The sequence below is a fragment of the Aphis gossypii genome, chromosome X (assembly GCF_020184175.1).
Source record: "Aphis gossypii isolate Hap1 chromosome X, ASM2018417v2, whole genome shotgun sequence".
NCBI lineage: Eukaryota > Metazoa > Arthropoda > Insecta > Hemiptera > Aphididae > Aphis > Aphis gossypii.
The window spans coordinates 48896941-49014025 of record NC_065533.1 but is presented as its reverse complement, the minus strand read 5'-3'; the positions used below and the strand labels follow the sequence as shown (position 1 = coordinate 49014025).

At 26.2% G+C, this 117085-nt stretch overlaps 4 protein-coding genes and 2 long non-coding RNA genes across 12 annotated transcripts; 3 read left to right on the top strand and 3 right to left on the bottom strand.

The window, feature by feature from the left end:
- Positions 1-20536: 20536 nt before the first annotated feature.
- On the top strand, positions 20537-53045 carry LOC114124429 (partitioning defective 3 homolog B). 6 transcript variants are annotated; one of them, XM_027987677.2, is made up of 28 exons: positions 32971-33348; positions 35654-35923; positions 38634-38834; positions 41747-41870; positions 41947-42056; positions 42413-42597; positions 42962-43096; positions 43167-43370; positions 43430-43647; positions 43716-43939; positions 44000-44194; positions 44254-44343; positions 44444-44546; positions 44610-44721; positions 44782-45014; positions 45104-45271; positions 45374-45462; positions 45526-45650; positions 46162-46254; positions 46320-46477; positions 46538-46762; positions 47088-47229; positions 47288-47450; positions 48296-48505; positions 48589-48701; positions 49231-49320; positions 50494-50660; positions 50776-53045. In XM_027987677.2, exons 2-28 carry the CDS (start codon positions 35771-35773, stop codon positions 51126-51128), a joined length of 4383 nt encoding a protein of 1460 aa, XP_027843478.2. In that variant the 5' UTR covers positions 32971-33348; positions 35654-35770; the 3' UTR covers positions 51129-53045. The 6 variants fall into 6 exon arrangements, with proteins under 6 accessions (XP_027843481.2, XP_027843478.2, XP_027843479.2 ...); XM_027987678.2 differs by having other exon boundaries at positions 32972-33348; positions 44791-45014; positions 50773-53045; XM_027987675.2 differs by having other exon boundaries at positions 32975-33348; positions 50773-53045.
- Positions 53046-54133: 1088 nt separating this feature from the next.
- On the bottom strand, positions 54134-87017 carry LOC114124432 (uncharacterized). 2 transcript variants are annotated; one of them, XM_050207174.1, is made up of 5 exons: positions 86814-87017; positions 85172-85927; positions 83370-83502; positions 80805-81253; positions 54134-54232 (listed from the first exon to the last, which is right to left on the bottom strand). In XM_050207174.1, the coding sequence occupies exons 1-5, from the start codon at positions 86864-86866 to the stop codon at positions 54208-54210; spliced, it is 1416 nt and encodes a 471-aa protein (XP_050063131.1). In that variant the 5' UTR covers positions 86867-87017; the 3' UTR covers positions 54134-54207. The 2 variants fall into 2 exon arrangements, with proteins under 2 accessions (XP_050063131.1, XP_027843485.2); XM_027987684.2 differs by lacking the exon at positions 54134-54232 and adding an exon at positions 77498-77838.
- On the top strand, positions 54719-73978 carry LOC114124431 (condensin complex subunit 1-like). Its single transcript, XM_050207175.1, has 26 exons — positions 54719-55939; positions 56002-56139; positions 57517-57704; positions 57785-57945; positions 58010-58160; positions 58529-58795; positions 59319-59480; positions 59545-59715; positions 59772-59934; positions 60541-60703; positions 63361-63538; positions 66428-66703; positions 66770-66972; position 67184; positions 70937-71061; positions 71123-71243; positions 71305-71377; positions 71528-71615; positions 71702-71807; positions 71864-71973; positions 72062-72176; positions 72261-72388; positions 72483-72622; positions 72689-72821; positions 72922-73277; positions 73355-73978. The coding sequence occupies exons 1-26, from the start codon at positions 55822-55824 to the stop codon at positions 73606-73608; spliced, it is 4089 nt and encodes a 1362-aa protein (XP_050063132.1). The 5' UTR covers positions 54719-55821; the 3' UTR covers positions 73609-73978.
- A 3578-nt stretch (positions 87018-90595) lies between the features above and the next one.
- On the bottom strand, positions 90596-93885 carry LOC126552736 (uncharacterized). The gene is made up of 3 exons (XR_007606150.1): positions 93637-93885; positions 90812-91023; positions 90596-90729 (listed from the first exon to the last, which is right to left on the bottom strand). It is a non-coding gene; the product is annotated as an uncharacterized LOC126552736 (long non-coding RNA).
- On the top strand, positions 90642-91431 carry LOC126552737 (uncharacterized). Its single transcript, XR_007606151.1, has 2 exons — positions 90642-90737; positions 90830-91431. It is a non-coding gene; the product is annotated as an uncharacterized LOC126552737 (long non-coding RNA).
- Positions 93886-95282: 1397 nt separating the features above from the next.
- Positions 95283-108656, bottom strand: LOC114131229 (E3 SUMO-protein ligase PIAS2-like). Its single transcript, XM_027996391.2, has 3 exons — positions 108521-108656; positions 96652-97419; positions 95283-96586 (listed from the first exon to the last, which is right to left on the bottom strand). The coding sequence occupies exons 2-3, from the start codon at positions 97406-97408 to the stop codon at positions 95412-95414; spliced, it is 1932 nt and encodes a 643-aa protein (XP_027852192.1). The 5' UTR covers positions 97409-97419; positions 108521-108656; the 3' UTR covers positions 95283-95411.
- Between the last annotated feature and the right edge of the window lie 8429 nt (positions 108657-117085).

Sequence of the window (117085 nt, the reverse complement as noted above, 5' to 3'; positions counted from 1 at the left end):
GACTTCTTTATAGTCATTATAAATTATACAAGATGCATCTTTTAAGTTCAAAATAAGTTAAATTCGTTTAATAATGAACGTGACACAAAAAGTAAAATGTTCTGAGTATATCCTTAAAATGTAGAATTTAACAATTTTTATTTATTTCAAATACAACTTCTTTAACCCTAAAATTCAGTTTAAAAATAAAAAGGTTCATGAATAAATAAAATGAACAGTTTATTTTAAGTAAAATATGTTATCCGGATTGTGGAAAATATTATATGTATTTATTTAGGTGTTGCAACGTAGACAACGTATGACATGAAAGACTATACTATTAAAATTAAATATTAATGTAACATTTTGTATGCAAATGATATATTAAACGGTACGTAAAATATATTTTATTGATATAACACTATCAAACAATGTATTTGTTAAAAAAATTTACCTATGGCTATTTTATTTTTTTAGTGTACCGATAAAAAATATATAAACACAATATTATTTCTGTATGAAATTATGTTTAATGAATTATTTTATTATTCAATTTGTAATTATTATACTTAGACGATAATGATCGACATTCAACATAATTGTTAATATATTTATAGAACCTTTTGATTCTAACTGTTTTTATTAGCTTTTAGCTGGTTCATATAATTCATAAATAATTACACTGGGAATTTATAATTAAGGGGCATTCACGCCCAACAGTTATACTGCGTGTCTGCGTACACTTGGCACGTCACACTTTTTCGAACCATATTTAATAAAATAAAATATTATAAACTTTGATATTCATGATAATTTTACTTAAAACCAATGAGATATTTTCATGACTATCATTATTTATTTTTAGTTTTATTTTAAGAATAAATTTGAAGTGTTTTTTGTTTTTATTTTCGTAATTTACTTAAAACAATGATATCGATTTATAACTATCCCAGATTTTTAACTTGATTACCTGGCACATAATAATTAATAAATACAAGTTTTATACAGAATGTGGGTATCCTATACATTTGTTGCACAATAGCCTGTGTAGTTTTAATCTCTTTAGTTAACAATTTTTTTTTTTCCAATCGAATTGTTTTCAAACATCTGCCGATTTACCTTTTTAAATATTTCACGGTACACAATACATGCACATTGCGCATCTAAAATAAAATAAAATATACCATGATAACTATACGCTAATGAACATGGTGAGAAGGATGTTTTATATAATATGCGTAATAAAATAATACAGTGTCGGTATATCATTGTTAATATTTATAAAATTGTGTACTTATTTTTTTATCATCAGAAATTATTAAAAATGAATAATAAATTATTTAATTATTATAACATACACTTAGGTAGCACATATATAAGCTCACTATGAAATTTAAAAAAATAATCCACGACAATTTAAAAAAGATGGACAAGTGGAAATAACCACTCTATAACGAACCTTCGATGTTAAATGGGTTACTATAATAGATATATTAAATTTGAACTTTGCAATACTACATCATTATATAAATACATACGAAAAACGATTCAGATCGAAAACAGTCTGTTAACATACATCACTATAAGTATATTTCATAATATCGTGATTAAAATGTTTTTTTCTATCTTTTGGTAATACGGTTGATAGATTTGATTTTTTTTAAATATTGCAGCAATTATTTTATTACTAGTATTTTGTTATTATAATAATAATATATATTTATAGCAAATTATATTATAATTATTAACTTTTAATTATCAATACTACATTACCGTAAAATAATGTGAATAGGTTTGTGGAATATAAATATGTAATATATTAAAATTAATCTAAATATTTTGAAAATGTCATTGCGTATAGTAAAATTCATAATATACGAAAAAAGTTTTAAATCCCGAGTGTATGATGTTTTTAAACTACAACAAAATACCTAATTAACATCATTATTCATCGTTTGGTAATATGTAATTTCGTACGAGTTTGAAATTAAAATATCTATAAAAAAAATAATTGTGCTTATATATTTTAAAATTTTTTCAGTTTCAGTATTAATTGCTTGTGAGTTATAACTTATAAGTAACCATGAATTTAATTTCCAAGTATTGGCTATAAAAATTCAGTATTTTATAAATCGTGGACATATTTCAGTGATTTTGTAGAACTTTGTCATAAATTAAACTTAAATTCTTAAAAAAACTATAGTTATATTATATTTTTAAATTACTTGATTAAAACGTAATAAGTACACTATAAATATTTCAAAAAGAGTCAATATATTTTGAAAATTATACCATGTATAAAAAAGATTAATAAAAACACTTGATAAAAAATTCAAGTTTCAAAAATTATTTTTAACAATTACCTATAACAAAATAAAGAAACATAGATCATAATTACGTTTAGCATAGAAATTCTTGTTTTCCTTAATTTGTTTTTCCAAATTAGTTTGAAAATTATTGGAAATTTTCCCCACAGTGCAAACTAGAACTACTTTGCTACCAATATGGTAATATCCAACCAATATTTTAACTGTCCTAAAGAACAATGACAAACTCCCCCCCCCCCCCCAAAAAAAAAAACACAAATCATAATAAAATCAATACATTCATCCTATCACTTTGAATCTAAAAATCTATGACCAAAAATTGAAACATATCATAAAAAATAAAATAAGAGAAATTAAATCTTCCATCTTTCTATGAAATCAATATTTTTCTTTCAATAAGCGTCTTAAATCATCAACCCTGCAACCTCTTAATCGAATACACTTACTTAATACATAAACACCTCATAACTGGAAAGGTCAGCGTTTCTGTAACACATGCGTCACTCTTGTCACAGTTAATCATATTATTTTCACCGATTGTTATGAATTAAACCAAACTAGCTCTACGTTCCAAATAACCTTTTTGAACTTATTTTATCAAAATTTTCTGAAATCACCACCTTCACAATCTTAATTAAATGTCTCCATTTTTCAGATATATATTATAATTTATAATACTTAAGCTACTACGCTTAACTAAATACATAACTTTCATATTCGTATAAAATAATAATTATGCTCTTTATTTTATATTCTCTACTTTCAGCTATCGATTTTTGTATTAATTAAAACTTATATAACCACCCTATATCCATGATTTTGATGTATATTATAATTAAGTACACAATATTACAGATTCTACAAATAAATGATTCATATGATCACTCGATTGGATGTCACCAAATATAATATTATATTAGATATTTAGATACTACTAATATAGACGAAACTTTGGAGATATAATATGTTTTTGTCCTGGACAAACAGTTAAACCGACCGTATATTGTAACATTTGTAACATAATGCCGCATAACTGTTGATACAAGTAAATATTTATTTTTGCGTAGGACGTAGGTGTACCCGACTGCAATAAGTCATAAGACAGAAAATATATTATAATATGGATATATTTACGGACAAATTGGTTGGATAACATTGACTTTTTCTACGGAAAACTAACAAGTATAATATAAAGTTTGTATCATTATTTATTAATATAATATTGAATTTAATAAACGAACAAGCTTGAATACAAATTTATTAATATCTTCGACTATTATAATATCTACTAGAATAAATAAATACGCTCTGTACTTAAACCCACAACTCTAGTCATTAATAATTAATATACATACCTTTATTATACATACAAAATTTAATATAATATATATTGTATTATGTATTTAATATTAATATACATACTTCATTACTAATGCTCCAAAAAATTACCAAGTTATTTATAGTTACCTAAAGTACACTTTTTGCACTTGAATGGTGAATACCTATTACTAATTTAAGTATTATGATACTACACACTAAAATTACCTATATCTACCACTTATATTCATATATAATAAGTATTAAATACATTCGATTGAATACGCTAAATTTAAAAATGCATTATGATAGGTTTATTTATTTAGAATAATAAGTTTCTCGACTGAGAGAATTTTTATCATTATATCTAATATTACCAATTAAGCTTTTTTCTTAATGTAAACATATAACTTTAATAAACATCATACTAAAAATAATAATGTAATTCACCAATTTAAAATTAGTTTTAACATTAGCCAAAATTAATAAATATATATTATCTACAATATAAAACTAAAGGCATAAAACGGGTAACCCTTCAGCAAATTCACTGTTTCGAATAAGATCTATTTTTTAGAAATTATACTACTCCATAAGACTAAGAAATATACAAAAAAATACATCATAACATCAATACATTTATTGTTCCGCTCAAAATTTGAAAAATCTAGTATCAGAGGGAAAAAAATAATTTACTTTTGTATTTAAATACATGCTGCGTATCTGGATTTGTATCTTTACTTTAATACAACTCTGAAAGATCTTTTCACAAGATAGCATTCAACATAAGTCCTCGATAACCAAAATATTATAATATATATAATATTATACAAGATATACCGATAAGTGAGTCAGACGGTGTACCTACAAAGTATTTTTCAGAATAATTATATAATTTTGGATAGCTGTTGTACCTTATACAGCACACAAAAACATCAGTAGGTACTGTGTGCGATTACACAGTGCCGCAGCCCGCAAGCCCGCAACTACCGAGTTGGCATGTACCGCTAAGATCTCCCAAGTTTTAAAGGACCCTCTATCTTTTAAATTGTATACTTTTATAAATAACTTTAAGGTACCTGATTTTTATTACTATATTTTTATTAATTGGAGAAAGGAATATAATTTACAATAGTTTGTTGTTCATAATAGTTGTTGACAGTAGTCAGTAGTTGACGAACATAAGATTTTCTATATTTCTATAAGAAGCAGAAATATTCAAATGATAAAATATTATTTTGATAATTATAAGTTTTTAACCACATACCGTGATTATTTTAAGTATTATGGTTACTGTTACTATCTATCCATTGATCTATTAAGGATAAATTCCTTATCACTGTCAAATTGAATATTATAATAATAATGTGGTGGTACTAAAAAAGGAAAACAGAAACCTAAAAGATTTAATTTGTAATTATTAATATTGTTAAATATTGGAAATATTATTATTTATTTTATCTTTATATGATTTTGAATAGATTTTTATTTTTAGTTTCTAGAAAATTTATAAAAAATCAAATTTTGTGATATTTATTCTTCCCACTACAAGTATCTAATGGTAAGTCTTCACGGAACACTAATATTCAAAATATTTTATTGGTAAAATATGGTAAATATCTGTTTTAATAATTTATGAGTTTATGACTACTAGACTGAAAAGGTTTCACTTAGTGAATTAAAGATTACTAAAGTTTAAGATAACTTTAAAAAATTTGAGATTAATTTAGTCCAAAATAAAAGTCTGTTTCAACTTTTAAAAAATTTTTGGTTGATTTTTCCAATTTTTAAAAAAAAATAATTATTGTTAGTACTGTATTTGATATAATATGTATTGTGTATAGATAATACTCTATATAATATAATACTCTTGCACACGGCCCCTAAACATGCAGTAAATGCAGTACTGCAACTAGGTACATAATAATTTGTTTGACAATTATAACATTAATTTAAATTTTAAATTTTAAAAGCATGTTACAATATGCACAATATGTATTTTGTATACAATACTATATAATATAGGAGCACACGAATATAGGTATCATCAATATTATTACATGCAGTTGTGTAAAAGCACCTGCGCTGCACCATATCACCTGCTTAGCTGTATATTTATAGTGTATATCTATAAGTATATATTATTTAGCTACATAAAGTTATACACTAAAGCATGTTCAATGAACATTTTTCACCCTAATTTTTTCCTTTAATAACGTATTTATTCAAATTTTTGATTTTTAGAAATGTTAAGTACCTATAGACGTTTAAACCCCATATTTTTAGAGAAGTACCTACTTAAAATGTTAAAAATATTATACTCAAATATTTTGTATAATTTAAGAAGTGTCCTAGATGCAGCGATTTAAATATTAATTATTTTGAACGAGTGCATATTTTTTTTTACAGTAAATATTGTTAATCGTATGATATTTTTGAAAATATTATTGCACCTAAATCGAGGTGTTAACGAGTACTTTCTGAATTATTAAACCTTTTAATGCTAAGTATTATAATGATACCTACTACATAAAAATATAAAATATAAATAAATAGATGTCATACTTACTATTTAGTGAAAAATAATAATACCACAACAATTTTGACAAATAAAGAAAATGTAAAATAATAATTTATAAATTTATTAATAATTATAATTTTCAAACCATCATAGTCACACATATTTTAAAATCTATAAGTTAGAATAGGTACTTTATTTTTTTCTAGTTTTAACTGACAGCGCCGCGGAGATAGCTTTCGAACTACATAAGCATTAAGCTATTATACCTATTAGCTTTTAATTGATTATATTCTTAGTCCTTAGTATACCTGTAGGTAAGGATTAAAAATAAATAGTTAAAAAAAAAAACTATAAGCACTTAAGAAAAAATTATTAGAATAAAATTATTATTTTTAATTTAACTTATTTTTTTTTTAATAATCATTATTATTATTATTATTATTATTATTATTATTATTATTTAGTCAAAGCAGTAAATATAAGATTAAATTTAGAAAAATTTGGTATCATCCCAAAAAATGTATGATTTTTATTATTTGGAAATATGGTATTGAAATATAACTACTTAAAATTTAAAAAACTTGAATTTCAATAAATACATTATATTGTAATATAAGAAAGGGAGGCAAGTAGGTATCGCTTTGGCGGCTCTACTATATATCCTAATATATTGGTGTCGAGTAGATCATTGTTATGCATGTGTTAAATTGGAATTCTGACTGAGCGGAGACGGTCTGACAGTCTATAATCTATATTCTATCACTCGGTATGCTTTTTATATAGCTATTAAAACCATTCAATTTACTTTTAGTATTAGAATAGGTTACCAAAATTTTTTTCGAAAATATTGCATTTATTTAATTATTATATTTATACCATAATTCTATATCAACTTAAATCTTAACTATACTTAACTCAAAATATAATGCTATCTTACTGCAAATACCTTAAAATAGTAAAAATAGAATAAATAGATAACAATATTTTAAAATAAATCAAAAATGACATTGTCTATAGAACTATTTATAAAAATATAATTATAATATACATAAAAATTTCACGAATATTGTTTTTAAATTATAAACAAATAATTAAAATCAAACTTTTCTTTAAATATGTATTTTTTATTCAAATTTAAACTTAATCCTCAAAAGCCTGAATTTTATTTTGAAAAATGTTTTACTTATATTATGCAATTTTAGAGTCTGGTCTATAAAAAATAATTTCTTTGTATATTTATTCAATTTTATGACATCACTGTGAACTACTCTTGAGGAATCTTGTATTAAATTTTCAAATCTTAGGTATTAAAACAATTTTTTTTCACGAATTTCCAACTACAAAATAATTCGCTAATTTTCGTGCTTTTATAAATTTTAACTTAATAACTTTTAAAACATTTTTGTGATTAAACATTTTCGATATTTTTCAGTTATAAATTAAAAACTAAAAATAAATTGAAAATGTATTATATTGTTCCTATAATAATACTAAAATAATAGTAGATGTAGAATAACTTAATAATACACTCACTCAAATGTCCAGACACCAAACCGCCACACTAGACCTAGAAACTTGGTATTTGTATGCTATTTACATCTTTAAAAATAGATAATATACGTATGGACGAGATAACAGAGGATTTAAACAAGTCTTCATTTAAAAAAAAAGGATTACCCAGGGTCCAGGGATATTGTTTTAACAAACAAAACTCGAATATTTTTTGTTTCTATAAGACCACCGTCCATTAAATAATAATAATATAGTCAATACAATCAGATGTAATTTTAGACCTGTATTTAAATGTTATCAAAACTACCCGAATAAATGTATATATAATAAAAAGATGCACGTAAAATAAATTCACGCGATTACATACGTGAAATAGACATTTTGGTTCGTGACTCTCAAATATGTGAAAACACGAAGAAATCCGATTCAGCTACATAATTTAATACCAACTACCTAATATAATTATATTATGTCAAGTGTGTGTCGGAAATAGTACACCGGCGGCACGCAGCAGCCGGATGTGACGATGGTACCACGATGCCGGTATTTGAAAATGTGTAAAAACCCGTTGACGCTGATCGATCACTCAGACGATCGGCCAGTGATTTCGGCGGGTGCATCGTTTTTCATTATTATGTCACATAATAATGATATTACCTGCCTTGTCCATACCAGTACGCAATATATTATATTTTTTATATCAAAAAATGCTACTCGAAAATCTTGTTACGTCACGTTTACGGGCGAGTAGGTACAACAGGTGTGTCACCGTGGTTTAAAATCCATTTCCCATATTATAGTGATTATTGTGATCGATCTATGAGAACTCTTTTTTTACGAAGCTATTGTACAATGTTATCTAAATTACAACGCAGCTAATTACGTCATCAATGACTATACCATTTATATAATATACCATATACTCAGGGTCCCCACTTACGATTTCGCGTCCCCGTAGATACTAAATGTTTGTCCGGGCCTTTTATAAAACTTCCAAAAATGCAATTTACCATCTATATAACAATTTTTAGAATAATATTTGTTTTTTAATCATGCCAATTCAAATTCAATATTCATTGTTAAGACAGGACAACATAATCTGTCGACTGTCAGGTCAACTAGTAAATTATAAAAAATCAAGATTCATAAGCATTTCAACATTAATAATGTCTTTTCTATTTTTTTATTATTATATTGTTATCTAAATTAAAAAAGAAAAACAAGTATATTTTAATAATATTTAATATATTTTTTTACGTTAAAATTGTATTTCGTGGGCTTTGAACTCGGCATAATCAATGGTTAAATATCAAATTACTATCATTAATCAATGATTAAATATATATATATATATATTTCATAAAATGTTACTTTTAAACATAATTTAATATAAAATAAGTATTTCTACTAAAATTGCAAAAATTACAAATAAATTTCAACGGACCCACGATCCATTAATAGCCAGGCCCCTGTATTCAAGGTCCATCAGTCCCTCCCTTGTGCGGGCCCTACATAATGCATTTATACTATACAATTTTTAACCATATAAAAATTTCATATTTCAATATTTACGAATAGATAAATATTTTATTATTATTACATAGTATATCTAAGCTGTTGATATCATATTATCTTTAAAACTATAGTCTTTAGAGTATTGTATTTTAATTTCCATAAAAATACAAAATTAAATACATTAAAATTGTATAGGTATAATATATTATTAACATACTACGTTATGTAAAATAGTTATTTAAGTTATCAAGAAAAAAATCAAATAATACGGAATACTCTTGATTATCCGTGGGCGGATTATCCGTAGTCTCCTGCGGAGTCATCTACAATACCTACATATATGTATACAAAAATTGTAAAAATAATTATAAAATTTAAAATATTTACTTAATATTAAATGAATGTTTAAATAAAAATAAAACATGCTTTAATTTAATTTTCCTTAAAATAATACTACCTATTTAAAATTATACGATTTAATTTTTTACGTAATTATATAACATTTTCATTTTAATTTTAATTTTATGGGTTATCCGCGGAATTCGCTTATCCATTATCCAAGCAAGCCACCCTATTCCGCGAATAATCGAAATTACACTGTATTTATTTTATCGAAGACTGGAGTACATTAAAGTTATATAAGAACTTATAAGTAAATAGTAATAATTAATTAGCACTAAGACTATCTAGTTATAAATTATGAGTCCATGAAATATATAGTACAATTACAAAATTAATAAATAAAATTTTTTGAATTTACATTATATATAGGTATTATATTTATAAACATACTTCAATAATTAAAAAAGGGAAAAATTTTAAAGTGAAATATTTTATACTTATAACTAGAGCACACCATTTGCAACTTTTTTCTACTTTTTCAATTTATTGCTAATAAGTACGTTTTAAATGCTTGCCATACAAGTATAAAATAAAATCTAAAAGTTTTAAGTGAAAATGTTTGCAATTTTTGAAATTTACTCATTTATACAACTATTTTGATTATAACCGACCCACAACCGTCATATTATAGATAAGGTTACCTAATGATTATACTTATTAATACTGTTAATACTGCCAGCCATAACATCTAATAATGATATGTTATAAAATTAAAATAATTGACTTAACCTAATCGAAGACTTGACAGTAAAATGTAAGCGATTTAGCTTATTTTAAAATTTTAAATATGCTCCGCTTACATCAACCGACGTGGAACGAAGTTTTTCAAGTTACAAGAACTTAGTAGTTCTAAATCGAAAAGAGTTCAATTTCGAAAATTTAAAACAAACCCTTAACCCTTATAATGTAAAGCAATGATGTATAATATGATGATATTGATAATGATTATAATATAATGTACAATATAGTTGTAAAATATATACTTAGGTATATTATATTGGTAAAATTTTAGATTATAACAATAAATTTAAAACATTTTATAACAAAACATTGTAATTTTTTTAGTGCAATTTTTGGTATTTTGTTGTATAAATTGTACTAGTATTTTAGTACATACTACAACTACATCCGTCCTCTACTATCATAACACTAATTATTATAATGTGAAAAATCGTTGTCGTTATCATGATGATGATAATGTTATAATATTTCATAAGTAACATAATAATATATTGAATTATCACCGTGGCGCCTTCTATTGGACGTACACCGGTCATCTGGTCTACTACGAGCTTCGTGTGTTATCCGCTAGACTATATCACACTACTAGCCGACGACATGCATAATATTATGTAATAATATTACTTATTATTTCCTGACGACGATGTCATTATTTTACGTATTTTTCAATTGCGGCGAGGGTGGTGATATTAAAAGTTAATTTTTTTAAACTTTTTCATTAACCTAATGGTTTAAATTTCTAATTTAAATTTATAGTTAAAGTATCCATTACATAAAACTCATCTGAAAATTAATTGTTATCAAATACTCAAATAGATATAAATGATATAATTATTGTAAAATAATAATAGTTTGAATCAATACTTTTCTTATTCTTATCAGGTTACATTGGCGTATACAATAATTTAAAATTAAAATAGATAAATAAAAAATTTCTTGTTTTAATCATATAGTTGATAGCTGATACGATTATACGAACATGTAATTTCCTAAACCACTATTCGATGTACAGCTGTTGTACGTGTACAACTATACGTGTGCAATATACGGGAATTAGTAGTATAGGTTGCATTTTTAATAAAATATTATTATTTTAAAAAAATTGAAAAGTTTTGTAGTTAAATTATATTATTAAAAACATAATATAATTAAAAACGTATATAGAATTATATATCTGAATCTGTATTCAGATTATGTACTTACTGAATTTTCAAGATATTTGACTGAACCTAAAAATTTATTTAATAGGTACTAATGAAAATCTAAAAATAAATTCAAAATTTAAAAAGCTTATAAATAGCTTAAAATGTATCTAAATAAGTGCCTATTTAAAAAAATTCATTGAGTATAGAAATTGATAATTTAAGTAACTATGGAATGTTTCAAATTTCCACAGTTAATACTTAGTTATTATTGTAGTAATCGAGGTTTTTTTAAGTACCAACTCAATACCTTACAAATTTTGTTACATCACTTTTTATTTTAATAAATTCTCAATAAAATAATATTAAAAATAATTTAAAATTAATATTTATAATATTAAAAATAATTTTAAATAATATTTAAATATTTAACTAGGTATTTATAACTACACACACACCTCACATATTTATGTTTTATGTATTTATGAAAAAAATGGTAATTTTTTAATTGTTTAGGTACTCAACAAGAAAGAAGTGATGAACTGACGAGCAATGCAATGCTTGTTATTGCTGATAGACCAAAAAAATAATAAAATAGATTCGAGAACTCCGAAAATATTACTAATTTAATTATGTGCCGTCCGGATTACTATACTATTGCATACGTTCATTGGACTATAATTAGGGGTCTACTGTATATAATATATAAATATACTTCGTATGTACTGAATTAAAAATACGCATGTAATACCGAGAATCACAAAGACTTCAATAAGTATAAATATTTGTAATTTGTATGTTTTATTTTTTATAACATAGTATTTTAATATTATAAATAATTATTATAATTATTTTCTTAACATTATGAATGATGAATCAATGACGATTGAAAAATACTATGCTAGAGTTTACCAACTCATATCGTTTAGTATACGTCAGCGTTTAAAAAATGTGTTCCTACTTAATGTCTTAAATATACCATATTATTATAAAGCATATTTGAGCATAATAAAGAAACATTGTATAGGCGATAAATTATTATCTTAAATAATACAGGATATAGCATGATGCCGCCGAAGTTCGTCGGAATACATTTGAAGACAGTGGTGTAATGGAGGGTATGCACGGTTAAAGATGCCACATATTTAGCATACGGTTTTAAGCTTAGATCATATACGTATTATACATATGTATATTATAGCATTATACACATAATACATGTATTATGTATATGATCTAAAGTTTTATGCATGCTCACAAATAATTTTAAGATTACATCCCTGTCTGCAGCTAACAAATGGATCATGGGTACCTTATTAAAATGAAAATTCTTATAATGATAAGATTTCGTTGGATTTGCGATTTTTCTAGTATTAGAAGAATTAATAAGAATTTTGTTTTAAGAGTTAAATGCTACTAAACAAATATATGTAGTTGATGTAGTTAGCCATGTATAGGTATATAAATTATTCATATAGAATATAGATATATAGTATATATCTAGTGATGCTGACGTACAGTGTTATAGTTTCTTAAAAACATAAATAACTCTACAGAGATTACCTACCTACGTACACCTATTTATTTTATATACAAGTTACATCTATACCTCGTGATTGCAGCCAGTAAACTTATCGTGGGACGTACGTACGCGCATACATGAGTTTATTATTGCGCGTTCATGTTGAGGAAAAATGACCGGTATCACGTCGCACTTGGCTGTAACTTGTTTACACACAATCTACAATTTTTATTGGAAAAGACCATACGACAAGTGATAAAAATGAACTTGATCGCGGACATGATTTCTTATCTTTCTGCGCATGAAATAGCCGTTAATCACGCCTTAAAATATAAAAGCGGAAAATAGCGTACATTTCCTGACAAAGAGGAAGTAGTAACTCGTGTCTCGTACGTGTGAACTTGTAATGACTATTATTCCAAGGTGCGTACTAATGTACTATATTAATTAATAAATATTAGACAATTAATGTTAGTATAATATTACCTAAATTGTTCACAGATTTATACCCATAATATAAAACACTAAAACAGATTTTGAAATCAACAAAATGTTCAAATCACGACGTGATAAAATTACGCCCATAATATAATGTACTTATTAGTTATTACTTATTATTATTTATTATATGGTAAATATATTATGATAATTTTAATGTTCAAAATATCGTAGTAAAATGGTGGTTTATATTTTCACTGTAGAAATCGAATTTATGGCTATTAATTATTATAGACCCAAGGGCCAAGATCCATATAAGATAGTGTGTACGGAAAGGAAAGTATAATTGTATATTTGTGTTTGTAAACAATCATAGTAATTTTAACCAAATTAGCAAATGCTATAAAACGTTAAGCCGAGATGGAGAAACAGTAATATTATAATTTATAATATACAGTATACAAAAATCCACATTTAATGTTTAAAATTCAATGTATAGGAAGTAGATACCTATGTCGCTACAAAAATTTTTTTTAATCATCCAAAAGATGTTGATACAACAATAGATCTAAACTATAATCAGTATAAGGAAATGCAACAAACTTTTCAAATGTTCTTATGTTGTAATAATATAATAACCATGCCGTATTAATTCATCATTGCTGGGCCAAAATTTAAACGTGAAAATGTTATAATCATTTATCAGTTTTTATTTGTTATAAATTATATTTTTGGTATTTTGAAAATGTACTAAAAAATACAAAGTACAAATTAAAGATGTTTTATCTTATAAAATATAAATTATATTTTAAAATTTGTTTAATTGAAATAATACACATTCCTCTTATACAAAAATAAAAAAAAATTCTTAAAATATAAGCTGACAAGATAGTATTCACTCTTTACTAAGAATTGTTTTTCATCATATACAATGATTTACCATTGAATTCAAATCTAACATAATATCCATTACAATGAGCTTATTGTAATCTTATATACTGATTGACGAAGTAGATATACTCGACATCTTCAATACAGCAGAGCGTAATCACCAGTTTTTTATGTGTAGGCGTTTAAAAAACTAATAAAATGAGTAATAATAATAATAATAAAATGTGTATTGTAAGCAATTCCTAAATAAAATAAATGTTTCTAGACTTCTAGTAACTACATAATGACATTGAATATTTTAAAAACAAATTTAATTAGTTATTATGATAAAGTATTGTGTTGTTAAATATAATCTATAACACAATTTGTATTTTGGGAAGGTATGTGCTATAATATAGAGTTTGGATTAAAAATGTATTAACATAAATTATATTAAGTTATTAGTAAAAGGCGATATATCTACATTAAATAAATAATATTGGGTACCTATTATAATAATTTATACATAAAAATACTGAATAGTACTAATATGAACAAACGTGCATATACATATACCCCACTTTCGCTTGCGTCAACGTAATGTAATAAAAAAGTTAAAACAATTATTTAAATTTAAATGATATGCTTAAAATGGTATAATTGAGATAACACTCCCACAAGTCACTTTAAGCTTCGCCATACCACTATATCGCTCATATACCTATCTATCATACCACTATACCAAGTGATATAGCAGAATAGGTAAGTTAGTAAGTAATTTATTCGTAAGATTTTTTGGATTAACTAGGGCAGGGGTCGGGAATCTGCGGCTACTTTACGTACATTATGTGGCTCTTTTGAAAATGAATCAATTTCGAGACCCATAAAATATAAATTAAATTTCGATTAAATTACGATATAATTTAATAAGTATATAAAATTTATTTTTATTTTTATTCTATATTGATAATATTTCTGAATTTCTTAATAATGATGTTTATTTCAAATGAAAACAAAATAATATTTTATCTTTAATGACCCCATGGCCCACGATATTTATTAACCTTATCGCGCAATTAGTTTTATTGTGTGTATAAAATATAAATATTATACATACAATTATAATATTATGTTTAATTAAATAATATATCAAAATTGTATAAGCAACAATAGTAATAATGTAATAATCCGTAATAATAATTAATTAATTAAATAAACGTTTTTATATTTTCTCAATTTAAGACGTATTATTATGTTTTTAATGTCCAACAATTTCCCGCAATGAAATAATAGTAGGTACTACAGCTACGACTAAGAAAAAAAGGTTGTTTAAACCTGTACTCTTTAGACAACATGGTTTTATAATTTTTTTTTTAAATGGCTCTTTTATACGAAAAAGTTCCCGATTCCTGGACCCTGTGGACTAGAGCATTAAATATTTAATAATTTCAATCATTTATCTACATGTATTAAAACTGGAACGCAAGAACATTTATTAATGACAATTTGAAATATCTTCAATAAAAAATAGTAATTAGGTACCACCAAATAAGTCATTGAAATCCTAGTTATATATAAGATAAGTTTATAAAGAAAATGTGCGACTGGAGTAATTATTTATCAGATGAAATAGGTACATAGAATTAATAGACAGTTTCTTCTATTGGAGAAAAAAATATATAAGCAATTAAGTATTAGTAAATTATACGTGACTACCTGTGTAGTACTTTATATACTATAACGAAGGTGTTAAGTTGTTATTTTACGAGTAGTAGTTAATATTTACACATTTTTAACCATACCAGTGAAAAATATTTTCATTGATAATCTTAACAGTCTACAGTAAGCATAAACATGTACCTATTTTAAAATAAGTAATTAATAACTATGTTCTGATGGATGGAAATTCATTCTGTAAACATAATTGCAAACCATATGCGTTTATTTTAAAGCTGTAACTTCGCTTCCAAATGAGTATTGAGTAATCTTATGAACAAACAAGTTCTTTTTGATATTTGTGCACAAGCCAGGACCGCCCACTAGATACATACTTGGGGCAACTAAACTTACGCCACACCTCGCGTACGGTTAGTAATTTCAACGTGTTCCATAGTGTAAATAAACCTATATAATATACTAACCTTTGTGGCATATATACACAACGACACAAGTAACATGACACAATACATTTACCAAATTGATCCTATATGACTTTTTATCAAAATGTAGTTCAAACTTTCAAACCCCACTACACCTACTTACCTTACATAATATATTTTTTCATTCGTATTTTGATATACATGCAAATCATATGTAGTTCAATGATTCTAATGTAAATAACCAACTAGGAGGTACACTTTGTGATACACTTCAACACTTATATGTATCGACTATCGACTGTGCTTTTCGTCTATCCGGTTAAATAATATAATATGGCGTTAAAGGCTTAATGCTTATTTATTATTATTACTTATTCCTTATTCCTATAGAGAAATCCGGCGAACGAGTGATCCACACATCGTCATTAATTTATTGTCGACGGAAAATTATACAGACGACAAACACCAGTGAAGTGATTCAAATTAAATTTATCCTAGTTTCTGAGAGTAAATTATTAATTAGGATTCCAACTAGCGATGGTCTTTTTAAAACTATCCAATAGTTTTAACACTTATAACCATAATATACACACATTATGGTACATAAAATGTACTTATCTTTGTTTTTAATACAGCTGAATGTATTTCTTATAACTATACCTACCTACTGAAGTACCTATATTATGATATAAATTCACAACAAGTGATCTTGACTTGGTGATCTTGAAATAAAAACTTTAATACTGTAGGTAAACATATATATTTTTTGGTAGTTAATACTCAAAACATAATAAATAATAGTGAATCGAATCGATGCTCGTAATAGCTCTACGCTTCTACATGAGTCTTCATATGTAATTATAAGAATTCAAAAATTAAGTATTTTCGTGATAAGTATAATTTATTTTTAAATATTCTAAAAATTATCGTAATGCACTTCATCTTATGTTACTTTTATAGTACAGACATAATAACTCATCATAATCGTTTATAAGTGTATTTTTATTTCACCCATCTGATTCTTAAGAGGACGTCAGCGCATTTTGTGTTTTAATAGAAAAGAATTGAAATATATGTTAAAATAACCAACGTACAGGAACAGAATAAAATTATATTAATATTATTTGTTTTCAGTATTTATGTATATTAGTTAATAGTTTCATCATAATACAATAGTATACAGGTTACGAGTAAGGTCGAGTATATATAGATTCAATAATAGCGCCATAACGGAAATTATATTATTATACAAATAAAATATAATAAATTAATGGTTGTCAACATTTTGAAGTTTTAGGATAAATGTTGAAATAAAAAATTGCTATAATGTCAAAAATAAAAATTACAAACAAAAACAGAGTACTTAATATGTAATATAGGTAGGTACTCGTATCTATTCAAAATTGACCTAATGTGTTATCAATATTGAATATACACACATTATTTATTATAAAAATAAAACAGCAATAGTGTACCTAAATATGTTTAAGGTAATAAATAATTATTATTTATACTACAACTGTAATGCAAATTAACGGATTAGTCGTACAACTGTACACGTGTTCGTCAATCTAACTTTGGTGCAGTGTGAGCCACGGACAACCTCGTAGCGGCCAACGATAAAACCGTTCGGGACTGAATTCAGCCGAATAGATAACGAAGTCTCTTTTGTTACATGAAAAAAAAATTAGATATCGGATGAGAAGCAAGCATGATTATCAGAATTGAAGCAAATTCGCCATCATTGAACGAAAAAGAAATTGTGCCAATTGTGGCGTATGTTCATTGCAACTGCCAATTAAAGCCACGAAGGAAAAGCACGCACAAGCCCCTTGCTTGTTGTTGTATAGTGAAATCACGATTTTAAATCATCGATTACCTATCATCGAATTAGATTATAAATGAGTCAACCACACACAGTGTTAGATATATTTTTTTTTTTTGTTACAAAAATTAGTTTAGAACACCTATAACAATATCCCCGCTGTATCAGTCCACCCGTTGACCGCGTTTACCCGTAGGTACACCGCGGTACCTATACATTACATTAAGTTATATTATTTATATTGTCTTAGAGATACTAAAAATTATTCCATTTGTTCGTGTTCAATTAAATTTAACAATTCGTTAACCTAAATATTTTGTTAATGGGAATGTATTAAAAAAATAAAAGCATAGTAATACTTGACACATAATTCTGTCAGCGGTTGACATTTTAATAGGTTTTTTCGCTTTATTTGAAATGGTCTATGGTCTTACTTACTGCCACTCATTCAAAATTGACCATTTTCTCGTTTGTGATAATTTTATAGGTCAAATATAAATAAGTAATTTATTTAATATTACTTGTTAGTATTCTGTTATTCATAATTTAAAACAAAAAGCTAGAAACACATTTAATTAGAGTATTATTAATTATTATTAAGATAATTTTTTTAAAATACTATACAGATGAATAAATTAATAATATTATATTGTGTACCTAATGGTTCTATTCAAAGAAAATTTCAACTGGCCAGTATTGACATTTTGAAATATGAATCAAAATATGAATACCCTTTTAGATCATTTACATTTATACTTTGACAATATTCAAAAATTGGCATACAATTATAGGTACTATTATATAATTGAATAATTGATGTCTTAAATTGCTATAAATCGTAAAGATATTATAATTAATATGTAACATTGTAATATCATTACAATTTACAATGAAAAATAAACTTAAGTACCTAGGTAGGTATTAAAATTATTTCACTATGTTAAATTTGACATACCCAGATAATCATATTTTAATTATACAACCATAGAGATACTTTCAAATTATAGTGATCATAAAATTATTATTTTTAAAGGACGAATACTCATCATAAGTGGAGCAAAATCTAAATGATTTCGAGATAAATTATATACTATTATACATTTTATTATTCATTTATAATTTTGTGTTTTAATATTCTCGTTCTTAAATGTACAACAGCTAAAAATTAAAATGATATAAAACGTTACAATACAACTACTACGCTACAACAGTACTACTACAGTAGGTAGGTTAGTAGGTAGGTAGGTACTAGTGGCACGTAAACGATTTACACAATATTTAAAAAAAAAAAGTAAGTTGTTTCAGATAGATCTACCGTAGTATTATATTATCTTATTAGTATTATTCATTTATAAACGTAAATCCAAAAATAATATTATATATAATATGTATATGTATATACATATTGCCATATTGGCCATCATCACGATATTCACAAGATTAAACCACATTCTGTTATTTTTTTCTTGTACCTACTTATTATATCTGGTGCCTACGTTAGATGTTTCATAATAATTAAGAAGCCTATAAAATAAATAACAACTGTCTTCTCGTACATACGTATCGTAGAATATATTATTATTTATACCTACCTGAAAAACAAAAAAAAAAAAAAATTTAATAAATAGTATTATATAAATAGACTACAGAGCTACATATTATTATAATATTATACATTCATATTTGGGTAGGTACATAAAAAACTCGAGTCCTTAAACCTTTTGCAGAAAAAAAAACAATTTACGATATTATATTATTATTATTATTACGATTACACATAATAATATTATTATTATTATTATTATGTATTACTCAGAGATAACTATAAGTCGCGTCATCTCTGTGCATCACGACGAAAGAGATTATCAAGAGTAGTTTTAATACGTCATTAAAATTTTGTCAAAAGCGGCGGCCGACCGGTTGACGAATTATTATTATTATTATTTTCGTTACGAGGACGCAAAATATTTATCATCGTCGTCATTATTTATTTATTATTGAAATGAGCCGTCTGACGCGAACCCGCCGCCGCCGCCGCCGCCTAGTCGACGTCTCGCGTCTGCACCAGCAGCAGCGCAGTGCACACATCGACAAAAACCGGTTTTGACGGCGGCGGCGGCGGCGGACTGCTTCGCATCACCAGAAACGGCCGCCGCCGTCGCCGCCGCCGCGCTTCCGACCCAACGGAAAACAGTACGAACGGTTTTTTGTATAGAAGGGGCTATAGCGGCGCGCGGCGGCGGCGGTTCCCTCGTAATTTTATCTGCGGCGGTTTTCCCCCTCCCGGCCGCCGAAGCCACCGACGGGGCAGCCGCCGCCGCACACACGCACAGGCACACACGCGCCGTCTGCACAGTGCACACCGGATGGGTCTTTGTTTACTACGGCCGTCCGTACGCTGATGATAGGCCGCCGTCACGCCGTCCGCTCGTTTTCGACCGTTTTTTTTTTCGTCGTCCGCGTTCGCTCGTTTCTCCGACGAAAAGTCGTCCGTACGCGACTCGACAATATTGTTTTCGTTTTTTAAATACCGTTTTTGTTCGGTCGACGATACATCGCTCTGCGCCGTCGCGATCCATTATCACAATATCGTTCCTCGTCGTTATCGTTATCGGGCGCGCGCGCGATATTTCGAGTCCGACATTCGAGTACTCACCTACTCCGCCGAAGACCGGCGACCGCCGTCGACGTGTGAAAACGCCACAGCGACTGGCCAACGACCCTCCACCGCCGGCGCTTTAACTCCTAAACGCTGTCGATGTCGAGCCCGACCGCGGTGGCACTTCGATGGACCGCCAAACGACGACGGGCCACTCGACAAGGCGATGTCGTCGTCGGTCGGTCCGATTAGAGTACCCTGTCGCACTGTTGTTGCCGTGCTCGAGACGCTGGTGATGCGACTGCGACACGATGAAAGTCACCGTCTGCTTCGGTTCCACTAGGGTGATCGTCCCCTGCGGACGAGGAGAAATATTGGTCAGAGATCTCATCCAACAGGCCATCACTCGATACAAGAAAGCCACCGGAAAGGTGAGTCTTGCACGACTGTTACGTTTACGTGTCGGCGGTATTGGTAGGTAGACCTTAGATGTTAACGCCGTCAGGTTAGAACCGTTGTGGATGTTTGTACTGTTTTTTGTCAATCCGGTAGGTAGGTACCCGGCTGCAGAAATCTATTAATCTCTTTCGAAGTTTACAATGTTTAGATACTATGTCAGCAAACAGTCTGACACTTTGAGTTGTACAGTCGTATAAGTAGATACTTAAAACTAGAGTAATTAGAGTGATAAGGATTGGATCCAAAGAAAACCGTCAACTAAGATTTATTTTTTTTGGAATATAACGAAGAATATTATAACTATATTATAGGTACCTATGCAAAATTATGTTTACTGATAGTACTATGCACTATTAATCATTAATTATCTATTTTATTGTTATGATGCATTTTTACACTGATAATTGATAACGTGACCTGCAGTAGCATATAATTGTTCAACCCAATGTCTGTAAATGATTAGGTTACAATTATAATAATTATAATTTACAACATTTATATTAATTAATAAAATAATTTATTAAATAGGTGTAACAATACGCAGGTGTACATTTGTCTTGGTAGGTAGTGTTTAAAATGTATTTTATAATTTAGGTAGATAGATTCTAATAATGGTAGGTATAGGTAATTTTTTCTTGAATTATTAATATTTTCTTGGTTTTCTACTAAAGTGGTTAGTTTTACCCAGTGTTTCTCCATTGACTTTATTTTTCTTTTATATTCAGTATAATCAATGATAAATAGGGCACGGATGTTGTTGCATTTGCAACTTCTTTTCTATTGTTCGGATTCGTTGCTAAGTAGATTATAAATTTGTTTCAAATGAGTACCAATTAATACATAAAAATTTTAAGTGCAACTTTTTGCAATTTTTGACCTTTTTTTAATTTTATTGCAATTTTGTTAATTATTGTCATTTTCAATACAATTTTATGTGTTTTTTTGTGTTTTCACTTTTTTTTTGTTAGATTATACAGGTTTAATCTATGGTTATGTCGGGCTTTATTGGTTGTGACTCGTGATGGCTTATTTGTCCGTCGTCGTCGGCGGTAACTGGAAAAACCATTTAATTAGTAGAAAAAAATCAAAAAATAGTTTAAATAAAAAGCTTTAATTTTTAATAAAATTATTTGTAGATTTCTGAAAAAATAAGAAAACCGGACAATTTACTAGATTTTTAATGACAACTGACGAGAATTTGAATTTGAATCTTTTTTATTATCTACTCGTTAATATTTTTTTTAATTTTTTTGGTACAAAATATTTTTTTATTGCAATTTTTAAGTGCAATTTTGGGTTTTTTTCACAGCAATAATGCAATCAATTTTATAACATTTTTAGTGCAACAACATCCGAGCCCTAATGATAAATGATAAATCTAAAACGGTGGGAAATGTGATTGTATATTTATTAAACAAGCATTCTTATTATAATATCCCTAGTAATTAAGCAGGTATATTTATGAGTAACAAAATGTTTTGTTATTTATTTTATATTTTAAGAAGAGGGTTCCATAGTAATGAATATTATGTGCCATTGCCTATTCTTGATTATAGAAAATATTTCAATATTTATATCTTTCCTTAGACCTACTCCAGACTTAACTAATTTAAAATAAGTTGGTATTTTTAAAAATACTATAATTTAATCTGTACATTTTGCCATAATTGGTTTACTATGCTTTCTCACTTCAAGTCGTTAAGTCATAATACTTCTGCATTTCTTTTTTATTATTTTTTTTTAAGCTATGGTTTTGGTTAGTCATTGATAACAATGGTTAGCACTAGAGTTGGCACTGTACATCTAGTATTAGCAATAATCGACAAAGACCTAAAATTATCTACATCACTTACCTAAGTATCTATAGGTAATAAGTTCTGATGTTATTTATGTAATAATTTAGCCCTAATGTGCCAAGTTTATTCAATTTAAAACATTTAAGCCCTAAATCATAAAAGTTACATATACCTAAATTGATTAATTTAATGGGCCAATTCTAGAACCAATTATGAACTACTGTCTACTACAATGATAAAGTTTAAGAGATCATTAGTTTACTATTCATTTATCAAATGTGTAGGTTTCTAGTAATTTTTCTGCTACCTGACATTAAATTATTTACTGCATATTTATCTAACAGCATTTTTGAATAATAGCCTTTAGTAGGTAGGTATTGTGTAATAATAAATTTAAATTATTATTAGAAATCAGAATTACTACATAAAATAGTGTTATACATTTGCATGTATTTAAAATTCAATAAAAATTTAAAAAGTTAATTACTAAGTATTATTAGAATTCTAAATAGGTAATATCTGTTGTTTTATATTTTGTATTGTTATTGTTATTGTTATTATTTATCAATTTTGCTCTCAGATACTTCCATCTTATGTATAATATCATGATTGATACTAAAAAATATGTCATGTTGCAATTTTCCATGTAGCTAAAATGCTAAATGTCTAGTTACTTATAGTATCTACAATCTACTTAAGTCTTAATTATTATTGAATTTAAAATTAAACATTGATTGCAAGTCAGATAAACTCTGACAAAATTGTGATGAATAATCCACTAGTTTTAATTTATGATAGCTATTCTAGGAATGTATAAAAATAGTGAGTATCAAAACATCTGTTTTCATAAACCATAAATGGTAGTCTACTAACTGAGTAAGATAGTTATAAGATTTTATTGTAGGAAAATATCAAGTGCATTGTATCAAGGATTTTGACATGGGTATTAAAGCTGTAATTGAAACATTACTCATCTAAAATATTATAGCTTTTAGTACTTACCTATTGTTTTTACTATGTTATTTATCTGTTTATTACTCATAATAAAATTTATAATTATGTTTATAATCAAGGATATAACTAAAAAAATCTGCTAAAAAAAATATGGGTATTTTTGGTAAAACTATGATATTATATAAACTCAGATTTAAACCTAAATAGTAAATATCTATTAAAAAAAAATATTAAGAGACAGCGCAATATTTGTTTCCTCTCTCAGACCCACACACAACGTAGATAAAACTCATTCACATTTCATTTAAAATAGTTTTTTTGTGATTTTTGAGTAATCTAGAGTAAAATCACCTATTATAAAATCTATAGAGGATAATATTTTTGAGAGTATGATATATCGGTTTAATGTTTTATTGTTAGCTCTCGGTTAGGTATTTGATTTTGTATTTAACTTTCAAAAAAAAAAAAAAAAAATGATTGATGTTTAAATTATTTCGAGACAATATTTAGACAAATCAATATGTCATTCTCTCAAAAATATTATTTTCTAACGTTTTTGTAATGGGTGATTTTACTCTAAGATTACTCAAAATCATAGAAAAATAATTCTGTGTAAATGCGTTTTGTCTATGTTGCGCATCGGTCAGAGAAAGAAAACAAACAGTGCACTGGCATCCTCTTAAATGAGACATTATTAACCTCTGGCATCCAGATATCTCTACTTTGGATATTATATGATTAAAAAATGATTTTTTTTTTGACAAAATATTAGATAGCTAAGAAATTAAACAACTTCCAATCCCTAATCAATTTATATTTTTGTCTATAAATGGTTAAATTGATAATGATAATTTTAAAACTTGTAGTTTTATTTAAAATATAATAGGTAAGTAGATGATAGGTATCTTAATTTTTCTAAATAGGTATAGTGAAATGTTAACCTATAAAAGTATAAAAACATTTGTACTCATATATTAGGCATATTGATTGTGATTTATTACCCCTCCACCCCTCCCCTACATAACTATATTCTTTTATTATCAAATATTTTAGGGAACTAAAATTAAAAAACTATTATAATTATTGGAAGTAATTCAAATGTACCTATAGCTGTTATTGGGTAGGTATGACTAAATATATTGATATTTTTTCTAAATATATTAGTACGTGTTTATTTAAGCAACAAATTGGATTTTTTTACTATAGTATATTATTGATAATGCATTTGTAGTAGGTGTGTACTCCAGTCTATACCTATGACAGATAGTACACAAATAACTAGAGCTATCTATGAATACAATATACATGTATATTATTAGCCCAATTTACTATATGTTTTTTATTTATACAACTGTACATACAGTTTTACACGGATTTTGTAAATTTTATCTGCATTAAAAATCATTGATTAAATATTAAGGTTAACATATTCGGAGGGTATTAGTTTTGTTTTTCTTAACTAAATATAGGTATTTATATAAGTATTGTATGTTTCTATTTTTAAGTATTGGTGCTATTATAAATCATTAATTTTGAAAAACAAGATCTTACAAACAAAATAATAAAATTTAAAAAAGTCTATGTATAGTAGGTAAACATTTACATGTTTACTAAAAGTGCAGGGTGTTACAATAATTTAAGTATAATATCTTTTTCCCAGCTGGGAAGTAAAACGATTATATTTATTCGAATTGTAAATGCTTCTTAAAAAAAAATATAGTTAGATTAAACTCGTTAGTTTTTATTAAAAAAAAATTTTTTATATATTTATTATGTACAAAGCTACAAAATAAAGTTTTTAAAAATACCGATTTGTAAGTTGTTAGAAAATATGATATGATAAAGTATTATTAAGCTAAACATATTTTTTCCAAATCATCTTGAAAATTCCACAAAATCTATATTTAATATAGATATTATTATCGGTGTTCTGTTAACTGTCAAAGGGACATTAACCTTCGACCTGTCACAGTCTACAGTAGGTCTTCACTCTTCAGTCTATATATATGTTACCATTATAGATTAATAATGTTTTGTAGGACATTTCTTCAACCAAATATTTAACTTTATAAACCTCTGTTTATTGAAATATGTATTATTTTACATACTATATTATACCTATTCTTAATAATTATTTATTACATTGCAATGTAAACTTAATTAACTTCCCAAAATGAAAAAATTGTTAGGTATATTTCCTTACAAAAATATTCCCCGATTCCGGACTTGTATATTTTACTTTATGAAAGTCGACAAGGTCGTTATTGGTTGTGTTGATGATCGTTCTGGTTCTGAAAAACTGGCCATGCACGTACAGTACATAATATAATATATTATTGAATGTACACATATACTGTGCACACGCCTACATATATATACAATATGCATGTATCGTCTAGTACAAGGTCTCTTAGAATTCGCTAATTCAGTAAACGTCTAATAAGCTTAGTATCTACATATATATACCCTACATCTTCACGCGTGTAACATTAGCAGTTAGCACACGATATTATGAACTGTCGTATTTTTACTGATACTAACATTTTGTTTTGTTGTCTATTGTTCTACGAGAATACTAATTATAAGTATTTTGTTCTATTATTAACTAGATGAATATAAAAATAAATATTAAATCATTATTTACTGTTATACTATTACGTCTTGTACCTACTAACTTTATTTTCTCGTGACGATTATGTAAATCCCTCGTTAGTCACTGAAAATAGATAATATATAATATAACCATCTACATGAATCTAAACGCAGTTTGATGGTTACCTTAACAATATTCAAGAAATTTTATGTTACGACCATAATTTATTATTATTGTCTCGATTATTGTTTTATGGTGACCGATGTGAAGTTAAAATTAATTAATACATTTCAGCATGAGTTAACAATCGTCAATCGTTTACTTTACAGAGCAATAAAATTATATTAATTTACATAATAATATGTATAATGTATAGTATTAAATATATGTATATAACTTTGGGTATCAGTAGACACTAGACAACAGTAAGTTTGGATGACATATTAAATTGATAATTAGTTGTGTCACGGGTTAAGACAATATTGAAACTTTAAAGAAAATGTATACTATATTATGGTTGTATTATACTTGTATATCTACAATCTACTGTTTAGTAAAATAGATATATTATATAAAATAATTGGGTCAGTTAATATTAAATTAATTAATATACCTACGTGATATAATTAATAATATGATATTGGTTATCATTGAAATCGTTATTTAGCAACAGGTATTGACATTACAGTAATAACATTTAGGTAGTATTTACTATTTACTTATTTTGTCCTAAATATTATCGATCTTAGTTGCCGACTTCTACTATTATAATATATGGTCATTAGTTACATTTTTAATTTAAATATTTTATTAACTCAACATTTTTATTATTTTCTTTAGAGCGATGAATGTACGATGATTTTTTTTTTGTAATTAATTGTTTCATAGTTGATAATTTGTCGATTAAATGCAACAATTTTCAAAAATAGAAGTGGTATTGGATATCAAATTGAATCTAGTTTATACTTTGGAGAAGTTAAACTTAGTTAATTATTAAATTTAAAAACAAACAAAAAATTAAAGTAAAATGAAAATTTTACTCAAATCTAATTTCGGCATAATCGATTTTGTATTTTTTTTTATGTTACTCATCAAAAACGAATAACCGTAAAGTCTTAAAATGTTCACCAAACGTTTATATTATATATTTTTTATTTGCGATAAAATTGCGTAAATACGTAATCATTTTTTTATAAATGTCGATTAAAAATTATTTCTTGGGTAGAAATACGTCTTGAAAATGTAACACAAAGATCTAAGTTTTTTCATTTCTCAATTAAAAAATATTGAAAATCTATATTGTCACAATATTTTTTTATAACCTTTTAAATCTAGAATTTTTACAAAATTCATACAAATCTCGATAATTACTAATTAGTAAATTATTTTATAGAAATTTTAGAAATTTATTTATATACATAAGATATCTATATCTACTATCTAGCTATCTATATCTAGAGATTAAAATAATTTTAATACATACTTAGGCTTACTAATTGCAATGAGTAAATATTGTATGTTTATGATCATATTAATTATATTATATAATGAAATAAATATTTTTATGTAGATTTGTATACAAAAGTTGTTTACTATTCTCTATTATCTTAATACTAGTGTTACTACACTATTTAACTTTTACGTTTTATAATCAAATCTATCATTTATACATTACGTTTGTATAACACTGACGATCTTAGTAATATACGATATAGAATTGCATTTCGAAACCTTACTAGTTAGTATTGTTACACGTAGACTTATACTGTATAAATTAAAATCAATATTCAAAAGTTAATATTTTTAATACTGTTAAATACTATAAAAATTACTGTTATGTAAACACGCTATTGGAATAAAATGCTAAAGGTAAGTTTTAAGGGTAAACTTACCTTAAGATACGACGTTAACTGTTTTTAAGGAGTTCAACATAGGCAAACTCCATAGTGCGTGCTTGCCGGTTTTAATGTATGTATTGTAATATTGATCATTAGTGTATGTCAGTGTAAAATAAAATAGGTGACATCGCTCTCGCACGTGCACTCACATTTCAGTAACGCTTTATTTAAATATTATATTTTTTCTTTCTAAAAAGTATCAATATTTTGCTAATTGTAACTATTAACCTATTTATCCGACAAACTTTCTGTTTGAATTCATCGTAAAATTTACTTAAAAATTATTATATTAATTTAGATTCTGAGTGGAAAGATGTTTCTTTTCCTGTACCTATCATCTTTTGGGGCTTTGATTTTCAACTTTGGTGCTGGCTTATTTATTCTGGTAGCAAATAAGATCTATAGTTGGTACGTTGAGAGATCAAGAGTAAATTTTTTTCTTAGTTATCGGTAAATAAAAACAAAAATTTAAGGAAAAATAGGAACTTTTTTACTAAACCTGTTGGTTTTTGACAAAATGTATTTATTTATAATTTATTTTGTTCATTATTTCAGAAGTAAATATTTTATAAAACCAAGAAGTTCTTATATACTTAATTTTAATTTTCAATTGTTCAGTTACTCGCCAGATCTGTCTATCTACTGTAATGCACCATGGTGCATTATCTGGTAAAGCGTGTGATCTACTATTAATAACTAATGCATAATAAAAAATGCCAATGCCCTATCCTTTAATAATATTTTGGTATATACAAGTCACTTTTTCTTTGTATCGTTGAGTTTATACATCATTATTCATTAATTAATGTTATAGCATTTATAAAATCGTTAACATTTATTTAACAAAAGTCTCGTTTATACCAACAATCAAAAATGGGTATCTAACTCAAAGTTACTAGATGTCCAATTTTTAGAACTAACTTTAAAATCTAGTTGGTCAAAAGAGCTTGGAAAGCAAAAAAAAAAAAAAAAAACTTGGTACTTAATTTATATTTACAGCTTGTTTAAAGTTCTTTTAATGTGAGATTTAATAATATGTAATTGCTGATGATAATTCGAGAATATCAAATTATATTTTTGTACTTAGGTTTAGGTAGTTGAAATAATACATAATATACACATATTAGTAAATAAACTTCCAAATAACATTTTTTTCACAGTACACATTTATTCTTTAAATAGTTATTTGACATAGATAAATATTACATATTATTCTGAATCTTTTAAATTGAATTAATTCGTAAAAATGAAATTATATAATTGATACTTAAACTCAAAAACGTAACGTAAAAAGCAGCTTACACAATTGAAATACGACCTTGAAAAATTAATTACGTATTGATATAAAATCGTAATTTTTTCTACTCAAACGTCAAATTTGATCATCAAACAATAAAACCATAAATTATATCAAAATAAATCGTTATTATATTGTGTGAAATTAATCACCTACCTTAATTAAATCAATAGAATGTTTTAAAATAAATGATATTTTGTAGATATATATATTATTTGAAAACATTTAAAAGAAATTATCAATAATTATATAAGTTCTTAACAGAATTCCCAAAAATCATTTTAAATTTGATAATTATTCAATTTGCATTATATAATTTATACATTCTATCTTTAATCTCAAATTAATTGTGTGGTTGCATCCTCACAAAAACATTATTATCAAATCAAAATAGATATTAAGTATACTATGAATACACTTAGTCATGTTATATTGCATACGCCCAACGTTAAAAGGAGCTGTAGCTATATAATGTCAAATATTATATTTTATAAGACTTATTTAATATTATTCATAAAAATGATGAAAACAATTGAAAACAATTCCAATAAATATATTACAAATAGTATTAATATTAAAAAATATAATAAAATTTTAAAATTATAAAAATATCTCAAATTACAATATGTGTTAAACATACAGAACAATTAAAATAATAATAATTAATTAATTAATACTTTTGTAGTAAACTACGAAAAATAATATATCCTTAATATCTTAAAGCTTTTCACATAATTCATAAATTTAAAAATATTCAGTTAATAAGGATACTGAAAATGAATTCGTTGACTTAGTCTTATCACACGTTTAACGTACAAAATTGACGTTTGTAGTTTAAACTTTTAAAGTCATCATTCATCAAAATATAATAGTTTTATCACTATTGTTTTTACTTTTTTGTACAGTGGACGATGACATAAACATTTTTCATTTGTACTCAAAAACAGAATTTTTTTTAGGAATTTTAACATATAATAATCTAATTTTGAAGGGATTTTTAATTAGTTATTATTTATAAATATTTTATGTTCTGATGAAAAGAGTTTACCAATATTTTGAGGGATATCCTTTTGTCATTTGACACTTCGCTCAACTCTACTCATATAAATTTAATATTTTTCAATATTCAGAGCAAAATATTCTGCTTCAAAACATGAAGTTAAAAGTGTATTTTAATTTTAATAGCTAATAAATAAAACATCTTAAAAATATGATAACAATAATAAATAATAAAAAAATAATTAATAAAATTTGATTTCATAAATGTCCGAGTAAATGTCCTATAACCGTGAATATTTATAAAGAAAGTCTGTGTTTACTTAGAAGAGTTGCTTTTTATGTGATGTATTTTAAATAATAATATGCATACACTTAAGCTATTTTTGTAGGTTAACTGGTTTGTCAATTATAAATGTAAATATTAAAATATTTTAATACATTTTTATTGACTAAAATTCCAAAACACGTATTGTATTGATATTTATATTTAAATAAATAATAAATTTTAATATTATAATTATCTTTCTCGATATTTACACATATTTTTTTAAGCTTAGTAATTTTCAAAGAAAGTTTAACAAATTTTAAATATATTGGAAAAAGTTTAATATTTTTTTGGAATTTTAATATATATTATTTATTTTTTATAGGTATTATTATTAATATTTAAATTTTTTTCTTTAATACCAGGTTCATTGTTTTATAGAGTCGATCATAGTTTTTTCAAGACACGTACTCTCGGGATTAATAATTAAAACTATTTACATTCCTATTGTTTTAATTTCATGTATCTAATTTATTTATAATAATTAGTTATGTAGTACGCTATAGTCATATATTTCTTAAACATCTTTACATACAATCAATTTATTATTGCTTATTAATTGCTTTGATGGTGCTATTAATTTTAAATTACCTATACAAATATACCTCGCAATACAATATACCATTGATTGTTCTTGAATATTATGAAAATGGTTAAAATAATAATTTTTTTCGTTATATTTAATTACTTAGGTGATTTAATTTTTCAAATACAATCTTCTCTTGGTAACTTGAATTTTTTTTGAAAAGAAACAAGTTAGAATTATATAGAATTTTGGATTATGCCTATAATGAATAACACGAGGAATAACATCTTATGACTGAGTTATGACACTTTGAAGTGGATTTTGTTCTCGACTTGTCGTTAGTTTCGAGTTTTTTGTTGACAGTTTTTATTTTTAATTTATATTACATTGGTACTTATCGTTTAAAAATTTTATATAAAGGCTGATGATGTTTGATTATTAGGTACCTACCTTAAATATAACACGCGCGTATAATATAATTCAAACTGTTTATTTAATGCATAATATAATTTATATAAATACTTAATATTTCTTTATAATACCTATATGTAATATGATTATTTGATTAGAACTGAATAGTACCTAAAAAAGTATTTGAATGATAAATTATTATTATTTATATATTTATAACATGACGCCAAATGGCATCAAACAGCATCTGGCTAAAAATTATTTAGTAGGTAACGCTAATATAGGCTTCATTATAAAAAAAAAAAAAAAAAAAATTATAAATTTGAACAGCACCGGCCGGGTATATGTATATAAAATTGACCCGCAGCGAACGTGTTAATATATTGTGTAGGCACCCAAATAAGTAATTAAAATAATTTCAAAAAACTATTTTGTCTCTGTCTTATATACACACTTCATAGCATTTTTTTTCATGTTAATTTTTTAAGAGTTACGTACATTTAAAATTTTAAAATTATTCAAATACTTAAAACTCGTTATAAAATAAAAATATGAATAACTAAACTGAGCTTGAGCATATTATTAGTAAATAAGAAATTTAATAGTATGTAATTTTTCTTTAATATTATATATAAACTATTGTAATAAGAACCCAGTACACTGTTTTGTTATGTTACACGTTACACTGAGACAATAAATTCACGATAAAAAATTATTTCTATTATTTCTTGATATATTTTTTTATTAATTAAACAAACTGTAGAAAAATATTTAATAATTTATTGCTATACTTATTGTTCTCGTTGTATACATTTATGTATATACTGTCAATGTATATTTCACTTATGCATGTAAATTAAAAACTTTTACCTTTACTAATAGTTAAACGAACACAACATGCATATCATCGAACAGCTGTAGGTAATACACTAATACGCACGATGTCTGTGCCTGTTGTAGGTACCACTCGGCACTCGTTATTAGTGTTGTTCGGTGCGTGACACGTTGCAGACGTGGTTATTCGTCGTTAAAATGCATTAATGTTCTAGTTTGTTTGTATTATTTTATCAGTGTCTTATCTTTTACTTAAAGTATTAGTATTATATATTATTTAAAAATGGTTTCTAATGGAACTATGCGATTAACTATATCTCAATTTTTTGTATTTATCTGGGTCAAATATAACAAATTGCGATTTTAATAAAATTGTAAAATCCCATACAATTTGGTCTAGTTATATTGATGTTCGTAATCTATACCAATAAAATTAGGCTATAGCTGGTAATTATATACATATAAGTACTTTTTATTTAGTTATTTATATTTTTAAAAAGTATTATATTAACGTTATAATCTCGGTTATAATATAACTCTGCATGCAGTAACAGTTTATTAAAACATTTATTTTATTGAGCTGTACCTCTATTTACAGATTGGCATGACGATGACTATATGAGTGAAACTATACAACATAAAATTGTACATTATTCAAATTACTAAACTGTTATCATGGATTTATTACCATTTACTTTACCTATGACATAATATAATTATTTTTCTTCGTTAGAAACAGTATAAAATATATTTACAAATTCTGTATAGTTTTACAATAATCAAGTTTTGTAACTTTCAATTTCTCATTATAATACATAAATTAAAATATGAAATAAAATATGAATTTATACCCTCCCCCCAACACACACATCTGTATCTCACTACATTTTTCGTGTATCTTTTCTGATTAGGATATTGTTATAGATTTTGATTAGTTATCTCAATGTTATAAGAAAATATATACGTAATACTACGTATACACTATACATAATATACGTTATTGTTATTTTGTTATGTTTGGCTTGGCTTAATTATTCGGTTCTTGACTAGCAGATATTCATTTTCTCTAAAAACAATAGTAAAAAGTAGACAAATACAATGCACCAATATCACTGTGTTAGCTACTGTGGTGAGAACAATTGAAAAAAATAAGACGCTCCGAAAAAAATATAGTACTTATTTATTATGATTTTAATTACATTTCTATTCAAAATAAAAACTAGATATATTTTACCTATCTATCTTTATTATTATTATGTAAAAACAATTTCAAAACTGTGAAAAGATTATAATAATTTTTTGAAGGTACAGTTAATGTTCAAATAAAATGTTTCATTTTTTAACCGCGATATTATATTATTTATTAATAACATGAATTTTCAAATCTTAGTTTGTGAGTATATAATATTATTACCTACTCAATTGATTAATATTGTATTTTGATTAATATCTAATATATACGAATTTAATAGAAGGTACCGATTAAAAACGATAAATGTAAAAATAATTATATATTTATTAGTTTTAGAATCACAATTAAAATATGTGGAATTCACCGGGTTATGATGTGTGACTCGAGTGGGTCACTATATTATATACATATAACAATGATACGGTTAGTTAAAAATATGCTATTGATTTCATACATTTCAATGTAATTTTATAATCTTTTACAATGTTATCAAACATAGAAAAAATAATTCCTCAAAGTTGAATGTTCTTTTCATTTAATTAAAATAAATGTGTACATTAATTTTTGGTATTTATTCTGCCTTAAAAGTATTTTACATAATTTTTTTAATTTAAATCACATACCTACACGCAAACCAAAAATATACCTATAATATTGGTTTAAAAGTATAATAATTAAATTAATAAAACGATGTACAAACTATTAAAGTATATTATTCACAATAAAGTTTATATATATTTTTTAGGAATTTGTATTTATTGACATTTTTGGAATTTATATAAGAAATTATTATTCAGAAATTAAATTAATAATTTAAACCTGCATTAAATAAACCATCCCTTTCTCAACTATTATTTCATATCTACATTATATTCATCTAAAACTTATCTTAGTAAACATTATATTATCTGTTCGATCTTCGATCAGGATTTATTACGCTATAATTCAAAATAGCAATAAAAATAATACGTATTTATTATGTGGGGTACAACTGTGGTGACATTATAGCTATAAATAATATTGTTTAATTAGACGTTTTTAATAGAAGTTTTAAATTATAATGGGGCCAAAATTAAATATTCAATATTAATATAATAACATGGTATCTATTTTTGTATTGTGTATTTAATAATATAATATTTATGATGGTTTTAATAAATAATATAATGATACAATGATACATACAAAATTACAATTTAATAAGTTGTAAGTTGTTGAAATGTCATTTTTAAATTGTATAAAATAATTATTTTTAAAGATTTTATTAAAAATATTTATGCTCTAAATCTAATTTGTGTTATGTGTTTAGCCATATCTTATAAAATAATGTTATTTTTTTCTTTTGTCTAATTGTATTAATTATATTAAAGCTAATTTTATTATTTTCATATCGAACTTAATAGCTTAAAAATATATTTTCATAGAAAAAATTATACATGTAATATATGTATGTAGTTGTTTGTTTCAAGCTCATATACGTCCTTGCCTGTCTGTTAAAAAAAAAAACTGTTTCAAGCAGCAAAAAAAACTAATTATTTAATTTGTACTTTATGTATTTAGAGTGCACGTTTTTAAATTGCTATGTATACTTACGCGTATGGTCCGTTTTTTGTGTGCAATTCTGAAGTTCGGTTTTAACAATCGTTGTACCTATATATCGTCGATAATGTCATTATCATGTTGGAAAACTGTTCATCTCATCAAAATTGCAACTGTGGTAAACGAAGTGCATCTGTCATTGGAAAGTTGGCCAAAGTATTTGGACGCAGAAAAACCTATCAAGTTCAAAAAGCCCAACAACTCAATAAAGTATCGACTGAACTCGGCGAGGTATACCTACAATTACGAATCTAATACGAATAATATTATGTAATTGTGTTACGTATTTACAGATATTTTTTTTATTTCTCTGGTGAAATCATCTACAAATAGTTTTTCATTAACTATTGTATTTATACATAACATTTATTAGAAGGAAAAATTAGACAGTAACCGAGACCATTGTCACACTTCGCTCGTCGAGTCACTAACCCCTAATAGACGATGATTTCTTATTTTTTAATATTTTTTACTATAAATTTTAAAGCAATAATATACTAATTTATTTATAAAAATATATAAATAATGATGATATATTTATTATGAGAACCGGAAATTATAAAATTATGCTGTTTAAAATTAAACCTGCAGCCTTCTGTTAAAATAATGATAATATTCTACTTATTATTTTTAAATTGCTCCATATATATTTTATTAAAGCTTCTCGAGATACACAATAACGAGAGCACGGAATGTATTTTATTAAACAGAATTTAAATTTATTTTTCTTATGATTTACATTCTAATTGTTGTATTTATAACCAAATTAAATTAATTATGCAAATTGTTCAGAGAAAAAAACTATTATCTAAACATTTTGAAACATTTAATAACCATGCATAGAAATATATTGTGTTTTTTATTATCTTCATGAATTCAATAATGCATCCGATAAAATAATTATTTTCTTCATAGGTACCTACTTATATTCTTCATTATACCTAAAAATTGTAAAGTTACAAAGTAAGAATTTAAAATTTAAATAAAACGCATTTTTTTAACCTTGAAATAGTTATTGATTTTTTTCGTGATTTATAAAAATATGATACAATTTATTTTATCAATAAGTGTTATTTCGTATGTGCTATATTTAGGATATTGAATGTCTACTATACTACTTAGTCATTAATTAACGTGCTTTTGAGTTACGATACATAAATTAATTCTAAAATTTGATAAAATTGTTTTGTCAAGCCTGAAAATATATTAAACTTATTATATTTCAATTACCTATGTAAATTTATTGATATTTCATTATTTAAAATTAAACTGTTAATTAATTTACTTATTTTTAACTATTAATTTTAGTTTCAATTAAATTATAAACACCGAGACTCTCAGAGATCTTATTAAGTATATATATTTATAATTTGTATGTTCTAATTTTTATTACATACTTAAATATTATAAATAATTATAATTTTCTTAACATTCTGTATGGTGATTGCTGAAAAATATTTTGCGAGAGTTTATCAACTCGTATACATTATCATTTAAAAAATGTGTTCTAGCAATTATTGTAAATTTGTTGTTTAAAAATTATATTTTGGCATGAATAAAAAATATCTCTAGTACCCACTAATCTTATATAATATGAAATTTGAATAATATTACATTAGATGAAAATCTACTGTTTTATTAAAAATTACTAATTATTTAAAACAACAAGTATCACGGTATAATATAATAAATATCTGAATTATTATTTGTCTATGTTTGAGTGTAATCACTATATTGACTAAGTTATAAGTTAAAACTTATAACCCAAAGGCTTAATCTGATAAGGTATTATATTATGTAAAGTCAATTGAAAAAAACAAGTTAACAATAAACAGGTATGTTGTCATAAAATAGTTGGCGACCAAGCAACAAAAAAATAAATATCGATGAAGTAGCTATATAATATACATGTATATAAAATAATTGTTTTTTCGTCTAGTCTAGACGTTGTTTGCAATAAAAACTCATTAGGTAGTAGATTTAATTATAGGACAATATATTAAAATTTGGACGATGAGAAAAAAGTGCTGTTATTTATAACTATTTTAAATACATATTGTGTTATTATTTGTATCCTAAATCGTATTTTTAAGTAAAATACAATCATTCAATATACCCTAAGTTATTGTGTTTTTTTTAGTTGTAAAAAAATACGATATTTATTCAATCTTTTTAGTTAAACGTTATTATTTTATTAACTAATGTAGCCTGAAACTGTATTATTTACTGATTATATTTAAAAATTATTCAAAAACACACAAAATTAGAAACGTATTAAATATTTATAATTTTATATTTAGTTAGAAATAATTAATAATTTTATTTTTATTTTTCGAATAGAAATATAGACTAAACATATATTGATAATAAGTAACGGTGTAAATTTGTAATGAGATAGGAATTTTGATGATTCACCATTATAAATCTATTACCTAGAATATGCTTACCAGTTACCAATTACCATTATTCTTTTATTCACTGTTTATGGAACTTAATGTGTTTTAACTACCCGTCTACAAATTATATGGTACAATTAACTCAGATGTTAACATGCCAGAGTGAATAGAATATTTTTCTTATTACTTTTGAAACAACATAAAACGTGAAACCATTAGGTATAGGTAGAATATTATTAATTATCAGTTGTTTCCTATATTTATACATATTATACGCTACCACTGTGTAACATTATTTAACGTAAGAAGTGGGAGTTGGTACATATGTCTAAAAAATAATTAATAGAAATAATATAAATATATTATATATACACTGTATTAATGTATAGGTAATCTACAATTTTTTCTAAATTATATTCACCATCATTTTTGTTTTGGATTTAAATTAATATTGTTCTGTGTACGATTGTATCTGTAATATTCTATTTTTAATTGAATATTTTATTTGTTAAAATAATTTAATTATTTATAATTTCACAATCTAGAACTCAAATTCATGGGTGACCGTCCACAGTTTGCAGTCTCAGAGTGATGGCGGTATCTTGGATCCAGATGATCGTCTCAGAGATGTGGCAGATGATAGAGAACAAATTGTCGCACTCTATGATGACGGTGATAGTAATAGTCCTCACCAACACGGTGGTGGAGATGGAGCTAGTGCTACTTCTAGTCCAGATATGTTCCACGTAAGATGTTAATACAATAAACACCTAATCATATCATTTATTATAATATTTTAAGTGCATCACCATCATACTTATAAACCGGTAAATGTAATACTATAAGTATAGTTTAGATTGTTTAGAGGACGAAGCAATACATGTGCGCTGTTTCGAAAATATACTTATCATACACAATGGGTTGTAATATAATATGTTTAATGCTAAATATGATTTTAAAAATATGAAAAACAGAAAGAAGGGTAACAAAAATTTTAACTGTCATCAGTTTTCATAACTCAATTTTATAAGTAATTAAAAATATACGGTAATAATAATAATTGCTATAATAACGATAATGATTTTAATTTTGAATAACTCTTAGTAACAGTAATAAATGGCCGTAAGTATGAACCTTTATATTTGATAGGACTCGCTAGATTGTTTTTACTTTTAGTATTTTTACCACCTGCCGCTGAACTAAAATTTCAGCCAACCATTTTATAATATTAACAGTCGGCTTATTCTAACATTTATTTCAGTTAAGTACATTCAAGTATATGCATTTTTTTAGGTCAACAATTACTATAAAATTATTTTATTATTATTAATTACATTACTAGAATTTTAATATTAAGACTAATTGAAAACTATACTCACATGGACCTGAAGTGAACAGAGAAACCTAAAATATTTTCCATTGTATACTTATTACTTATATAATTTTTGCATTAATAAGTACACGTGTAGGACATTTTGGATCAATATTGCTAATAAACACTTTTTTATTTTGTTATACGACGAATTATTTCGCCGTTAGTTTTAGTATAATATTTTTCAGTATAAATCTAGCAAAAGTGCACGTTAAAGAATATATTAAGAAATATGCTTAAAATAATAAATGATAATAATGTATGATAATAAACGCCAGATTTTACATAAATAAAAGACGTCGGAAGATGCATATTGTGACTCATGGGCGTCTTTTGACATTTTTCTAAGGGTTGAGGGCAAAATTAATTTAAAAAATAAATGAGGATTTTTTGTTGTACATTTTATTTATAGTACCTACATTATTATGTTTCGTCATTATTATCTAACCTTATACCTATACACACTTAAATAATGTAATAAATATATTGGTACCTAATGAATTAAATAAATTCTAATAGAAGTCGTATAGAGGTGTATGAATATATACTGTACAGCCGTTTCTGTTGCGAGAAATCTGTTACGAATAAAATGTATCAATTACAGATGTCTAATTTATTCGTATTTAATTTGTCGGACTACAAAATTGATGAGCATCGTGAATAAATATAATGTACCATGTACGTTTAAGATTTCAAGTCGTCCCAACTTCTCACAACTGACCAACTGAAAATATCATGTTTACTCGTTCGTGATTGTTGTGTAGGTACCATGAATAACATTTATTGACCACGTTCAGAGCATAGTACTGATAGTAATCACAGTACAATAAGTACCAGTGTACCGCTGTTGCCTGCGTGTGACGGATCACAGTATTTCCCATTTTCTCCGTGTCCGACCTTCAATAGATTTGTTTTGGATTCGTCGCGTTGTTTACTGGTGCGAATATTATAATTTATAATACATAATATTATAGTGATATTTTAACATGCACATGTGCACAAATATAATTTATACGAGAATGTTCATCGCTTCCGCAGTTCGGCTACAGAAACGTGTGGTCCATTTGGTCAAAGTAAGATACTTCACTTTTGTCGGTTGCTCATACTATAGGTACTATAATAAATTATAATAAGTCTTATTAACAGGTTCGTCGTAAAACTATAGTCAGTTAGATTCTTAGATATCTGTATAACAGACTACTGCCCTACTATATTTAGAAATATTTGTGTGATGTTTATACATATAGGTAGGTTTGGTTAAGACTTAAAATGCACTTTATCAACCTTTTCATGTTTTTAATTTTTTTTTTAACGAATTGTTTTTTGATGCTTAAGACGACTATGGTGTGAATTATTATTACCGGAAACTATATTTAATTATTTTAGAAGTTTATCCTTCCTAAGTTTGTGGTTATATGACAAATATCTCATCACATAACACAACAGTTAATAGCGCACACGTAATATTAATATTATGAATTAAGTTAAAATATATATTGTAAATTATATTTAATAATACTAATTTATACAAATGTATTTCTCATAATCATCATCTCCAATTGAATGACACAACCAATCTAGGGATATTTCAAGTTTAATGTCCGAGCTAGCGCAATGAACATTGACCACGCTGACTGTAAATGTACTTTAAAAACAATATTGTTGAAAACCTAAGTTTACTTTAGGTGGTTTTACACAACAAGTCAAGGGATATTTTTGATTTTTTTGATCTAACGCAGTGTAGCGAGCGAGTGGCAACGCGGGGATCATTTTTTTCGCTACAGTTTAGCCGATGAAAAATGTAACATAATCAGTATTTAAGGTTTATAATATAAATTGAAAACTTAGATTACCTATAACTTCGAAACTAAGTTCGTGTGCCAAATTCTAATTTCACTCAAAAAATGGCTACGTCATATTGTCCTAAAACTAGTTAAAATACGTAAAAAATAAATAAATTAAAATTTGTTATAGGCGTTGCGCGTGGCAGTCAAGTAAATAAACATAAAATCACAAACTTTGGAAGGCTATAACTTCTAAAATAATAGTTTCCGGTAAAAAAAATTACACCATTGTTCTAAGCATAAAAACATTGAAAATCGTGAGGGGGTTGGTAAATAGGTTCCATAGGTTTAAAAACTCGAGTAAAAACGTCATGAAATAGTTACCGCCGCCAAAGACTTGCTGTCAGTATACAGAATTCAAACAAATTAAAGCAACGAGAATTATTTTATATAAATAATTATATTATAGTAATAATTTTATTTAAATTATTTAAATTTTTAGAACCGTGGAGAAGGATTACAAACTGACATTGAAGTCACTAATGAACAAATTGCTTGTGGTTTCCCAGCTTTACATGTCCGCAGAGGTAGTGAGCCAGCTCTTAATCAATTACCACTTGAATGTCGTAAGTTAAATCTGCGCTAAGTTATTTTTATTATAAATTTGTTTATTTATTTATTTATAAATATATTTATATTTAGCAAACAATGCGGGGAAAAGAAATAGTAATACTAGACCTGCTGCATCAGGTCAATCTAAACGATGGTCAGCAGCTCCTATGATTCATGACCCTAAAGAAAAACTAAGAACCGTAATTACAATTTTAATATATTATATACTAATTTAATAAATTATATCAATCAAAAGTGTTCACATTTTCCACATAGTAAAAGTATGAATCTATGAAATGTTTAAGATATATTCATTAGCTATTAGCAGTACATTTTAATTAAATAATATCTATTATATGTATTTAAGTACTCAGAGTAGTATTTTTAGTATCATAACATTAATACAAACCAAATACATCACTTAAATTATAATAGTGATATTATTGATGTTTTTACTTTTTATGTTAACGTACATTTTAGAAGTAAAAGCCTAATTGTGTAATATTTTTAATTTTAATATAATGTAAAAATATAATATTAATAATCTACATTTAAGGATGATTACATGAAAATCAATGGTTTTGGTTTATCTGACAAATGGAGGTGTTCTGAAGAAGATGAAGATGAGTTGGAATTAGGGGACGAAGATAAACCACCAATTAACAATCATTTTCTAGCACCATCATTTCATCGAGATTCTTCAAATCGTTTATCAATGCAATTCCTAGGAGAATCGTCAAGGTTTAACTTTATATTTGTATTTTGTTATTAAGAGTATGTCAGCGCACTATTTGTTTTCTCTCTCTAGCCCACGCGTAACATAGACAAAACGCATTTACGCAGAATCATTTTTTCTATTTTTTTTTTTTAAGTAATCTTAAAGTAAAATCGCCCATTACAAAAAATATTATTATCTATCTTTTTTGTAATTGGTGTTTTTACTCTAAGATTACTTAAAATTATAGAAAAAATGATTTTGCGTAATTGTGTTATTATGTTGCGTGTGGGCCAGAGAGAGAAACAAATAGTGCGCTGATATCCTCTTAATAATATTATTAAAAATTGAAATAAAATCAACCATATTTTTTTAAATATAAAATATTAGTGGATTTCGATGGGCAGAGGCTGCTGACTTAGCAAATAATCGAGCTTTATCATTATCATTACCAAGAGACCACAGAAGGAAAGAACCTTTGGGCCAAGCAAATACAAATCCTAGTCGCTTAACAGAGTCACAAAAGTAATGAATTAAATTATTAAATTAATTCAGTTTGTATGATTCATTAATTAAAAAATTGTATAATTTTTAGCACTGAATTTATAGTGCTAAGCACTGGTGGTGGTTCATTAGGTATTCACGTTGTCCCAGATTATAATGCTCTAGGCAAAGAACGTGGTCTTCTGGTTCAAGGTATTGAACCTGGTGGTCGGGTGCATTGTGATGGTAGACTAAAAGTCTATGATCGAATTGTAGAAATCAACGGCCGGTCATTATTGGATCAACCATTCAATGCGTAAGTTGAAAACATGATAAATATTAAAGATAAATGTTAATAATATTTGTCCTTAACAGTATTCAAGAAATATTTCGAGATTCACTACACTCTTCAGAGCTCAGACTGAGAGTGATAAAACATAAAAATAATATGGACCTTCAAACTAGTCAAAATACGGTAGCTGGTAATAAAAAACAGCCACCGCCACCAGTGTTTCCTAAGCCATCCTCAAACATCACTACATCTTATAATAATAAAGAAAATGTCTCTACGGGATCATCTGATAAAGATAAATGTATTTAATAATACAATTTAAAAAAATTTTCTGGCAATTAATTTATATTGATTTTTGTATGTTTAAAGTCAATTCAAATACTAAAATAGCTACCATTTCACCAACCAAAAAAATATCAGCTGCAACACATACAGCATCGAATATTTTAATGGTGGCTAATACAAGAAAAATTGGAAAGAAAATGGAATTAGAACTTACTAAAGGACTTCATGGGCTTGGATTTAGTATAACAACCAGAGATAATCCAGCTGGTGGAAACTGTCCTATCTACATTAAAAATGTGTTACCAAAGGTAATATTTAAAAATTGTTTGTTTAGAAATGTAAATAAATCTCTTTATTTTATATTTTAGGGAGCTGCTGTAGAAGATGGAAGATTACGACCAGGTGATCGGTTATTAGCAGTTAATGGTACAGAATTGACGGGCAAGACTCAATCTGAAGCAGTAGCTGTATTGCGAAAAGTTCCATCTGGTGCTAAGGTTAAAATTATTGTTTCTAGACAGGAAGATGTAGTAATTAGCCATGTTGGCCAAAAATCTAATCAAGTAACATAATTAAAAAAAATTATAAGCTTGTAGTTAGGTTACTTAATTGATTTTTTTAGGATCTAGATGAAAATCACGAACAAGAAGTAGGGATTTCATCAGACAATCAATTAATAGAAACAAATGAAAAATCTAATAATACGGTTCAGGTATAGTTAATAAATATTTAAAAAATAATAACGCCTTTTATATACTATAATTCTTATTTTTAAACATTAAAATTATATGTGACTCATAATCATTTATTAGGAGTATGTTAAAAGCTTAGAAGAAACACAAACATTCCCTTGGAGACATAAAGAAATACTAACTTTTGACATTCCTGTGCATGATTCAGAAAAAGCTGGTTTAGGTAAAATACTTTTTTTATTTTTTATTTCTTTAATGCTTATATTATATATATTTATTTTTTTAGGCATCAGTGTTAAAGGTAAAACATCATCTAGTAATAGCTCTAATGATAAAGATTTTTCTCAAGATTTAGGTATATTTATCAAAAATGTTATTCATGGTGGTGCAGCTTCAAGGTATTTATTGACTTAAATATGTTTAAAATTATAAGATAAACAAATTGGTATGAATTTTAGGGATGGTAGATTACGTACTAATGACCAGCTATTATATATAAATGGTATGTCATTGATTGGTCAAACTAACGCAGCAGCTATGGAAACATTGCGTAGGACCATGATGAATGTAGATCCTGGGCCAGTGCCCGGAGCTATCTCATTGATAGTAGCCCGCCGACGTAATAGTTCTCCAACATTAGATAGAAGGCGTAGTCGAGACTCCTCTTCAAGTCTTCTTACAGATTCATCGGGTAACTAATTAAAATTTATTATTATTTTATATTATAGACTAAAGTTTTTTTATATTTATTTGTTATTGCATTCATAATTTCATGTATAGCAAACACTGAAACATTTAGCCGAGCTGAAAGCAGTGATAGTAGTACCCAAAATACGGCAGAAAATTCTGGAACTAGTGAAAACTCTGATACCACTGTTATCTTTATGCATCAAAGACAAGGTTCAGAGAGTTCAAAACGGAATACAGTACCTACAGATACTTCTCCAGGTAACTAAATTTAATTATTTTAGAAATACTTTTTATAATTTAATGTATTAACTTATAAATATTATTTTCTAACACGAAAACAATATTTTACAATTTGTTTAGATGGAATTGCAATTCGTAATCCAGTTTTGGAAAGGTTAACTGGACACACAAATCGTTATAATGCATTACGCAATGAAAGTTATTATAAGGTAAAATTAAAAATAAAAATCACTGCATATGCAATTTTATTACAAATTTACTCATAATTATAGGCTACACATCAAACGACAATTATGTTGAAGGAAGAAGAAAAATTAAATAGCCCTACTGTAAACCCATCATCAGAAGAAATGTTGATCATTGAAGAAGACCCTCCAATTTATAATAGTGTTAGGTAGTTTGTATTATAATGTCATTATTTATTTAGCTTATAAATTACATATTAAGTGTTTTTTATAAATTTAATTAATCTGATCTTAAATCAAAATTAAACTATATATTATGTTGGTTGTTTTAAATCTTTATTTATTGTTTAAATTTGAATGTCAATTTTGATTTTAACAAGATGTATAAATTACATTTATTTTTTAATTTCTTTATTTATTCTACTCAATTCACCAATAAACATGAAACAAATTTAGGAACATGTGTTCAAAGCATTTTTTACTACTTATTTACATCTTTAACTAAATAGATAAAAAAAAAAAAAAAAAATCAAAAGGAAAGTTTTGTGAAAATGAAAATGAGATTTAGGCCAACCAACAACTATTAAATTTATTTATATTTAATATGTATAATTTTCATTCTTTCCTGAAAGTTTATTAATTTCATCAAATATATAGTTTGTTTTGTGATAAAAAAAACGTTTATTTTCTCATTCATATTTCTTTTTTGTATTATTTGTCTAGTCGGAAAAAAGTAGAGGAAGAAAAACCATCACCAATCATATCTCCACAAGCAAGAACTGGTTCAACTAGTACTGATGTTACTTATGCTAGCCAGTATGTTAAATCTTATGATATAAATTTAAAAAGTTGTATTTATGATTTATTTATTTTTTTTTAAGATTATCATTGGATAATGCCAATTCTGGATTTTCAAGAGATGCATTCGGACGGCAAAGTATGTCTGAAAAACGACATGCGACATTAGATGCTAAAAATACTGATACATATCAAAGAAATAAAAAATTACGGGAAGAGCGTGGAGATGATACTAAAAGTCGTTAGTATTTTACAAATTTATATTGTGTACTTAAGTAATCTTATTTTTATTCCTATTTAGGCAACAGTTTTCCTTCAAAACACCAACTTGGCCCTTCTCTTGGATTGAAAAAATCGTCCAGTCTGGAATCATTGCAAACAATGGTTCAAGAGGTGCAAATGACTGATGGTGGATCAAAACGAGGCAATGTTAAAGTAGTGCGTGGTAGAGGATGTGATGAAAGTTTTAGAGCTGCAGTTGACAAAGATGGTCCATTGTCCTTACATGAACTGAGATTGGAAACATGTTTGTTTATTAATATGTTTATTTTATGCATTTAGTAGAAAGTATTTACAAATTTGAATTATGACTTACATATTTCTGAACATTTTCATAAGATAATTTAGTTCTCATATTATTTATATTTATAAATAGGTCATATTTGTGATAACCCAAACATCAATTATTTTACTGTTTTGTATTTATAACTTCCCTGTAGGTTGCATTGTAGTATATATATATTTAAACATTTTTTTCTTTTTATGTTAGACGATAACAAATAGTTAAAAAAAAACTACTTTTTTTTAATTATATTTATTAAGTTTTTTTATTGGTATGAAATGTATTATAGATGGAAAAGAAAGTGATGATCATCCGATTGGTCGTAGACAGACTTCACTTCATTCTCCATTAAATTACAAAGCATCAAATTTACCACCAGTAGTGAACAAAAAAAAACCAGGACTACTTAAAGGGATTGGTTCCATGTTTAGGTTAGTTAAAAATTATTGCAATCTAATAACAATTTCTTAATAAATTGTTATATTTTAGATTTGGTAAACCTCGACGAGGACCAGATTTAAATGGTACTTTAAGCTCAGAAGAAGATAATTCTGCTGACCGTGAGCGAGAAATAGCCAGAAGAAATGCTCGTGATGAACAACTTAGAATACAAGAACAATACCAAAGACTAATGCAGCGACAAGCAGAAATGGTATTTAATTCATTCATGATGTGCCATGTAGCATTTAAATAATTGTGAAAAATCTCCTAAGATTTATTCTACTTTTTAAAACAGATTTTAAAATGAGCATTATTTACTCATTTTTTATATTTGTTATAACCACCAGTTCATACTTGTTAAGGTTTTATTCATGAAGTTGTATAAATTTACTGAGCTAAAATCTTTTAAAATAAACTTTCTTTTATTATTATTATTATTATTATTAAGGTAATCATTAATTTATAACTTTAATTTAAAAATCATCATAAAATAAATAACTTAAAATGTAATTATAAATTTAATGTATTATTATTAAGAGGATATGTTACACACATATGCTGTCTTTGTCTTACTAGCTTAGCAAAGGTGAGTTCAGCAAAATCCATTTTGTTGTTTCTTAATATTAGAGTTAGTTAAATATTATAATTTCCAATGCTCATGATTTACTTAAAAATTAAAATATTAATAAAATCCTGCAAGATGCCTTAAATAATATTTTTACTCTAAATTTTGATGATAGGTAAATTGACTCTAATATTAAAGCTATTAGCATAAAATGGGTTCTGCTAGACGCAAATTTAAAACATTGTGCGTTAGCCAGACAGAGACAACACATGCAGGTATGACGTCCTATTAATAGAAATAATTTTTTATTATTTATTACTTATTTTAATTAAATTAGAAAAGTAATTGGTGATTCTTAGGCTACTCGTTTATGCCTTAATAATTATGAAAAATTCCCTATGAAAAATCTTTTTTCAAATGTCTATTATTTTGCTTGATTACATTAAACTTTTTTATGAAGAAACTTATTATTACCTTTCTTTTCATTATAGCAAGAACAAAATAATTGTAGAGAAGTAGCTATAGATGATGGTAGTGCTAATTATAGTAATATTCCTGCAAAACCATCTAATCCTGAACAATCTCGTATGGATCGTATTCAACAACTTAGAGCTGAACATCAAAGAAGACACATGGAACGTAGTGGAAAGTGTATTCCTGATGAGAGGGAGGAAAATCATTATGAATCTGATGTTCGACAGGTATATACTATGTTATATTATATGAATAATTAATGCCCGTCATACAATCTTAATTTAATATTAATGCTAAATTTTTTTTTCAGTCCATTGGAAGTACTCATAATGCAATTAATCGACCTGGTAGTCGTGTAGGTATAATTGATTCATCTCGGTTTAACCATTACGTCAATTTCCAAGAAATACAGCAGAATCTTAGGTTAGTTTTTATTTCAATAAATGCATAATGTGAATTTTGAATTATTTTTTTTTTTTGCTGATCATTTTGTACATTTGTTTTGCATGTTGGTAATCAATGCGTGTTTATAATTTAAGTTTTTTTTTCTTTTAATTCCAAACTTATGTACACGATTTGAAGAATTGATTTTTAATTGTACAATTATATTATGCATGGTGTTAAATTTAATTGTACATAAAGATAATTGATCTCTATAATTGCGCAGTATGATATACAATATACATATATATATATTGCATGTAACACATTTGTTGGTTGATAAGTGCACTTGATTGTGATTATAAGAATTTACTAAGGTTTGGGAAAAGTCCTTCTGGAACATCTTTCTCATTATTTCAATAATTTTCACAACTATTGGTGATATGTGTTAGACACCTCAATCTAAGATTAGGCATTATTAATCATAGATTGTGGTGTTAAATAAAAATATCTGGTGTTAATTGATTTTTTTTTCTTCTATGTCATGCATGCCTTGCACTTTTGATTGTAGTTTGATGCATGAAATACGCGGCGTTAAGCTTCGACACCATGGCAAAATAAAAAAACCCGTGTCTTGCTATTATGACACAGACGATGAAAGGTAGGTTATTGTTTCAGCCAAAAATAATCTAGATTTTCTTGTGATAAGTGTAATTTATGCATTCAATTTCAATGACATATTATTTTTTTTTTTAAACATAAAAGTTGCAGTATATAATATGTAACATTTAAAAGTTGATCAATTGGTACAAATTTCTCATAATGTTTGTTAATCAGGAACACTAGATTAAAATAAATAATAATGAATATAGATTGGCATATTTAAGATGCATATAAAAAAATATGTTCCTCAAACAGCTTGCTAGTCTTGACACTCATCTGTGACCACTAAAGAACTAACTACAAGTCAAATATTTTACTGACTTTTGAATTTTTATCTTGAATGCTTCATAGTACAAAAAAAATTATTGTTAAATAACAGATAATATATGAAATTTTTAGATTAGTATAATATTTCATAAATTATAATTTAAGTAAAAATGTAAGAGCTGATTTTAATTTTCTTATTTATTTTATTTACTATTACACATATTTAGCATGATGTGTGTTTATTATTACCAATATTAAATTGTGCATAAGTATTCCTCTGCACATTATTTTCGTGTAATACTAAGTATAAAATAAAGAAAAAATTCAGAATGTTTATAGATTAATATTATACATAATATTGTTATTGAAAGATTTATTTTTCTTCTTTTTATTTATGTTCTTCTGCTATATGAAGAAAAACAAGGAACTATAAATTTTTTTTGCAAGTCATTGTACTTATTTATGTTTTTATTACATTTTTATATTCATTTATCTTCACAACTTTGTGTTGAAATTTAAATATAACATATTTTTCTTCATCACTTGTTATTGAACTGAATCGCTTATCGTTGATTAACTACTAGAATTCATAAAATTTTTTGTTTGCCATAGGCTTTCTGGTGGATAGTATTTTAAATCATAACATTTAGCCCAAAAACATTACATAAAAATAGAATATTTTTTTTAATACCTATATTTTATCCTGAAAGAAATTTTAAATAATTTTTAAATGTTACATATTTAAAATTTTTTTTTTTTTTTTTACATTTAAACCTGTAAATCATGAAACTTTATTTATATTTTTCATTTACATATTTAAATATTTAATGTTTAGATACTTGAACATTTATTGACAACTTTTTAAGATAATTTTGTTAATTATTTTTATTATTTTCTTCTTCAGCCGAAGACAGTTGCACTATCATTCTCAAAGACGCGACCCTAAGGAATCTGTTGCACGACCTAGTTCCAATTATTACGAATATGAAAGTGTGATGAGATCGCTACCATATACGACTGGCGGTGCATCACGTCTGGTAGATAACAATTCTAACTCGTTGACTAGACAAGGTGAGTTGTCCCCCTCTCCCACCAACCTCCGTACTTATGTATAGCCGCTGGCACGTCACTCAATCTCTCTCACTCATATACACCTACACACACACGCTCTTACCCTGTTTAGTAGGCAGTGTAACTCAAACTGCAGCAGTTGCGGCAATGAACAACAACAATAATGGTGATGCTCGTAATCAAAAACAACAATCGTTGTCTCGGCATCATTATCCAGTTCCAGTGACCAAGTCGCCAAACTATGCGCTGTACAACTATGGTGGTGATGTTCAGGGCCACAACAGTGTACAACAGCAACAGCAGCATCAACTACAACACAGAGGACCAACAAAGAATAACAATTATGCTAGTGGTATGTACCATCATCATCAACAACAGCAGCAGAGATCTTCGCCGCAACAAGGACCGTACATAACCCAAGTAACCATTCGGGATAATAAACACATAATACAAAGTCCTAACATTTGATACCATATTCCTCGTAGGAACAATATTTTTTGATAAAAATCATTATTAATCTCACATTAAACTATGTTTTTTTAATTTTAACACGCTGACCATGTTGCAATTTTTTTCCCTCTTTTTAAAGTTTTTTCATGGTTATTTTAGTTATTTACATCATCACATATAGTCCTAATTTTAATCCTTTACTTTAATATGTTATACCAACTTATCGTAGCGGTAGACGTTTTTTTTTATTTCCTTAAATAACCACTGTATATTTTTTCATTTTTTTTTTATATATATATATACATATATTTACATATATTTATAAATATCTCAATCACATCAGTAATAGTTAAAATGATTATGTTTAAATTTTTAAACTTTTATGGTTTATACTATTATAAACATATTTAGCAAAATTTTTGACAAATTTTAACCCAAACCATTTATTTCAATTATTAATGCAACTTGTATATGATAATAAACTTAACAAACATTTTGTGTAATTTATTCAAATTCTTAGGCGGGTTATTATTTGAACAAAAATAGTTTTTAGTTATTTTCCAACAAAATTTAAAATTAAAGCTTTAAAATAAAAGCTAGTATAAATTTATCAAAACATTATTTTATCTTATTTAAAGCAGATTATTAAAATATGTTGTGTGTTAAATATTTTGTAATTGTTCAGATACATTTTTATTTTTTAATTCAATTTCCCTGTGATATGATGTGATCTAATCATTTTATGTAGATACATAATTTTATATAAGATGTTACGCAATTTAATATATCACTTAACATGAATTAAATAAGTGCCTTAAATCAACGGTATATTATATATATATGTATGAAAAACGTATATTAGGGTTGGGTTTAGTCTTTTTTTTTCTAATACTTACAATACCTAATAGCTAAAACACCATGACCCACTCTGTATAACACATATTTATTATTGTTGTTTAAAATTCTTTTTTACTTTTGTCATGTTTATTCTTGTTATTATTTTACATAAATAGCTAATATTTAATAAAAGCTATCATTTTAATTATCTAACCTACATTTAAATTATAGGCTACAACAAATAGTTTTAATTCTTATTTTATTTTTTTAGAGAATTTTTCAATTTGTTTTTTTTACTTGATATAATTTCCAATTAATTCCTATCACCTTTATGATTTATCAGCCGTCCATAAATAGTATAAATGGAATGATTTTTTTTTTTTTTGCATGTAAGTTATTGTTTTGTGCCATTAAATAAATAATAATAGGAATACTAACATTCCAAAATATTTCCCCTCATAATATCCTGTTGCCTTAGTTTTAAATTAGACTTAAACCTATTATATAATTATATATTTTTTATTTATGCAATACTACGAGTTGCTCAAACTATGTAAATTTAGTACTTAAAAAATACCAAATTACTCACGCAGTATTAACAATGCGTTTTATTTTCTTATATTGTGTATTGTCTTCTTACAGTATTTTTATTACATTTATTTTGTTAATTACTTATTGCCTATTATTAATTCATATTGTATTACTATTAATGTTAATAAGTTCCTGTTAAATGATACGAAACAGCTATTTATTAAATACAGCCGAAATCTCTTCTTCGACAGTCTTCTCTCTCTTATAGCTTTTAAAATTAGATATATATAGAATAAAATATTATAATTCTAAAAAATTATATCATATGATTCAAATATATTTATATTATACTATACATTTATTTTATGTACAATAAATTACATTATTTGTAAATTATTAATTAGGTAAATTACTATGTAAAATTGTTAACTATAAGTAAAAGTATATTATGTAGATAATAATGTAGACAGTTACTGCATGCACATTAATTATAAATTACTTGTTACTTACAAAATTATTTTTATGTATTAATCTTTATAATAAAAATACAATTGATTTTATTTTGAATATTATGTGTAGTCGTTTTAAAAAAAAAAATAACAGTTTTCGATTGTTTTAATATTAAAATGGCAACAGTAATTATTTCTAATACACATCTTGCCACATTGTTTATACTTTTTATTTTATGTTCCTAGTGAAAGTGTGCATTTTAATGATATTGAATTTAACATTGTTTTATGTATACAATTCAATTTTATCAGAAATTTTAAAATTAAAATTTATAATTTGGAAAAGAACATATTGATAGTGTACACTAGTATAATGGGTGTCAATAGTGACATAAATCAAAAAAAAATTTTTTTTTATTTAATATAACGGTTATTCAATAACAACTGTGAAATATAAATTATTTATTTTTGTACTATACATTAAATTACAATACACTAATATAAATAACAAATTAATGATATATTTTTGATGTGAATTCTCATTAAAACCCTCTACACAAAATACATTTTTTTTTTTAATAATATAACATTTATATAAACTTCTAATATATATTTTCAACAATTGCAAAGCATCATAATAATTACTCTATTTTTAACATTAGAACATTTTTAATTAGACATTTTAAATGGTCAATAAATATTTAGCATTTTTATAACCAAACTGTAACTCTGATGAAAAATTAATTATATTACAACTGATAAGTTATAATAACTCTTGTTTAATATATGAGAAAAATTCATTTTTTTGTGGCATGTTTACATGCTATGGTAAAAATGTAAAGAGGTTAAGTTATGATCTCATAGAACATAATAATAAATGTGGTACCTATAGTCTAAACTGATTTAAACGGGTTAGTTAAGCTAATTGCATGATAAAACTGTAGTAATAAATAGTAATAATACATGGTATAATAATATATATTTGTTTAAATAAATATCTATAAAATGGTTTAATTATATAATTGTTAAATATAATCAGATGAAAAAAAAAACTAAACAGATACCTACATAAGTAGGTATATAATTTTAATTAAAAAAAATACTTTTGATACAATAACCGCAATTCTTATTTAAATATGATGATAAGTAAGTAGGTACCATTATTACTGGCCATTTATGAGTCTTTGGTAAAACATACTAAATCAATAAGGTACTTCTTGACGGGAAAAATGAATAATGTCCATATGTTTTCATCTGACAGTGAAATGATGAAGTCAGACTTATGTTGTGCAAATCAGGTTCATACTAAAAAAGAAATAGTTTTCAATATTAATTTGTTTTATTAGTTTATTACCTACTATTAGGTACGTGGTCTGAAATCAGAATCCACTTTTATTATATATATAAATAAACAATGGTGTATATAGAGTTGGTGGTGGATTTCCCCCAACGGATGCTCAAGTTAACTTAACTCAAGGAGCAAGCTTGATATAACGATATGCTACTCGCCCATCTACCTTACTAAGACCAATACAATTTTCTTAAACTTTTTCATGTATTTATTTATACAATTCATAATTATTAAACTTATTTTTATATTGAGCTGATTTTGCTTGCATTAATGCATTAATTTACCATAGTACCTAATAATATTATGAATACTACCTACCTAAACATCCACCTATTTTTTTATCAAAACCGATTGCTCTTGCAGATTATAATTAGCTTAGCTGCTCATGGTTTCCATACTTTAATTAAAAATTAAACAACCTAACCTTGAGTGTACCTACTTAAACTCTAACTAGAAAGTATTACATTCCTTTATAGAATTGTAGCCACTTTTATATTAAGTACCTGGTATTTGTTAGCTGGTTTGCAAGCATTTTTCTACCGTTACTTAAAATAGCAAGAACTCTTTTCAATATTTAGTTGTTCGGACATAGTAGGTCACTATAATGGATATTGGCACGTAGTCGACTTATTTAGTTGCGGGACTGATTTCGTGCGGATTATCGGTTAACGCGTACCAAATATTACGAGGAACTCAACGTGTTATTATTGGTATCATGTAAGTTTATAATAAATTACATTATTATATTTCCTGGTAATTGTCCAGTCTCCAGAGGTGCCGCTGGTTTTTGATTTTATGTATAATTTGTGTTTATGAAAATATGTTCATCGTTTTTGGGCTATTGCAGCCGGATGGCGAACCTTTTCGGGGTCATGGTAAAATTTGAATTCAAATTTTTTTAAATATACTCGCGCGCCAAAAATGATTTTTACTGGGTAAAATTAAAGAAAACGCATGCAATTTTATATTTATTTTTGCATGACTTTAAATTTTGCCAACTTGTCACTTTTGTAGGTGTGCTATCCTATGGCATACTCGTGCGATAGTCCGGCAGAAAATTTTATCTTATCATTGTCACTAAAAAATATAGATGTAGATAAAATTATTTACAGCCATGATATGAACCAGTCGACTACTGATCAAATTGCCTTCCATGCCTTCCACCCTTACCGTATATAGTTTGAGATATGGTCAAATCATCCACCCGGTTGCTACCTCCAGCTATGGTATGGCCAATGAATGGAAGAATATTTTGATAGTTATTATGATATACCTAACCCACGATTTAAGATAGTATAGATAGTATATATTATCTTAAGTCGTGACCTAACCTAATCTAGCTCGGAAGGGATACTTGTTGAGTTAAACACGTGTTTATGGTGCACAGATTTTCTACACTTGTTAGTATATAGTTCTGTGCTCGATGTTCGACTGTTCTTGTGGTTTTTTTATTGTAAACAATTATTAACATCACAAATTTAATCAAAAGTACTTTTTTTTTGAAAATATTATTGTCTTTTAATAGTTCTAACACTCGTACTCAATGGCTAATAAAGATTTTTTTATTTATACTGATCGAAGTCAATTGCAAACACCCTCTACTGTAGAGTATAGGGTTCAAAAGCTACTAGATCCGAAAGAATTAAAACCATCTATAAAAGGTGAGATACTTACTTTACATAAATGGTTGAAATAGTAATATATTTGTACATTTAACTTATAGCATGTTACGAGGATTTGAAATCAGAAGGTGCACAGTCAATATTTAAAAATTTTGACAAACTTTTTTCTATGATTGAGCTTATTGATCAAATTGACTTCCATCAGTTACACTTTGTTTATGAAAAGATTCTTGTTAATAGTAAGTTAATAGTACTTATTACTTTATATATTAATTTAATATTAGGTTTATATCGAGTAGAGATATTTTCAAGGTTCCTAGTTAATACAATTACATACATTTATTTATTTATTATGTCAAAGCCTGATTTACCAAATATGTAAATGGTCAAATAAAAATAAAAAATAAATTTTTATTTCAAAAAAATAATACATTGCATAGTTAGTGATAGTCACCGATGGGCCCTTTGGTCATGTGAGCCCAGGACAAATGTCTATTTTGTCCATGTGTTAATATGGTCTTGCTACTATTAATGAAGATATCATATAAATTATTATTTAAAATAATAATACTAATTGTATTTTATAAGTACTGATCATAATTTTTTAATTCAACTATACCAGTTTTTCTCATTTGTTTTGTTTTGGTGACCCACAAATTTACTCTTTTTTGGGTAATCGACCCGCTACCAATAAAAGAAGAAAAAACAAGTTGCTATGCCATATAATAATGTAGTAATACTAATAAAAAATTTTACTATAATATGTTATCATTTAGTTTTGATATAACGTAAATACTAAAAACATACCTCATATAGAATCATGATTATTTAATTTTGTTAAATATAAAGATTATTTTTAAATTAAAATAAAATTTTTATTTCTTTATCATTGATTTACCAATAAAAATATTTTATGCCGTAGTTTTGATTTGCATCCATAGATTTGACTTTTGTTTATGAAAAGTAAAATTGTAGCTTTTGAAACTATACTGTGAAAACATCAATTAATGTTATCTTGTGTTTAATTTAATTATAATTTACAAAGATGTCTTTTGAAAACTTGAAAAAGACAAGTACATACATTTAAAAAAAAAAAAAATTTAAAATAGTGAATAGACAGAAAAGTACAATTGTTTGTAGTTGTTTACGGTTATTTTCAATTTTTTTGTCATTTGTCTTAAATAATTTTTTGATACAATTATAAGTATTTATTTTTAATTTGAATTTATTAGCTATCAGTATTCAAATATTAGAATTAGAATTTGGTAGTTTTGTTGTTTTAAAAATTATAAAAAATCTGTTATGAAAAGTAAATTTATTTTAAGATTTATAAATATTTAAAATAAAAGCTTAAAAGTATACAAGGTAATTCGTGTTAACCTACTACTTTACTTACCTAAACTTAAAATATTTTTAAACTTTATAACTGATTAAGTACTTGTTGAAATTTTGATTTTTATATACTAAAATATTTGGCTTCAGAATATGAAATTCAAAATGTATGTTGTCACAAATATTAATAGTTTTTGAAAGTTATTTCAATTTCAAATGTATAATTAAGATTTTATTTATTTGGGTTATAACTAATAACTAAAAAATCCATTTTATATTTTTAGGTTTAAATATTATTGCATCACATTTCATGAGTTATGGAGAAATTGAAGACATGCCACTAGATTTGAAACATCAGTTTAAAAATATCATAAAAATGAATATTTACCTCTTTGTTGAGTTTGTTCATAGTTTTAACACAAAATTTGAAACTCATTATAAAGAATATAAATTATTACTTCTTGAAACAAAAGTATTAAGTTTTTATCAAATAACCTATACTTGATAAATAAATACTTTTATACAGTTTATTATAGTATTAAACATTTTTAGGGTAAAAATAAAAAGCAGGACGTGATTCAAAAACATATTTCTGATTATAATTGGAATTGGGAAGACAAATTGAGTATTGGGTTTAAAGCAATAAACAGTATTATATCAAATAACATTACTCAATTGAATGATCCTCCTTATATTGATCATACTTTAATATCGTAAGTACCTATTATAAATTATTATAATTTATCTCATACAATCATTATTGTTTTGTGTATTTAGGTATATTGCTTTTTGTTGTTACACTCAATTGGAAAATCCTAATATTGCTTTGGTGCGAACTAAATCACTTTGTGACAGTATTATGCAAATTCTAGCAATATTTATTACAGACTATGATCATACAGAACAATTTAAAATCAAAGTAGTTCATGTAAGTTTATTTACTTGTTTGTTTATTGTATTTGTTTTTTTGTTTAACTTTTTATATTAATACATGCATGGCATTAAAAATTGAGTATCTATATAACTTAAAATTTTAACTTCAACCTAAATCCAGTTGAACTCAAATCAACATAACACAATCTAACTAAATATTCTTATCAAATTGACTTGCTCTTATAATATAATATAAATTCTGACCATACGATCATACAATAGATTTTATGATTTTAAAAAATACAACTGAAATTTATAGTTATTATAAATTATTAACAAGTAGTATTTTATTATCAAGTATTAATAATATATTTGCATTTTTTTTTTTTAAATCATTAATATATACAATTTATGTTTATTTAGCTGCTAAAATTATATGAACATTTATCATTGCCTCTGGCTAATATTGTTTTACAAGTAATTAAGTCTGGAAATAACCGATCTTCATTAATCGAACTAATTATTAAAGAAATCGCAGAAACAGGAGAAGTAGATAGTATAAAAGAAATCAATAATCAGGAAATAGCTGGTGGTAAATCTTGTTGTGCTTTTCTTGTGGAAATTGCCAGACATTGCCCTCAATTATTATTGCCAAATATTGAACATTTGTTGCCATGCTTAGAAAATGATGTAAGTAATATGTTATTTTAATTTGATGAATTTTTTTTAAATTATATGTAGGGCTCGAAAGTTTAGCACTAAAAATATTACATTTTACTTCTTAAATATGCACTTAAAATTTTCAAAATATGTGCTATAAATAACACAAAACAAAAAATATTCAACTTGAAAAAATTATAAATTTATTAAAAAAAATATTTTAATAATATTATGCTCATAAATAGCACTAAAAATTCTAAATTTGCAAAATAGCAATACTAACTGTTAATATGCAAAAAAAAAATAGCAAAATAAAATTTTGTGTATAATATCAGAAAAGTGTAAAACATAATTGTGTCTTACTTTAGATGTTCTTTGATGAACTATGCATTTATTAGAACTTCCGAGCCCTGATTATTAGGTATTTTTGATTCTAAATGGAGTGAAGAATGTATTGATTATATAATTATGTGTCTGGTGCCTATTTGCTATCTTTTTTTTTTCATGAATATTATTATTTTTAAACTGATGTATATTAAAAATTTTATTTCAGCCGTACACTATGAGAATTTGTGTCTTGAGCGTTTTGAAAGAATTGATTATTCATGTTTTAAATAATGATGAATTAAATGAGTTTGAAAGGAAAACAAGAAACGATTATTTAATAACTATGCAAGATCATCTATTAGATGTAAATGCATTTGTCAGATCTAAAGTAAGTACTTACAATATAAGTTATTATTATAATTTACTAATTTTTTTAATCTAAAATGTTTTAGGTATTACATTTGTTTACTGATATAATAAATGTAGACTGTTTACCAAAACATATGTATGGAATAATATTAGATTGTGCTGAAGAAAGACTACATGACAAAAGTGCATATGTTACAAAACGTGCTATTCAACTTATCATAGCGTTAATCAAATTAAACCCTTTTAGCTATGACGTAAAATAATTAAAACACATATTTAGTTAATTAATATACTAATAAGTTAATAATAGTTTTCAGAAGACAAACTACATGATAAATTAAAAGAAGAAAACTATACTTTAAAATGTACGAAAATATTGTATAAACTTAAAATAGATAGTGAAATTGTCAAAGACGATTTGTGGCCATCAATTGAGATATCTTTAAAATTATTTTTAGAGTTAACTTTTGAAGGTAAGTTTAGTTACCTCTATTATAAAAAGGTAAACCATATTGTCTTTAACTTTTGGTGAAGTACGAGGTAATTATTTACCACATATTCACACTTTGTAATTAATAAAAAATAATAATATTCTATAATGTTAATAAAAATATTATTATGATTTGAACAAAACAAGATTACTCCATGTGCGCAAATGTATGGTCTGATACCATGGTTTCCGCTAAAGATTATATCTTTAAGATTATCTTCAGTGATGATCATCACATTTGAATCATTTTTCTATAAGTTTTATTAGTAAATCATACATATAGAACTAAATACTTTAAACTACCTATTTACAAATATTATAATGGTATATTGTATATATATTAATATAAATCTAGTTATAAGTGTTTCTATATATTTTAGTTTTAATTATTTATAAATTTATAATTTACAACATTAAGCTTTTTTATCAATTTTAAATTAACTTAAATCTATTTATTCATTTTTTAATAATGATTCTTAATTAAATTAAAAATTTTTAGGCAAATTGAAATTATTATTTATTATGTTAAATTGTTATACTTTTTTTATTTTTATTTCAATACAATTACAAAACTAAATATGGTTTTTAGATAAAAATGTTGACACTTTTGGCAAAGTTGAAGTATTAAAGGATATGGAGTTACCTGAAGTTTTGTTAAAGATAAAAAGTTCTATTACTTCTTACAAATTTAAGTCCGCTTTAAAATATTTATTATGTGGAAGAGAAACATTCAAGGATGAACCACTATTTCAGTATGTAATATTAATGTAGTATTAAATAACTATATGAATTTAAAACTAAGAATTAATTTTTACCATAAAATAATATTACTCTATAATTTTATTTATTTATGATTTTTGAAAAAAAAAAATTAGAGTAATAATATTGATTTTTATAAAAAAAACTTGAAAATGTCTACACATTGGTATGCTTTAAACCAGGGATGGCGAACCTTTCTGTACACACAAATCAAACAAAATTTTTGTTCCTGTTTTATTTTTCTTGTGTGTCGTTGACACATCAACAACAATTAGTTGTAATTTAATGACCCATTTTAAAAACTTAAAAATGCCTACATCCATGACTTTAATGATAAAAATACAAACCTTGCGTGTTTCACTTAAAGATCATGTACATGTCACTCTATGATATACGTGACATAGGTTCGCCATCACTATTTTAAACAATATGCAAAAGTGGATTGACAATTTTTTTAACCCAGAAAATAAAAGTCATACCGAAAATATAACTTTTCATTATTCCTCGAAAATACATTATTTTGCTTTTTAATAGATATAAAAAGATGTTTCATAATTTTCAATTTTAGAATTTGTTTTGTATCACTTCTAAATTAGTAAAATAATAAAAATATAATTAAAATTATAATAGTTTTGGTTTAACTAAGATAGGATCAATTTGTTCTAACTCGAACTCATTGTTTTAAACATTTTTCAATATTTCAGAACATGTGCTTAAGTATTTAGTATCTGAGAGAAATGTTATTGATACTAGTATTTTCTTTAGTATTTATTACAAATTATTAAAAAGAAAATTCAATTTTTCAAAATCTTTTATAGAAATCCATTTTATTATATCTCTAACTGTTAATGAGTTGTATTATCTTTACTACGTAGTATGTATATAAAAACAATTATGTATGATATTTTTTTTCTACAAACACTTGATGGATACCACAGTATCCTTGTGACTTAATATACCTGTTATTGCATCAATAAATAAAATAATTTATATAGTTAAAAAAAAAAAGGGGTGGACAAATGGGTAATATTCTGATATACAGTAGGTATCGAGTGGGCCACGGATAAAGAGTAGGTCACTCCAATAGGTGTGGATTTGAAAGAAATGATAGGTAGGTATTGTTGTATATGATGTAAATCGTTATTTAAGGCGTGCATTTTTTATTTCGTTAATTTTTTTTTAATTGACCAATGCTCAACTTCTTTGATAATTATTGTAAGCCAAACTTATGAAAAATCTTATTTATTAATGTCACAGCATTATTCTGTGTATTGAAGTACACAGGCACACACAACAAAAACAATAGTGTAAAGACAATACATTAATCACTTTGTTCAGAATCTAAAAAAAAAGTTAGTCAAGTGGATACTGCTTTGTTTTATATTAGGTGTTAAATTGGTTCCATAATGGATATTATTTTAAATTTTAATTCATTTATACACCATTTGTACATTAAAGTAAAATTAATAATATACATAATCGTTTTAGGTTCTCACAAATAATATTTTTAAATTATAACAAAATAATCAATATTCTTTTTAAATCTTAGCTAAAAAACTAAAGCTAAACTTTTTACTACAACATTTTAGAGTTTGTTGTTTTTGTAATTTTAATCAATTTTATAGAAATTTCAACTTCAAATATATGTTATAAATAAAAAGAAATTGTCTCTTATGTTTTTAATATTTTTATACAGATATAAAAACAAATTATGTGAGATCTTGTACTACATTTTTAAATAATTTATTATCATAAATTATAACAAATTAAAAAAATATTTTACCTATAAATAGATTAAAAATTGTCTAAATATTTAGAATATTGTGTGATAAGCACTATATTTTTAACATGTTTCAAACTTTCACTAAGAACAAGAAAATATTTTTATAGATACATTCACATAATTTATTTGTTTGAAATTGTTTTGAATTTCTTTTAACACTTTAAAATGAGCTAAAATATTTAGAAAATTAAATCATGTCTAGAAAATCAAAAGTTTAGTATTTATTGAAAATTTCAATTCTATGATAGTTAAAAATATTTACCAAAAACCACTTTTCAGCTCTAAAATGTGATGACCTGAATAAAAAAAAAACTTTAATCCTTTTTCCACCCACTTATTTTGTATCAATTAAAATAATTGTTGTTATACATTATCATAAAAATAAATTTTATAATTTTAAATTCTGAGGTTAGCGATGAATGTATTGATTTTACAATGATATGTGATTTTATTATCAATTTGTGTGATAAGTTGTCAATAAAATGCTTCAATTTTCAACTTAAGAGGTGGTTATGGATAGTAAATTAGATTTTGTTTGTACTTTACTGGCCAAAATTAAAAATTCCCAGTATTTTTCAAAATTAATCAGGAAAAATTATACCTACTGGAATAGTAATGATAAAATAAATTATGTTTATAACTATTATACAAAAACCTATACCTTGAAATATACTTAGTGATAAAGGCATACAGACAGATTCTATTCAGAATTGTTTTTCATATACAATGTTATATCATTGATTTAAAATTTAACACGTCCATTATAGTTACCCACTCAACACCTAATTAATGTGCTGCAGAACAATACCCACTTGCCTATTTTTTTAAGATTGTTAAATTAAGTATTCTAAAAATATTTAATTTCAGAGTGCAAGATGAAAATAATTTGTCAGACCAATATATTATTGTGTTAAAAAATATTTGGTACTACGAAAATCCAATGATATCAATGGATTTAAATAACATTGAAAAGTTACAACGAATGAATTCAAATGATTTACATATGCATATTTTCTCAACAGAATTGAAAATTATGCATCTTCAGGTATCTATTTAATACATTTATTTTTTTTAATCGATTAATTAAATAAGACCTTTCTTTAGTGTGTTAAAACTATATCTATATTAAATTAATAAAACGTTAGAAATTTAGTATACTTTCTATGAATGAAATATTTATAATTCTATTTAATTTTATTTTACGTACAAAGTGATTCTTTTAAATGTTAGCACTAATTTTTTTGAAAAGTATTAACATATTAAGTAATATATAATATAATAAATATAATAAATATATATTATATAATATATATAATATATTCATACTAATTATTTTAGTTAAAATAAAAATATAATATAATAAAAAATATATAAATAATAATATATATATTATATTATATAAATAATATAAATATATTATATCAATGTAAAAAAAAAAAAAAAAATTTAAGAATTTTAAAATGTATTGATATTTGCTCCTAATTTGTCTTGCACCCAATTGTCATTGCGCCTTAAAGTCCCGCACCCAATTTTCCGCGCCCAACTTTCTGCACCCAAGTGTCGGCATACCAAAATTAGGAATTAGATTTTTCAAAAATTTTGGTTTAAGTCTTAAAATTAAACAAAAATAATACTTTTAAAAATATTAGTATTTTTAGGGAAAATTAGTGTTTGATTTTAAAAGAATTTTTATAATTAAATTATATTATAAATGTTTTATATTATTTTATAATTAATTTTATATCAGATAGACTACTATCATTATTACAGATTTTTTCAATAATTCCTAAAAAGTTGCATCTTTATTTCTTTACTCTTCACTAACAACTATATATGGTTGCCTATCTTCGTGATCTCCATAGAACCCTCTTCTATGCTCACCACACTTAAATATACCTAATATTATAGCTAATAATTTATTTTTATTACTTTTAGGTAAATGTTTAGGTACTAAATTTTTAATTCATCAGTAGGTACTAAAAAAATTGATGATTATATAATTTTGTTTTTATAAATCTATTTGAATAATATAATATTAAGCTAGGTAATTAATAGTTATAAAAACATTTAAAACATAGAATCTATATAGGTACAATTAATACAAGCTGCAGATTTCTAATATTTATTTGTTATACTTTTATATTTTCTTAAAAATCTTAAAAGAGTTATTATGTTTAATATATATTACTAATAAATTATAAATAAATGAATAAAGTGAAACTTCCATAAAACAAAGTCGAATAAGTAACAAAAAAAAAATCGTAATATGGAGGAATTCGTTAAATAGAATTATGTATTTTTTCCAACTTTACTATATAGGTTCTATATTTTTCAGCAATATCTTTTTTTAACACGTTTATAGACTTCGTTTAAAATTTCAAATTTATCGGTGATAAATAAACATTTTTGTTTCGACATTTTTATTGTACGGACGAAGATAAAATGAGAAAAAATCGTGTGTATACCGGTTAGGTTACAATATTGGAACTGAAATGCTGCATTAAAATAAATAATTTTGCCTACCTGTGTCTTATCTTTATCGGATACATTGTTCATGTACAATTTTATAACTATGTTTAAAATTTAATAGTGACAACATTTACAAAAACCAGTTTTAATCGAATAATTATTTCGTTGTATAGAAACTTCAAATTCGATATTTGGAGGGAAATTTACGTGTAACTAGCAATGACGATCATGATTCTCAAAAAATAATTCTTTAAATAGAAAATTTCGTTAAATGGAAGTTCGTTGCATGGAAGTTTCACTGTAATACATTTATAAGTTAATGAATTATGTTAGTTTTCTACTAAACATTGGAACATTGATATAGTTATTTTCTTAGGATTCTTGAATGTTTTAATGTGCCATTAATTCAAAAATAAAATAACAAAAATTTGATTGTATTTAAATTATTGTTTATGGATAGGTATCCAAGAATATTTTTATAGTTAATAATTAATAATTTAATTATCAAATATTACTAAGTTTTAATTACAACATTTAACATTATCACCATGACGATAATAGTGACAAAATTTGTCTCTACTAAGTAAAACAACATTAGAAAATGAATATTGCCAAAACATCAGTTATAATTGTTATAATTTATTTTTTATAAGTATCCCAATATTATCCAGTTTTAGACTATCCTGTTATTTGCGCTCTACCGGCAACATTATGAATTTGCGACTTCAGTATGCACTCTACCTAAAATTAAAATAAAGTACATAAATATTATTATATTAGTATACTTGTGCCATATCCCTCAAAAATAAACTAAATATTATGTTTGTCAGTAAAATAGAAAACCATGTGAGAATCCAATCATATTTTAATATAAATATGTACCTAATCAAAAATTATAGCATCCATGAAAAGAGTGTTAATCTTTATTATTATTACCATTCAGTCACGATAATAAAGATTTAAATCGTGTAGTAGAATGCATATGACAGGGTAGTTTAGTTTTATGGCACAGATAAGTGGTAAATAATTTATATTATAACTATTAATTTATTTAGGTAATAAAGAATTGTCTCGACACTCAATTAAAAAATCGTCTTAGCTAATAATGTTTCTATAACATGGAATCTACTATTTTAGATAAGTGTCAAGTATAAAGTTCTGTTTTTAATTGACAGAAATTTTATTTAATTACAGTATTTTATTATAAACATTGCCATAGGTAGTCTCGTTTCACAGTAGCAAGTATCTTGAACACATGTTTCAGCGTACATTGTTTATGTTCATATGCGTTACTCTGATATTGACACGTTTTATGTCTCATTGGAAATCGAATAATGTTAAATTGTTAACCGAAACGTGAATGTACAAGAAAAGAAACATTAGGATTCATCTAAATAAATATTTCTATATTTTCATTATATTACTAATATTATATTATTTATATAATTAATATATTTATTTTTAGAATTGTGACAAATATTTGCATACTATTAAAAAGGCATTAAATACTATAAGTCAATTGATGTTTGGTAATACTTCATCAGAGTCATTAGAAGCTATTGATTTTTTTACAACCGCTTATCAATTTGGTGTACCTCATACTCAGGCTGGAATTGATGCTATGCTAACGTTGATATATTCATCCGATAGTAAAATTAAAGAAGCTATGATGAATTCTTATAAAACAATATATTTGAATATTGAAGAGGACATTGACACTTCTACTACACGAGCTGAAACTGTAATGAAAAATTTAATATTGATTTTATTTTTTCAATAATTATATATCATAATTATTTATTTTTAGATTATGACCAGACTTGTAAGTTTAATAAAAACTTTAAGTGTCACTAATAGAAAAGCATTTAAAGCTTTACTTATTGAATGGATAAAAAATAAAACACTAGATGATGAATGCATTACGGTGTTATGGGCATGGTTCAGTAAATCTAAAGATATCTCTGAAGAAGATCAAGTAGTTGCTGCTCTTATGTTATCATTGCTTGCCAGGTACTATTAACACGTTACATTTATAGTTACATTTTTATAAATTATAACTAACCTTTTAGCTTAAAATTGTTTTAGTTTTGTTTTATAACGTTTTATGGTTATTATATTTTGAAAGAATATAAATAATTATTTATATTATATATTTTAATATGATTCAATAGAATATGATGTGGGCTAAGACTTTATATTTATAAAATTAAAGGATATTTAGCGTATTTGGGTATTATAGAGCAGGAGTTGATATAAATATTAATTTTACCATTATCGGTCGATTGCATAATAAATAATTGAAAATTCTTACTTTTTCTAATGTACTATTAAAATATTATATTATTATTATAAAAAATTATTTTACATAAAAAAGCATTTTCTAGGAGTTAGAAAGTATTCAATACTTTACTTACTACTCGTTAAAGAATATTTTTATTTTTGTAATATCGGCATTCGGAATAATAAACATATTTCATATATATCGGCTTAGATCATTTACATTGTATAATCTGATCTAAGTATACCGGTGTTTGGATGGTACTTGTTTTTTATCGCCTCATCAATCATCACTATTGTTTGTTATCATCTAACCATAATTAAAATAAACAATATAATAAATAAAAAAATTATTTATATTTATACTAATGAAATGTTAGAAAAATAAATGTATTATAATTATAAATTTAAAAAAATTATATGTATAAATACATAAGTAAGTATAAGAAAGTATAAGTATAATATTATATATTTTATCATAATTAGAATAAAGGCCAGAATTCAAATATATCTTTTAAGATAGTTTCAAATGCATGTTCTCCGTGTAAGTTCTGCCCAATACGATTCCAAAAAATTGATTTTCGTTCCACAACGCTTTTTATTTCCCAATTTAGTAGAACCCCACAATCTTTTTATGTTTTGGATGCGTGCCCCTGTATCCGGATCAACAAAATTATAGCTATGGTTAACTGTATTATTTTGGAATCTCGCTTGCTGAAAATTATTGTAAGCTTTCCAACAATCTGACAAAATTATTAAGCCTGATCTTATATATTTTTTATTATAGATAACAATGTTTTTTCCAATCGATTAGGTACACTCATTATACAACACGTATTGGTTTCCCGACATGTTCCATTGCTGTGATGTTCAGCATTATTTTTTTTATGCACAAATAAACTTTCATCTATTTCAAAAATAAGACTGGGACCACCAATTTCTTTATTTTGATTATTTGCTAACTTCCATACATATACCTCACGTATATAACTACTCCAATTAACCATAGCATTTTGTTCCATTTTTAGCTCACCTTTACAAAATGCAACTGAAGACATTTCTCGAATTCAGTAGTAGGTATATAAAATGGACATTTGTGCGTTTAGGAAGTCTTCGAATCAGTTAGCCAATTGTTAACTTTTAAATCCTCTCCCCCTTTTTTCTTTTCTGACATCGCCATTGCGATCCCTCAATAAACATTATATGACCGTTTTTACATATTGAACTAACTTTAATTATATATATATTGTAAAAAATGTAATTCCCAGTATCTTCATAACTTCAAGCAGAAATAGTTGATGTGTTCTGGTCCTTCCGGTTGGGGGTTGGGCGTAGGGCTGATAACCCTACCGTGTAAAAAACACTTTTTATGAGACCATAACGAAATCAGCCTAGGACACAGATAAACGGAGTTAAGACTAGACACAGGATTCAGAAAACTGGACTTCAGATCGCGACTTGGAATTTATTGAGCCTTTACAGAACTGAAGCTTTTCAAAATCTTACTGGTGTGATAGAAACGTATGGAATACAGGTAATAGCCCTCCAAGAGATAAGATGACCAGGAAGAGGACAGCTAAAGTTGGGAAGGAAGTATGTAGTGTATTTTTCTGGTATGGAAAAGGGGCACTACTCTGGATGTGGTTTTGCTGCACATGAGACTCTGGAACACAGCTATTTAAAAGAATTTAATCCTATATCAGAAAGGATAAATTTACTACGAGTTGATACGAAACCATTGAATATTATATTAATATGTGTACATGCATCTACGGAAACAGGGGAAGATAAAGGATATTTTCCACGAAGAATGAATATATATCACAAACCTATGAAAAATTACCAGCAAATATAATCAAACGGATATTAAGTGATATGAATTCCAATTTACAAGTGTGGAAACGAAACACGCCTTATGCCAATGATCGGGAAAGAAAATCTACATGAAACAACTAATGGAAATGGACTTAAGACTTATATCCTTCGTAGCCACAAAAGATATGATAATAAACAACGCAATATTCCCACACGAAACCATACATAAGGCTACTTGGAAATCACTTGACGGCTCAAATGGCAACTAGATAGGTCATATTAATATTCATTCAAAAAATATTTCATACATGATTAAAGAAATACGTAGTTTTAGAGGAGCGGATAAGGATAAAAATAAACCTAGAGATGCTAAAGAACTAGGAAATATAACAAAAATATGCTAGTCATGTGGAAGAGTGTGAATAAAACATTAAACTAAGTGACACAGATGAAGACTGGATAGAGTTAGCAAAGCAGTTAAAGAAATTGTGATAGAACATGTATTAAAAATAAAAGGCACTAAGAAAAAATGGTATAATGAATACTACCAACAAGCAGTAGAGAGAAGACGGATAGCCCAAGAAAATTTCATTAGTTTAAAAAGCGTAGACACAAATCAGTTTTATACCTTAGAGAGGAATAGTTGCAAACGAATCATTCAGAGAAAAAAGGAAATATCTCAATGAGGCATTAAAAGAAGCGGGAAAAAGTAATTCACAGGGTTAGGCTAGACATTTTTTTCAGAACAAAGCAGTACAAATTCTATAACCCAAACATGAAAATCATCAAGAATCGTAATAATGACTTAATCATGGATACTAAAGAAAGAGCGGCAAGATGGAAAAAAAATACTTTTTTAAATTGTTAAATGTAGATATCCTAGACAACCCTACAAGACGGAAAAACAGTATGAAGCCGAACCATTGATAAATGAAGTGACCAAAGAAGATACCTACAAAGCAATAGATAGCCTTAAAAATTTTAAATCACCTGGAATAGATGTAATACCAAGTAAACTAATCAAGTGCGACAGAAAAGAAATGCATTATTTCATGTTTAAGTTATGCCAGAAGATATGGAAAGAACACCTACCAAAAAAAACCGGAATGAAGCTATAATCTTACTTCCATAAGAAAGGCGATAAAACTAAGTGTGAAAACTATCTTTTCTGAACTCGGCTTAAAATGTATTTGCGAAGATTCTATTAAACCGGCTAACACCGTACGTGGAAGAAAACCTAGGAAGATATCAGTGCGGATTCTGAACGGTAAGATCAACGATCAAACAGCTGTCAATTATAGGTCAACTGATATAAAAAAGTCCAAAACCACCAAAACGTCTGGCAATTATTTTTTGATTTTAAAAAGGCTTATGACAGTGTCCACGAGGAAAGCCTTTACAGTGTAATGGAGGAGTTCGGAATCCCAAAGAAACTGGTAGATAAGACGAAAATGTGCATGGAAGATATTGTATCTGTAAATTGTGTACAGATTACGATTTGAACAATCAATGTATTAAGCGTTTAAAGTTAGCACTGGATATTAAAACAAGGAAACTTGATTTCACTCATCCTATGCAATTTAATTCTCGAGAAAGCCATAAGGGAGATGCAATAATATAATAATACAATAATATTCACAACCTATACGATTTATTTCTGGGTTCTAAGAAAATTAATCTCCAGACATTCCTTATCGATGGTAATAGCATAGCATTTTTATTTCTAATTTTATAAAATGGTCTCTGGTTAAAATATTTTTGCGAACTGTGGGTTGGGCCTGCTCTAAATGTTAAATCAATCGGTTTTTGAACTACCACCTCAATCTTTTGATATTATTATTATATTTTACATTTTACGACATTGTTTACTGTTTTGTTTCAGCGCACAACCTCTATGGCTATGGGAAATTTAGATAGTATTCTCCAATATGGATTATGTGGCAATCATCAATTATTTATTTATTCTTGCAGTATATTGGAATCAATAACTCATAAAAATTATAAAAGGTAATTAAAATAACAATTTTATTTTAATAAAAAATATTAAATTTTGAATTTATGTCATTAGATTTACTGAAAATCACGAGTTAGTTCCAAAGGTATTTAATGTAGTACAAAAATGTTTTAATGAAAGTGATGATCAATTATTCAATGGTGTTGCTTCAAATGCTGTGAACATAATTTATAAAGTATGTTTTGTATGTTATCTATAGTAAAAAAAAATTACTGTAATTGTGTTATATGTTGTAGTTGACAATTAAACCAGATATTACTTGTATGCGATTTATTAAAGAATTGTATTCTTCTATGATAAATAAACATGGTAAATATTATATAATTCAAAGTTTAGAATACTTAATAACTTATTCTTTTTACCTCTTCAAAAAAACATTATTTATCCAGTTAAGCCCATTTATCATAAATAATTTTTAAAAATATCATTATTTAATTGTGCAAATAAATTATTTTTTAGATCCTCCTCAGCAGGAAGATGACCAAGTTCTATTTGATTCTGTGATGTTTGGAAAATTGATTTATATCATTGGTCATATTGCACTACAGTAAAATTATTTTTGTGATTTAATTAATATATAATGTTCACACAATATTTTTTATTTATTTATTTATTTTATTTATTATTTATTAGGCAGTACAATCATTTGGAAAATTACGTAGCAAAAGAATTAATTCGAAAAGCTAAAGCTAAATATCAAATTAAAAGTTCGAAAGTTAGCATAGCTAAAGAACGTGATGTATGAAAAAATGTTTTGATCATTAGTTTTGTTCTATATACATTTTTTTGTTATAGGATGAACATGATTCAGAAATAGAGGCTGAAATAGAGGCTATAAATGATCATATTCGACTGATATGTGATGAAAAACTTGTATATGGAAATGGAATTTTTGCTCGTTTTTCGTAAGAATTAAATATGTTTATTGTACACTTGTACTTATTTTATAATTTAGTATAAATATTTTTTAATTTTTAATTTTTTTTTTTACAGAAAATATATAGTAGACTCATGTGTCTCTAACCATAAATATTTGAAGTCAAGTGCTATCACATCATTGATCAAATTCATGTTGATTTCCTCTAAATTTTGTACAGAACAATTACCGGTTTGATTTTTTTTTTTTTTAAATAAATTGTATGTAATATAAAAATAATATATTATAACGCAAAATATATGATTTTTTTTATAGATGTTTCTAAATCTAATTGAAAATTCAGACAACTTTGAAATAGTCATTGATCTCGTATCTGGATTTGGCTGTTTAATTTTCAAGCACCCAAACTTGTTGGAACCTTGTATTGATAAACTTTATGCAAGGTAAAATTAAATAATAAAATCTATTATCATAATCAAATTTAATTTTAAATGTTTTTAAAAATATTTTAATATTCAAATGTTGCAAATGTTTAAGGTTACATGATAAATGCAATCTAGTACGCTATAGTACTTTAATGACCATTATAGACCTTATACGTCAAGAAATGATTAAAGTTAAAGGAAAAATTGCTGGTATTGCTAAACTGCTTGTCGATGAAGATGAAACTATTAATTGTATGTTTGTTACACTTTTAGATGTTTGATTATTATTTAATTTAATTAAAAATGATTGTTTTTCAGACACTGCAAGACAATTTTTTGGAGTTATTGCAGAAAAAGGAAACACTCTTTACAATGTCTTATCTGATATTATTTCGATCTTGTCCAATCCTGAAGATTTGGTACCAGAAGATGATTTTCTGTCAATCATGAAGTATTATATTGATTTATATATATTATATATTTTATAACCTATGTTAAACTTGTGTTTGTAGATACACAAATATACTAGTATTATGATTTTACTTTTTTAGATTTTTACTTCCACTCATTAAGAAAGAACGCCAAATTGAATCTATAGTTAACAAATTATGTACAAGACTAAAAGAATCAAATGATAAAACTCAAGAATATTATATATCTTATTGCTTGATGCTTATTAAGTATACAGACAAAAGCTTAACTAAGCTCTCAGACAATATATCATGTTACATGGATAAACTTAAAAACCCTAAAGTTTACATGAGCTTTAATAAACTTATAAGTACTAATTCTAAAATGGCAAAACCAGCCACTAAAGAAATATTAAATGAATTAAGCAGGAAGATTGAAAAAATTGTAGAAGATTATGACAATGCTGATCCAATTTTGATAAGAAATCCTAAAAAATGTAAATATTATTTATACCTATCTAAAACGTTTAGTTTTAATTAATATTTTTTTTATATTTATATTATTTGTATTTAGGTTTAAGTACAGTGAAAAAGAAGATACCCATTAGTATTGCCAATGAATCCTCAGAAAATGAAATTGAACCATTAAAGTTAGTAACAAAACAAAGTGGTAGATGTCAAAACAAAGTTAAAAGGAAACTTATAGAAAAGAACAGTGAAGGAGGAGAAAATGATGAGGAGCTTGCTCATATTAAAGCTAATGAAGATAGTGAAACTGATTATAGTGACATCAATATAATTAAACGAGCTAAGAAACAAAATGAGTAAAAGTTCAACTAGTTTAACTCCATAACCTAAATCCTAAATAATGACATATTATCACAAAAAATATCTTTCTTTATTTTATTAAATCGTAAAAAATAGTTAATAAATGTATCAGTTAAATAAAACTTTTTTTTAATATAGAATAAATTGGACGTATTTTTTTTTTTTTGCATATAAGTTATTGTTTTGTGTCAAATCAATGGTATATATTATATATATATATGAAAAACGTATATTAGGGTTGGGTTAAGTCTTTTTTTTCCAATATAATAAATAGTATTCATGGAATGATTTTTTTTTTTTTGCATGTAAGTTATTAATTTGTGGCATCAAATAAATAATAATAGGAATACTTACTAACTTTCCAAAATATTTCCCCTTAGTTTTAAATTAGACTTAAACCTATTAAGTAATTACATATTTTTTTATTTTTGTAATACTATGAGTTGCTCAAACTATGTAAATTAGTACTTAATAAATACCAAATTACTCGCGCAGTACTAACAATGAGTTTTATTTTTCTTATATTGTGTATTGTATCCTTATAGAATCTTTTTTACATTTATTTTGTTAATTACTTATTGTCTATTAATAAATCATATTGTATTAGTATTAATGTTAATAAGTTCTTCTTAAATGATACTTATATATAACTTATATAATGGTACTTATAGTCGAAATCTCTTCTTCGACAGTTTTGAATACAATAATATGCAGCCATAAAAAAAATAATAGATTTAATCATTTTAATATTAAAATAGCTATACTTTTTGAGGGAGGGGGTGGAAACCCCTAACACCTCCCCCTCGTAACTACACCACTGATATTATATATTATATTTATATTATTATTATATTTTTTCTTACGTACAGATGCATAATGTTTCGTAATGTTACGTATCAATATTATAATACAAAGTATTATTCTAAATATATTTCTTTATGTTATTGAAAATTTAAAAATACGCTTCACCTATAATAAGTTCTTCAATCGTCGTACAGCTGTCGAATGCTTAAAAACCAAAATGAAAAAAATTCCTATTGAAAATTATTTTTGTTTCATTTACTGTTTAGTGCTTAATACAGTAATTATTATTAATTTGGTTAGTTGTATTTCGTAACGCATAAATAGAACATCCAAAATAATTAAAAAAAATTAAAATAGGTTTTAATAGAATGTAAATATCAAACAAAAAAACAATAGTAAATTTAACTCAATACCAATTTATACATAGTAGGTATGTGAAAATAAGAGTCATTTTTAAGTTTATGCAGGCAAACATATTTGATAATATAATATTGGAAATTGAATTTTATGGTAAACTAAAAAAGGTTTATACTAATTTACCCCACATTCTCAGTAAATATATTATATAAGTAATTTATAGACAAAGATTAATGCAATTGACAAAACATAATATCATACAAAAAACGAATGAGACTTAATACATTTTACACAGAAACAAAATATAAATAAATAATTATAAAAATGATTACAAACAAATTTATATCAATGAACTAGTCTAACAGCTATTTTAGTTTCATAAAGAAATATATAATTTACACAGATAGTAATTTATTGTACAGTTGAAACCACACAATATATGCTTCTTCTTACAGTCTTACATATTCATTCTTTATCCTGTCATCTCCCATCAGTCCACTCATCCAACTAAGCATTCTCAATTCTCATCCTCTGCTCAATGCCCATGTCAACCAAACCATACAACACAATTGTTTTCAATATACCCTTATAGAATTCATCTTTTATTCACATAAAAGTAGCAATAATTCACGATTAATGTTAAATAATTTACAGTACAGTAGTATTTTCAGGTTATTTTACTTATTAAAATATATTGATACAGAAACGTACTACATAATTAAAAAATATAATATTAATAACAACTACAATATTACTATAAAATAGTACCTAATAGTTTATTACCACCGTTTACGTACGTTTACACTTTCGGTTTTGTTGAATATTAATATTAAGAATCAGGGGCACGGCCACACATTATTCTAGGAGAGGCAAGCTCTAATTTTGCAACCCTCTTTCCATCATTCGCCTATATATTTTGCTACCTGGGGCAAAAGAACCCCCTAGCCCCCTACTAGCTACGGCCCTGTAATAAAAATAACTAATAATCTGTTGAATCTTGAATAATAATACATTTTAATAATTGATAAATCGCCGATGGCGGTGTTCGCGTTACATTCCAACAATAAACAATTTGGCAGCATGTTGTTATCAAAATCAGATAAGCCGAACAGGCCATCGCCAGTCTGGCGGTCTATGCAACCTTAGGTTATATGGTCTAAGCATGAACATTCTCTAATGATCATGGACCTAAGTATGCAACGCATCTACAAATGTCGTATTATCACTATTTTTAACTTTTATTATACATCCATCTACTGTACTAACATAACAGTCTGCTGAAGATGTAGTGTTAATTGTGATCTGACCAAAAACAAGTTTTTTTAAATTGCGGTCCTAAGCAATCATCTGTTAATGGACCATTATTATGTTTTTTTAAGCATTTCATAAAAGAATCGTTTATAATTTGAGATGATTCATTAAATACATACAATATATAATATATATAATATATACAATAATATTCTTACAGTATTTTTATTACATTCATTTTGTTAATTACTTATTGCCTATTATTAATTCATATTGTATTACTATTAATGTTAATAAGTTCCTGTTAAATGATACGAAACAGCTATTTATTAAATACAGCCGAAATCTCTTCTTCGACAGTCTTCTCTCTCTTATAGCTTTTAAAATTAGATATATATAGAATAAAATATTATAATTCTAAAAAATTATATCATATGATTCAAATATATTTATATTATACTATACATTTATTTTATGTACAATAAATTACATTATTTGTAAATTATTAATTAGGTAAATTACTATGTAAAATTGTTAACTATAAGTAAAAGTATATTATGTAGATAATAATGTAGACAGTTACTGCATGCACATTAATTATAAATTACTTGTTACTTACAAAATTATTTTTATGTATTAATCTTTATAATAAAAATACAATTGATTTTATTTTGAATATTATGTGTAGTCGTTTTAAAAAAAAAAAATAACAGTTTTCGATTGTTTTAATATTAAAATGGCAACAGTAATTATTTCTAATACACATTTTGCCACATAGTTTATACTTTTTATTTTATGTTCCTAGCGAAAGTGTGCATTTTAATGATATTAAATTTAACATTGTTTTATGTATACAATTCAATTTTATCAGAAATTTTAAAATTAAAATTTATAATTTGGAAAATAACATATTGATAGTGTACACTAGTATAATGGGTGTCAATAGTGACATAAATCAAAAAAAAAATTTTTTTTTTATTTAATATAACGGTTATTCAATAACAACTGTGAAATATAAATTATTTATTTTTGTACTATACATTAAATTACAATACACTAATATAAATAACAAGTTAATGATATATTTTTGATGTGAATTCTCATTAAAACCCTCTACACAAAATACATTTTTTTTTTTAATAATATAACATTTATATAAACTTCTAATATATATTTTCAGCAATTGCAAAGTATCATAATAATTACTCTATAGATTTAGCATTTTTATAACCAAACTGTAACTCTGATGAAAAATTAATTATATTACAACTGATAAGTTATAATAACTCTTGTCTAATATATGAGAAAAATTCATTTTTTTGTGGCATGTTTACATGCTATGGTAAAAATGTAAAGAGGTTAAGTTATGATCTTATAGAACATAATAATAAATGTGGTACCTATAGTCTAAACTGATTTAAACGGGTCAGTTAAGCTAATTGCGTGATAAAACTGTAGTAATAAATAGTAATAATACATGGTATAATAATATATATTTGTTTAAATAAATATCTATAAAATGGTTTAATTATATAATTATTAAACATAATCAGATGAAAAAAAAACTAAACAGATACCTACATAAGTAGGTATATAATTTTAATTAAAAAAAATACTTTTGATACAATAACCGTAATTCTTATTTAAATATGATGATAGGTAAGTAGGTACCATTATTACTGGCCATTTGTGAGTCTTTGGTAAAACATACTAAATCAATAAGGTACTTCTTGACGAGAAAAATGAATAATGTCCATATATTTTCATCTGACAGTGAAATGATGAAGTCAGACTTATGTTGTGCAAATCAGGTTCATACTAAAAAAGAAATAGTTTTCAATATTAATTTGTTTTATTAGTTCATTACCTACTATTAGGTACGTGGTCTGAAATCAGAATCCACTTTTACTATATATATAAATAAACAATGGTGTATATTGAGTTGGTGGTGGATTTCCCCCAACGGCTGCTCAAGTTAACTTAACTCAAGGAGCAAGCTTGATATAACGATATGCTACTCTCCCATCTACCTTACTAAGACCAATACAATTTTCTTAAACTTTTTCATGTATTTATACAATTAATAATTATTAAATTTATTTTTAATTTGAGCTGATTTTTCTTGCATTAATGTATTAATTTACCATAGTACCTAATAATATTATGAATATTTTTTTGATTAATGTACATATTAGTTCATTATACTACCTAAACATCCATCTATTTTTTTCATCAAAACCAATTGCTCTTGCAGATTATAATTACCTTAGCTGCTCCTGATTTCCATTCTTTAATTAAAAATTAAACAACTTAAACTTAAGTGTACTTCATTTCTAACTAGAAAATATTACATTTCTATATAGATATTAGTTGGCACTTTTGTATTAAGTACCTAGAAGGCTCGGCTCTAGGGATAGGTGACAGGCCCACGCCTATAGCGGCATTTAAGATTTTTGTATTATAGATAAAAACAAATATTTGATGTAGTACCTATGTAAGGGGTGTTAAAACTCAAAGTTCCTAAGTGTATTTAAACACCTGAGCCGGTTCTGGATTACCTAGTATTTATGCCAGCTGATTTTTAAACATTATTTTATCTACCGTTACCTTGGTTACAACAAGAACTCTTTAATAGTTGTTTTGTTTTATAACCCATGTATTAATTCACTATCTATATTAAATTATTTTCTTCCAATAATACAATTATTAATGTGGTATCGGTATCTAGAAGAAGCAAATGGAGATGATGAGAAAGAACAATTTAACTACCTAAGTTCTATGGGCTATTACAAAATCTTCAACAAGCGTTGGATAAAGTTATCATTAAAATACTTATTGTTTATCAAGATGATTATAATTTATTACATGACATAAAAAATTCATAAAATTAAATTAAAAAAAAAATGTAATCAAGTGGGTAACACTTTGCTGTACAGTAGTGGACCTTGGATATAGAGTAGATCATTATAATGGGTGAGAATTTGAATGCAACGATAGGTCGTAGGTATCATTGTACTTATACGAAGAACGATTCTGAACACCTCAATTCAGAATTGTTTTTCGTAGAGATAATTTGTCAGCCTAGGATACATATTTTCCTTTGGGTGGTGAAAAAGGTATGGTTCATGTTTTAATGACCTGAACAACTCAAAGTTAAACCATGTACAGAAAATGGAAATTTAAACAACTGGAGTATATTTAAAGTTTCTACGACTAGTAATTTTTAACAATAACAAAATTCTAAAATTATTTGATTTTAAATAATCGTTATTTTACATGTGAGTATTTGATTTCGTACAAAATTAAACTTTACATAAAAATTTTTTATTAGCCAACGCTTAACTTTTTTTATTATTATAATAAGCCAAACTTGTGGAATATCTTGTAATAAATAAATTTTCAACTCTAAGCTATTTTTATACAACATATTTTATACATTTTTAACTACAAAATAATTTGCAAATATTGATGAATTTGACGAAATATTGACAATATTTTTAATTTTAACTTGAAAGGCTCATAAAAAAAAATTGTGCCTATGTATTTTTATAATTGTTGAATCACTATAAGACTAACTCATGAGAAACATTTTATTAAATTGTCAATTATTGACTTAGCCAAAAATATTTTATCGATATAAAAAAAACTAAACAAAAACGAATACTTCAAATGCCTGTAAATGGCCTTAAAATTAGTTAACTATTTTGAAAATTAAACTATGTTAGTAAAGAAAATGTAAATGTAAATAACTTTTGAGATTTTCAAGTATCTGCGATTTATACTTTTTGAATAATAACAAATATTTAAGATTTTAAAATATAGAGATCTAGTCAAGTAAGTTTATCTTAGATACGAGTAAAATTATAACAAGTTTTTTTTTTTAATCAAATACTAAATTATAATAATTTTTGTATCAGACAGCTATTCTCATACAACCAAGCCAACGGGACGAAATTTAGATTGTACGTCGTGGTGGTGATGGTAATTTTTCATCTTATACAATATCATTTATCGTAACATCATTTTAATTCAAACTCAATACATCCATTATAGGTACAGTGACTATTTAACTGAATGGTGAAATACACTCGATACTTAACTGTATAAAGCAGCGCGATTATGAATTTAGGTTAACTTACTTTGACGAAATAATTATAATTATATTTTATTACCTATATTTTTATGAAATAATCGCAAAAACTAAGAAGCTATAATAAATATAACATACTAGTAATCAATGTTCTTCTTGTCAATTAAAACATATTTTTTTTAAATTTAGATTGTCAGCTTTATAATAACTTAAGTATGCCTATCTATATCAATATTGGTGCACATTTGATGGTTAGATTTCTACCTTTATGATAAAAGATTAACAATAAATGATCATAATTATTTCATAATATAAGTTGGTTCAACCAATAGCAGTTAATACATATTATATTGACCAAAATCGCTTAATTCATTGGTATAGTGTCATAGAGTTGAGCTACTCTGGTTCTGAAATAAATAAATAAAAATTTACAATAATTTTATTGTTGTAACCGGACACGTTTTTTTTTTTTTTTTTTTTTTTTATTTGGCCAGTTTAGTTTTGAAATATTAAATTTTTCTTTAAAGTATTTAATGTACCGTATAGACGTATAGTAAAATGATACTTGATTTTCCATATAGTATATAACTAGTAAGTAAGTAAGTATAAGTAAGTAGGTATTGCTCTAACACAATGTGTCTATTTATTATATTCGTGTCCATCGGTTGCGCTTTTCGCCCATCACCCGGCTTACCTGGACAAGATGGCCGGGAGTGACGACAAGACCGGTCCATACATACGGCTGTTTTCGTGTAACCTCGCCAGCGGAACAAACTTGCACTTGTATGTAGTGGTGATAGTAGTAGTGATGATGGTAGTTTTGGTCTTGGTGGTAGCGGTCTTGGTTTTGACGAGCGGCGTCTGCAACCGGAACGTGGGATCTGCGCCCGGAAACAGTTGGCACGCGTCCGGCACGGCGTACACACGCTTGTGACCGGCCAATCTGCGGCTGACGTGAGCCGGCTTGTACGGATAATAGTTTTTGTTACTGTGCCGGTGGCGGTGGCATCGAGTGCCGTTGGCCACCAGGAAGGCTTTATAATCGTCGTTTTGTTGCGTTCGGTACCAATTTCCCAGTAATACGAACTGCGATCGGTCGTCACTGGATTGTCCCATTATCGTCATCGTCGTGGGGCTTCGAGTCTGCAGCAGTCGAATATCATTTATTAGGTACCTACCTATGTGTTCAAACCATATATTATAGGGAAAGCCCGGAAAAAATAGTGAAAGACAGAACGGATGAATAATAAACAGCACTACAGGAAAGTTAGGTTAGACGGCCAAGGATGCTTATCCATGTATAAGATATATGAGTAAAATTGCAGAGACGCTAGTGTACGACTTAGGAGGGAAGGAGTCATGGGCGTAGGTAGGAAATATTTTCGGAGGAGGTTTTGGTCTAGATATACATTAAATTTAATTCACAATATTTATCATAAGATTGTTTTATATTAAATTTCGGGAGTTGTTTGAACACCCAAAATACTCCCCTTCCTATAGGAAAATAATAAAAAAAATTATAAAAATAATTTCGTATACGCCCATGGAGGGAGTATAGTCGAGAAACTGTGCTTTTTTAATTCTTAACTTTCAAAAATATCAACAAGATCCAATTTGCTACTATAAACTTCTATCAAAGGTAAGATTAGAGCACTTTTTTTACTAGGACAAGTGTCTTCAAACATAATATATATAAAACACTAGTAGGTAATAGTCATCAGAAATATTGAATGGAATAAATAATAACTATTTAATAATTACTATTACCTACCAATATGATTTTTTGCCATTTTAATAGCATTTAGTAATATAAATATAATAATATATCTTTAGAAAAAAACTTCAAGAGCTTTGATTGTGAAAAATTTATCAAAAACTAGTTTTATTGTATATAATAAAAACAGAATATATTTTAATTTATATTATTTGTTAAATACTTTGTAATTGTTCGAATAAATTTTTACAAAGTATCATTAGAAATAGAATTACTAATATTATTAGTATAGATATTAATAATTATTAACTAGTATCTAGATATTAGGTAATTTGATAACCACAATTTTATTTAAGTAAAAATTATTATTGACAATGTCATTTATTATTTTGAAATTACTCAGCTAGGCATGTTAGAATATGACTACAAACTGGGTTGTAGTAGTTTAGTAGTATAAATAATATATTATTTGATAAATTCAAAATGTTTTGAAAATATTAATACCTATTTACAGTTTATGGTTCTAAAATTTCTTATATTTGTTTTTAATTTCGTTGTATTTTTCAATATCAGCAATTGTTAATAATTACTAAAACCTATCGTATGATACAATACTTATGTATCATGGGGACCTAGGACACAGTATTATAATACGAGTATATTAAGTTACCTAATTATAACATATTTTAGGATGTAGGTACCTAAGACACTAGATACTCACTAGCGACATTAACATAAATAGGTCCCAAACTCCCAACGCCCAAAAACAAGTTTAGTTGAGGCGACATAATATTTTGTTATTTAACGACAAAGTGTGCGAGGAGGCCAGGAGATACTGTTTGTGTTGAAAGTTCGACAGTGGACAGATGTGTGTACGTGTATAGTGTTGTGTATAATCGTATATAGATAAGAGACGAATGGCTTTCACACGGACCTTAGTGAGATGTTATAATATTTTATTTGTTTTAAATATTTAACGTATCAAATACGAGTAGGTAGTAAAAAACTTTTTCTTGTAGTCATTCGACTTTCTACCTTTACAACATGGTTGAGGTGTTAATATTATAAGGTTTAAAAATAACTAACGTAAAACGATAAATTTACCTTAACTTAACAGTGTTGGCGGAATTGAATTTAAATAAGTGAGCTATTAACTTAGGCCTTAGAGTGTACTAGGGTAAGACGCTGTAGTTTTTAGAGTGTGTTACTCAATAGGTACAAGACAATACAAATATAGGTAACCTAATAACGTTAAAATAATGTTACTAAATCTTTATATTTACTCGTAAAACAAAAATCTAAAAAGTTAAACCATATAAATTAGATTAAGTATTTAAAATGAAAAAAAATATATTACCACTGTAAATTAAATAAAAACCTACTTACACCTACTTAGTCATTAGTATTTAAAATTTAAATTGTTGTTTGATCTCTAAAACAAATTTTTAATGACGTTAATAAAAATGTCTAGTATCGTTATTAAATTATTATGATGTAATATTTTTTTTTGATGATTATTTGTAAAAATAATAAATTGTTTCATACCGTTAACTGTGTAATAAAATGGTTGATTGCTGCTGAATACCATTGTTGATCGTCGGGACAAGTACATGTATTATTAGCCTTCTTTTGGTAATTTTGTGGCTCATCCTCTGTCAAAATAAATTGTCCACCGGGTCTAAACCAAAACATAACAAACAATTTTGACACATTAAAGTGTTAGACCTTGACGTTATAGTGTTATACAAAGATTAACTATTCGAGACTATATATTTTTTTTACAAAGAGTTTTACTGTTTTATTTTACTGTTGAATAATATACAGAACTTATTTTCTATTGACATCATAACTATAATTGGTCAAATAACTTTTAAGTTTAAGTGAATTGATTAATTTTTAATTTACTCATAGTCATGGGCGCCCATAAGTACAATTTTAGGGGGGGTCAAAATAAACAATTCTCAAATGTAAAGATAATAATTATATTATGGTACTATTTATTGAGTTACAAGTTTTTAATATTTTTTGTCTAGGGGGGGGGAAGTGCCCTATCTTGCCCCTCCCAATGGGCGCCCATGCTCATAGTGAAAATCTGACTGCACAACACATCATATTATTATGTTAGTTTAAATTTGTTTTACTAGTTACCGAGAAATCTAGATGGGGTATACTTTCAAAAAACGTTTAAAATAGCTTTTTTGAGTTATTATTATTATGTAGTGTAATAATGTGTAAACATTTTAATATCTAATTGAATACAAAAATTCTATTGTTTAATTATTTTATTTATTTCAAATAGCATAGAGTGGGTAAAATACCATCACATAATATTTGAAGCGATATTATTATAATCGCTTACTTTATGATAATATTTAATAATACCTATATAATGCCTATTTTAATATTATATATGAAAATATTATACTGGCATACAGTATAATACTTTTTCTTAAAGTAGATTTTTCACCCATAATACTTATTAACTGTTTTATAAAAAAAAAAAAAATAAGTACACAACACACAAGACTATAAATAATTTTAGTACATAATTTTATTAACTATACTCGGTTACTAAGATAAACTTATGACTCATAACAAGTTAACAGTGAGCTTGCCTACATTTATATTTAATTAATAGTTTGTTTAAAATATAATATATTTGTAAATATATAAACAGTATATTATACCATACAACTATAAGTCACCTAATATATTATCATATGGCATATAGGTACGCCGTCAATCCTTGTATTCTACAATGGTAATTTATATAGACTAAAGTGCAAGTATCATTCAATAATATTACCTATGTTATGATCTGACCTTACCTAATTTATTCTCATGTTATCTACATATAAATAAATTTATATTACTAATTAGTAATCAATGTTTAAAAAACTGCTAAGACAATAATAGCGTGGTGGATGCATAGAATTTGGGATTTACCATTTTTATGAAAACTTTACGCGGATAACAATAGTGTCATATGCTAAAATAACGACAGTGTAAAACCAATACATTTACCGCTTCAACTTAAATCTTAAATGTATGATATTAGTATGGGATTAGTATTTAGTATTGGAGTGATGGTAGGGGTGGACTACTACAGGTTATTTTAGGTTAAGCGTTTTGCTTGTGTAGGCTCGTAGCCATGTAAAAATTTAATCTTAATTATGCATAGGTATGTTATAAACGATATTTTGTTTATTTATTTTTATTAATATGTGGGTGCATAACGCGTGTTTGATAATAGCATTACAAAATGTGTATTATATATTATTAATATTATGCATGTTATATTTATAAATTATAGGTATTATATTATTATTTTTATTACGTTTACTTACAGCTTATAACTGATCATGGAAGTAGACGACGATCGATGATTACTATGACGAGTGAATGAACTACTGTCTATCGAAGTCACTTGGTTTCGTTGAATCGTCAGTACATATAGCGAACGGTTGCCATGAGCTAGTAATACGACGTTGGCGGAATATCGTGTGACGCGATTTTCTTTATCACCAATAAGTGGCATACTTCGTATCACGTTGTCCAGCGGTTTCCGTTTTCGTCCCAGCACTAGATCTTTAAACTCATCTCCGTTGTCGTCTTCTTCGTCGTCGTATTTGTTGTCATCGTCGTAGTCATCATCGTTGACGTTGTCGTCATCACCGTCGTAGTCACAGTCCTCAACTTCCACTTCCTCCTCTTCTTCCTTCTCCTCTTCCTCCTCCCCTTGGTGATCTTCAGACTCCATGTTCACGTCGGGCTCATCATTTCGATCCTGCTCTTGTTTCCCTTGATAGTGAAATGACCCCAGACCGCTGCACATATCCCGGGATCGATAGCGCTTTTCACACCGTAATTTACTTCTTTTTGACCGATAATACGGAGACCGTTTTGAAGAGTATGTTTGCATGCGGCGGTATTGTTTCGATAGTTGGTACTGATGGTTGCTGCAGTTTTCGGGGAGACAAAGGGCGCTGGTTTTTCTGCAGGAAATCGGAGTGACTGTTGTTTTTCGGCTTTGAATAAGGCGTTTTACGGTTGTTCCGGGCGTTTTATTGACGGGTGATATAACATATTTCGATAAAGGATAACTACAATAATGAGATGGAGAATTTGATGAGAAAAATTATATTTATTTGGTTAAATCAAATCAATTTCGGAATATTTATGAGTTATGATTTTCACAATTGCTAAATAATAAATATATTGTGTTTTAACTTTCTATAAATAAATTAATAAATATAATGGAGAAAAATATTAATTTAAATTGGTTAACAATTTTAATTTCTTTTCTTTCATTAACACTAGGGTAAATTAATTAACTATTTCGTTGTCTATTTAATATTTATCCTACTACATTAGTATTCCTGCATTTTATTGCACATTATAAAATATTGCAGCAGTGACTTAAAGTTAAAAGAATATTAGAAGGTAAATACGACTAAATTATTAAATCAAAAAATATTTTTATTTTTTTTTTTGTCCGTTCATCCAGTTTCATATAATTTAAACAAAACAATCTTTGATGAAATTTTAAATAAAAAATGATTTTTAAATATTTTCTTTGAAATTATTAGGTACAAATATTGACTTTTTAACTATAAAGTTATAGTAACCCACATTTCAATAAAAAATATAGGTAATACAATATAAACAATATTATAATAATACGTTCATATTATAATTTACAGTTAGGGAGAGTATATACAATAGTGCAGTCGTTAATAGATGCACTAATCTCCCTAACTTCCTCACAAGTCTAGTTTTTACTATACATAATATTACGTATATGAATAAATAAAAAAATAAACATTCTATAGTAAGAATAAATAAAACAATTTATTTATTATTATAATAGGGATTTTGTGAGATATTAGGTTTTTTTTACTACAATATAGGTACGACAAAATAATAATATAAAGGAAAGGTACAACCTAGAAAGTGTATTTGTATCAATTTAATTACTATAATACATACACTAAAATATGAACTGAAGGATTCATCGTCCACTGTATCGATGAAGGCACCATAATGATTTAAACAAGCTATTCACGAATTCGTTGAAATTAAATTAAATATTATAAATATAAAAATAAGAAATGTATTTACATTATTGATCATAAACGAAATTAAAAAATTGACTTTAATTGTGAACAGAGTAGTATGGTAGTACAAAATAACTGTCACCATAGAGATTTTCATATAGTTAACTGTATGATGATTAGACATATCCACAGATATATAATACATATTATACATCTGTGGACATATCATCCATGCAGTTTTAAATTGTAATTTTTTTATGCATACAGATTTGATAAGAGGTATAATCAAATACCTATAGTAATTAAGGTAATTAATCATCGTTGAAGTGAGAACAAAATGCCACGATCTTTTTATTACATAAAATATTAATAAATGAAACCATAATATTATGGACTTTTAATAATTGATCATATTATAATCTAGCATAAATAATACATAAGAATATTGTTTCATAATTTTTAACATAATATATTTTGTACGTACTAAAACAAATAACAGTGATTTAAATGCATATCATAATTAAAAACAATGACATAAAAATCAGTGTGGGTATAAATGGTATAATAATAATATAATATTTTAATATAATATATAATCTAGGTTAATTCAGAATATTTCTAGATTCTGAGCAGAGCGATGAATGTATTGATTTGACAATGATTTTTTTTTTTTTGTATATGTAAACGCTTTTTAGAGCAGTAAAAATGCTTCAATTTTCATAAGTGGAAGCAGATTCTAATAAAAAATTGGATCTAGTTAAGTGGTAAGTATTTTGGAAGCTTTCAACGATACATTTTTATAATAACATAAAAAAATGATGTAAAACCAGGAGCTTTAGTGTAAATTCTTAACATAAACAATACCTATTTTGTTAAAATGTGAACTTTAAATACGTTTATTTAAAAAAAAATTGTTACTCTATTTAAAATATTTCTAAATTTCTTTAAGAAATACTTATTTAAGATATTGTATTTTATTTTCAAACTTTTGGTTAAGCTTAATTATTTTTATAAACATTTAAAAATTAAAAATACCTATAATTAACTTTTAAGACCACTTTAATTGTCCAGCACTCTTGCCTGTTCGGGTACAAAACTATTAACACCACGATGATTAACTCATACAACATAGGTATTAATATACTATTATATATTTATATTAATATAATATACAATTTTTGAAAAAAAAAATTAAATTTTAAATTTTAGGTGTTGTATTTTGTAGTTTAATGTTTTAAAAAATAAATATAGTATGATGTTGAAGATTGTTCGTTTAATACTTTGTTTAATTGTGTACAAAAAAAAAAAAAAAAACACTTTTAGCCTTCAGGTTAGTTATATAAAATAGGAAAAAAATGTCACACGAGTATGTACTAGGACGTGGCAATAAAATATGTTTTGCTTTACAAAAAAAAATTCCTTTGGTCAATGAAAGACTTATAATGCTGCGTATCTTAGTATACCTTTTTTAATACATAATATTATGTATGTTTATTGTATTTATCATATAATAATATTATTATGGCATGTAAATTCAGATAGTCGGCTTAACATTTGTTTTATCTCTCCAACTCATAATATAATATGCAACATGGCAAATTTGTGTTAAGTAAAACCAACTTTGTGTTACGACTTTATAAGCTTTAATATTGGAGTGCATTTGAGCTGTTATAAAACTTATAGCTGAAAAATGTTTTCTTACGTTGTTTTTTTTACGATATTCTTATGTTTCCCTTTGTTGTTGAAATCATAGACATAATATAATTTATTATGTCTATGATTGAGTAAGTTTAAGTATAAGTTCATATCGAACCAAAAATTGTTATGTTGTACCTACTGAAAAGTCAGTCGCGAAACGGTTTGGCGAACTCGTTTATAGAAACATAATTGGAACGCGTAACAAACGTGATAAATTATTAACGTATTTGTTACGTTTATTGCACAAAAATTCATAAAAAATGTTGCCACAGTTAGGTTAGGTTAAAAATTGGAATACTTGTAACAGGAATGTATGTGGTGATCGGGATTCAACTAACAATATTTGCTACCGCTCGCCGTCGCCGCCGTTTGCACCGACACTGCGCGCCGCCGGTTACTGCAGATCAAGTAGCGGCTTAGCTCATGCGATCCTGTTACCGTTTCGTCAACGCGAATCGATATTGAGCACATTTTCCATTTTTCGTTTGCGACCAGCGAAATGAGTCATTTTCCATTTTTCGTTTGCGACCAGCGAAATTAGTGTGTGATCTTATTATTAGTGAACGAAAAGTGACCGCTGATGCGACAATCGATATGATGTAATGGCTTTTTTTTTTTATAGATATACTCATCTTTTTATTTTTATTTGCAAATTTTGATCACTCGACCGACGCAGTTCGACAGTTTGTCGAAAGGGTGCCGACCGATAAAATTATTGAAGGTTATTTGTCACTGGTTGGGTTAGTAAGTTTTAAATTTTCGCCGAGTTATGTTGATAAGTCGTTCAAGTCATCGAGTAAGCACACACGACTTGATTCAATTAATTTATTTATTTATACATATAAATATTACACCGTTCTTAACCTAAACACCATGAACAATCCATGAGCAACTCCAACATCAATTGGAGTGAATTTGACCTGTTATTAAACTTATAGCCGATAATAATTAATGTGTTCTGACGTTGGGTTTTTTACGATATTTAAATTCTTATGTTTCCCTTTATTGTTGAAATCATAGCTGATATAGAATAATATCTATGATTGAATAAGTTCAAATGAGTTCATATCGAAACGAAAAACTGTTATGTTGTACTGAAAAGTCGGACGCGAAACGGTTTGGAGAACTCGGCTGTAGAGTAAATACGTCGGCAACATTTAAATTTTAAAAACGTTTATTATTTATACACACACGTTCCATAAATGTTGCCACGGTTAGGTTAGGTTAAAAATCGGAATACGTGTAACAGGAATGTATGTGGTGATTAAGATTTAACGAGCAATATTGCTGCCGCTCGCCGTCGCCGCCGTTTGCACCGACACTGCGCGCCGCCGGTTACCGCAGAACAAATAGCGACTAGTTCATGCAATCCTGGTACCGCCAATCCCAGTTTCGTCGACGCGAATCGTCACCGACGTGATATTTTTATATTATAGGTATTCATTTTTCGTTTTTCGTTTGCGGCCAGCGAAATATTAGAAGTGTGATCCTAGTGAACGAAAATTGGCCGCCGACGCGAACGCTCCCGGTAGTCGATATTATGTAACGGCTTCTTTTTTTTTTATTATTTACAAATGTTGATCGCTCGACCGATGCAGGTCCGTTTGTCGAAACGGGTGCCGACCTATGTTCGATCGAAGGTTATTGGTTAGGTTTAGTTATAGTTTTAATTTTCCGCTAACTCAAGTTAATAAGTTATTTAAGTCATCGAGTAAGCACATACAACTTGATTCTATTTAATCTATTATTAGACTTAAAAATATTACACCGTTTTTAATTTACAATATTAGAATGTATGTTTATGTGTTAAAACAAAATTAGGAACACTGTCCAAGTATTGGGGCACTAATAATTATTCCAAGCTCGACCCGTTAGGTTATTTATTTATTTATTTATATAAATAATATACATAAATGATAATGATAACAATATATTTAAAAAAAAAATATATATATAAAATTATTATAGCTTAATTAACAATTTAATTATAACTAAAATAAATAATAACTAATAATTATCTATTTAATTAAGTATTTCACCAAATTGCTATTTTTTTTTTTTTTAGTCAATTTGATGAGCATTCAGTTCCTGGTTCAAGTACCCAAAGTTCTCAAACTGTATTAGTATATGATAGTCCAGCTTCTAGCTCACTAAAATGGTTAAATGAAATATATTCAGTAATTTACTCTCATCAGTATGATAAATGGAGTATAACTATGCTATTATAACTACCTTAATAATTTGTTTCAGAACTCCTGCTCGAAAAAAATTATTTGATAATGAAAGTTCACCACTGAAACGTAGCCCTATTTTGTCTTCTCCTCCAAACTTAACAAAAAAACGTAAATTCTTTAATGCCCACAATATTGGTAATATAAATGTTGATCATTTTTGCACACCCAGAAGAGCAGAAAGACATTTAACAATGGTAAAGCAAAAATGTTCTGAAAAACAAATTAAAACAAATAAATTGTAAATACAGGTAAACAGTCTTCAAAATAAACTCAACTCATATGAAGATTTAATTGAATCATTAAAGGATAACCAATTGTTATCAGAAAATGCAGCTAATCAACTTCAGGTTTGTATTCCATAGTCATGTATTTGTTTTAAGCTTATTCAATATTATTAAAATAGGGTCTTTAATATTTTTAAATAATAATTGTGAATTATGGCTTTCTTTTAAATCTAATTACTATATTACTACTTGTTTTTATATGATTTTTTTTATATTTTAACAAACTTAACGACCACTAAACATGAAGTGAACTAATTGTGAAGTTATTGAACCGGTATAGTTAAAAGGTTATTTGTTATATTTGTTTACCTGTAATAAAAATGTCTTAAGATTTTGTTGTTTTCTTCTTTTTAATAGATTTCTGGTTCAGATGTTTTACGAGATATTATTAAAAGAAAAATTGCTGGTAAAAAAACCCCATACTCAAATGAGCTTCGAAAATTTGCTATAACCCTTCAATTTTACTCCCCTAAAGCTTATACATTTGTTCGGAAATCTTTTGCTGATGTTCTTCTTCATCCCAAATCTATTACAAGATGGTATAAAGTAGTTAATGGGGAGCCAGGATTTTCAAACGAATCATTCTTAGCTTTATCATCTAAAGCTAAAGACGAAGTTGTACTATGTAATATTGTCATAGATGAAATATCAATAAGAGATCAAATTGAATATAATGGAAAGAAAATGTATGGGTTTGTCGATATGGGTACTGGAATAAATGAAGACAGTGATGATTTACCACATGCAACATATGCACTAGTTTTTTTTAGCTGTAGGGTTAAATGGGCATTGGAAAATGCCCATTGGTTACTTCTTCATAAACAGTTTAAATGCAAGTGAACGTGGAAATTTATTGCAAAAAAGTTTGGAGCTTATGCATGAAACAGGAGCAAAAGTACACTCCATCACTTTTGATGGTTCTCATACTAATACAGCTATGTGTAAATATTTAGGAGCTAATTTCAGTACTAGTGAATCTAGGTTTTTTTTTTGAACATCCAGTTTCCAAAGAACCAGTTTTTATTTTTTACGATGCATGTCACATGTTAAAATTAATTAGAAATACTTTTGGAGATAAAAAATTATTTTTCAACAATAAAAATAAGGAAGTTAATTGGGACTATATTAAAAATTTATACAATAAAGAAAAAAAATGAAGGCCTAAAAGTGGTAACTAAATTATCAAGTAGGCATATTTTCTATTTTAATGAGAAAATGAATGTGAAACTGGCAGAACAGGTAATGAGTAACAGTGTTTCAAATGCTCTGAAATGTTGTGATGTTCTAGGAGATAGTAGCTTTAAAGAAAGTGGAGGTTCTGCTGAATTCTGTGCTCTAGTGAATAATGCATTTGACATAATGAATTGTGGCACAAAATTCTCAAAAAATCCATACAATTTGTGTTTAGATATTAAGACAATTAATAAATATAAACAATTTATAGAAATATTTGAAAAATATATTTTTAATTTAAAATTACAAAATGGTCAAAATTTATTGACTGTAATCAAAAAACTGGGTTCATTGGTTTAGTTTATGGTCTAAAAAATGTGTTAAATTTATATGAGTATCTAAATTCAAAATATGGCTTAAGTTATTTATTATCGTATAAGCTCTCACAAGACCACATCGAAACATTTTTCAGTGCTGTTAGAATGAGAGGGGGTCATAATAATAATCCGACTTGCAAACAATTTTCTATAGCTTATAAAAAACTCCTGGTACATAACTAAGCAACAGGGTCACAGTATGGAAATTGCCTAGCAATGTTAGATCCTACTGAACTATCTTAATGTAGGGCCTGATTCGATTATACACCAAACAAGTGAAATCAACGAGGTAGATGATGTTATTGTAGTAGAACATGACCACTCGTATTTATACACCCTAAATCGGTTATCACCATTGGTAGAAAATATTAGTGAGTATGTAAGAGGATTTGTGGTTAAAAAAGCTTTAAAAAAAATAAACTGTACTATTTGTAAGCAGTCTTTGTATAAAACAGTTTCTGATAATATATTAATAATTTGAAAGACAGGAATGATGCATTAATAAAACCCTCTAGTGATGTAGTTGACATATGTTTAATGGCAGAACGGGTGTTTAGAAGTTGTGAGAATATTTTTAAAAATAATATTAAAAAGGATTTATAAGCTAAAATAAAAAGACATTTATACAGTAGTACTAAGAGAATTTTCAAGGAATTAGATGATCATTGCATAAGTCAAAATCTCTTTAATAACCATAGAGACCAATTAATTTATATATATTTGGATGTCAGATTACACCATGCAGCTAAAGAATCTAATCATAAAAAAATTAAATTGAGGCAAAAATTAACAAAACTAATTCTTTTTCGCAACGAATAATAGTCATAAACCATTTATTTATTTGTAGTACTGATATACTACAAAAATACTTATTATTACCTAAATTTATACTTAACCTTAATAGGTACCTATTATAATTTTTGATAATTAGTTTTAAAAACATTTCAAATTTAGAATATATTATATAATATTATTACCTATTTAATTACCTTTTTGTGTTTAAGACTTGGCTGAATAAATTCTGAAATTTGTAACTATAACATTTTGTTTCCTCATTTCCATATTTTCTGTTTTAAACTTAATGAGAAAATGAATGTAAAACTCGCAGCAGTAGCTGTTTTTCACGCGCCAATATTATCAATATTGTTATTAGTGTTAACAAAATGTACACAATAGTGTAAGGTCTATGGTAAAAATGAAAAAAAATAATTTTGTTCCGAAGAATGGACATCACTGCAACACAACATCTCTTGACCGCACCATAGCACAGTGAAGGATATGGATGTTCCGTCTATAAGTGTAAGGTCTATGGCTCGACCGGAGATTGAAGTCAGCGCATGTCTATGATTTAAGTCTAGTCGCAAGCCTGTAAAAACTTTATTTGTACTACCTACATAATTTAACGTTAATAATAATAATATAAACATTAAACATAGACATTTAAAAATAAGTCAATAATATTTTATTGATTTTATATGATTGATAAATAATTAATAGTAATCAAAACCAACTTCTTTTTTATCAAATGTTGATACTGTAGACAAGTTTGATATTATAATGTAAAATAAATCTTTGATACTTTACACTGGGCATATTATGATGATGATCAGTAGATGACATTTTTTAATTATGGGAAAGATTATTGTTATCTAACTTTTCTAATGAATGAAACATATTTTGCAATGGTATTAATTTTAATTTAGTGAGATATTTTATTATTGAACAAGAAAAAAAACTTATGATTTTTTTTTGTACAAGCATAAATTACTTTTTTTCCAGTTATATGAAACCATTAACACAATAAGTATAACGCTAATATAAACATTTTGTGAAAATTTCAAGTATTTAATTGGTGTGTTTTCTCTACATGATTTAATATACGATATTCAGGTCATTAAAACCACATTTTTAATCACAGTTTTAGTATAAGTGATATCAAAAAAATAAAAACGATATTTCACTGCTCAAATTCTTCATTATATGTGGTGAAAATTTCGTTTCATAGTTATGACTGTAGTCTGTAACCTTCTTGGTTCTTTCCCGTGCAAAACAGTTTTTGGTATGTTTTACACTGGAAACAACACATACAGGTGTAACGTTCTCTTAAGTTTAATCTAGTAATAATATTTCAGATGAAGTAATTTTTAAAAAAATATTAGTTAATAGTTACAAAGGTAGATATTTATTATAAATATATATTATTTACAGATATTCTTTATATGATAATTCTGTTAAGTGTTTTTTTTAAATGTTCTAATCTTCAGGTTGTAATTATTGGTTAACAAAATACTAAGTAAAATAACTTTGAATTCATTATCACTCCTATAGTACCTATAATAATCAAACATAATATCAGAGTATTTATTCTGTGATAGTATAAAATATTTAGATCGGTGGTTATTTTATCAGATATTCGTAGGTTGCTTTTAAGTGATAGGAAAAATATAGATTTTATAATTGAAAGAACTAGCTATAGTAGCCAAATTCCATTGTTAACATAATAAAATTATAATTGGTCTCCTGCATTAACCTGAAGAATGTAAAAGAAAGTGAGGTCACTATTTTCAACACTTCATACACTATAACATATATTATTAAATGCTACAATAAAAAGAAAAGATAATTATTATATAAATATTTTAATTAAAAATTCCATTCTAATAAATATAATGTTGGTACATTAACTACATTAATTTTAAAAACTTATACCATCAAAATTACTTAGGAATAATATTAAAAAAAAAAAATGAAAAATAAAAATAAATTAGGAGGCTTCAGTCGTAGGGGTAGGACTTGAAGGAGGAGATGGACTGTCTATTTCAATGACTAATCCTTGTTCAGAACTGGTAACAGCTTGTTGTGGCTGTACTTGAGCTTGTGGTTTTAAATCAATTACATCGACCGATTGAATAGCATTAGCTGCTTGGGCTTCATTTTCCTGTTTAATTTTTTCTGTTTGTGGTTCTTCATCACCACTTGATGTCAGATCGACAAAAGATGACTTTAAGTTGTTTTCAGGTTCTTGGGTTCTAGAATTTTCAAGGCTAGAATTAGTTCTTAGCTCAATGCAGTTTTCATCGTCACTATCTAAATCTACTAATTCAATAGGTTTTACTCTATCAGAAGTACTATTGGTGTTTTGTATTTTTATAGTTTCTTCATATACTCTCCATGTTCCATCGTCCAAAAATTCAATTTCTTTACTGCAGTCTTTAAGTGTTGGACTTGAAATAACTTCTAAAAAATAATTTTGAATTTGTAAATCATCATACAAACATGGATTATTGCAAGTTGGGCATATCCAAGTTGGTTTTCTTTCATTCATTAAAATGAATGTACTTGCATCGAAACATTGTAAGTGATCACAATTAATAGATTTTACAGGTATCTTCATTCTCATTTTACCCAGAGGACACACCAAAGAAAAGCGATAAGAAGTATCAGTAGCCAAATCTGGATCAACATCTGCTATCTTTCTAATTATATAATTTTTAGTTTCTTCTGAACTCTTCCCGCCTTTGTCTTGAAGTTTTTTCATTAATGTATCTACCGTTAATTTTTTTACTAGATACATAACAAAAACATAATTCTTTCCATCGGGGATCCAATTAATAGTGATGTTGTTTACATTGATTGGAGAAAGTTTGAAATTTGCAGTGCAATTGATAGGTCTTGCAGTTCGTCTAGATTCAGTCAGATTACTTGGTCGAGTATTGGGGGGAACTGGCGGTAAAGGACAGGCTTTCATATTAACTCGTATGTGTAGTCCAAGAGGCATGTAATCTAGTGATTCATTAGGCACAGGCTCTATCAATTGACAAATTCGAATTTGGTACTGATTATGATGTTCATATTTTCCATCAGAAAAGTAACGATTCGAAGATACGGCATTGGTGTGTTCGAGGGACAGAGTATGTTTGAATGTAGTTTCTTTCATATCTGAAATAAAATATATATATTATGAACATAATTAAAATAAAAAAATAATCATAAAATATCGTTACCTCTAGGAACGTTTAGTAATGTACATCTGTCCGTGTCAGTTAGAAGAGTTGGCTTAATGACTTCATCAATAACTTCATAAAATGGTAGCTTTTTGAATTTGATTTGGGCTACAGTTTCAATAGATGGTATGTAAGAATTATTTCTATTAGCTGTTGTTCCTAATCTTGATGCATCTTGTATTACAATATCCATTTGTTGATTTGGTGGTAATTGATGTGACACTATGGTATGAGTTGCAGATGGTTGATAATTGCCAGCAGCTATGTACTGAATGTCATTACTGACCATATTATTAGCAGGAATAGAAGTTGATAAGTGTTTACCTTTACCATACACGCCTCTTTGCATTTTGGGCATAACTTGAGGTAATCCAGCTCGTGCCACATGCGTTGATTGTTGAGGATATTGTGGTAGTTGGAATATTCTTTGTGATTGACCTACCTGTATTTGACCCATAGTTGTCATCGTGTACTTATTTTGTTGTTGTTGATTTTGTAATAATCTGCGTACAAAACGTTCACTAGCAATCAATTCAGGTTTCAAGGAACGATATATGTCAAGTATTCTTGCTCTATATGCTGAGTTGTTAATATTAGCTGGTCGAGTCCTTAACAATTCAATTGCTCGATCTTTTAATTCGGATTTTCGGCCTGCTCTATCTTGACCAAAAGCTCCCAATAGTGCTTGTAGATCACTATGCCGAAAAATATCCAGCATGGCACTTAAACTTTCTTCGTCAGCGTAGAAATTACTCATCTTTATGGTCACTAAAAAAAAAAAATTTTAATTTATAGTTGTAGGTGTAATAAACACATAATAAGAATAAATACATCATCTTTAAAATATAATGTATAATATGGCATGTTATATCTAAAACTTTTTTAGATTTGTAATAAAACTATGGTACCAAACCAGATAAAATCTTTTAAGGGTGGCAAATATTTGAAAGCTTGTCCCAGGACGAACCAATTTGATTTTTTTGGATACTAGATGTCTAGTTAAACTCAAAAAAACAAACTTAAGTTGGTAAATTAGTTGCTCTTTTCTTCAAGTTTACTAGGATACCATAATTATATTACTAATAATTAAAATAAGACATAATATTAATTATTTTAATTAAAAAAAAACTGAATAATTATTACTAATTTGCCTGAATACAGGTGACGTTCTACAGTCAATTATAAAGACAAGATAAAAAATTAAATCTAAAAAATGAATCAAATGATTGGCAATTTGTATGGAAAACCCCTATGAACCTATTAAACGAAAACATCTTAAAGCTAATTACACATTACATGTTTTAGACTTTTACTTTATTTATGTATAAATGTTATATTAGATAGGTACCTTTAGTATAATAATAGATTTTTTTTTTACTTTTTAGAATTTAGTATCACACAAAAAAACCTTAAATTGATGAATGCTAGACATTTAGATACCTTATGTCCTAAGGAAAAATTTGGACATAGAATAATATTCAAGCATAACTTAATAAAATGGCAATCAACTTTTAATGTTAGTATTAATTATTAAATACATTTATATTAGCTGTCAGCTAATATAATATATTATAATAAATGCCATATTATGAATTGTTTATCAAGGAATCTAAACATTGCAACAGCATTAGTTCTAGAGCAGACAGTGAATCCCCGTTAGCTTCAGAAAGCTCAACTGCAAACTAAGAGATGAATGTAAGATTTATTTAATTTAAATCATAATTATTTGAAATCCATAAATGTATTACGAATAATGTTCAAACCATTAACTTTGTTTATTTTTCATAATATTAGAATTATATTTATATTTTGTTTGCATAAATGATTTATTACCAACGTTTTTAGCTACTAAATTATTTTCATGATTTCTGTGTAATTTAATGTAGAAGATGTATTAAATAAATCGGGAAAAGGAAGTATGATTGTAGAATTTTACTCAAAAATTAAATGAACAGTGTTGCAAAACTGTTACTGATACTGTTATTGAATACCTTTTTCAAAATAAAATCCAAGCAAGTCCAACACTTTTTGAACATATAGCTATTAATATAGTTAGTTATTTTTAAACAGAAGTGAATGTTTGTATATAAAATTAAATATGAAATATCCATTACTTAAAAATGATTTTTTTTATTTTTATTATCATTATTTATAAAATATACTTTTTTTGAACTTTTATTTATATTATAATTAATTATGTAAAATTATCATTTATACAATCATGTACAAGATGTTTATTTATTTATTAGAACACTCATTTTTATTTTTTTCTTTATTAAACATAAATATTTTTTATTGTATGTAACTATTAAAAAATATAAAATAATTTTTAATGAACTTTACTTTGTAAGTTTAATCAAAAATATTTTGATTTTAAAAATACCTATTAATATTAAAGTGTTTACATTATGATTAAATTTATTAAATGAATAAAAAATAATAATTTAAATGTAAAAGTTGTTGTTTTTAATACCTAATAGATACTGATTTTATTCCGATTTATATTTTTATTTATTTTATGACTTTTTTGTTTAATGAAACGATATCTTAAATCCTTGAAAATTCATCATTATTTTGATGGAAAATTTACTTTTGTTTAGTACATTACATACTAAGTTTAAGATGTTTAAGCTATATTTTAAAAGTGGTAGTATTGATCTTATTGCTATAAATATTTGTTTCTATTATATAATTTCTTATTATGAAAGAAACAATTTCTTTAAACTGTATGAAATCATAATTAATTTAGATAGTGAAAAATATACTATTTTTTAAGAATTGTCATCTTCATTAATTTAATGAAATCAATTACCTGAATATAAGGAATCAACTTTATTATATCAGAATCATACCCATTTTTCATTGATTTAACATGCGTTTTTCATTAATTAAATGACATTTTTTTCTGAGTGATAGGATGTAATCAAATTATTAGTATGATCGTATTATGTGTAGTGGTGTAGCCAGGGGGACTTTAGGTTTCAACTCCTCCCCCCCCCCCTTTGGCCTTAAAAAAAATTGTTATTATAATGTACATACATTTATAGTTTTGTTAATTGTTATACTAATGTATACAATTTATTATTCAATTAGCATACCATTCAGTACATTTTAGCGTATTTACAACAGGAATAGTTGAATTACATTTAATACCTAAAAGGAAATGATCAAATTGCACTTGAGTTGAAAAAAGGTAATGGTCGAACTGCATTCGGGTAAAAAGACAGGTAGTGGTCGAACTGCACTTGGACTCTTACAGGCATAGGAGTTTGGACTAACAGTGATTTTAATCATTGGTTTCGTTAGAACGTAATCTATGAAATGTTTCCTTTATGTAATATTATAAGTTGTAGATTCCGTTGATCGTAATCATGGTATTGTAAAATACAAAATTTGCAACTGATTACAAATCTAAAAAATAAACTGGAAAATAATATTTTAACACAATTAAAAACAGAAACTTATACTTAGATGCAGAATAGTGATATAAGATCTTCAACTACACGGTAGGTACCAGAAAAAAAAATGATATTGAAAAATATATTAACTTCTACGCTCAAAGCGAATTACTAAGCTAAACTTTTAATTGATGTTTGTTATTAGTTTATAATTACAAAAAAATGATCGAAATGAAAAAAAAATGTAATAGGTAGGTAATGACAATAATTATATTTTACGATTAAAAAAAAAAAAAATTCAATGTTAAAAAAGTGGGCAAGTGGGTACCGCTCTGCTGTACATTAGGTGCCGTATGGATCATTATTATATATTATAGGAGTGTTAAATTTGAATCCAATGATAGTTATCATTGTATACGAAAAACGATTCTGAACGAAGATGATTTGTCAGCCTAGGATATAATTTCTATAGTGGTTGGTGAAAAAGGTGGTTTATGTTTTAATGGACTGAATACAACGAAATTTAAGTTCTTTCATAATAATTGTAAGCTAAACTTATGAAAAACCTTGTATTAAATTTTCAACTCTTAGCTACTTATACAAAAATTTTTATGAAATATACCTACAAAATAATTTGCAAATATTCATGGTTTTGACGAATTTTTGTCAATATTTGAACTTCAAATGCTAATAAAAAAAAATTGTGACTATGTATTCTTATAATTTTTTAATTACTATAAGCATGACATATGAGGAACTTTGTATAAAATTTTCAAGTATTTTGATAGGGCCAAAAAAATTTTATCGACCCTTCAAAAAAATTTTTTCAGAAAAATTGAAAATTTCAGTTGTCTATAAATAGCTCAAAAAAACTCAAAATATTTTGAAAATTAAATCGAGTAAATAAAGCCAATCTTAATAACTGGTAAAATTTTTAAGTATCTACGACTTATACCTTTTGAATTATAACAAATATCAAAAATCGTTTGAGGCTAAACTGTTATTTAACGCGGTTTTGTAAAAATTTAAATTTCTAACACTCATAAAAATTTTTGTCTGAATCCGGTAGAGTTTTTTTTACAGATATTTGAAGAAAAATGTATGGAGAACCTTGTATCAAATTTTCAAAACTTAGTTATAAAAGAAAAAAATTTTATGATTTTTCAACTTCAAAATTAATTGCAAATTTTCGCGTTTTCGACAGATTTCGTAAAACTTTGAACTATAAATTCTTATAAAAAAAAATTGTGACTAACGATTTTTAATTTTTTTTAGCTACAATAAAAACAACTTATAAGGAACCTTGTATTAAATTTTCAAAACTTTTTGGTCATCCAAAAATTTTTTATCGACACTTTTAAAAAATGTCTCAAAAAAATCGAAAATTTCAGTGGTCTATAAATAACTCAAAAAAAGTCAAAATTTTTTGAAAATTTAACTATATACAGATACCTCTGACATTAACATTTGGTGAAAATTTCAAATATTTTCAGTGATTAGTTTTTGAATTACAACCATAAAAAAAAAATCGATTTGGTCGAAAACTGGATTTGCATAAAAATTCCCGTTTTTCCGTCATTTTTTTTTTGTTTTTCTCGATTTTTTTGAAAACTGTTGGAAAATGTTAACTTTTTACCTCTATAATGCACCAAGGATATTCACTTTTACATCGGAAACCACCCCCATAGTTTGAAATTGGAGCATTATTTCAACTAGTTATGCTGTACACAGACACAAAAACAAAACAAAAAAAAAAAAAAACAAAAAAACACACATCATTGTAAAATCAATACATTCATCACTTCGTTCAGAATCTAAAATATATTTATAATATTATATTAACATGATGCGTATATTGTATAAAACTATCATTTTTAACCACACCAATGATCAAAATTATTGTCAGTTCTAAGCCTGTAAGTAGAAAAGGAAATGAGCGTTTTCTAAACGTTTAACCCCATCAAATGCATGATATTTTTGTGGAAATACTTTTTTTGAGCCCTGTAAGTGCAGTTCGGCCATTACTTTTTTTCATTTCAAGTGTAATTCGACTAATGGTCGGTGATAGAACGGAAAATTAAGAATAAATATTCGATTCTGATCTTATTGAAAATTTGTTATTTTAATCTTATCTTATTTTAAAAAACTAATAAATAAAAACAATTATATTGTAGTATTTTACTGCCTTATCATTTTAAATAAATAAAGGTATTAACTAAAAAGTAAAGTATTTAACTGTACAATTTGAATCGTTGTATTTTTAGTTATTAGTGGTACGCGAATGATTAATAATACACCTGCGTCGTACGCCAAAAAAAAAAAAATGTTTGAGAACCGCTTTCTTATATTATACTTTTGGAGTAATATATTATCAAACATACGGTATTTTCATTTACACAAGCCAAATTTTATAATAATTATTTGTTTTTACCTAATTTTTTTTTTTTTGGAGGGGGGGATATACGGCGTTTTTGCTTAGCACGGCAATAGTTGTCTATATAATATTATTATAGTGTAATATAAATAAACATCTTGTAAATTAACGAATTGCTAATGTGAAAACAAGATTTTTTAAATTGTTTTATTAATTTGTAACTGTATGACTGTATATATATATATAAAAAACCAGTCCACGTGAAGTCGTGAACATTTGTATGGGGTTTATACTTTCTTCTCCTCCGTTCTGTTTAAAACACATTTAAATACATACATTTTATATTTATTCAAAACTACGCATTCTCAGACAAGGCAGAAAGCCAATCCCATGTGTATGTATTTACGCTCATAGTGCTTTATATAGGTATTGTGGTTGGTCCGTATAATGTAGGCGTAATATTATAGGCGGTAACGTGGCGCCCAGATTTGAAAGGAAACAATAGATAAATTACGCTCTGAGCCCAGAACAACATGCGTGTGCTGCGTCGTGATTATGGGAGCATGTAAATTCCGTCCGAAAAATGTTTAATATTTTTCAATCAAAACCGTTTATAATAGGTTGATATAAAATAGGTACATTAATTACTTAATGTTTATAAAACAATTTTTGAGTGTGCCTTATTAATCATATTATTATTTATTATTAACTAATAATTATTTATTAAGATCCCGTAGGCTGTAATTAGTTTATAGTAGGGATATCTATGTATTTTATCAACACCGTAAAAATATCATTTTAATCTTAAATTTTTGATTATAAATTTACTGTACAAGCACGTTACATTTTTCAATTAAAATGATGTTTGTGATATTTATTAACAATAAAAATTAATTAAAATTTCGCGGAACTTATTTTTCTTAAGACACGCAGATACATAATAAATCTAAAATTGGATGTCTTACCATACCAATATTTAGATTTAGTAAATAATTTCAATTAAACGACCGCGACAGTATGACAGCTACGCGGTTTTATAGCTGATTGAAAAATAATCTAATCTAACCAAAATTTTTTATACTTAATTGAAAAGAAAATTAAAAGATAATTTTTTTTTGTATCAAAAAAATAAATAATTCCATACTATTATTATGTTTGTTATAATTCTTGTTTATTTAGCCATATACATTTATAATATTGATTAAAGTATTGTGGGCTTAATGATAGGTAATACTGTAATAGTTATTATGCTATAGTAGTATAACTATGTCACGTTTAATAAAAAAACTAAAAACCATAATAATAAAATAAAATATATAATTAAAAAAACTTATAATATATAAATTATTGGCTTCTATAATAATATCAAGTTTAAACAACTAATAACTATAGCTCACTTTTAATTTATTAAATGTTATTGATTTTTAATTTTTGTTTATGTAACCTGGCATCAGTATTTTTTGAATGTCAAGAACATCCATTATCAATAACAGGATAAAAATAATTTATCCTAATAAGATAGGTTCCTATAAAAGTACCTATAACATTTTTAAATTATTTGTATCTAGAATATTTCCAAATTCTAAACTCTTTAAAAATGTAAAAAACATTTCTTCAATAGTACTATTAGGTAACATATTTATGAGCTTAATTCAAACAATATTTTTTTATGAACATTTATAGAAAAAAATTAAAATTCCAAATGTCTATAAATAACTAGAAAATAGTAGAAATATTAAAAAAGTATACTAATTGTGTATAGAAAATGCCAACATGAATAATGAATATTTTATTGAATATCTTTTTAAATAAATCTACGATTAGGTATTTGTTTTTGAATTACAACAAAATATTAAAAATCGTATGAAGAGAAATAGTTAAAATTATACGGGTGAATATCCATTTCTTTTCATCTCATTTGTCCTAAAAACTTGAAATTCAGTCATAAAAAATTAATGTAATTTTCCAGCGATTTTTTTATTTTTGTTATATTATATAGAAAAACCAATTAAGAATCTTTTATTACATTTTAAAATCTTGAATATAAAAGAAGCATTTTAATGAATTTAAACTAGCTACAAAATAATTTGTGCATTTTTGTTATTTTGTCAAAATTCTAAATTCAAATACTTATAAAAAACAGTATGTGGCTAAAATTTTTCGATATTTTTTAGTTAGTGAAATGAAAACTTATGAATGTACCTATAGGAATTACGAATTTTACTATAAGCAAAGGCATTTTTAAAATCTGTTAATTAAAAGATATAATAAATATTTATGATATGAATCTATTCATACTGTTTTATGGCATTTACAGTAAATTGTTAACTCAAAAGTCAATAATAATATAATCCAATATATTATATATCTAGTGATATTGAAAAGCTCAAAATTTTACTACACCTTTCTGTGAATACCGTAAAACAGTAAAAATAGATTCATACCTAGTATATAAATAAATAATATTTTAAAATAAAATAAAAATGTCTTCGTAAAATTCGTAATAATATAATGTATATGTATAAAAGTTTAAATGCCTACATATAATGTTTTAAAATAACAAGACAATTAACACCGTTATTTATCGTTTAAATAAGTGATGCCAAATTCGGACTCAAAAAGTCTTCAAAAAATAATTGCTCTTACCTATATATTTTTTAGATTTTATAGGTAGTTTCAGCATGAAATATTTATTTAAAGTCTTATATTCTATTTTTAAAACTTAGATGTAAAATGAAACGTTTTTATAGATTCCTATAATAAATTACAAAATAATTACTATATTTTGCATTTTTGACAAATTTCGTTAAATGTTAACTTCAAATATAAAAATTATTAGGTAAGCACTATAGGTTTTCGATATTTTTTAATCGAGAAATTAATATCTTACGAGAAGCTTTGTACCTACTTAATTTTCAAGTATTTAAAGAAAAAAATTAGAAAACTGTTCATGACTATAACTATGTTAAAAAGAGCTGAAATATTTTGAAATTTTGATTGTAAATAGAAAATGATAGTACCTATACATATATTTGACAAAAATTTTAACTATCTACAGTTTTTCGTTCTCAAGTTAGAAAAATTAGATTTACATAAAAATCCTGGTTTGTCCCTGGGTTTCTTTTGTTTTCCCCAATAATAAAAAGGCATAGGAAATTAATCTAGTTTACTATCCAAAACAATCATTTAAGTTAAAAATCAAAGTATTTTATCAAAAGTTTAGTCTATATACAAAAAAAAAAGACACAAATCTTTGTAAAATCAATACATTCATCACTCCGTTCAGAATTTAAAATAATAATATGCTTCAATATTATTAGCTCATAAATATTGTATATTTTAAAATACTGTCTGTAGAATATAGGTACCTATTTGTAATTTGTGGATAGGCTATACGTCGTATGTATTTATTATTTCGGTTATTGAATAATAATATATAATATTATTATCGTCTATATTATACAGATTATAATAATTAGTGAGCGATGGATGATAGTATTTTAATTATTTTTTTATTTTACTGAACCAAAACACTTACGTTATCAATAAACCCGTTGCACATGACATTCTCCTAAAACTATTTTATAGACTTATCTAGCACCTAGTTGATAGTTGTATCAATACATTACATAATAAACTATAGCTAGTTTTAAAAATTTAACAGCGATGTTTTTTTACGAGTACGCTATCACTATGTTATTATTACAGTATAGTATATTATTGTGTCTGTTTCGTTTACGGGTATGACGGACCTACACTATGAGAAGTACCAAAGTGATAAATAATAATAATAACAATGCGTGTTTTGACCACGTTAGCCATTTAGAACCATAAAGTACCGACTACGTACAAACGACAAATTTCATTTACATTAGAAATATAATGAATTATACATCAATATTGATATAGCTATATTATAAATTTATGTATGTATATCTACTAATACTCAGTATTTCGACACTTTAGTCTGCGTCTTATTATAGTTTTAATAGAAAGTACAGATTAATCGCAACTTTTTAAAATTGCCATTTTTTATTTTATAAAAACAAATAGTTAAACTTATACAAAAATTATAATATTATTTGTACTATAAAAAAAAAACAAATAAATATTGACTCATCCACCTCACACTTCAAAACTTGGGTTATGTTTTTATTATTATGCATATTGTATAGGTACCTTTTGCCTACACAATATGTTTTTGTTATAGATTATTGTTTATCGTAACAAGTTATTGTTTAAAAGTTTTGAATTAATGTTAACAATTGATAGGGTTGTCATTGGTATATAAAATAAATAGTTATTATAATTATATTTAAGTTTAAACCTATTTATATATATATTATTGTAACCTACAAAATGACTGTTAAAGATCTATGATTTATGCAGTTTACGTTTAACGTAGTTTAAGACGGAGTAAATCCACGAGCATTTTATTTGTCACGGCGGAGAAAACCATTAAGGATATTAACTAATACAATATAGCCAATATAGGTTTATAATTTATTATTTTACATATTATAGAACTTATAACCCAATCAAGGTGGGTTAAAAATTAAAAACGACTATGGAGCTCTCATATTATCCAGTGAGTTCCGCTTTAAGTGATCACTGGTATATAGAATCAACCGTTTATTAGAATTAAAAATTAAAATCTCAAACCAAATCATATGTTATGTTGTAAATGTTTTATAGAATTAACCAGTTAATAGAATCATAATGACCTGCACCAAAGTGATCACATTAAGCGGCATTCACTGTATATTAAAAATGTAGACGCTAATCAAAATTCTACTGTTTACACTTTATACACTGATGACAAATATAATCAAACATTAATTCTTACGCGATAATTATTACCGAGTGTCCGGGTCTCAATCGCTTTGAAATTATAATGAACTCGATACTATGAATGTCAAAGAATCGTAAATTTATAATTGATTCATATAAATAGCAGAAACATTTTGTTAGATAAGTTAGATTGGTGAACGACTTAGAATCGATTATAGAATTTTATTATATTGGACAATCAGAGATTTTTTTATTATGTTATACAATAATTAAACAATATAGGTATTTAATATAATACATTTGTTTTTTTTAAATAAGTAAGTGAGTGGATGACTTTTTTTAAGGACCACGGATTTTTCAACAGATGTCTCATCGTATAATAAAACGTTTACAGAATAATTTTAATATATTATGCATTATTCATAGTATGATGCAGAAACACACAGTATTATGTTTAACTATTTTTAAAGCTGGTCATAAGACCACCTTTTTGCCTATATACTTATATATAGATTATAATTATTAATTATATATGGCATACTTAACAACTATTGTTAACAATATATACATTAAAAACATTTAATTTAAAATAAATATAATGTATATATATTATATATTTATAAATTACAACTACAGCTAGCATTATCTAAAATATAATATTATACAAATTTAAAAATAGAAACAACAGCTATCGAAATACGACGATTTTCTATAAATACTTTTACAGGAGGATAAATCAATGATTATTGTTAATGGCATTAATAGACCTACTGCTAAACCGCTTAGATAATTTTGTCAGTTCCGGCTTATACGCCGTCTTATCTGTTGTAGTTATACGCGTCGTTCTTGTTTCAATTACCTACTTATTTTATTTTTATTTCATCATGCCGAAAACCAAACAATCTGCGACAAATCGTTTGAATATTTTTATTTTGGAATATGGTATGGATACTTTCAAAACCGACGAAAGTATTTTATTCTGTAAGTTATGTGAAGTGAAGGTCAACAGTGATCGAAAATTTGTAGTGACTCAACACGTTAACACAAAGAAACATAAACGAACGGTTATAAGAAAAAAACGAAAAAAACAAAAATTCTATTTACAAATTAAAAAAAATATTTGTGCAAATTAAAATGTTGTGTAAAATAATTAAATATAAGTGCATGTTTTTAGTGCATTAAGTTCCGAGCCCTGCGGCCGTATAATATATTGTACACTATATACATTATATAAACTTCTAAACGTTATTTCTTTTTAGTAATATTCCAATATAATAATAAATAACAAATAAATAATGTAAATTACCAATTTCTGTAGAATCTCAGGCACTTGAACACGGATGGACGTCTGCGCACGATACATACACTGTACTGACTGCTTGACGTGAATACAATTTAACGTAGGCTTGTATTGGAGACTGAGCGACTCTAGCGGCCAAGGCATATAGCGAGAGACTGCGTAGTCTTTTGTGCTAACTGCAGCTGGCCCGGGTAAGAGAAGAATTCAAATACTTTAATACAACTATCGATGTCAGCTGCGCGACAAAATAGTTACCTTTTTTTTTTATTTGTACATTAGGTACAAAAATGTATGGTTCTCTTATTCAGGTAAGTATAATAAAATGACCAAGGACCCGCCGCCGCCGCCGCCGCCGCCGCCGCTAGTCCGAACAATGTGTATGAAATGCGCATGCGTCTGCTTGTGGGTGTATATATCGTGTTTGCGCTCGAATAATGGACGTTTTACTATACAGGACGTTATTCGGTTTCGGTGCTGGATTGTCTCGACGACCGTTCTCCGCAACCTGATTTCACTCTACAGCATTCGCCCGGTCCCCGATTATAGGGATAGTTCTTGGAACAGTATGATTTCGAGAATGTTGCTAATACGGCAACCTTGCCTGCGTTTTGAACGGCAACGCTGCAGACGATGAACAACAAAGAAGAAAACCGGTACGCCACCCTATATACGCTTACACCCTCTTTATAAATTACTGACATCGAAGGTTGTCTGCCCTTATATACAATATTATTTTTCAATAAACGTGTATCTCGATATAATAAACATGCACTGTGTGCGTCCATAATATTCTCGTGATAAATTACTGAAATTTTAGTAACAAAAGTATCGAAATATTAACAAATCATAATATCATTATGCACTTATCGTGACATATCTTCACTCTAAAAATTAAGTTATAATATATTCACACATGAATTAAAAATAATTTAACTAAAATTAGGCTTGCGGTATAATTATGAATCTTATATAAGAACAGCTTAACTTTTTAAAATGAAAACTATAATCTAGTATTTTGTAATAAAATATTTTTATTTAAATGATTTTTCTTAGTAGGTATGCTATTTTATAAATAATTCGAATAATTATCATAACTTATATGCATAAATAAATACATTTTTCACAATCATTATTGAGTATAATTTGATTGACAACAAAAACAGTTTTACTGAAATACTTAAATGTCTTACATAATAATTATACACGATGAGTTTATCACAGCCTCACAGTATATCATAATGGTTTTATGAAAATAAAAATTATACATTTATATATACTTTTTTATATAAAAATTAGACCCTATTGTATTTTTGACAAATTTACAATTTTGTATAATTGTTGACCTTGATTAATAAAAAATGTTTACCGAAGTGATTTGTTATGAAGCAATTGATTGCTTGTCGTTAATGTTAAAATATACATTAAAAACTGAGTATCCAACGACCCGGCAGGGTCGCGCTAAGTATAAAAAAAAAACGCCTTAAAATGAACGCATCGGCAATCACAACGCGCGACAACTGCCGGGTATAATTACAGGAAGCATCTGAAATCACGAAAAAAAATAGTTGACAATGCATACCTATTTTCTTGTACAATAATTTAGTTTGACAATGCACCAATCTTATTGGAAATGTTCCGTAGAAGTGCATGCTGCACTTTTTAATCCGATCTGAACATTATAAATGGAGTTATAGCCAAATATATTATGAATTTTTATGGCAAAAAAAGAAAATGTTTTTCGATAATATTCCCTGCGGCCCGCATGAAGTTCCCCGCCCACTGAGGAGATACACACACACACTTACCGTTCGCGCGTGCTTTGTCACAGCGCTTGCGGTGGCGGTGTTTTCAGGAAAAAAATAATTAAAAACTTAAATGTTTGATATATAATAATACATATATGACATTATAATATTTAATAATAATGATTACAACAACAACAATAATAATAATAACATAAAAAAAATTAGTGATATCCCAACAAAAACACTACGCCAAACTCCGTGTAAAAAAACGCTCAGTATAAAAAAAATCCACCTCAAAAAGTTGTGATATCATTATATCGCTATGTATTTAAACTATATAGGAATAGATATATTATTATAATTTATGTTAAAATTCATTGCTTATAAATTGAACTTAGCTGGTGACTTTAAAATTATAACACTTAATTAGTAATTTATAACAATTAATTTATATAACACTTAATTAGTATCACTCATTTTCAAAGATAACATGTATACTCAATACGAAATGAATTCTCATGAGTTTTAAATAATGTCACCAGCTAAGTTCAATTTATAAGCAATGAATTTTAACATAAATTATAATAATATATCTATTCCTATATAGTTTAAATACATAGCTATAAAATGATATCACAACTTTTTGAGGTGGATTTTTTTTATACTGAGCGTTTTTTTACACGGAGTTTGGCGTACCTAGTGTTTTTGTTGGGATTTAATTATTCGCAAACTTTCTGAAATGGGCTATATTTTTAGTAGGATGTCGTAGTGTCGTACCCATTTGTATTTATTGTCTCCGTCTTACACACATAGCAATTATAAATGTTCGTTCATCAAATTCAATATTGTGCTGATAATAAATTTTGATATTGGAGTAAATATTAAACTATTATAAAATTTAAAGGTAAAATTATATTCTACGACCCATTTGGTTTTTTATTGATATTAATTTAAAATAATAATATTATAATTACATTTTGCTTAATATAAGTTGATATTATAATATTGTATAAATATATTATATTATTATAATAGTTTAAATAATAATAAATTATTAGTAATATTAAAATGAATGCAGTATTATCGGGAAAAATTATATCAACCTATTATAATACAAAAATTAAAATGATTAATTACTTTGATAGTCATATCAAAAAAAAATTATTTGGCGATAAGCTAATAGATCATTTCCGCTCATTAAAATCGTTTTGAGTTTACAATGATATATCATTAAATTCCAATTTATTTACATATCTATATAGTGACTCACTCGATAACTATACATAGCAAAGCGGTATCTACTTACACTTATTCATTGATTGTATATTTTTGTTCTCGTGTATTTATTACATATCAAGTAAATATTATATTGATCAAATGTATAAAAAAGAGTTTCCTAAGTCGACGATTTATTATGTTAATCCGTCACTGAAAATAGATTAACTTAGATAACACAGATAGAAACAACCATGCATGTATAGCATATCTACATTTTAACAAAATATTTAGGTACATACTAAAGTAATAAAATAGTAATAACATAATAATAAAATATATTCAATTTTAGTTGAAATACATGACGTAATTTTAATTTTTACGATTTCAATGTATTATTATGAAAATATTTAGGTTTCACAGCTTCATTGTTATAAATTATATCTGTTAATTTCAATAAAATTTATATTTTATAAACGTTTTTAATTAAATACTATAATTTAACTTTCTATTTATATTTTAGAAGCATTTTAAAGTATCCGTTCAATAACATTAAATATTTTCACAATTTCACAAAAATTAACGAATATTATTCCATTTATTCGTGTTATTTATGGACAAATTAATTTATATATGATTGAACGGTTCAACAAAATATACTTTGAAAATCGTTAGTTTTATTTCAGAGCGGTAAAAAATATTGAGCGGCACGCCGCGACAAAACCGCGACATGTAGCGATTTGAAGCGGCGAATTTTGGTAAAACTCGGCGGAAACGTTATAGTATGTCGCAGTTCATAAATGGGTAAAGGTTTAGATTTTGCGGTTTTGCCGCGCGGCGTAACCGCGACAGTGTGACGCGAGCCTTAGACAAGAAAACTAATTGAATTGAAAACAATTGAAATGTTATTATATCAAAAAGGTTTTGTTTTTATTTACCATTTTAATTTGAATTATTACTCCACGTGTAAAATCGTTAAAATAAATTATCGATTTTTAGTACTTATAATACAAATACAGGTTTTCGTATTTTAGTATTTGTTATAAAATGTATACCTACATTGGCTATTACATATTCAAAGCTATTATATTTATATGCATTAGATGAATATAATATTGTTACACGAGCAAAACTTTTAAATAATACTTAACGAATTATTAAAGCGTATCGCCTCACTGCATACGGATACATCGGTACACGGATACATTTCATGTTTTGTGTCTACTGAATTCTTTATTTTTTTTATTGTCATTGATTGTCAAAATACCAAAGCATTCAACGGGGCGCACTTATTGTTGGAGTCTGATCACACCCCGCCTTGTTAAACGGTATAATAGGCCACCGCCGTCCGGCCACATGTTTGCAGCACGTACACTTACACACACAACATAATACACATATCCATTGGACCGTGTGGGCTAAACAAATACTATGTGTAAGATTTGTTTAGGTGTAGGGTCCGACCACGAGTAATTATCTTATTTTAACCCAGAAGCAACGGTTTCGTTCATGACGGTAATGACGTTAACATTCTCAGTGTCGTGCACACATTTTTGGAATAACCCACAAACATAATTCTTATCAAAAATGTCTATTTGCCTGTATTTCAGTGAGTAGAATATCCGATGCTACAAATTTTTGTTGTTTGTCATATACTCACAGACATGCGCGTAAGGACGGTTGTAATAGGTATACACATTAATATTATTATATTTTAAAAAACCGAAAAAATAGTAGGTACACAGGCCAACTATTATGTTATAGATGTTTAGTGTTTACACATTATAGGTAGGTATATACTGCAGTATAATAAATTAAATTTAATGACGTAAAATAATATCATATACTCATATGTAAACCGAAAGAGCAGTATCTAATATATCTATTCCGTGATCGTTTTATAATGCTTTTTAGAGTAATAATTAAATATTTTTTTAATTGTCTAGATTTTTTAAGGGCACATTACTTTTTGAAAACAATATGTCGAAGAACACTGTCGTATGATCTTATTATTATATAATATATGGGATAATATATAGGTACAGGGTGTAATACAATGATCTGATGTATTGAAATGTAATTTTAATGTAAAATTGTCTTATATTGACGATACATCGTGTTTGTATAATGTATATATATTTTATATATATAAGAATAATAAGATTTATTTACAGCTAAATATTCATCAACTACATTTAATTGTCATATAAAAAAAATGTCTGAAAGCAAGACGCTGCGTTTTTCCATTCTTCCCAATACAAAGTTCATTATATCGTTTAGAAATAGCGAAAATGTCAACTTTTCACAATTAAAATTTTTTTTAAACGCAGCGTCTTGTCCCCAAAAATATTGTCACAATTCAATTTTAAAACAGGTATATTAATTACTCTAGAACCAAAATTGAGCGAGTTATACTCAGAATCAGTAAACGTATTTTGTCTATGACGTAAGTAAGTGTGTAAGGCGGAGACAACACGTCCTCTTAACGAATTATTCAAATCCACATTTGATGAAAAATGAATTATTTTATTAAAAAAATACATTTGAAGTACAAAAAGAAAACACAAATATAACGACATTAACGTAACAGATTAGGAGGTGGCATATATATTATTATTATCCGTACAACATTTCAATGCCTTTTTTTTTTTTTTCGTTTGAACCGACAGCAGAGAAGGATCTGTGTGAACACTACTACTCCTCTGCTGCCATCGTTTATTAGTGACATATTTCAATACCTACTGATAATCATTTGACATTTATATTATTTTTAAATAAAATAACTACCAGTCTGCATGTGCGTGTTATTAATGGAGAACGCTACAATTTTAATAATATATCAACTTTGTTAATCTCTACGGGATTATTATTATAAAAAGTTCAAAGTTGTAAATTCTTGTAGTTTTATACTTAAGCTAGAATAGTAGAATGCTAGACATTTTAAATGAAATATTAATCAATATTAATACTCATGCATTTTTGACGTGCGTATATTTAAACATAACTCAATGTGCATATATGAATTATTTAAGTCTATACACAACGTAAGTCTAATTAGAGAAGAGGAAGCGTTGATGATTTTAAGCACTATCCTAGTAAAAACTATAAAAGTAATTAAATAGCTTCCGTAAAACTCCAATCCATATAGTTATCATAGTTTTAACATGAATATTCAATATTAATATGTGTTCAATATTTTCATTGTTTTATTTTAGGCTATTTAAATAATAACAAATGCTTAATAATATTAATGGGATTATTTACACCTGATGTTTACCCTTAATTATAGCTGATGGTATATGTATAAAGCATTAATGTTCTCAACTGTTGATTCGATATTTCTATACTATCAAATACTATAGATAGGTATCCATAGTATTTGATATTTATGTCAGCTAAATAATATTGCTTGCTGCAGAAAACGTTACGCATTCGTCGAACAACAATTTCGTTATACGTGTAGTGGAAGTGATTTTCAGAGATAATAATAATTAATAATAATCGATGTAAAGTGCGTTATTTGGGCTTTAGCCTTAAGCCTTTAGTATGATACCACGATGATATAGCGGTCGGTTGCTCGGGGAAAATGGGAAATGTGCTTCAAACAAACGAGGCGTAACTATAGATATGACAACCGTCTGAAAAGAACACGTCAATAGAGGTTTACCATTTAATATAATCCATATAAAGTGAGTCATTAAATGTTAAAAAAAAAATTGGGAAAATAAGAGTGTAAATAATTGAGTGTGTGGACAATCGCATGAACGTCACAAATGATTTGTAACATAAAACAAGAAAATACTATTATATATATATATATATATACAATAAATGACCGTAGTGCATTAAAATGAATTAATAATATACTCTATCATATTGGACTATTTTTATGTGATGATTGCATAAATAACATCAACCACGTCATAGTCGTCCATTGTTCAAATTTTACCAAGACCAGAAATTGTTTTCACTTACCATTATGATACAGTATAAATCAATAAAATGATTGAACAGTTTTTAGGAGTTTCACTTTAAATCAGTCGATCTTTTATTTAAAAAATAAATCGATAAAGTTGTATATTCATGTAATGTAGTTATAAATAATTTAATGTAAGCTACTTTACTTACTAATGTATTTTATAGGAGAAGTTTGAGAAAAATAATTATACAATATAATATACAATATTATTATCATGAGACCTTTAGACTTGGTAAAATAACCGATTAGTACTCACAGGTTATAGCGGGCGAGCGGGAAATAAGAGTAACTACGCCCTAGCTATAACTAGCTGTATGCGATCTTTGGACAGAGAAATACGAGTATTATAATATTAATATACATAATTTAAAATACAATATTTAAATTGATTAATTTTTTAAACCAATGTAAAAAATAAAAATGTTAGTTCCTACTTTTAAAAATATTCGAGAAAAAAAATTGGAAAATAAGAATATTTATAAAAAACTAACTAGTTTTTGACAAACTTTAATACCTACATTATACCTAGTCTGTACATAATAGTAATTTCAAAAGATTACTAAAATACATTTTCCTTATGAGATAGATAATAATCAAATTCTTTAAACGTGATTCATCACGATTAAATTAAGTACCTATTTTAACGTGATTAGATACTTATTATAGGTAATTATAAATCGATAAAAATGTAAAGAACCAAACACAAATTTATATAAATGAATTGTTGTCAATCCTAAACGGTTTATAGTAATATATGTATAGGTGGTTGAATATTTTATAAATTAAATGTAAACCAACATTATAATATACATTCTGTACCTACTAATTAAAAACAATTATTTAAGATTAGGTATAGAATAATCAGAGTCAGGATATCTTGTCATGTATCAAATAATTAATCTAAATAATAGATTCACGTCAAATTAGCAATTTAAAAATTATTTTACACTCTATAGTTTATACATAAGATATTTATATAGTTTTCTATATGTTATGGTTACATGTTACTTACGTCCCGTAAGATTGTCGATAACAATTCGAAATATAACTGCAGGTAAGTTGCGTGCTATAGCTCGGATGCATAATGCAATATTATTTTATTTCAAATTGAAAAAATTATTAATTTACAAATTTAACAACAAAAAAATTAATTATATGTTATTTATAAATTATAATGTATAACTAATGTGTGTCATACATTTTTACTTAAAATTTATAACAACATTTTTGAATTTTTAGTTTCTGAACGGAGTGATGAATGTATTGATTCTACAACGATGTGTTTTTTTTTGTTTTTTTTGTCCGTGTACAGCATAACTAGTCGAAATAATGCTTCAATTTCAAACTTCGGGAATGGTTTCCGATGACAAAATGAATAACCGTGATGAATTTTAGGGTCAAAAGTAAGTATTTTCCAACAGCTTTAAAAAAAAATCGATTTTTTTCTAAAGCTCTTACTATTCACTTAAAAATTTTACCAAATGTTTATATAAGTGTTATCTATATAAAGTTAAGTTTTCAAAATATTTCAAATTTTTTTATAAATATAGATAACTGAAATTTTCGTAAGACAAGAAAAAATAAAATAAGGCAGCGGCGTCGGCGACATCTTATTATTATTATTTATTATTC

Excerpts from the sequence above, each read along its gene's own strand:
- LOC114131229 (XM_027996391.2), bottom strand. The coding sequence starts at position 97,408 with ATGAGTAATTTCTACGCTGACGAAGAAAGTTTAAGTGCCATGCTGGAT. Across the intron at positions 96,587-96,651 it reads ATTACTAAACGTTCCTAGAG|ATATGAAAGAAACTACATTC; the intron begins GTAACGATATTT and ends ATTTTATTTCAG.
- LOC114124432 (XM_050207174.1), bottom strand. The coding sequence starts at position 86,866 with ATGGTGCCTTCATCGATACAGTGGACGATGAATCCTTCAGTTCATATT. Across the intron at positions 85,928-86,813 it reads CCTTCAGTTCATATTTTAGT|TTATCCTTTATCGAAATATG; the intron begins GTATGTATTATA and ends TCATTATTGTAG. Across the intron at positions 54,233-80,804 it reads CTCCCGGCCATCTTGTCCAG|TATGAACCTGATTTGCACAA; the intron begins GTAAGCCGGGTG and ends TTTCTTTTTTAG.
- LOC114124429 (XM_027987675.2), top strand. The coding sequence starts at position 35,771 with ATGTTGGAAAACTGTTCATCTCATCAAAATTGCAACTGTGGTAAACGA. Across the intron at positions 35,924-38,633 it reads TATCGACTGAACTCGGCGAG|AACTCAAATTCATGGGTGAC; the intron begins GTATACCTACAA and ends TTCACAATCTAG. Across the intron at positions 43,940-43,999 it reads TTAAAAATGTGTTACCAAAG|GGAGCTGCTGTAGAAGATGG; the intron begins GTAATATTTAAA and ends TTTATATTTTAG.
- LOC114124431 (XM_050207175.1), top strand. The coding sequence starts at position 55,822 with ATGGCTAATAAAGATTTTTTTATTTATACTGATCGAAGTCAATTGCAA. Across the intron at positions 71,616-71,701 it reads ATTGGTCATATTGCACTACA|GCAGTACAATCATTTGGAAA; the intron begins GTAAAATTATTT and ends ATTATTTATTAG. Across the intron at positions 72,822-72,921 it reads GATTTTCTGTCAATCATGAA|ATTTTTACTTCCACTCATTA; the intron begins GTATTATATTGA and ends TTACTTTTTTAG.